This window comes from Triticum urartu, chromosome 4A (assembly GCF_056163025.1).
Source record: "Triticum urartu cultivar PI428250 chromosome 4A, HENAU_Tu73, whole genome shotgun sequence".
In the NCBI taxonomy this organism is placed as follows: Eukaryota; Viridiplantae; Streptophyta; class Magnoliopsida; order Poales; family Poaceae; genus Triticum; species Triticum urartu.
The window spans coordinates 9007879-9149089 of NC_141876.1; the positions used below are offsets into that span (position 1 = coordinate 9007879).

A 141211-nucleotide genomic window follows, 5' to 3' on the forward strand; every position below is an offset into this window, starting at 1 on the left:
CCAAGATGGCCGCAAAGAAAAAGAAGAAGACTGTTCCAGCTGAACCAGAGGCACCAAGGCAAGAAGCTGTTCCGATTGTCTTCCCAACCACAACGACTGGCTCGAAGCCAAAGAGCCGGTCAACAGCTTCAGAGCTCAAGAAGACTAGAACTGCTGAAGCTGAAGCCAGGAAAAGGAAAAGCTCTGAAGCCTCTCCTACTGCGCCCAGCAAAAAGAAGCGCAAGATCAAGAAATCTCGGGCTGCTCCCACAGAGCCCTTGATGGTTGAACCTATCTCCATGGTTCACCCCAATGCAGAACGCCAATTGACAGTTCATGAGCCTACTTCCACAGAGGCTCCTGAAGCTGAAGACATACCAGCAGCCGACCCAATAGCTGCTGAAGACATTGGTCATCAGGACAATGTACAAGATGATGCAGCCCTTCCTCAGAATGAACAAAGCGAACTCATCAGCATTGGTCGTCCTCTGACGCCAATTGCACAAGATGCGTCATGGGCGGATCGCCCTCAAGAGGAAGAAGACTTTGAGGCCCAGCCCGCTCCAACACCACAGGCGTCATCTGCGTTCCGCAGGCTTCGCAAAGGTCCTAGGCCTCGAGTCTGTGATGAAGACATTCCGGCTGCATCAGCCGAAGAAAATGAAGGAGTACCACAAGATCCCACGCTCCCGCTACACCAAGAAGCAGTTCTCCAGGAGAACGTGCTTGTGACTGGCCCTCCTGCTAGTCAAGCGGAGGCTGAAACTGTTGAGGCTGCCACAACCAACACTGAAGCCAATGTGGAGCCCTCCCCACCAAAAGCTTCAGCAGACAGCGAAGCTACTGAACCAGACACTTCTGTTCCTGAGTCTGCTGCTGGTCCTCAATCTGATTACCATGTTGAGCACAGGCCTCATGTCCAGAAGCCAGTTCCAAGGCTGCCAAGGTTCCCAGGTCCTGCATCAGCACCTGGTTCCTTTGACATCAATAGCTTCAAGGCAGACAATACATTTTTCAATAGCTCCAAGAACCCCTATTCAAGGGAAAGGATTGTATCAGATAGGTTCTGGAGCTATCCTCAGCGCAGCTACTATTTGTGCATCTTATACAACCAAGGTCGCATCTTCCCGCACAAGCGCCTTGATGTTGAAGCCATTGCTGGTCTGCCCTGCTTAGAGGAAGCACTGGATTGCTTCAGGCAAGTGGGTCTGCTGCCGTTTATAACTGATGAAGAGCACTGGAATGAAGAGCTTATGCTTCAGTTCTATGCCACCCTCCATATTAAAGGATACAACAGAGATCCGAAGACTTGGGTCCTGGAGTGGATGACCGGCAATGTCCATCATGAAGCCAATGCATTTGATATCATTAAGCTCACCGGCCTGCCCACTCCTGGCGAATTCTTCGAGGAAGGCTGTCAACTCCATGCTGAAGCTATTGAGAGCATATTCCAGAGGCCTGAACCTAATATGAGTCAGATGCTCTCAATGATGAAGCCACTGCCCCAAGATGCTCCTTATCCAACAGAGTTCTTCGTTGAAGACTTTGAGTACCTGCCGAGGACCATATATCACATCATCCGGCGGACTCTCTGGCCCGTTAAGGGACACTCTCCAAATGCCAAGATTGAGGGAGCAATGAAGACTATGATATTCTGCATCCTTCATGGCAAGTGCTTCAACGCACAGGATTTCTTCATACGCCAACTTGCAGCGTCAGGCTCAGATTTATTTGGTTTGAAGTTCTATGCTCCTTGGGTGATGAAGCTGATCAAACTGCACTCTGCAATCTCGTATCAGCCCTCAGCCCGAAACCATCGGATTTTCTTGCCAGATGTGGATACCTCAAATGAAGCTATATATCCTGAGCCTGCCAAGCAACCGTTGAGTCTTCAGAATGCAGAACACCAGAGCTTCACTAAGAATGATGAAGGTGTTGAAGCCATCTCCAGGGTGTATCCTTTGGCTGGCACTACACGTGCGCCACACCCTGCTTCAACTGAAGCCACAGATAGTGCAACTGCTTCAAGACCCAAGAAGCGCACTCGTGTTCTCACTGACCGAGAGCTTCTTGTGGCCCTTCACCAAAAGTAAGATAGGCATCACGGCTGGCTAAAGCGTCAGATGAAAAGCCTCTTGGTGGATGTCAATCGTCTTCGAAACCTTGCCACCAAGAATGCTTTCGTTACACATGAAACCTGCCGTCGTACATGGAAAGGGCTCTCAATGATATGTACTAAAGCTGAACTTGAAGAGGATGGCTTCACGGAGCGATTCAAGTTTGACACCACACCTCCTAGAAGGGTTGTGATGCGCAACACACCATCACTTGAAGACTCTGAGTTTTCTTCATCTGCTGCCACAATCACTGCCAGAATCATTGATGAAGAAGACGATGCTACATCACCGCCACCTGCTTCAGCACCTCCAAGCTCTTCTGCACCGCCAAACAACTCCAACGACCCTGCTGCTCCTGGAAACGAGTAGACACTCTATGTCTTCAAACCTTTTTGGTCCTTGCTGACAAAAGGGGTAGAAGCATATGGGTTGATAGTCTTCAAGCGGGTCCATATGGGTGGGTGCTTTATGTTTTGCTATATTTTGCTTTGTGTTTACAACTCTCGTTTTTGCTTCATTTGGTTCTTTGAGTTGTAACACTAAAACTCGATGGTCGTCTGCTACTCGTTTGCTACCCTGTATGCGAAGATAAATTCCGCATGTGCAACGATAAATTCCGCACTTATCTCATTCTGCAGACGTCCATTTTACATAATGCATGTCATTATCTTCATATACTTTCACATGCATAGTGGATTGTCATCATAAGCTGAAGTGGATCTCCACAAGTACAACCTTCCATGTGCATTTGCATTCCAAAAGCAAATTAACTTATATGCACATCTTCAGGGGGAGCCCTTGCAACTTATGAAGACAATTCCTTATCCTTTACAATTTTACAGACTATATTCCCCGTTGAAAACTTCAACTAGTTTGTCAACAATCACCAAAAAGGGGGAGATTGTAAGTGCATCTAGTGCCACCCCTAGTTGGTTTTGGAGTATTGACGACAAACCTAGTTGAGGGACTAATGTGTTTGTGAGAATTGCAGGATAACACAGGTAGAAGTCCCTCATTGATTCGGTTTTACTACCAGAGATGACCCCTAAAAATGTATGAAAACATTGAAGACAAAGGTGGTATATGAAGATATTCACATTGAAGACTATGACAAAAGAAGACACGTTATGAAGCCTATGGAGCTCGAAGACTTAGATCTTTCGTAGTTCTTTTTCTTTTGTGTTGAGTCATAGGAACCACCGTACTGTTAAGTGGGGTCCAGGAGAACCAGTCAGAATGATTGAAGTGATGCCTAAAACAAAAACCTATGTCTTCGAGTGAAGACAATGAGAGCGAATCTTGTCCAGAGCCGGACAAGTCAGCTTTGCTTGTAGCCCAAGTAAAGTTGCCATGAGAGTTTGAAATCTGACCGTTGAGACACGTGTCAGTTCCTTAGTGACCTAGGGTCATTTCGGACAAATCAGGTCGGGTTGCCAAGTGGCTATAAATAGCCCACCCCCACAACCATAAATGGTGGGGCTGCTCAGATTTCAGTGCACGGCTTTTGTCGTTTGAGAGCAACCCACCTCGAAGCCTTTGAGAGAAAATTTCTAGCGAGGAGAAAAGCCCTAACCACCCAGAGCCAGAGTAAATTGGGCATCACTTAAGTCTTCTTGTCTGTGTGATCTGAAGACTTATTACACTTGAGGACTGTGAATCCTCCAGACGGTTAGGCGTCGCGTTCAGAGCATCCAAGAGACATTGTGGATTGCCAGTGAACGAAGTTTGTGAAGGTTTGGAAGTCTACCTTGAAGACTTACCAGAGTGATTGGGCGAGGACTAAGTGACCTTAGCTCAAGGAGAATACGGTGAGGACTTGGTGTCCTGAACTGTGTGTCCGGGACTGTGTGTCCTAAGGTTTAAATACTTAGCCGCTCCAATCAGACGTACAGTTGTCACAGCAACTGGAACTGGTCCAACATATCATTGTCTTCAACGAGTCACTGGTTTCATCTTCACTTCCTTTTCTTACTGTTACTCATTGTGAAGACATTGCATGCTTGCTTTATCTTTTATCTTCACAACATGAATGTATGATCTGTTTGGCTTCATAACTTCTTCCTACCTGATCCTTATTACACTGCAGTTGTTTGTCGTTGTGCTTTCACTCTATTGAATACTTGACCATGGCTGGCCTAGTGTAATCTAACTTCCGCTGCATAGTAATAGGCATAATCTTCGCTGTTTGTCTTCATAACTCCCACGTGTTGAAGACTTTCATAAAAATCGCCTATTCACCCCCCCTCTAGTCGATATAACGCACTTTCAGTGCTCATCGTCACCTCCAGGAATGTCAATATCTAGCCCCGAATATTGGTCCACCACCTATCAACCAAGACACGAGCATAGCCCGCTCGAATCGGGTTGCAATGGAAGGTTGCCTCGGGGGGATTTGTAAAAGCAAGGGCGTCCGCCACCTTCATGGATATGTTCTTCATTTTGAAGTGTAGTTCGCAGTTAGTGTTCTCCATGATGTCATCCACTGGGTAGCTATCCAGCAATGCGTCGCCCGGGGCGGAACCCACGCTGCTTCTCGGCATGGATGGGACGGTGCTATCCAATGGTGGATCATCCGCTAGTTGTTGAGACCCCCTTTGCTGGCTAAGTGAGTTGATCTGCTCCTGCTGCCGCTGGAATTTGACTGCCAAGTCCGTGTGCGCTGATTCTAGGCCTTGAAAGCGTTCATAGTCTAGCTTCCTCTGCTCCTCCTCCATCTTCCTCTTCTTCTCCTCCGCAATCTTCTGTCTCGCACGGGTTTTGTAGTCGGCGTTCTAGTCCGAAAACCCCTCATACCACGGAATAGCGCCCATGGCTCATGTTCTTCCCGGGTGTTCAGGATTTCCCAGGGCACGCGTAAGCTCGTTGTTCTCTCTGTTGGGCTCGAACAACCCCAATCGAGCCTCTTCTATTGCAACAAGTAGCTTATCTTCGGCTCCGTCCAGACATGCCTTCTTCGAAACTTTGCCTGTCTTCGGGTCCAACTCCCCCCCATGCGCATAGAACCAAGTCCTGCACCTGGGGGGCCAGCTCAATGTTTCTGGAGTGACACCTGCATCCAGCATCTCTTTCTCAGACTTATCCCACTTAGGCATTCCCACCGCATAGCCACCTGGCCCCAGCTTATGGAACTTATCCTTTTTTGCGGCATTGGCCTTATTTATTCTCGACCGTTCCTTAGATAATTCCGAATCCTTGAATTTCATGAAATCGTCCCAATGAGCACTTTGCTTCTCTAGTGTTCCCTCGAATACTGGAGTCCTCCTTCCTCCGTTGACGTACTTGGCCCATTCACGAATCTTGTGGTTCTTAAATGCAACCGCCATCTTCCTAAGAGCAGCGTCCTTGACTTTCTCCACATCTGCATCTGTGAAATGATCTGGTAGGGTGAAATGTTCCATGAGCATTTCCCAAAGCAGAAGTTTTTGTCTGTCGTCGACAAAAGTAACTCCTGGACGTGGCTTTGCTGGCTCTCTCCATTCTTGAAGGGAGATCGGGAGTTGGTCCTTCACAAGAACTCCGCACTGACGAATGAACTTGTCCGCAATCTTCTTAGGCGCTAATGGTTCACCATTAGGTCTGATGGCCTCGATATTGTACTTTACGTCCTCCTTCAACTTTTTGTTCGGGCCATGTTTCCTGTTGCCTGAAGATTTGCTCGATCCGGATGGCTAAAAGAAGAAAGATCGATTCGTTAATATATCTTCAGGTCATTTAAAACATGTGATGATCACCAGATGCCTGCTTATATAAATATATATACCTCGCCGGTCTTTGTTGTTTCAAGATCAACATTTTCTTCGTCATGTTCATAGTTCATGACTTCATCAATTCGGTCGTCGTGATCGAATATCATATCACCCTCCCCGGTGTTGTTTAGATATTCGGAGCCGTCATAATCTTCTTCATTCTGATCATCATCTGGCCCGCGAGGATTGTGTATGATATTGAACAGGGCCTCTTCTCCCTCTCTGCCGGTATTGTCCGCCATAGGTTTTGTTTAACTAATCCAAAAGAAATATATTCAAATTACAATGCATGGATGCAATCAATTAATAAGGAAAAACTGAATCAATCATAGTACATAATAAGCATCATCGAATATAATCTCGAATACGTCGTCTCGAATAATAGATATAATCTCGAATACATCGTCTCGAATAATAGATATAATCTCGAATACATCATCTCGAATAATAGATATAATATCGAATACATCACTAGCTAGCTAGCTAGCAAGCTAATAAAGATCGAATATTACAGAGTAATCTAGGCCACTCGCGGTTCCTGAGGTGCGGGCGGTGGACACCCAAAGAGAAGGAACCATCACTGGATCATAGCTCGGGTGATCTCCCAAAAGAACCTGCCAGGTATTGGAGAACCTGACGTCCATAGCAGCCATGTAGCGATGGACGTGCTCGTCCTCCTCCCTGACACGGCGACGTACCACCTCCGACGGGGCTGGCTCCCTCCGCACCGAAAGTGGCCCACGCGAACGCCACCAAAGGAGATGAGGGTCGACGACGGGGCCCGGGGCCGGGTTCCTCACCAAGTGTCGCGCCCCTGAAGGTAGCACCTCCCAGTGCCAGCCCGGCGGAGCCCAGTCCCGGACATGGGTCCTCTGAAGCAGGATGTCGTCGCGAACGGGTCGACGACGAGGATGCGGGCCGGGCATCGTCGACAACAAATACTATATGCCGCAAAAGTAAAGTAACATTTTTTAAATGATGGATTGTGATTTCATATATGCAAATTCTAAATTTTATAACTAAAACTAACATTTCTAATATTTCTATATAACTAACATTTCTATATAACTAACATTTCTATGACTAAAACTAACATTTCTAATAATTCTATAACTAAAAAACAGAAAGATTGCTAACAATTCTATAACAATGTGTGTGTGTCTGTGGTTGGCGGCCGGGGCACAGCTCGTCGGTGAGGCGCGACGACGGTGGGCGGCGAGGGGACGGGGACGGAGACGGGGCGGCGACGACGGGGACGGGGCGGCGACGACGGGGACGGGGCAGCGACGACGGGGACGGGGACGGGACGGGCGGGGACGACATATGGGAGGACGGGCCGGGCGGGGACGACGGGAGGACGGGGCGGGGCGCGGCGACGGGGCGCGGCGCGGCGACGGCGACGGACGGCGACGGCGACGAGGGGCGGAGGCGACGGGGCAGAGGAGAAAGAAGCAGGGAGATATGAGAAACTGACAATTTTTTTTTGAAGTGTTTTCTTATATAGAACAACCTTTAGTACCGGTTGGAGCCACCAACCGGTACTAAAGGTCTGTTTTGGCTAGGCCAAGCGGCGGGAACGGCACCCCTTTAGTACCGGGTGATGGCTCCAACCGGTACTAAAGACCCCCCCCCCCCACCTTTAGTACCGGTTGGAGCCACGACCCGGTACTAAAGGGTGTGCGCTGCCAGGCGAGGGCGCAAAAGTTTAGTCCCACCTCGCTAGCCGAGGGGCACTAACACCTGCTTATAAGCCCCGCCGTCGCTGCTGTCTCGAGCTCCTCACTTAAGCAGGCCTTCTGGGCCTACCTCTTCTGCGATGCCCTATTGGGCCTACTGGGCTAGCGGGCCTGCATCCTGGCACAACTAGAATTTGGGTTTCTAGTCGTATGCAGGCCGCTGTGGCCCAGTAGGTGGGCTTTTTTTCTTTTTTTTGCTTTATTTATTTTTGTTTTATTTATTTTAGAGTTGTTTTTTGCTGTATTTAGAGTTTGTTTGTGAATATTTTTGCTTTAGGTACAAAAAATTACAAACTTTCTGTTATTAATGGTAGTTTACAAATTTGAATAGTTTAAATTTTGAATTATTTGAAATTTGTGTGAATCACTAGTTTGTGAATAACTTAACTTTGAAAATAGATTTTTCAGTGATTCTTTTTTCTTATGTTTAATATTAGTGTGTTTTATCATTATATTCAATTTGGTAATGTTTAGGTTATTTAAAAAATGAAATGCCATTGTAACGGATGAGTTTTTGTCCGAAACCCTGATACTTTGAAAGAGATTGTCCATTTTGTACACAAAGTGCATCCAGTTTTTGCGGTAACCCTCTCTACTTTTTTTGCACATGCTATGTGGGTGAAATTATGATACCATGCCAACTTTCAACCCTTTCTGAGTTCATTTGAAATGCTTTTCAATTTCAGGGTCATTTAGTTGAAAAATCAGTAAATGCATGAAAGAATTTGCTTGCACATAAAATTTCTTCGCGTTTCAAATGCCAAAACACATAACTAGCTACCCTAACTATTACAGAGATTCCCTCCTGGGTGTGAAACACAGAAGAAAGTGATGATAGTGAAGCCGATCACATCCCAGATCTTTGGGTGTGAAACATTTTCTTCACGTGTGTCCCTTTGCGCCGTAGCCATGGAAAATCTTCATCATTTAACTGGATGCTCAGGTCAATATTCACTGTGAATGGAGCAATTTCATCAAACTTTTCATAATCTCCTGACATGTCTGTCTTGTCATCCACTCCCACGATGTTTCTCTTCTCAGAAAGAACTATGTGCCGCTTTGGCTCATTGTACGATGCATTCGCTTCCTTATCTTTTCTTTTTCTCGGCTTGGTAGACATTTCCTTCACATAAAAAACCTGTGCCACATCATTGTCTAGGACGAATGGTTCGTCTGCATACGTAAGATTGTTGAGATCCACTGTTGTCATTCCATACTGCGGGTCTTCCGTTACCCCGCCTCGTGTCATATTGACCCATTTGCACCGAAACAAAGGGACCTTCAAACCACGTCGATAGTCAAGTTCCCATATGTCCTGTATATAACCATAATGTGTTTCCTTTCCCGTCTTGGTTTCTGCATCAAAGCGGACATCACTGTTTTGGTTGGTGCTCTTCTTATCTTGGGCGATCGTGTAAAATGTATTACCATTTATCTCGTACCCTTTGAAAGTCATTATATTCGAAGATGGTAACTGGGACAGCAAGTACAGGTCATCTTTAATAGGGGCGTCATGCATGGTACGTGTCTGCAACCAGCTAGCGAAACTCTTGGTTTGTTCACGTGTAATCTAGTCATCAGACCGCTCCGGGTGTTTGGAGCGTAGCAAATTATTGTGTTCATCCATATACGGAGCCACCAAGGCGGAATTCTGTAGAACTGTGTAGTGTGCTTCAGTGAGAGAATGTCTGTCCATACATATTATTTGTTACCCTCCTAGCGTGCCTTTTCCATCCAGTCTGCCCTTATGCCGCGATTCAGGAACACCAATCGGCTTAAGGTCAGGAATAAAGGCAATACAAAACTCAATGACCTCCTCATTTTCATGGCCTTGGAGATGCTTCCTTCTGGCCTAGCACGGTTATGAACATATTTCTTTAAGACTCTCATGAACCTCTCAAAGGGGAACATATTGTGTAGAAATACAGGACCCAAAACGTTAATCTCTTCACATAGGTGAACTAGGACGTGCGTCATGATGTTGAAGAAGGATAGTGGGAACACCAACTCGAAACTGACAAGACATTGCACCAAATCATTCTCTAACCTTGGTATGATTTCTGGATCGATTACCTTCTGAGAGATTGCATTGAGGAATGCACATAGCTTCACAATGGCTAATCGAATGTTTTCCGGTAGAAGCCCCCTCAATGCAACCGGAAGCAGTTGCGTCATAATCACGTGGCAGTCATGAGACTTTAGGTTCTGGAACTTTTTCTCTGCCATGTTTATTATTCCCTTTATATTCGACGAGAAGCCAGACGGTACCTTAATACTGAGCAGGCATTCAAAGAAGATTTCCTTCTCTTCTTTGGTAAGAGCGTAGCTTGCATGACCCTGATGTATGCCGTCTTTTCCGTGCATACGTTGCTGGTTCTCCCGTGCCTCAGGTGTATCTTTTGTCTTCCCATACATGCCCAAGAAGCCAAGCAGGATCACACAAAGATTCTTCGTCACGTGCATCACGTCGATTGCGGAGCGTACCTCTAGGTCTTTCCAATAGGGCAGGTCCCAAAATATAGATTTCTTCTTCCACATGGGTGCGCGTCCGTCAGCGTCATTCGGAACAGGTTGTCCACCAGGACCCTTTCCAAAGACCACCTTCAAATCCTTGACCATATCATGTACATCAGCACCAGTACGGTGGCGAGGCTTCGTCCGGTGATCCGCCTCACCTTTGAAATGCTTGCCTTTCTTTCTTACGGGATGCCTGCTCGGAAGAAATCGACGATGTCCCAGGTACACATTCTTCTTACAATTAGCCAAATATATACTGTCGGTATCGTCCAAACAGTGCGTGCATGCGCGGTTCCCTTGTTTGTCTGTCCTGAAAGGTTACTGAGAGCAGGCCAATCATTGATGGTCATGAACAGCAACGCCTTTAGGTCAAATTCTTCCCCCATGTGCTCATCCCACGCACGTACACCTGTTCCATTCCACAGTTGTAAGAGTTCTTCAACTAATGGCCTTAGGTACACATCAATGTCGTTGCCGGGTTGCTTAGGGCCTTGGATGAGCACTGGCATCATAATGAACTTCCGCTTCATGCACAACCAAGGAGGAAGATTATACAAACATAGAGTCACAGGCCAGGTGCTATGGTTGCTGCTCTGCTCACCAAAAGGATTAATGCCATCTACGCTTAGACCAAACCATACGTTCCTTGCGTCATATGCAAACTCCTTCCCGTACTTTCTTTCGATTTTTCTCCACTGCGACCCGTTAGCGGGTACTCTCAACTTTCCGTCTTTCTTACGGTCTTCTCTGTGCCATCTCATCGCCTTGGCATGCTCTTTGTTTTGGAACAAACGTTTCAACCGTGGTATTATAGGAGCATACCACATCACCTTGGCAAGAATCTTCTTCCTGGGGCGCTCGCCCTCGACATCACCAGGGTCATCGCGGCTGATCTTATAGCGCAATGCACCGCATACCGGGCAAGCGTTCAAATCCTCGTACTCACCGCGGTAGAGGATGCAATCATTAGGGCATGCATGTATCTTCTGCACCTCTAACCCTAGAGGGCAGACAGCATTCTTTGCTTCGTACGTACTCTCGGGCAATTCATTGTCCTTTGGAAGCATATTCTTTATCATTACCAGCAACTTTCCAAATCCCTTGTCAGATACACCATTCTCTGCCTTCCATTGTAGCAATTCCAGTGTGGTGCCCAGCTTTTTCTTGTCACCTACGCAATTCGGGTACAACAATTTTTTGTGATCCTCTAACATGCGCTGCAACTTCTTCTTCTCCAAATCACTTGCGCAGTTTCACTTTGCATCGGCAATGGCCCAACCTAGATCATCAACGGGCTCATCTGATGCCTCTTCTTCAGCTTCTTCTCGCATTGCCGGCTCAGCTTCTTCCCGCATTACTGGCTCAGCTTCTTCCCTCATTGTTGTATCATCGTATTCAGGGAACCCATGGCCAGGATAGCTGTCGTCGTCCTCTTCTTCTTCATTTTCTTCCATCATAACCCCTCTTTCTCCATGTTTGGTCCAAACATTATAGTGCGGCATGAAACCGGACTCAAACAGGTGGACGTGAATGGTTCTTGACGTAGAGTAATTGTGACCATTCTTACAGCCAGCACATGGACAAGGCATAAAACCATCCGCCTGCTTGTTTGCCTCAGCCGCAAGCAGAAAAGTACGCACGCCATTAATGAACTCAGGACAGCATCGGCCATCGTACATCCATTGCCGGCTCATCTTCAATACACAGCACCGAAAACACCAAATTAATACAATACATAAAGTTCATACATAAAGATCATACAACACTTAAATGCAACAAACAAATAACTCTCTATCAAAAGAATTTAAATGCAACAACAAATGCGATCAAGATCGCAACTAATGTAACAATTGATCCAACAGCATAATGATACCAAGCCTCACTATGAATGGCATATTTTCTAATCTTTCTAATCTTCAAGCGCATTTTCTCCATCTTAATCTTGTGATCATCGACGACATCGGCAACATGCAACTCCAATTCCATCTTCTCCCCCTCAATTCTTTTCAATTTTTCCTTCAAATCCTCGTTTTCTCTTTCAACTAAATTTAACCTCTCGACAATAGGGTCGGTTGGAATTTCCGGTTCAACTACCTCCTACATACAAATATCTATGTCAACTTGATGGGCATAATTTGTCATAAACACGAAATGCAATGAATAGTTTTAAAAGAGAATATACCACATCCGAATCATAACCCGGACGAGGGCCGACGGGGACGGATATCAAAACCATGGCACTATGTATAACAAACAATGTATGGGTAAGATAATTATACGAGTAACTATATATCCAAATCACACAAACATCATTTTTTTTATATAAAACTTCATGAACAAGAGGCTCACCGTAAGGTGGTGCCGGCGACGAGACGTTGCGAGCGATCGACGGTGGTTACGACGGAGATTTAGAAGGTACTAAGTAAACCACACCTACATATGCAAACTAAGTGTTATTTTTTACCTCAAATTGCATATAAATCAAATACTAGCACATATATATAATTCCTCCCAAATTACTAAACTCAAAAATCAATCACTATATAAAGCATTGCACGAGCTAATCTAGCAATGAGAGATGAAAGGACAAAGTTGCTAACCTTTGTGATCATTTGAATGGATGGGGGCCTTCAAATCTTGACAAATTTTGGGCAAAATGTGTGATGAGCTTGAGAGGAAGAGGGAAAAGAACAGAGAGAAGAGGGGAAAGGGGAAGAACAGAGCGGGCTCGGGTGGACGAAAGGTCTATGTAGGACGACCTTTAGTACCGGTTCGTGATACGACCCAGTACTAAAGGTGCTGGAGGGGCCCCGGACTGACAATATCCTGCCACCACTCACTTTAGTACCAGTTCGTGGCACGAACCGGTGCTAAAGGTTCGCCACAAACCGGTACTAATGAGAGCGGCCGGCTGGCCGTTGGAACCGGCACTAATGCACACATTAGTGCCGGCTCAAATTCAAACCGGCACTAATGTGCTTCACGTTTGACCCTTTTTCTACTAATGAGTGCCATTCTTTGGATGTGTCAATTAGACCTTCTTTAGTAGGGTATCAGTCATTCAACCTTCATACCATCCCTTGGTTTCGCTGCATTCGGGCAGACAATGAGCACATGAAATGACATCTCATCGTCCAAACCACGAAAAAGGACAGGGAGCATGCATCACAATATGGCGAGAAATTTGCATTGCATGGTCGCCACGGCTCATAACACAATCTTCCATGTTCCTAACTTCATCTTTAGTGGTACATCGGACCTCCATATAAATTTTCATATGGGCCAGAGACCATCCTGGTGGGCACTGGATGCACCAAGAGCGACCTGTTGCTCGAGCTCCGACAACGCAAACCTATAGAGGACGCAGACCGACAAGCAGCTAAATGCCTGCTCCTAAGAGGGAGTCAAACTGAAGCATGGGCATCATAATAAGAATCAAAATGCTCCCCGCATCAACTTTCCAGAAGCGCGCATTCAAAATAAGGATATCACACATCCCGTGGACATCTAAGAAAGTCAAAACTCGGTTATATCGGCTGTTCCCCCCTCGGTGTCCTAAGTCGAAACGTGGGTTCATTTGTGATCTATGGATCGAGCCAAATCCTTATGAATGTGTCGTTACCCACACAATATAATATCATGCTTCACAAGTTCCAAGCCATGTTCTATTCCAATCCACACTACTTATGCATTGCCAAAAAAGGGTACTACCTCCGTCTCGGTGAATAAGTCATTCGCGTAGTTCTAGGTGGACTATTTAACTATCTAAATATGTATTATACGTGACAAAAAATATATATTTAGAAACTATATCCATGTAGAAATCTATTGGTATACTTTTCATGACATATAACACATATTTAATTCCTCAAATCGATGACCCAGAACTACGCGAATGACTTATTCACCTAGACGGGGGTAGTATCAACAAATTACCACTACGATAATAGTTCTATCTGAGAAGCCTTGCACATATATGCTTCTCAAAGAGTCCAGAATCAACAAAGCTTGTTTACTAATAGGGCTTGATCAAATGCTCGCATATATCTCTAAAGCATATGCCACATTTTGCATTCAAAAGAACTAATTTGTGCCATGATAACCATGACATTTTTCCTTTTTATTATTCTCTACCCACCGCCAACCACCACCAATATTGTGTCAACGTACAAGTCAAATCATCACAGAGTCATGTGCCAGTAATTTAAAAATATTCATTACATAGGTGTGAATAGTTTGTGCCACTAATAATATTGTCTTCTTGCCAAACTGCAAATATTCTTGCATATTACGTTTTCAAGCTAGAGACTAATGGGTGCAGAGAAAATATATTGTGGTCATATTTATTCTAGTCATTTTAGCGAACTTCACCAATCGCGAGAGAAGATAGATGCCTTACATTGACATAAAAGGGTGTGAATACTGGAATACAAAGGTGCACACCCACATGATTTGTAAAATCAGAAAAAACAATACTAGAGAAATGCAAAAAAATCTTGGAATTTGGGGTATCAAACTTGCTTGACCATTCTACTCCCATATGAAGTTGTATAAACGAATGAGAACCCGTGGTATTGTTAGTGAAGAAAATATAATCAGGATTATACTATGACAGCTTTCAGGTCGTGATCTACACACACGCGATCTGTGGATGCCTCGATCTGAGCCCAGGAGGAACTCGAGGACGAACAGAAAACACACACGAACACGGGAGACAGTTTTGCGACGCCTTAATTCCAGCGTCTTTTCTGTTTCTCTTCTTTTATTCAACAGGGAAAACAAACTGAGCGACTTCTACGCCACGACCCAACATGCTCGCACCATCCCACGGCTTCAGATCGTGGACTCGCTCGTGCTACGAAAACGTTAGACACGACTTGGCCGCAACGTGGACTAAGCACGCTTCTGGCCATACAGAAGCATGTACGTACAAAACACGTACAGATAAACTCCTAGGTGTCTATAACTGAAACACAAAGAAGAAAGACGTACAGTCTTAGGAAACTAGGAAAGAGGACAAGGTTAACAACAACAATCACCTCCTTAAACTTGTCACTTGCCTTTCATTGCCCTCATGCCAATCCTCTCCCTCATCTCCAGAAATTTTATTCTTCCAAGCGGCTTTGTGAGTATGTCAGCCAACTGATCGCCACTACGGACATGCTCCACGGACACGGATCCTGACTCCACCATGTCGCGGATGAAATGATATTTAATATCAATATGCTTACTCCTGTCATGGTAGACCGGGTTTTTGCAGAGAGTTATAGCTGACTGGTTATCAATTTTCAGCAATACTTGATCAACCTCCTGCCCGAGCACATCAGCTAATAGCCTCGCCAACCATATTCCTTGACAAGCTGCATATGCGCCCGCCATATATTCAGCTTCACATGATGAGACAGCGACGACTTTCTGTTTCTGTGAGAACCAAGTGATCAGACAAGGGCCAAGATAGAACATAACTCCACTTGTGCTTTTTCGATCATCAACATCCCCAGCCATATCACTGTCACTATAGCCATACAGGCGCAATGCTGTTCCTTCCTTCCTCTCATAACAGCACCCATAATCCAGTGACCCCTTCACATATTTAAGGATGTGCTTGACAGCAGCCAAGTGTTCACTGGTTGGTTTCTCCATGAACCTACTGACAATACCGACAAGGAAAGCAATGTCCGGTCGTGTATGAACTAAGTACCTGAGACTTCCAACAATGCTACGGTATTCAGTAGCATCTACTGGTGGAGCTGTACTGGTTTTCCTCAATTTCAGTTTGGGTTCCATCGGCACATGTGCTGGGTTACAGTCCATCATTCCCGCCTTCTCAAGAATTTTTGTAGCATAGCCTGACTGACAGAGAAAGATGTTCCTTGGACTTTGTCATACTTCTATTCCAAGATAATATGACAGCAACCCCAGATCACTCATACTGAATCTGTCTTTCATTTGCTTTTTGAAAGAAGCCACTTCTTCAGTGCTTGTTCCAGTAATGATTAAATCATCTACATATACTCCAACCAGCAACTTGGATGTGCCATGACACTTCTTGTATAGGGCGTGTTCCAAAGGACATTTTTCAAAACCTAGTTGCACTAGAGTTTGATCCAACTTTGTGTTCCATGCCCTTGGAGCTTGCTTCAGACCATACAAAGCTTTGCTCAATTTCAGAACTTTTTCTTCCTCTCCATTCACTTCAAACCCTGGTGGCTGTGACACAAACACTTCCTCAGCAAGTTCACCATTTAAAAATGCTGACTTTACATCCATATGATGTATTTCCCAACCCTCCTGAGCTGCAAGTGCAATGATAAGTCTGATGGTTTCCAAACGAGCAACAGGTGCATACACCTCCTCAAAGTCAATTCCATGCCTCTGAACATATCCCTTGGCTACTAACCTGGCCTTATGCTTCACTACGTTGCCATGTGAGTCCTTCTTCAATTTAAAAACCCACTTAAGACCAATTGGCTTTGTACCTGGTGGTAGATGCGTGAGCTTCCAAGTCTTATTTTCTTTAATGGAGCTCAAACCGTCCTGCATTGCACGCCTCCAGCATGCATCTTTGCTTGCCTCCAGGTACGAGGTTGGTTCAGCCATTCCCAACATACACAAGCTATATTCATCACCATCAATCTCGAAAGTTTCATCATAAATATCGTCGAGCAGCCGGTACCTTTGTGGTCCTTCTGACGTTGTTGGTTCTGAAACATTTGTTGGTGGTGATACAGAGTTTGGGGATGACTGCACCGCCGTCATCGGGGTCTCTGGTTCAGCTGTACTTTCAGAACTTCTCACCTCGTGATCAACCTGCAATTCCCAGGTATTGGAGATGGCATGGGCACGCCAATGTCCAGATGTGCACCATACTGAACTGTGAAGGTAACACTACTCGGCTGTGTCGGTTCAGTCTTCTCTGAAACCCAATCCCACTGTCCATCTTCTTCAAATACTACTTCACGAGAGATGTGCAGTTTGTTTGTCCTTGGATCAAACATTTTGTATGCCTTTGAATTTGGCTCATAACCAATGAAGATCATGACCGAACTGCGATCAGCCAGCTTGGGAAGATGTGCACCAATTTTCTTAACATGTCCAAGACATCCAAATGTGCGCAGAAAATGCACATCCGGTTTCTTCTTGTACAGAGCCTCATATGGAGTCATATTTGGGAAACTCTTAGTTGGTGCACGGTTGAGCAGAAAAACTGCAGTGGCTACAGCTTCACCCCAGAAAGTACCTGGCAATTGTTTGTTCTTCAACAGGCTCCGCGCCATCCCCACGACAGTTTGGTTTCGGCGTTCAACCACACCATTTTGTTGCGGCGAGTACGGAGCAGAGAGATGGTGCTTGATCCCCAAATCTTCACAGAACTGAACAAACTCCCTTGAGGTGAATTCGCCTCCTCTATCTATCCGAAGTGCCCTGACAGTCAGTTTCAATTCAGTCTCAACTGATGCCTTGATCTTCTTCACTGCACCTAGTGCCTCATCCTTGCTTTTGATGAGCACAACCCACATATAGCGAGTGCAATCGTCCACTATCAACAAGAAGTACTTTTTCCCACCAAAAGTTGCTGGAGAAATTGGGCCACAGAGATCTCCGTGCAACAGCTGCAGAGCTTCGTCTGCGCGAAAGTTAGCTTCAGCAGGAAATGGTCTACGGCGCTGCTTAGCGACCAAACAGCCATCACAAAACCGATCACCTTGATCTATCAATGGTAAACCTCTCACCATCTCCTTCTGACCTAAAATTCTTAGCGCTGAGAAGCTCACATGACCATATCTTGCATGCCAAAGCCATGCGTCATCACCTGACTTGGACAGCAAACACTCTGGCAATGTGATGTCAATATGAAACACATACAGCCGGTTTTTGGTTCTTCTCACTTTAGCTAGCACCTTGCACTCTCGGTCTTGCACCACCATCACTCCATCCTCAACTGAATATTTGCAGCCTATCTCGTCAAGCTGGCCGAGGCTAATGATATTGTTTTTCAGCCTCGGTATGTAGTACACCTCAGTCAAGATGCGGTGATCACCAGTGTATGCCTCAAACAAAACCGAGCCTCGTCCCTCGATCTCAACAGTGGAACCATCTCCAAATTTCACTGCACCGCGAATGGAATGATCGATCTCTGCAAATTTGTTTAAGCACCCAGTCATATGGTTGCTAGCCCCGGTGTCCAAATACCAGGCCTTATCCATGCTTCCCTGCAGCTTAGGTTGTACTTTGTCCTCGTGCAGCATCACAGTTTCACTCACTGTCTCTGTCACCTCAACCAGAGTGCACACCTCTGTCAACAACAGTGCTGGATCCTCATCAACTTGCTTTTGCACAAGATTGGCCTTCTCTCGCTTCGGTTCCGGGCAATCAGAGGCGAAATGACCATTGACATTGCAGTTAAAACACTTAACTTTTGAAATATCAAACTTACGATGCTTTTTCTGCTTGCCCTTCCCATTGTTCCGGCCATGGTCACCACGACCTTTGTCCTGGCTGCCGCCTTGTCCTCCGCCTCTCTTTGCACCGGAACCTGAGGCACCGCCACTGTCAGTCGATTTCTTTCCTTTCATCAGCGATTCGAGGGCACGTGTGACGAGCATCAGCTGCTCATCCTTGTCGCTGCGGTTCTGCCGGCGCCCGCGCTGGTTCTCCTCGAACGCTGTGAGGCGCCCAACTGCCTCCTGCAGAGTCATCGTCGACATGTCACCCCACTGCTCAATGGTGTTGACGATGTCAGCGAAGCGATCCGGGACGGCGCTGAATAGACGCTCCACCACGGCCTCTTCCCCAAGGGTGACGCCGAGGGAGCGGATCTCGCTCACCAGTGTGGTGAGTTTCCTGGCAAACTCCGGGATAGTTTCCCCGTCCGCCATGTCGAGGCGATCGAACTGCCTTTTCAGTTGCCGCGCGCGTGCCTTCTTCACGCGATCCTCTCCGACGCGGGCACATCGGATCATCTCCCACGCCTCCTGCGCGGTGTCACAGTCCGCAACCTGCAGCATAACATGATCCGGGACGGACTGGGAGAGCGCCGCGAAGGCCCCCTCGTCCGCCGCTTGGTCGTACTCACCGGAGCCATCAATCGCCGACCAGACACGTAGCGCCTTCATCAACACTTTCATCTTGATATCCCACAAAGAGTAGTTCGTGTCCGTCAGCATGGGGTACTGCACGGGCACATTGGTGGCTCTCGACGGAGCAGCCAGCACCACGGCGCCATCACCGTCGCCTGTGCTCGGCCTCCTGGCTGCCGGCGGCGTGTACTTTCCGCCACCGCTGCCGCCGCTCTTCCCGTCGCTCTTCTTAGGAGACGTATCCCCCATCTCCACCAATCGCCTCCGATCACCGCCGCCGGACGCCGCAGGAACCTAGAAACCCGAAGCTCTGATACCAATTGACAGCTTTCAGGTCGTGATCTACACACACGCGATCTGTGGATGCCTCGATCTGAGCCCAGGAGGAACTCGAGGACGAACAGAAAACACACACGAACACGGGAGACAGTTTTGCGACGCCTTAATTCCAGCGTCTTTTCTGTTTCTCTTCTTTTATTCAACAGGGAAAACAAACTGAGCGACTTCTACGCCCCGACCCAACATGCTCGCACCATCCCACGGCTTCAGATCGTGGACTCGCTCGTGCTACGAAAACGTTAGACACGACTTGGCTGCAACGTGGACTAAGCACGCTTCTGGCCATACAGAAACATGTACGTACAAAACACGTACAGATAAACTCCTAGGTGTCTATAACTGAAACACAAAGAAGAAAGACGTACAGTCTTAGGAAACTAGGAAAGAGGACAAGGTTAACAACAACATACTATTCGTTCAAAAGTGTGTTTTTATTGGAAAATCCTTGAGATGCCTCCTATGCTTGCCACGCATCCCGCTGAGACCAGCGCATCTCAGCTCCCGACCAACAAAGCATTCACCGCTATTTTTTTCTCCTACCCCCAGCGTGTTGATCAGATCTCCCCCGTAGCATCTACTCGATCTAACCCAGGAAGCCGCTCGTGGCAGCACTCGCTAGTTCTGGAACCTTATATCCTCGCCAGAGTGCGGCAATGCTATTGTAGCCGGTCGTCGCAGCTGCCATGGCTCCTGGCCTGCTGCAATCTAGCGTTGCTAGAGGCCAATGTTACAAGACCGCACTCGCATGCCGATGCTGCAACTGCAGAGCCTCGTTGACGTTGCTACCACAAGCTTGTCGGCATGGTAGCCGCGGCCGATGCTGCAACCTAAGAGCTCGCCGACAATGCAACAGTTGTCGTTGGTTCAACGGGTGGTCATAGCAGCTAATGTGCTCGTACTTTGAGGCCACTCACCGGAGTGTCATATGGCCGCTAGCTTGGAGCGTCGGCTACTTCAAGGTTGCGATAGAGCCGGGTCAGGGTGCTGCAAGCCAGAGATCCGTGGCAAGCAGGAAGAAAGGAGTTGTGATGTAGCATCGCATGCTGCCACCGTTGTGCTTGCAAGATGGACTAGCGCGGTTGCTAGCCGAAGTCACGTGGGTGCTGCATTGCAGCATGCTCGAGCGTGATGAGCTTATGAGCTGCCGCCGGAGTCGTGTAGGATGCTATGTTACAGCATGCTCTGTCGACGGAAGCTGATGCCCCCACTGGAGGTACACGAGGGCATGGGTCGGGAATCGGGGATGCTGCTTTGCAACTTATGCAGGTGTTTTTTTTGCAACTTACGCGGATGTTGCGTACATGGGGATTGAAGAGATGGCATGGTCAACTCAACAGGAGGATCAAACGGGTTCTTATTAGGGTGAATCGATGGCTGGCGAGGCGGCTGATCCTTTCCGGCTGACGCCTAGCAGTTGCCTTTTTTATAGCATCATTTCGTCATTTTTGCTCAGAATACCACGGATATCATTTCATCATGAAGCTTCATACGCGAGTATATCGGTCGGCTACATATCTTACAAAAAGATCAGATTTTTTGTCCAAGTATGTTTTCCAAATTTACTATTCGCAGGGGGTTCCCATGGAACCATGTTCCAAATTAAAGTCCACGTCCGATGTGAATGGACGAGACTTGCCTGCTCCCTCCCCGTGTGCCCATCCGTACTCCCGCATATGTGGCTTGATTTGATTGGACAAAATAAGGTCTGGCCCCACCCTCTTAAAATCAGGGGGGAGATGATTAGATTAGAAAGGAAAAAGGGAAAAAGATAGCCGTAGGATGAAGTGGGAGCACGGATGGAAGCATGGAGAGGGAGTAGGCAAGCCGGATCCGATGTGAATACCACTAAAAAATCTACAAATTGATTTGGCATTTTGCATCTGATGAAATCATGATTTCTTTCCTTGTTTTAGCACAAACCAACATTATTACGTATTTATGTTTTTTATGTATTTATGTTTTCGAGGTAAAAGATATCAACATGCCAAGAATATGCATTAGCTAAACTAACATATAGTATATGTATGCAATGTACTTCTTAGTGATAGGCTATGCATTGCAAAAGGGACGCTCCATTCGGTCAATGACCATAATATTATTTTTCGGATGCATATAGTATCTAAATACATATAAGTATCTAAATAAAATTCTAGCCTATTAGCACCGCCGTTTGCTCAGACCATAATGGTCCCCGGTTCAAACCCCGTGTACCAAACTTTTACTTGTTAACTTATATTTCCATTTTTATTTTTGTATAGAACGAAATAACATCAGCTCATGAATGCATGGTTTCAAGTTTTTTTTGCCCGGCCACTATCTATTTTTTTAGGTGGAACAAAATAAGTTTTTCACTGGCTATTACCTATCTATATTAGATGGAAGAAAATATTTATAGAGCTCACTAGACTCTAAAAAAACAAGGTGGGTCCTACTGCAAACATTGGTACACAGGTCCTACCGCTCAATAAGCCATGAACACTAGTAGAAAAAGGCCCATTTGTCCCGGTTCTAGAGGGCCCGGTTCTGTTACGAACCGGGACTAAAGGCCCTCCACGTGGCCGCTGTCTGGACACCAACCGGGACTAAAGGAAATTTTATGATTTTTTTTTAAATTTTTTTAATTTTCCCGATTTTCAAATTTCTGAATTATTTGATAATTTAATCTCTAAACACCCCTCATCACTGCTCAATTTAACCTCTAATCTCTAATCACCCCTCATCATTCCAAATTATCTAACTTCCCGGCCGGTCACCCATCCTCTCACTACTCAAGCCTGAGCACGTTTAACTTCCGGGTTCTATTCTCCCTCGTTTCCAAGTCTGCATTTGTTGTTTTCCTGACAATAGTAAGATGTCAATCCTATTAACCCTCAGGAGTTTAGCTTGAGCATGAAGTCACATGTTTCACTGTTTGAGTTTGAAACTATTATTCTAAAAAACAATAATTATTTAGTAACACTAATATTTCTTGAATAAGTAGTTTGACCATAGTGTGACCAAATTTAACCAAAAATCAAAAAAACTGAAATAATTATTTAGTAAAACTAATATTCTTGAATAATTATTTAGTAACACTAATACTTCTTGAATAAGTAGTTTGACCAGATTTAACCGAAATTTAAAAAAACGACATTTGAGCATAACATTTTTTCTTTTAAAATTTGAGGATTCAAAAAATTTGCAAACAGGCCTACGGCAGTCAAAATCGGATGCAGATTTTCATGCTGAACATTTTGATATATCATACGTTTTTTCGACATCGTATGCAGAAGTTATGGCCGTTTTACTTTTTCATAACATTTTTTTACAAAACATGTCCAAATTTAAGTTTTAAAATTTTCCTAACTAGTAGATGTAGTAATATAACTATATCTCGAAGGATTTTATTTTTTGAAGTTTTTATCATTTTCTTTTGTTTTTTTCAAAACTGAAATGACGATACAAGGGGGGTGGTAGGGTTTGAGACACGAACCCCTTTAGTCCCGGTTCGAGACACGAACCGAGAATAAAGGGCATCACACCATTTAGTCCCGATTCGTGTCTCAAACCGGGACTAAAGGTCTAATCTTTAGTCCCGGTTTGAGACACGAACCGGGACTAAAGAGCATCGCACCCTTTAGTCGCGGTTCGTGTCTCAAAACGGGACTAAAGGTCTCATTTGAACCGGGACTAATGCCTTTAGCCGCTCGAACCAGGACTAATGCTCACATTAGTCCCTGTTCGTAATGCAACCGGGACTAATTTGTATATTGAGCTGTGACCAAAGCCCTATTTTCTACTAGTGGAAGCAGCTATGGCGGGTCCCATCGGTAGACATTAGTTGAGAAAATTTTATCATAAAACATTCGCAATATTCGGCGACTCTATTAGGTTCGTCAAAGAAATTACCAAACCGTCGTAGAAATTGGTAGCCAGGTGCGCTCAAAGGTTGAAACGACTTAGTGACTTCTATCGTCTCTGATTTGCGGTAATCAATGACGCCACCCACGAAAATATCACACATTAGGTATTTCCATGACATTGTCCATCTCCGTCACGAGGATTTTCGACACAGCATCTCAGTTTTCTTGTAGTGCTCTTTGATCGCATGTTCCCTTCTTCCTTCTCTGTAGGGCTCGGCATCAAGAACACATTGGAGGACCATTTACGATGCCTTCTGGTGCAAATAGTGGAAGTGTTTTAGTAAATATATATTCATGTGAAACTGAAATTCAGACAACCTTAGATGAACATTATTGTACTGAATCTTCATTGTATTGTTACTCTGTATGAATGTATATGCTAAACCAAGATTACTACTGGACTTAGGACTTAGTATTACTTGCTTGACCAAAATGTTTGAACAGACACCCTCGCGCCAAGGCGCGATCCCGATCTAGTTTACTATTTAGTGAGGGGCTATGCATTGCAAAAGCAACACTCCCTTCCGTCAATGACCAGTGGGGCATGGGCTAAGGACCGAACGAGTGGTCAAGCCCTTCTAGCATCTGCTTGCCTGGCTGACGCTGTCGTGGTCAACCTGTAGCTTACTGGCCCGGCATCCATCCATTCATCCACCAAAATGTAGCTGCATGCACACGCACGTATGCCATCTTCAACTTTAAGCTCTTCATTGATGACGGCCAGCCAGTAGAGCACTCCCTGCCAAAAGGCTCCGTGAGAGAGCCACCGTGACCTGCCTGCACTCCTCTCCAAGCTCTTCATTGATAGCGGCCAGCACAGTAGAGTTTAACGAGCACTCCCTGCCAAAAGGCTCCGTGAGAGAGCCTCCGTGACCTGCACTCCTCTCCTGTCCTCGTCCACTCCGCCAGCAGCTTCGAATTCCGACCTCTGTCTCCCGGATCGCCGGACTCCCGGACCTCCTCGCTTCGCCATGTCGGCCGCCGCGCTAAGAAGCCAGCTCAACGAGCACATCAGCTACATGTACGCCACGGTGAGTCGTCCCTCCCCTCAACTCTGTAGCGCGCGACCGTGTGGCCCTGGGGCTGGAATTCGTGCCCCGGATGGCTGTATGGCTGTCTTCTGACTTGGCCTGATGGATCCAGGGAATTCTGGACGAGTACTACCAACAGCTGCAGTCGCCACAGGACGAGGGGTTCGTCCCCGAGGTCATCAACATCTTCCTCGGCGACGCCGACAGGATGCTCAACGATATCACCAGCCTTCTGTCCGTGCCGTACCACCGCGCCCAAGCCCTCTGCTCTCCTTATCCCGATCGTCTTGAGTATTGATTTCGTCTCCTCTGCTTAATTTCTGATTCCCTCCCAGGAACCTGCCCGTCGTCAACTTCGAAATGGTGGGCGAACTGGTGCACCAGCTCAAGGCGTGCAGCTGCAGGTGATTTATTTCCCCACTGCATCGATTCTGATGTGTTTGTCATGGGCATTACCCTTTGGTAGGTGTTGTTTGCGGCTTCGCACTACTGCGTAGCCATAAGTATAAGTGTCCAACGGCAATGTTTAAGGCTCGACGAGAAATTAAAACTTTGTCGTCTTGCGAGCCTTCCTGGTATTAGCTAGTGATATGCTATTCAGCGTAACGGCGATGGCGGTTTTTCTTGTCTGTCCACAAATCTATTAGGATGTGTCGGTGCTGTGTCATTTGCGGTTGTCGTATACGCATAAATATAAGAGCTGGGTTTAGTATAACGGAATTGTCGGCATTCCTGGCAATGGCAAAATGCTAAAACTCGTTAAGGAAATAATTGTTGTGTACCTAACGGGGGTACTGGTATTCATCCAACGGCAATGTTATGGCTCGACGAGAAATTGAAACTTTGTCGTCTTGTGAGCCATCATGTTATTACTAGTGATATGCTATTCAGGATAACGGTGGTGGCGGTTTTCCTCGTCTGTCCACATTTCTATTCGGATGTGTCGGTGTTGTGTCGTTTGCGGTTGTCGTATACACATCAATAGAAGAGCTGAGTTTAGTTTTGTTTCATATTTCATAAGATGGAATTGTCGGCATTCCTGCCAATGGTAATGCTAAAACTTGTCTAGGAAAACTTTGTCGTCTTGTGGAAATTTCTCGTACTATTGAATGTGATATTCAACAACGTATTAATGATCTCCTGCTCTATGTAACGCCAATGGGTGTTTCTCCGCTACATACATTGATGCTGTCTCTATTTGGATCTGTCGTCGTGGGTGTGTATACGTTGTGGGTATGTGCCTTGTGCAGTTTGTGTTGTCGTTTAGCCATAATTCCAAGAGACGAGTTTAGTTGTGTTCTGTGCAAATGGAAATGCCGATATTCATCCTGTTAGGCCAGGGAAATTTTATCGTTTTATAAATATCTCTAGCACTACTAACTGCTATCGCACATAAGGCCAACAATGTTGTTTTCTTTTCCGGTTTATCAAAAAAAATATCTTGGTAATAACCATGATGAATGACTCCCCCAATATTATTGTGACACCGCAATTATGCTTATGTGAATCAACATTCCTTAGCGTTTGTTAAGTTTGAGAAATTTTCAGTTTCTTGATCTTGCTCTTTTTAGCATGTATCAGTGTTGGTGCTAGGAAAGTTAACCTCGCCTGCGAGCACTTTCGCCAGTTCTACAAGGCAAAGAACAAAGAAGGGTCAGTTCTTGATACCTTACTATATATGTTGCATAGTAATTATTCTCTACTCTATGTGATTATCAAATCCCCTCTGTGAAACCTGCAAGCTTATTTTGTCTTTTATGACACTATTTTTGGCTCATATTAATCTAAGGTTCATAAGAACTAACCTGCTTGTTCACTTCATCTCCAATAAGGTGATTGATATAACTCACTTCTTTATCTCAATATATGCCTCTTTGATAATTCTCATGTAACTTGTTACTCTAGACTTCTGTTTATACCACAACTAAGTTTTGATGGCTAGAGTTCTTTCTCAAACAACGGGTTACAATTTCCGAAGCATTTCAATTCAGTTTGCTTAACCCCTTCAGAACGTGACAGTGTGGTGTGTTTGCATTATTTCAGGTGTCTCACGGCATTGAATCTTCTTAGGAACGAGTTCTATGATGTGCGCGGCAGGCTACAGGCCATTATGCAGGTAGCATCTTATGCGTCTATGTTGGCTTTTGACTTCCAACTTCTCACAAGTATCGTAAATACATAGACTGGTCATATATTGCTTAAGATAAAAAAACAATAATAGCCTTGATCTTATTTTTGTTACTGTTGAAATTTTTATAGCAATATGTTTTTTGGTTTCTGGAGCACTTAGTTCGAGGTTTTCGAAAGTCCCATTTGGTCGTTGAATGTTTCTGCCTTAATTTTGTCACAATGTTTCGTTAGATGTATACATTAGCTCAAAAAAAGCAGTTGTATCTCCTTGTTTCCCAGCTCAACTTAACCTTTGCCATGTACCCACTTAAGCAGCACTGTACTTCGTAGACCTATCATAATAATCTATTCTTCTTTTGATGTAGTTGGAGCAGCAGATTGCAGCCTTGGGTCCTAAGTAGCAGTAATTGAAGCCAAAAGAGCATAGCCCCGTGTGATCTGGCATGATGCGGAGGATGTATCTCTCAAGATGTAGTCAGCATTCAGCAGTTGCTGGGCTTTTGGAGGGGGAAGCGTGGAATCACATGACGATTCTTGCTTTGGCACTCCGGGCTCGCGACCACCCTGCAAATGGAACTTGTTGTCTTGTGTGTCGATGTCTTTGTCTATCAACACTATATACTCGTGTGTCATGGATAGCCTGTTGGCTATGCGTAAACTCTATATTTGGTTGGTTTCTTTTTGGCTTGGTTTCTTGTATGTTGTTTGTTGTTTTTAATTACCGTCTTGTGAAATGTTGTTTCCTCCCCTTTGGGTGAGGGGAGAGATTTGTTGGTTCTTGAACCAAGCTAAAATCTTGTTGTTGGCCGGTATACCGAGAGGTGTTGCCTCCTGGCCGCTGTCACCACCATCAGAATCTCGCAGCATCGCCGCAACAGCGAACTGATCGTTTGTCCGCCAGAGAAGAACAACGGATATGCTGGGAGGGGCCCCTAAAGGTGATGCAGGGCAACATCTAGGGGATCATGAAGCTTGCAGTCCTCAGGGATCGCCTGAGCCAGGAGTCGAACACACGACCTATACAAGAGGCAACCAAGGGGTTGCCACCCATCCAGACAAGATAATGCATTCTAATGTGAAGTTATCGGTTCTATAGATTTTGTTATCTGTGACGCTGGTTAAAGATCCCACACAAAGTCGAAGCCCACGCAAGGTTGAGTTTCCACGTTGCTGGGTTGGGCCTTCGCCTGACGGATTCCTCCCGTTGTTTCGTTGGGCCTATGCATGGATGCAAATTCTAATTATGCCAAGAAACAGATGAATGAATATTTCATGTTGTACGGGGCAAAAGACGGCCTTGCATCAAGCGAGGCATGGCTAGCCGGCGATGTCCAGATGACCGTCGGTGGTCTGGGCGTCTAATAGGCACGGATGACCTTACGGGGAACTCCCAACTACTCCCCACAAAAAAAGAACTCCCAACTACCCTATGCACCGATGACCTTACGTGGAATTCCCAACTACACTATGGCTCCTTTTGTGATTGTGCGGTTGATATGTATTTCTTCTAGACCTCGGCGTGCGCCTCCCTGCCGTCGGTAGCACTGTTGGATGTTTAGGTGAATGGGACAATCAGCATTTCTTTGCATACATAGGTGGAACAACTAGCGTTTCTTCATAGTGTACTCGCTATGAATCATTGTGATTGCACATAACCCTAATTTTCTTTCCCGTTGCAATGCACGGACATATGTGCTCGTCCCGTACGTACGAACGAAACCGGGAGTCTGCTGAAGACTAAAAAATAATCGCCGGAGCCAGGAGTCAAACGCACGATCTATACAAGAGACAACCCAGGGGTTGCCACCCTCCAGATAAGATGATGTGTTCTAAGGTGAAGTTATTTTTTCTATAGATTTTGTTATCCGTGGCGCGGGTTAAAGAGACAACCCAGGGGTTGCCACCCAGCCAGACAAGATGATGTGTTCTAAAGTGAAGTTATTTTTTCTATAAATTTTGTTATCTGTGTCAAAGCCCACACAAGATTGAGTTTCCAATTTGCTGGGTTGGGCCTTCGCCTGACGGGTTCCTCCCGTTGTTTCATTAGGCCTGTGCATGGATGAAAATTCTAATTATATCAAGAAACAGATGCATGGATATTTCATGTTGTCCGGGGCAAAAGACGGCCCTGCATCAAGCGAGGCTTATCTCAAAAAAAAACAAGCGAGGCATGGCTAGCCAGCTATGTCCAGATGACTGCCCGTGTTCTGAGCGTCTAGTAGGCACCGATGACCTTATGTGGAACTCCCAACTACAACCCCGAAAAAAAAACTCCCAATTACGCTATGCACCGATGACCTTACGTGGAACTCCCAACTACGCTATGGCTCCTTTCGTGATTGTGCGGCTGATATGTATTTCTTCTAGACCTCAGCGTGCGCCTCCCTGCCGTCGGTAGCACTGTTGGATGTTTAGGTGAATGGAACAATCAGCATTTCTTTGCATATATAGGTGGGACAACTAGCATTTCTTCATAGTGTATTCGCTATGAACCATTGTGATTGCACATAACTCTAATTTTCTTTTCGGTCGCAAAGCATGGGCATAAGTGCTAGTGTGTGTGTGTGTGCGTGCGCGCGCGCTCGCGTGTGCGTGTGCGTGTGTGTCCGAATTCCAAATTATTCTTGATACAACAAGGCTTGTCCAGTATATTCTCACTCTCCTGTTTATTTCGCGGGCTCCATTCTTTTTTCTGCCCCACACCTTTCTTTCCTTAGCTGACAAATGCGACCATCTCCAACGTCTATTCTGACGGCGCTTGTTCTTGTCGCTCTTGCAAATCTAATTGTTCTACCCATTATGAGCAGTCGGCTGGTTTGAGGTTCTCCTTTTTGGAATCTGTCATCTTCCTCTCCATTTGCATATTTGTTGGCCATGTCCATCAATAGGCGCATGGACGTAATCCTAGTTAGCCCCAGCTTGAGCTGGAGGTGTTTGTACCTCACACCCCGTTGGAAGGCCAGGATGGCTCTGTCCTTTGTGATACCCTCCACGGCGTTGCTTAGCTGAGTCCACCTCTATATAATCCCGAGTGTTCTCCTGATACGTCTTCAACAGTAATTTGTTTACCCACCGTATGCTTTTTGTTTCTAAAAATATCTTGCTGCAATTTATTTATCGTTATTTTATTTTATGTTTTATTTCTATCTATTACTATCAGATTTGATCCTTGCAAACGACCACCAAGGGGATTGACAATCCTCTTGATCACGTCGGGTGCAAGTATTTGCTCTTTTGTGTGTAGGTGCTGATAACGAGGTTTCGTGTGGTTCTTCTACTGGATTGATAATTTTGGTTTTTAACTAAGGGAAATACTTATCTCTACTGTACTGCAATTCACTTCTTTTCGAGAAAATCTCAACGCAGCTCACAAGTAGCATCTCCTTGGGCCCTCGCACACAAAAGCATTAGTTCCTATTAACCTTCGAGACGCGTTTACATACCCTAGAAGTTCTTGAAGAAGACATCCTCCAGCTCTTGTCAGGGGTAAATACTATTTTCCGGTAGATTGTTGATCCACGCTCTAGTTGATCCCTCCAGGAAAGAGACAAGTTCCGCGTAGATAGATTCTCGTTACCGCCTCCGATCTGCACGGGCAATAGGTAATCTGCGAGGCAAGTTTCCGACTTGGTGTTTCCATCATACTTCTAAATTCCGGAACTCATCCAGAATCGATAGGGTAAAGGAACCATATGGATCTTCCGACTCTAGATGTCTCTGTCTATAATACCCTAGAAGTTCTTGAAGAAGACATCCTCCAGCTCAACAACAAGAAGCACAATGGGCCTGAGGATCCTGATCCACTCGGTCAGTCATGCTCATGTTCATGCCTTGCATCCTGTGCATGATCCCCCTCACTTTTGAACAAAGGTTTTGCGTGCGTCGTAGTGCTGGTCACCCCATTGGTGTGGAGAATTCGCCCGTATCCTAGGTGAATCTCTATTATGTCAGGGCGAGTCATCATGCCTATGACGTTGATCGTCTTGTCTGCATGGCTGGTCATCCAACTGTCAGGGTGAACAATCCCGATTGCGAGGCGAAAAATCATGACGTTGGGGATAAGCATCCTGATGGCATGGAGAATCATCACGTCGATGAGGAAGAGTCCTCTGTCTTCGTTGAGAATAATCGTCTCGGCCACGGGGAACATCTCTATGCCCTTGTGGTAAGACGCCATCATGGTGTTGAGGAGAATCTAGTCGGTGTCGTGGAGAAGGGTCCTCACGCCACCGAGGAGGCTCCTCCCGGCAACATGGAAATGGCTCATGCACATCCCCCCACACAGTTGTCGGCCCTACGACTGGCCATCTGTCGTGGGTGTGAAGAGGCTATTGTTTGGCACTCGGTTTTCGGTTCCCACAGGCACTCTGCTGCGAGAAGCCAGACAGTCGTGAATCATCTTGTTCTGCACGACTGTGACCTTCAGGAAATTCGACAGCTGTCGGATGCCGTCAACGATGTCTCTGTCTCCCTGTTGTTGGATTGCATCTGCCACTCTAGTCGCGGCCTAGACATTTTCAATCAGGGTGCACATGACTCGGGAGTCGCCTAGGCCTTTGGCTACAAACTTGTTGATATCTTGCCCTCGTCAAACTACAGACCGGGATGTCTGCTGATGTTGCCGACTGTTGTCCGCTAGCTCTTGCTCTCAGGCGATGAGGTTTCGGTGGCTTTGCGCAAGGCGAGCATGCTCAGCCAGAGTGGAATGACGTGACACCTCTAAGACTTTGTCAGCCGGTGAATCCCCTGAGATCGGGGTGTTGAGGAGCTGCTCGACGGTTTCCTGAGTGAGATTTTGAAGGAAATATGCCCTAGAGGCAATAATAAAGTTATTATTTATATCCTTATATCATGATAAATGTTTATTATTCATGCTAGAATTGTATTAACCGGAAACATGATACATGTGTGAATATATAGACAAGCAGAGTGTCACTAGTATGCCTCTACTTGACTAGCTCGTTGATCAAAGATGGTTATGTTTCCTAGCCATAGACATGAGTTGTCATTTGATTAACGGGATCACATCATTAGGAGAATGATGTGATTGACTTGACCCATCTCATTAGCTTAGCACTTGATCGTTTAGTATGTTGCTATTGCTTTCTTCATGACTTATACATGTTCCTATGACTATGAGATTATGGAACTCCCGTTTACCGGAGGAACACTTTGTGTGCTACCAAACGTCACAACGTAATTGGGTGATTGTAAAGGTGCTCTACAGGTGTCTCCGAAGGTACTTGTTGAGTTGGCGTATTTCGAGATTAGGATTTGTCACTCCGATTGTCGGAGAGGTATCTCTGGGCCCACTCGGTAATGCACATCACTATAAGCCTTGCAAGCATTGTAACTAATGAGTTAGTTGCGGGATGATGTATTACAGAACGAGTAAAGAGACTTGCCGGTAACGAGATTGAACTAAGTATTGAGATACCGACGATCGAATCGCATGCAAGTAACATACCGATGACAAAGGGAACAACGTATGTTGTTATGCGGTTTGACCGATAAAGATCTTTGTAGAATATGTGGGAGCCAATATGAGCATCTAGGTTCCGCTATTGGTTATTGACCAGAGACATGTCTCGATCATGTCTACATAGTTCTCGAACCCGTAGGGTCCGCACGCTTAAAGTTCGGTGACGATCGGTATTATGAGTTTTTGTGTTTTGATGTACCGAAGGTAGTTCGGAGTCCCGGATATGATCACGGACATGACGAGGAGTCTCGAAATGGTCGAGACGTAAAGATCGATATATTGGATGACTATGTTCGGACACCGGAAAGGTTCCGAAAGGTTTCGGGCATATACCAGAGTACCGGGGGGTTACCAGAACCCCGGGGGGTTAATGGGCCTACATGGGCCTTAGTGGAAATAGAGGGCAGCAAGGGGAGTGTGGAGTGCCCCCCCCCCCAAGGCCCAAACCGAATTGGTTTAGGACAAGGGGAGTCGGCCCCCTCTTTCCTTCTCCTCCTCTCCCTTTCCTTCCCTCTCCTACTCCTACTAGGAAAAGGAGGAGTCCTACTCCTAGTGGGAGTAGGACTCCCCCTCTTGGCGCGCCTCTCCCTGGCCGGCCGCCTCCTCCCCTTGCTCATTTATATACGGGGGCAGGGGGCACCCCATAGACACAACAATTGATCATTGATCTCTTAGCCGTGTGCGGTGCCCCCCTCCACCATAATCCACCTCGATCATATCGTAGCGGTGCTTAGGCGAAGCCCTGCGTCGGTAGCATCATCATCACCGTCATCACACCGTCGTGCTGACGAAACTCTCATGTGAAGCTTTGCTGGATCGGAGCTCGCGGGACGTCATCGAGTTGAACGTGTGCAGAACTCGGAGGTGCCGTGCGTTCGGTACTTGGATCGGTCAGATCGTGAAGACGTACGACTACATCTACCGCGTTGTGCTAACGCTTCCGCATTCGGTCTACGAGGGTACGTAGACACACTCTCCCCTCTCGTTGCCATGCATCACCATGATCCTGTGTGTGCGTAGGAAAATTGTTGAAATTACTACGTTCCCCAACAGATGTTGCCTGTCACCAGATACAACATTGCTGGTTGCGGGAGATGAATCGACCGGTGCACCCCATCGAAGGCTAGACTGGGGGTATGCCAGCCATGAAAACTTCCGACATGGGACTCTGAGTCCCGCAGCTATCTTCCTCCTCGAAATCGGACTCCAGCAGATGGATCAATGATTCATTGTCCATCATCTCGACGAACTGGCTTGCTCAATGAAGAAACTATGGGTGAGGCTTGCCTGAGCGCTTTCTACGGCATCATGGCGCCAAAACAACCGGCTGATGCGAACCCTAGAGTTGAAGGCTCAAAATGCCCATGCCATTGGTCTGATAATGGATACTCATGCCGGCATGTTGGCGCAATTCGGCAGAGCTTCAAGATGCCACATTGAACCGTCTACGGCGAACTCGAGGACACCGAAATGGATGCGGCCAAAAGGAGTTGACGAGAAACCTCAATAGACGCTCTCCCCAAGGTGGTTGCCAACCGTCGTGGATATAATCCTAACAATAATGGGGGGTATGTAGAAGCAATCGTATCTATCAAACAGTACAATGGGAGTATGCTCAAGAAATTATATAGGTTTGGGCCCTCTTTGGTGAAGATAATACCCTACTCTTGTGGTGCTCTTAGCTCTTGGCGTAGGTTAGAGTGTCAGAGAGTTCAACCCTCGGTCTAATGCCTTACTCCCGGCTTATATAGAGTGTGCTCGGAGGGGGTGCCATAACCGGCTGGTATAAATGCTATTGATGGTCACATGTATGAAGTACTGTCCATGGCTATTACTACCAATAATTGTCGTACTTAACTTAGATCATACTATGGTTGAGTAACGAAGGTAACAAAGACATCATGGAAGTCAAGGTATCCTAGAACGCAGCCGACTGTAGGCGGTCCGACTGCTCCTGTCTTCCTGGTGACCAATTGTTGGGTCTTGTCCACTAGGGGGTTCACGATGGGACAATAGACACTTGGTCTCCTCCAAAGTATCCCTCTGGTATCTGATGCCTTGGGCTGCAGTTCTAAAGGGACTGGTGTAATGCCCCTTAGCCCATTGTTTTTTGGACTGTATTCTTGATTGGCTTGGACCCTAGGCTGGGCCATATGTGTTCTTGGGCGTGCCCCTTAGGTATAACCCGTCATGATCGATCCCCATGGGTCATCACACATAAAAAGGAAGAACATAGTCCTTACAAATTACAAGTTTACTCGATCTTATGTAGTTATAGTCTCCCATGCATGAATTCTTCAGGAGATGCATGGAAGGGCATCGAGACGAGATTGATGGAGCTGGGAATGATGGTTTCAAAGTGCTTTTAAAACAGACATCCTATTTTTGTGAGTAAATTCCATTCTTTACCTCTAGTTCACATTTGTGACAAATTTTACGTTACTTACCAGAAATTCTCAATTTTTACTCCATGTAGTGAAGCTTGTGCCACAAAGTACTTATTTCTCAAATCGGAGATCATATTTTACATACTCCCTCCGTCACGGTTTAGAAGGCACACTTGGAAATTCTCTGCGACCTAGATGGTTATCTATTGGTTGTGAGATGGGTTAAAAAATAGCATTCACACTACGCATACATATAGAAATAGTATATCGAAGTACTAATTAGCTACTAGAAATAAATGCAATACGCCCTAAACCTTGTCTATTGTGAAAACATACGCAAATTTAACTGTGCCTTCTAAACTGTGACGAAGGGAGTAGTACAAGTTTTAACAAAAAAAATACTTTTCGAAATGTGTGAGGTAGAATAACCACCTGCTCTACTCCCTCCATCCGTTTATTCAGGGCCTAAACCAAAGCCAGAACGTGGGAATAACCATCATCATCAAACTGCAATAAGTAGTACTCAAGATTTTCTATAAAAGTGATACTATGTAATAAGAATACCATTGCTGTTTTCCTTTTTTTAGCGGCAGAATACCATTGCTGTTTTGGAAACGACAACTGTACGTGTACTGGTGCTTCGCTGTAGAGAGCGTGCAACAGCTAGCTCATGAATGCACGCGGTATCAATCCATCCAGCACTAGCAGTAGCTGCATGCATGCATGCATGCACGCAGGCCGTCGCGAAGCTCGTTAATGGCTGCCAAAACGCCTCCGCGTGAGAGAAATGGACTCGTGAGTCCGCTATATAACCTGCACTTCTCTCCCCTCTCCTCGTCCACTCCGCCGGCCCTACCCCCGGATCGCCCCCCTCCGCTCACGCCCTCTTGCACCGCCGGACTCCCGGACCTCCTTGCCATGGCGGCCGCCGCGCTCAGGGCTCAGCTCAACGCCCTCGTCGACTCCATGTTCACCACGGTGAGTCCCCTTCCCTTACATCCCATCTAATCGCCGTGTGCTTGCTTGTGATCTGGAATCACTGGGCCGGATTGCCTGATCTTTCCTCTTGTGTGATCATCTAGGGTATTGTGGACGAGGCTTTCCAACACCTGCGGTCGGTGGAGCAGGAGGGCTTCCTCGCCGAGGTCGTCAACCTCTTCATCCACGACGCCGACAACATCCTCAACCAAGTCGCCCACCTGCTGTCCGTACCACCGCCCCTACGCCCTCCCTCCCCCTCTGCTAGCTCTTGCTATCTCGTGTTGGGTGGTATTGATTTCATCTGCTCTCTCTGCTTAACTTGTGATTCGCAGGAACCAGCCCGTGGTGAACTTCAGCAGGGTGGGCGCACTGGTGCATCAGCTAAAGGGGTGCAGCGGCAGGTGATGACCATGATAAACCATTTATTTCCCCGGCCCATTTTTAACTCTCGACGCCGTGCAATTAAGATGTGTTTGTCATCGGCATGCAGTTTTTGTGTCGTTTGCGTTGTCGTATATAGTCGTAAGTAGAAGAGCCGAATTTAGTTGTGTTCCGTGCAACGGAAGTGCCGGTACCCATGCGAACGGCAATGTTATGGGTCGGCGAGGATAAGTCCGTCGTCTTGCGAACGTTTCTAGTATATATTATACTAATGATATGCTATATATTCAGCGGTGACAACGATCGCGGTTTTTCTCGAATGTCAGCGGTATCAATGTTGCTTCTCTTCAGGTGTGCCGGTACATCTGGGCATGTTATTCATGTTGTTTGCGCCTGTTGTGTAACCATATTTGGAAGAGTTGGGTTTAGTTGTGTTTTCTGTAACAGAATTGCCGGTATTACTGCCAGTGTCAATGCTCTAGCTCGGCAAGGAAAAAACTATCGTTTTGCGAATTTTTCGGGTATTAATGTACGTGATGCCGACCGTAGGTTTTTTGGTTAGTCCACGACATCAATGTTTTTTTTTCTGTTTAGATGTGATGGCGCAGACACGGATCGTGTCGTGTGTGGCTGTCTTATAACCATATGTAGAAGGGCTGAATTTAGTTGTGTTTTGCATAACAGAGTTGTCTGTATTCATGCCAATGGAAATGTTATAGCTCAGCCAAGAAAACTTTGCCGTTTTGCAAACAAATTTAGTATTGTTGAATCTGCATTTCAACCAATGGCATTATTCTAGGTTAGGAATGAGAAATTTGTCGTTCCGCAAGCATTTCTAGTATTGATTATATGCTATTCTATATGATGCCATTGTTCATTTTCTGGCTTCTGGACGTGTCGGCGCAGGGTGTATACGTCATGAGCATGTGACTTGTGTCATTTGCACTGTCGTATAGCCATAACTAAAAGGTCCAACTTTAGTTGTCTTTCGTGCGTGCCAACGTTATGACTCTGCAAGAAAAAATTTGTTGGTTTGTAAATATTTCCAATACTACTAATCTGCTATTGCACATCAACCCATTTTTTTCTAGTTTATCGAACAATCTATTGTGTTGACAACCATGATAAGAAATGACACCTTGTGGATACGATTGTGACATCGGAAGTATGCTTATGTGTATCAACGTGCTGCAGCATTTAATAAGTTTGAGAAATTTCTAGTTCCCTGATTGGTGCTTCTTGGTATGTTTTCAGTGTTGGTGCTAAGAAAGTGAATCTCTCCTGCACCCACTTCCGTCAGTCTTATGAGGCAGAAAGTAAAGAAGGGTTAGTACTCAGTGTCTTATTATATTTGTTGCACAGTAATTATTCTCCACTCTATGTATTTTTCAAATTTTGCATATAAACCTGTGAGTTGAATATTTAGCTCAAACCAACCTAGTATTCTTTTCACTTGATCTGCAATCACATGATTGGTACAATTTGGTTCATTATCTGAATGTGCTAATGTTTGATGCTCCTTTTGTAACTTGTGGGCTTGACTTCTATTTCTAGCACAACTGAGATGGTAAAAGCTTTTATTTTTCAAATACAGGATCAAAATTTCTGAACCGTTTCTGTTCAGTTCGCTTGATCTCTCCAAAATTTGATAATGTGTATGTTTGCATTATTCCAGGTGCCTCATGGCATTGGACCTTGTTAGGAATGAGTTTTATGATGTGCGCAACAAACTACAAACAATGATTCAGGTAGCACCTTATGTGCCTAGCTATGTTGGCTTTTGACTTCCGATTTCTCACTAGTATGATAATCCATAGATTGCTCATATATCGTTTAGGATCAAAATGAATAACCTGAATCTTATTCTTGTTCGGTGTTAAAATTTGTCTAAATATACTTTTGGGTTTTCTAAAACACTTAATAAGTCGAGGTGTTTGAAATTATCATGCCTTAATTTTGTCGTCTCTTTTAGTAGATGTATGGGGTAGCCCTACAAAGTGGAATTTCTCTGTTTCCCATCATAACTTAACAAGTATAAAGGAGTAAGATGTGGACCAACTTGTAACTAATTTGTGAAACCATGTGACTTGAGCACCACAATGCGTTGTAGACCGGTCGTACTCATTAACCTATTATTCTTTTGATGCAGCTGGAGCAGCAGATCACGGCCATGGGTCCTCAGTAGTAGCAACTGAAGCAAAAGGATCATGGCCCCATATGATCCCTATCATGATGGGGTGTATGTATCGCTAAAGATGTTCAAGTGGTGTCTGGGTTTGGAGGGCGTGCTCGTAACCCTGTGAAAGACACTTGTTGTCATGTGTGTCAATGTTTGTGTCTGTCAACTCTATGTACCTTGTGTGTCATGGATTATTTGGTCGGTTGTTTGTTGGTGACATGAATCTCTCTCTCTCTCTCTCTCTCTCTCTCTCTCTCTCTCTTCGATTACATTCTTGTGGAACTACACCAGAGTGTGACGTGTGTGTGTCTGCCTTGTGCTCTAAAGTGTTACTACTGGCTGGTATACCGAGAGTGCAGTAAATCACCATTTTCATTGCTGGTTGTTGCATCCGTTTCGAACTCATCTAGGATGACACCAAGCTCAGCAATGAGATCGACTACAGTCAACTCGGGCATCCTCTTTGCATATCCCAGACGGATGACCTCCATCCTCATGCATGAGTTGCACATTACACACTTGGGTAGCTCCTCAACTGAAGTTCCTCTTCTAACCGGGTTATTTCTCAGAGACAACTCTGAGTTTCGGTTTCGAAAAGAAAAAAAACTCTAAGTTGCCACTGTGGACTTTAATTACCTCTGGTATGATAATCTAGGGCGTTGTGGACGAGGGTTTCCAACACCTGCAGTCGGTGGAGCAGGAGGGCTTCCTCGCCGAGGTCGTCAACCTCTTCCTCCACGACGCCGACACAACATCCTCAACGAAGTTGCCTTCCGATTGTTCGTACCGCCGCCCCTACGCCCTCCCTCCCCCTCTGCTCTTGTTATCTCGTGTTGGGTATTGATTTCGTGTGCTTTGCTTAACTTGTGATTCGCAGGAACCAGCCCCTGGTGAACTCCGACGGGGTGGGCGCACTGGTGGATGAGCTCAAGGGGTGCAGCGGCAGGTGATTGCCATGATAAACATTTTATTTCCCTAGCCCATTATATAATTGTCGATGTCGTGTAATTCAGATGTGTTTGTCATCGGCATGCAGTTCGTGTCGTTTTCGTTGTTGCATAGCCATAAGTAGAAGAACCGAATTTAGTTCTTGTTTCGTGTAACGGAAGTACCGGCAGTATCCATGCCAACGGCAATTTATCACTCGGTTAGGATAACTTTTTCTCCTTGCAAGTGATGCTTTGGTATTAATGATATGCTATTCAGCCTAATGGCGGTTTTTCTCGTATGTCAAGGTATCGGTGTTGCTTCTATTCAGGTGTGTCGGTGCAGTGTATACATCAAGGGGGTGTTATTCATGTCGTTTGCGGCTGTTGTGTCACCATATTTAGAAGAGATGGGTTTAGTTGTGTTTCCTGTAATAGAATTGCCGGTATTACTGCCCAGTGTCAATGCTCTAGCTCGGCAAGGAAAACAATTGCCGTTTTGCAAACATTTCTTTTCTTTTCTTTGCGGGGTTTTTGCGAACATTTCGGGTATTAATGATTTTCTATTCTATGTAACACAAAACCGTGGGTTTTGGGTTTTTCCACGACATCAATGTCATTTCCATTCAGATGTGATGGTGCAAACACGAATCGTGTTGTGTGCGGCTGTCGTATAACCAGGGGCGGAGGCAGGATTGGAGCTTAAACGGGGCCGAACATGGTGATTCTCACTTAGAGGGGGCCAAGAAAGCTAATTTTGTCTAAACATCATGTCTAAACTAGCCTTAAGTACAAAATCATTCGTATTATACAATGCCATAGGGGGGGCCAGGGCCCCTGCTGGTCCCCCCCTAGCTCCGCCACTGCGTATAACCATATGCAGAATGGCTGAATTTAGTTGTGTTTTCGTGTAACACAGTTGTCGGCATTCATGCCAATGGAAATGGTATAGCTTGGCAAGAAAAACTTTGTTTTGTGGGAAAATTTATTGTTACTGAATCTGCATTTCGACCAATGGCATGAGAAATTTGTTGTTCTCCAAAAAAATCTAGTACTTTATTATATTCTATTTCACATAATACCAATGTTCATTTTCTGGTTTCTGGTATGACGTTGTTTCTATTCGGACCCGTCGGTGTGGGGTGTGTACGTCATGAGCATGTGGCTTGTGGCGTTTGCACTATTGTGACATCGCAAGTATGCTTATGCATATCGATATGCTGCAGCGTTTAATAAGTTTGAGAAATTTCTTGTTCCCTAATTGGCGCTTCTTGTATGTTTTCAGTGTTGGTGCTAAGAAAGTGAATCTCTCCTGCAACCGCTTCCGTCAGTTTTATGAGGCAAAAAGTAAAGAAGGGTCAATATTCAGTACCTTATTTATATTTATTAACAAGTAATTATTCTCCTCTCTATGTATTTTTATAATTTTGCATGTAAACCCGGCGAGCTGATTTCGTATATTTAACTCATACCAATCTAGTATTCTTAAGATCTAACCTGCTTCTTCAATTCATGTGCAATGACATGATTTGTAGAACTCAGTTCATTACCTGAATGTGCTAATCTTTGATTATTATCTTGTAACTTGTTGTCTCTAGACTTCTGTAGATAGCACAACTGAACTCTTAGATGGCTAGTGTGTTTTTTTCGAACAGAGGGTTACATTTTCTGAACCATTTTCATTCAGTTCGCTCGACGTCTCCAGAATTTGACAATGTGCATGTTTACGTTATTCCAGGTGTCTCATGGCATTGGCGCTTGTCACGAATGAGTTTTCTGATGTGCGCGACAAGCTCCACACCATGATACGGGTAACACCTTTTGTGCATACGTTGGCTTTTGACTTCCAACGTGTCACTAGTATCATAATATATCCATAGATTGGTCATATATCCTCATTTAGGGTAAGAAAGAATAATTTTCTGGTGTTCAAATTTATCTAGATATACTTTTCGGTTTTCTAATACACTTAAGTCGAGGTCTTTGAAATGTGTATGTCTTATTTTTGTCATCACTTGTACTAGATGTATGGGGTAGCTCTAAGAAGTGGAATTTCTTTGTTTCCCATCATAACTTAACAAGTATTGGAGTAAGATGCGGACCAACTTATAACTGATTTGTGAAACCATGTGACCTGAGTCGTAGACCGGCCGTAGTCATTAACCTGTTATTCTTTTGTGCAGTTGGAGCAGCAGATCGCGGCCATTGGTCCTCGGTAGTAGAATTTGAAGCAAAAAGATGATGGCCCTGTGTGATTCCTGGCATGTAGACGTGTTCAAGGAGTGTCTGTGTTTGGAGGGCATGCTCATAACCCTGTTAAAGAAACTTGTTGTCATGTGTGTCTGTCAACTATATGCACTTGCGTGTCATGGATGCCCGCAGGCTGTGTGTAAACTCTATGCTTGATTTGGTTACACAGTACACACTTTGGGTGGCTCCTCGACTAACGTTCCTCTTCTGACCAGGTTATTTCACAGAGACAACTCTGAGTTGCCATGAGTAGCTACTCATGCCCCTTCGTCTAGGGTATGTTTGACTGATAAACAAAGTTAACTCTACCATTTTTTTGAGGAAATTATAACAAAAAAATGTTCAAGACCAAGCTTTGGCTCTTGGTTGGTTAGATATTTACCAAAATCATTAGTACACCCAGTCCATGCCCTTCCTGTTCCGTGCGTAAGGCGACACATAGGGTGAGCAAACATGCAACCTCTCCAATCATATTTCGGCTAGGTCCACTTACATTTATCTTTTGTCGCTGGCACGAGTTGGTTCCGCTGTTTTTATGTTCTGTTGGTACTTTTTTATTTGGACTTTTATAACTACCAAACGTTCGGATTTTAGCAATAGGCAAAAACTATTCTTATTCCATTCTAATTATATACATGCATGCATTAAAATAATTAATTTTCCTTTCACATGCGCTCCTCCCTCTAATTACATGCATATGTGCACTAAAAGACGAAAAGATGATGTCATCCTAGATTTTTTTAAAATTTCAAAATGTTTTGTAGCTCAAACCGTCGCTTCGATTGAAAAACCGTCTTCACAAAAAAAAATCTTCTCGACGAGATCTTCGAAACTAGATCCCATGTTGATATATTCCGATAACTTTTTTTCGGACCAAAAGTTACCACATCTGGGCTACGTAAGTTATCACATTTGTCATACATAAGTTACCGTGTCACTTACAGAAAAGTTTTCGTGGGTGTGTTTTCAACAAACTTTTATCCCAGGGTCAAAAGGTGATTATGATGTTTGTAGTGAGTTATCAGCTTTGTTGTGTATATTATCATGTTGCGGAAAAATTATCGGGTATGTTTTTCAACAATTTTTATTAACTCGGTCAAAAAATTACTGTGATATTTGTATATGAGTTATCATCTCTCATGTGCGTGTATTATCATGTTATTTACACGTGAGTTATTTGGAGGTATTTTTTAACAACATTTTTCCTTGATCAAAAAGTTACCACATCTAGATTAAGTAAGTTATCAGCTCTGTTGTATGTATATTACCATGTTATTTACACAGAAATTATTAGGGTATGTTTCCAACAAACATTTATCCCGGGGTCAAAAGTTACAGTGGGTTTTGTAGCGAGTTATCAACTCCATTGTGTATAATACCGTGTTATTTGCACAAGTATCGGGAATATGTTTTCCAACAAATCCCCCCTCCCCCCTTGCGGTTCACCTAAGTATCAGGTATGTGGTGCTTCTATTACCATGATATTCACGCAAGCGTTATCGAGGTTATATTTTTCAACAATTTTTCCTCGGGGTCCAAGTTATCATGGTGTTTGTACCTAAGTTATCATGTATATGATGAGTTATTATCATGATGTTTATACAAAAGTTACTGGGGGTACATTTTGACAACTTTTTTCCTTCGGGTCAAAGTTGTTGTGGTGTTTGTGCCTAAGTTATCAGGGTTGCCATGAATAAAAAAACATGTTGTTTACACATAAATTATCGGGGAGATGTTTTAATAATTTTTCCACCCTCGGTCGAAGTTACCATGACATTTATACGTAAGTTATCGGGTCCTGGTGCACAAATTACCATGACATTTGCACAGAAGTTACCGTGGTATATTTCAACCCAAAAAGTCCCTCATGTAAAGTTGCCATGATATTTACAACGAGGCTACATGGATAAAGTATACAACCCCTTGGTATATGGAAGACTACAAGACAACTTGAGGAATCCAAAAAAAACACAAGACCAAAAATGTTTTTTTGGCTCATATAAAAGTGAAGAAAAGATTAATTGTCATATTTCTACTTATCGGACAACAATCAAGACATGGTGAGTTAGTCAGTACAGCATTGCTACATCATAGGGGTTGTTGGTTCGAGTCCCACTTTAGACGATTACTTTTTCTCGAAAATTTTACATAAAAGGTTGATATGCATAACATCGAATATGTGATGTGCATGGTCATAGACACCACAAGCAAAGGTTTTCGAACTCATTCATTCCATCACTACCACTAAATTGCTCAGAGAAAAAAAGTACTATCATTGGCAGACAAACGAATGGAAGAAGATAATGCCTTGAAATTAGTTTCATGGACAAAGCATGCAAACTGCTAAAAAAAAGTGTTTTAATTGTGGTGACGTCACTCTATAGGTCAAGTATGATGATTATCATTTACTCTGCTAAAAGACTTGTAGTGGTGTGGTGGTTGCCCGTGATAGGTATTCTCTAGGAGACTCGATTTCGAACCCTGGCTGTGGCAATTTATTTTTTAACTTTTTCGCCTACGATGGCAGTTAACAAGAAAAAAAAGGGGGAAAGGGAATCGGGAGTGGGAGGGATCTGGTCGTTCGGATCTTTCGCAATCTTCCGAATGTTCGGAAGATACATTTACCATTTTTATTTATCAGTCTAGTTTTCTGTTAATTTTTTCCCCTCAACAAATAATTTTCTGTTATCGCTTATTTTGGTTTTTATTTTTATATATAATTTTCCTTTTATTTTTCTATTTGATTTTTTATATTTTTATTTATTTTCTTCTTTATTTCTTTTTTACGTTTCTTTTTAATTTTCATTTTATTTTATTTCTTATTTCTTAGTGGCATTTTTGTGTGGTTCCTTTCTCATTTTATTATATCTAAAATATTCAGGATATTTTACAAAAAGAAATTATAATCCAGCATTCTTTACTTTCGATGAACATTTTAAAATTTTGTGAACATATTATAAAATACACAGACATTTCATAAGTACTACTAAATAATCATTTTCGGAAATTCACAGTAACATTATAAATTAGCGATTGTTTTTCAAATTTTGGGATTTACACTAAAACAAACATGCGCCCTCTCTGATCATTCTAGGCCAGGCCCACTTCCATTTCACTCGTGTCGCTAGCAAGAGTTGGTTCGCTGATTCCTTTTCTTATACTAGACGACACCCCACGCGTTGCAGCAGGAACATGGGGGAATTGGTTGTGATATATTATTTTTGTTATTTTGTTTCCATGCATTTGAATATGGCACTAAAGATTTAAAATACATTTTTATTTGATTATATATTATTACAAAATAAATATTAAGTTGTATCTCTCATGCATGTTGAGAGAAATAAAAGTAGTGGAGTTGATAAAGTGGTATGTGTTCATGGTGAGGGAATTAGTATAGGTAGCATTTTCATGCATGCATGTTTGAAGAAATAAATGTAGTGGAGTAGATGATGTGGCATGTGTGCATGTTGATATAAATAAGGTAGTGGGGATGAACTTCTTAGGTATATAGGATTAGTTGTTTCTAGTTTTCTGTAGCTTTCTGGTTGGGTTTTCTTCCATTTTCGGGGAATTACTTGTTTTTTCTTCCATTTTCTGTTTATGTCACCTTTATATTTTGTATCCTTTTATTTCTATATTTTGTTCATTTTCCCTTTCTTTTTTCATTATCCTTTTTTATTTCTTCCTTTTTGTTTATGTTTGTTTCCCTTTATTTTATTATGATCTTAAAATTCATGAACCTTTTCTAAAACCCTTGAACATTTGTATAAATCATCATTCCTTACTTTCCATGGGCTTTTCTATAATTTTTTGCATATTTTGAAGTTCATTAATATTTTCTAAAATATCAGCACTTTGAAAATTCGGCATTTTTAAAAATTTGTGAACATTTATAAAGTTTTACGAGCATTTTATAATTGTGTGAGATTTTTTTAAAATTATAAAATGTTTTTCAAATTGATGAAAATAATTAATTCTTGCAAATAGTTTTTACATTTATGACTATATTTTAGAAATCCTCAACATTTTTGAAATTCGTGACAATTTCATAAACTGTTTGACATTCATATATGACAATTGTGAAAATAATATTATCTTCTAAAAAATTAGAAAACATTGAAATACTGAGCATGGCCAACTAAAAAAAAGTTCGTGCACCACTCATCAGTTACCGGCGGTCGAGCATTTCGTACTACCTGAGCAAAATTTACAAAGGATCGTCAAAACCAGGTGACGGGCAGCTAGCTCACCAGCGTAGAGGCACACGTTTGCCTCTTGTTCCACGCATAACACGCAGAATAGGAGCTCTCCATGTCCATAGCCAAGTCTAGTTATTCTAGTTATTACTTTTATAATACTCTCTTTAATCCAAAATAAGTGGTAGAGTTTAAAACTAAGGTTAGATCAACCTTAGTTCAAAACTATGACAGTTACTATGGACCAGAGGGAGTAGTAACGGACTGACCCTGAGGCACAGGCAGAGAGACCCAAAATCCTTTTCATAGCAATTATCATCTTTTTTTGAGACAAATAGAATTTATCATCTGAAAGGGCCCTAAGCATCGGGTTGGGCTGGGCTGTGACTGTGCATTACGGCCCATGTTTCGCACCAATGACCAGCTCTGGGCCGCACGCCCCACAAAGTGTGAGCTCTCTCGTCCACGTACTCTTCTTAGCCAAGAGGTACGGGGAACCTATTCCCCGCTCAGGCCGGGGAATAGCGACCAAACACACACACACCCGCCCGCAGTATGTGGTCCGTGTGATTCTCTTTTTTTGCCTGTTTTCTCTTTTTTTTACCTTTTTATATTTCTTCCTTTTCAAATCTTTGACTTTTCAAAATCATGAACTTTTTTAAAGTAATGAGCAATTCTTAAATTCATGAAAGTTATCAACAATCATGAACAAATTGGAACTTCATAAAATATTTCAAAAATCGAGAAGAATCTTCGTCTCCATGATTTTTATAAATATGTGAACAATTTTCAAACTCATGAATATTTTTCAAATTCGTGATTTTTTTATGAATTCATGAACATTTGAAATTTGTGTACCTTTCTCAAACTCACAAATATTTACTGAAATTTATGCCAATTTTTGAATAATGGACATTTTTTCAATTCCTCGAACAATATTCCTGAAAACATCCGTGAATTGTTTCTGAATTTTCGAAATTTTATTGAAATTTACCTATCATTTTTTAATTCAACATTTTATGCAAGTTGGGAACTATTTTACATATTCATGAACATATTTAATTCGCCAAATGTTTTCAAATCAGAGTTTTAGAAATTCAAACCATTTTCTAAATTTGTGAACATATTTTTAATTCATTAATAATTTAAATATATTGATATTTTTTGAAATTTTTGAACAATTTAAAATTTTGGTGAACATTTTTTTAGATCCGGAAACTCAGAACATATTTTGAAAATCAGGAACAATTTTTTATTGTGTGCAAAATTTTGGAAAAAGACAATACAAAATAGGGAACATGCTTTGAAGTTCATAATGTTTTTGCTAATCCCAAACATTTATTAAATTTTTTTCATATGGTTGGGCCCTGCGCACAATTATAAATGCAACTAAACTCAGCTCATATGTGCGGCGAATCTTGGGTCATTCGGACAGTCTGCCATGTTAGACCCGAGAGTCTCTCAAGTTTTTATCTCTGTTCAAGTTGTTCCCTGCAAACACTTGTCTTTTGTTTTGTCTCCGTCCAAATTGTTCCCACTGTCTTGCCCTCTTCCCGACGTCGTTGTCGTCCCTCGTCCAATCCAACCCGAAGTTCATCGCCATCCCCCATCTGGCTTAACTAGGAGCTCCGTCGTTGTCACCCGTCCGGCCCAGGTGTCATCGCCGCCCTCGACGCCACCCAGAATATCATAGTCCGCCCGACGTGCACCTCGCCCAACATGTGTTTGATAAGATTTTCAAGCTATTTTTAGTTTTTCCTTGTACATTTGTAGGGTCATGATGGATTCGTTTGAGGATGAGTTTGTTTACGCGGAGGTTGATGAGTTTATTTACAAGGAGTTCTTCAATCCGTTGTCATCAGACGACAACTACGACGATGATGAGTTGATGATAAGGATGAGCATATCAAAAAATGGAGAAAGAAAAGAGCATGTTCTCAACTTCTTCGGGTGGGATAACTGTTGCCCCAAATATGATAAATGGTGGTCATAGAGATCTCTATGTCGACTACTTTAGAGCCAAGCCGACATGTCATGTGGGCTTCTTTTGGCATCGCTACCATATTTACACGCCTTTATTCTTGTGCATGGTAGGATGAAGGAATATGATCCTTCATGGCGAGAAAGGATTGCATTGGAGCACTCTCCCCTCTCCAGAAATGCACAGCTTCTACGAGGATGCTTGCATATGGTACAATTGTGGATGCCATTGATGACTATGTTCGGGTGGGAGAGAGCACATGTCTTGACACAATGATGAGTATATTGACACTTTCATGGTGAAGGTGTTTGGTGATGAGTACCAATGCCATGGACTCGAAAAAACTTTTGGCAACTATAGTAGCAAGAGGTTTTCTTGGTATTCTCATTCCAGACAATTGCATGCATGGGGGGGTAAGACCTTCCCGGTAGGTTTACCATGTCGGGATCTCATGACATCAAATAGGCCACCATCATACTCAAAGCAGTTCTTGTGGATTTGGCACTCTTTATTTGGCAAGCCAGGCTCTCACAACGACACCAACATGCTTCAACGACCTTTGTTGTTTAGAAGACTTTGTGATGGGACGCTCCGACGTACAACTACACCATCAACAAAGCATGATTACACCATGGAGTAGTACCTTGTCGATGGCATCTGTCTTGATCAGTGGGCGGCTATTGTGAAGACTAACTCTGAGCCCCAAGGTACAAACAATGTCTCTTTGCCCGAATGTAAGAAGGTGCAAGGAAGGATGTGAAGAGGGCATATAGATTCCTCCAAGCATTAGGGTATTACTCTGGAGCTACGAATATATAGGATCCCAAAACACCATGGGAGGTGATGACTGCATACATGATTATGCACGACATGATTGTGAAGGATGAGGATGATGGGTTCATCATGCTTTGGATCTTTAGCTCCTCAATTGTTTAGAAGACTTTGTAATGGGTTGGTTTTTCATACTTCGGATTTCGAAAAATCTGGAGCCCCCGCGCGAACAAGAGGCACAGCATGCGGTCAACCTCCAAGAAACGATCAACAATTTCAAGATCAATGGATGCATGTACAACCATTTAATGATCACTCAATGATCATGTGAAACATACGTGGATCATCACTGAAACCATTAGACTTGTGATGCTGTTTGAGTTTTATGTTTGAACAGCATACTTCAAATAATATTTATATTTTAATTGCGCACTTTCTAGTTTCAACTACTTATTTCTACGTTCAATCCATATCGTTCTAATTTTGAACGAATTCAGTTAAAGAAAAGGAAACAATAAAAAAGAGATTAACCGGACAAATGGGAAAGACGAAATGGGCGCGTCCTTGTCCGAGTAGACAAAAAGGTTCCTGTCCACCACGGACACGTCCGGAGTATATATGAGACAATTTTTTGAATAAATTCAGTTAAAGAAAAGGAAACAATAAAAATATTAGCCGGACAAATGGGAAAGAGGAAATGGGTGCGTCCTTGTCCGAGCAAACAAACAGGTTCCTGTCCACCACGGACACGTCTGGAGTATATATGAGACAAAATTAACACATTGCAACTGGAGATACTCTAAGAGCAACTCCAACGCGCCGATTCAACGGACGGTGATTTTGTCCGTTTTTTATCCGTTTGGATCGGCCGCCCGCTCGGCGTCCGCTCTATTTTTCTTTTGGGTCGGCTGTGCGCCCAATGCCCGTGACCCATTTGATGTTCGCGCACAAATTTGAAAAGGCGTGTGACCATATATCATGCCTGCGTTGGTTTTCTCCAGTTGCGCGGCGACGGTGAGGGCGACGGAGGCCGATGCTTCGTTTCTTGCGCCGGTCGCGTGTCTCCGGCCCTTCCTCTTGGCCTACTCCTGGGCCCGCTCCTCGGGCGTCAGCTGCTTCTTCTTCTTGGGCGTCGCGGCGGTCTTGCGGGGGGTGCAGGGCTTGCCTTTGCCGGAGGGGGCGGAGGTGATGCCGGACGAGGCGAGGGAGGCGAGGCCGGCGATGGCATCGAGGGCGTCATCCATGGCTAGCGGACGAGAGCGCGAGCGGGCGGGAGGGTTTTAGAAAAATGATGAACAATTTGCCACCGATTAACGGGCCAGGGGAAGTAGTTGGCGCGCGCCCGCGCGTCCGTCTCGTGTCAGCGCCGACGCAAATGAGGCTCAATATTGGGTCGGAAATGGGTCAGCAAGCGGACGAAAAGTGGACGCGCATCCGTTTGAGTCGGCGCGTTGGACCGGTTTTTCTGTCCGCGCCGACCCAAACAGACAGGCGCGGACAAAATGGGTCGGCGCTTTGGAGTTGTTAAGGATCAAATTTATTATGGTACCGTGTCGTATACTCCAAAGTCAGCCGGCTTAAGTTCGCTAGAGGACCGCAGTCCCATGCATGCATATGGAAAACTTTGACAGAATTCCCAAATCGCAGAGGAAGAAGAAGAAGAAGAAGCAGCCGGTCTCCGTCTCCGGTCACACAAAAGTCTGGTGCGTCTGCACGTAACAGAGCTCGCGACTGACGGACCGAGTCTCACACACGGGCAGGCCGGAGATTCATTACTATCACCATCATATCATCCGTGTCACTGATCCAAATGAGAACTTACCCTCTATTTAGAAGAATTCAGAGCAGGCACAGCCGTCCTCCATTCAATTCGGTTAGGCCAAATCAAATCAAATCAAAGCCGCCGCATGCCAATTCATTACTAACTAACTAACTAACTACTAACGAACACCATCCTTTTCCAAAAAACAAAAACTAACGAACACCATATCTAGCAGGCCCCCTATCCTAAAATCTCAAAACGTGCCCCACAAATATAAGATCATTTTAGGACAGAAGGAGTACTTTTTAGAATACAAGTTTCTCTTCATCTAGTGGATTTCCTATAACTTAATCCCTACAAATTTTCGTACACAAATTTAAACAAGTTCATTGAAAAATTCGACAGCGGTGCCACATTAACATCACACATAGTATAATTAAATTGTCCATTGCCTACTACATCAAGACCGCATAAACATTTAACTAGGTCCTAACTCTACTTGCCGTTGCCCTTAAGCTACTTTCAGAAGTTCGAGTTCCTCATCGGCGAGTTCATCAACCAGTCGATCGTGCACTCCTCCGCCATTGACTACAAAGAAGGCTTGGTTATTGGCGAGGACCTCCGGGTCCTCCTTCAGGAGCTTGGTAAGCAACTCGACATCGGTGCGTTCGGCCACGAGCAGCGCATCAGCATTTCGGTGCTCTTTCTCCTAATCACGGGAGGCGGTCCAAATGACACGAGGAGCGAGATCGAACACTGCCACAGTGGCGGCAGGGAGGTTAAGACTCACTCGCGCCCACGAAAGCGGCACACAATAACGGCTTAGGCGTGCACCACTTCCTCTGTGGTGGCAGATATGCCTCGCTACACGCGGCCCACTGCGACATTGCATAGCTCCGTCACAAACTTGCCCCACAACTGGTAACAGACGTCATGGTACTTCGGTGGCGACGACTGTTGCGAACTTCACCAATCGCGAGAGAAGATAGATGCCTTACATTGACATAAAAGGGTGTGAATACTGGAATACAAAGGTGCACACCCACATGATTTGTAAAATCAGAAAAAACAATACTAGAGAAATGCAAAAAAATCTTGGAATTTGGGGTATCAAACTTGCTTGACCATTCTACTCCCATATGAAGTTGTATAAACGAATGAGAACCCGTGGTATTGTTAGTGAAGAAAATATAATCAGGATTATACTATGACAGCTTTCAGGTCGTGATCTACACACACGCGATCTGTGGATGCCTCGATCTGAGCCCAGGAGGAACTCGAGGACGAACAGAAAACACACACGAACACGGGAGACAGTTTTGCGACGCCTTAATTCCAGCGTCTTTTCTGTTTCTCTTCTTTTATTCAACAGGGAAAACAAACTGAGCGACTTCTACGCCACGACCCAACATGCTCGCACCATCCCACGGCTTCAGATCGTGGACTCGCTCGTGCTACGAAAACGTTAGACACGACTTGGCCGCAACGTGGACTAAGCACGCTTCTGGCCATACAGAAGCATGTACGTACAAAACACGTACAGATAAACTCCTAGGTGTCTATAACTGAAACACAAAGAAGAAAGACGTACAGTCTTAGGAAACTAGGAAAGAGGACAAGGTTAACAACAACAATCACCTCCTTAAACTTGTCACTTGCCTTTCATTGCCCTCATGCCAATCCTCTCCCTCATCTCCAGAAATTTTATTCTTCCAAGCGGCTTTGTGAGTATGTCAGCCAACTGATCGCCACTACGGACATGCTCCACGGACACGGATCCTGACTCCACCATGTCGCGGATGAAATGATATTTAATATCAATATGCTTACTCCTGTCATGGTAGACCGGGTTTTTGCAGAGAGTTATAGCTGACTGGTTATCAATTTTCAGCAATACTTGATCAACCTCCTGCCCGAGCACATCAGCTAATAGCCTCGCCAACCATATTCCTTGACAAGCTGCATATGCGCCCGCCATATATTCAGCTTCACATGATGAGACAGCGACGACTTTCTGTTTCTGTGAGAACCAAGTGATCAGACAAGGGCCAAGATAGAACATAACTCCACTTGTGCTTTTTCGATCATCAACATCCCCAGCCATATCACTGTCACTATAGCCATACAGGCGCAATGCTGTTCCTTCCTTCCTCTCATAACAGCACCCATAATCCAGTGACCCCTTCACATATTTAAGGATGTGCTTGACAGCAGCCAAGTGTTCACTGGTTGGTTTCTCCATGAACCTACTGACAATACCGACAAGGAAAGCAATGTCCGGTCGTGTATGAACTAAGTACCTGAGACTTCCAACAATGCTACGGTATTCAGTAGCATCTACTGGTGGAGCTGTACTGGTTTTCCTCAATTTCAGTTTGGGTTCCATCGGCACATGTGCTGGGTTACAGTCCATCATTCCCGCCTTCTCAAGAATTTTTGTAGCATAGCCTGACTGACAGAGAAAGATGTTCCTTGGACTTTGTCATACTTCTATTCCAAGATAATATGACAGCAACCCCAGATCACTCATACTGAATCTGTCTTTCATTTGCTTTTTGAAAGAAGCCACTTCTTCAGTGCTTGTTCCAGTAATGATTAAATCATCTACATATACTCCAACCAGCAACTTGGATGTGCCATGACACTTCTTGTATAGGGCGTGTTCCAAAGGACATTTTTCAAAACCTAGTTGCACTAGAGTTTGATCCAACTTTGTGTTCCATGCCCTTGGAGCTTGCTTCAGACCATACAAAGCTTTGCTCAATTTCAGAACTTTTTCTTCCTCTCCATTCACTTCAAACCCTGGTGGCTGTGACACAAACACTTCCTCAGCAAGTTCACCATTTAAAAATGCTGACTTTACATCCATATGATGTATTTCCCAACCCTCCTGAGCTGCAAGTGCAATGATAAGTCTGATGGTTTCCAAACGAGCAACAGGTGCATACACCTCCTCAAAGTCAATTCCATGCCTCTGAACATATCCCTTGGCTACTAACCTGGCCTTATGCTTCACTACGTTGCCATGTGAGTCCTTCTTCAATTTAAAAACCCACTTAAGACCAATTGGCTTTGTACCTGGTGGTAGATGCGTGAGCTTCCAAGTCTTATTTTCTTTAATGGAGCTCAAACCGTCCTGCATTGCACGCCTCCAGCATGCATCTTTGCTTGCCTCCAGGTACGAGGTTGGTTCAGCCATTCCCAACATACACAAGCTATATTCATCACCATCAATCTCGAAAGTTTCATCATAAATATCGTCGAGCAGCCGGTACCTTTGTGGTCCTTCTGACGTTGTTGGTTCTGAAACATTTGTTGGTGGTGATACAGAGTTTGGGGATGACTGCACCGCCGTCATCGGGGTCTCTGGTTCAGCTGTACTTTCAGAACTTCTCACCTCGTGATCAACCTGCAATTCCCAGGTATTGGAGATGGCATGGGCACGCCAATGTCCAGATGTGCACCATACTGAACTGTGAAGGTAACACTACTCGGCTGTGTCGGTTCAGTCTTCTCTGAAACCCAATCCCACTGTCCATCTTCTTCAAATACTACTTCACGAGAGATGTGCAGTTTGTTTGTCCTTGGATCAAACATTTTGTATGCCTTTGAATTTGGCTCATAACCAATGAAGATCATGACCGAACTGCGATCAGCCAGCTTGGGAAGATGTGCACCAATTTTCTTAACATGTCCAAGACATCCAAATGTGCGCAGAAAATGCACATCCGGTTTCTTCTTGTACAGAGCCTCATATGGAGTCATATTTGGGAAACTCTTAGTTGGTGCACGGTTGAGCAGAAAAACTGCAGTGGCTACAGCTTCACCCCAGAAAGTACCTGGCAATTGTTTGTTCTTCAACAGGCTCCGCGCCATCCCCACGACAGTTTGGTTTCGGCGTTCAACCACACCATTTTGTTGCGGCGAGTACGGAGCAGAGAGATGGTGCTTGATCCCCAAATCTTCACAGAACTGAACAAACTCCCTTGAGGTGAATTCGCCTCCTCTATCTATCCGAAGTGCCCTGACAGTCAGTTTCAATTCAGTCTCAACTGATGCCTTGATCTTCTTCACTGCACCTAGTGCCTCATCCTTGCTTTTGATGAGCACAACCCACATATAGCGAGTGCAATCGTCCACTATCAACAAGAAGTACTTTTTCCCACCAAAAGTTGCTGGAGAAATTGGGCCACAGAGATCTCCGTGCAACAGCTGCAGAGCTTCGTCTGCGCGAAAGTTAGCTTCAGCAGGAAATGGTCTACGGCGCTGCTTAGCGACCAAACAGCCATCACAAAACCGATCACCTTGATCTATCAATGGTAAACCTCTCACCATCTCCTTCTGACCTAAAATTCTTAGCGCTGAGAAGCTCACATGACCATATCTTGCATGCCAAAGCCATGCGTCATCACCTGACTTGGACAGCAAACACTCTGGCAATGTGATGTCAATATGAAACACATACAGCCGGTTTTTGGTTCTTCTCACTTTAGCTAGCACCTTGCACTCTCGGTCTTGCACCACCATCACTCCATCCTCAACTGAATATTTGCAGCCTATCTCGTCAAGCTGGCCGAGGCTAATGATATTGTTTTTCAGCCTCGGTATGTAGTACACCTCAGTCAAGATGCGGTGATCACCAGTGTATGCCTCAAACAAAACCGAGCCTCGTCCCTCGATCTCAACAGTGGAACCATCTCCAAATTTCACTGCACCGCGAATGGAATGATCGATCTCTGCAAATTTGTTTAAGCACCCAGTCATATGGTTGCTAGCCCCGGTGTCCAAATACCAGGCCTTATCCATGCTTCCCTGCAGCTTAGGTTGTACTTTGTCCTCGTGCAGCATCACAGTTTCACTCACTGTCTCTGTCACCTCAACCAGAGTGCACACCTCTGTCAACAACAGTGCTGGATCCTCATCAACTTGCTTTTGCACAAGATTGGCCTTCTCTCGCTTCGGTTCCGGGCAATCAGAGGCGAAATGACCATTGACATTGCAGTTAAAACACTTAACTTTTGAAATATCAAACTTACGATGCTTTTTCTGCTTGCCCTTCCCATTGTTCCGGCCATGGTCACCACGACCTTTGTCCTGGCTGCCGCCTTGTCCTCCGCCTCTCTTTGCACCGGAACCTGAGGCACCGCCACTGTCAGTCGATTTCTTTCCTTTCATCAGCGATTCGAGGGCACGTGTGACGAGCATCAGCTGCTCATCCTTGTCGCTGCGGTTCTGCCGGCGCCCGCGCTGGTTCTCCTCGAACGCTGTGAGGCGCCCAACTGCCTCCTGCAGAGTCATCGTCGACATGTCACCCCACTGCTCAATGGTGTTGACGATGTCAGCGAAGCGATCCGGGACGGCGCTGAATAGACGCTCCACCACGGCCTCTTCCCCAAGGGTGACGCCGAGGGAGCGGATCTCGCTCACCAGTGTGGTGAGTTTCCTGGCAAACTCCGGGATAGTTTCCCCGTCCGCCATGTCGAGGCGATCGAACTGCCTTTTCAGTTGCCGCGCGCGTGCCTTCTTCACGCGATCCTCTCCGACGCGGGCACATCGGATCATCTCCCACGCCTCCTGCGCGGTGTCACAGTCCGCAACCTGCAGCATAACATGATCCGGGACGGACTGGGAGAGCGCCGCGAAGGCCCCCTCGTCCGCCGCTTGGTCGTACTCACCGGAGCCATCAATCGCCGACCAGACACGTAGCGCCTTCATCAACACTTTCATCTTGATATCCCACAAAGAGTAGTTCGTGTCCGTCAGCATGGGGTACTGCACGGGCACATTGGTGGCTCTCGACGGAGCAGCCAGCACCACGGCGCCATCACCGTCGCCTGTGCTCGGCCTCCTGGCTGCCGGCGGCGTGTACTTTCCGCCACCGCTGCCGCCGCTCTTCCCGTCGCTCTTCTTAGGAGACGTATCCCCCATCTCCACCAATCGCCTCCGATCACCGCCGCCGGACGCCGCAGGAACCTAGAAACCCGAAGCTCTGATACCAATTGACAGCTTTCAGGTCGTGATCTACACACACGCGATCTGTGGATGCCTCGATCTGAGCCCAGGAGGAACTCGAGGACGAACAGAAAACACACACGAACACGGGAGACAGTTTTGCGACGCCTTAATTCCAGCGTCTTTTCTGTTTCTCTTCTTTTATTCAACAGGGAAAACAAACTGAGCGACTTCTACGCCCCGACCCAACATGCTCGCACCATCCCACGGCTTCAGATCGTGGACTCGCTCGTGCTACGAAAACGTTAGACACGACTTGGCTGCAACGTGGACTAAGCACGCTTCTGGCCATACAGAAACATGTACGTACAAAACACGTACAGATAAACTCCTAGGTGTCTATAACTGAAACACAAAGAAGAAAGACGTACAGTCTTAGGAAACTAGGAAAGAGGACAAGGTTAACAACAACATACTATTCGTTCAAAAGTGTGTTTTTATTGGAAAATCCTTGAGATGCCTCCTATGCTTGCCACGCATCCCGCTGAGACCAGCGCATCTCAGCTCCCGACCAACAAAGCATTCACCGCTATTTTTTTCTCCTACCCCCAGCGTGTTGATCAGATCTCCCCCGTAGCATCTACTCGATCTAACCCAGGAAGCCGCTCGTGGCAGCACTCGCTAGTTCTGGAACCTTATATCCTCGCCAGAGTGCGGCAATGCTATTGTAGCCGGTCGTCGCAGCTGCCATGGCTCCTGGCCTGCTGCAATCTAGCGTTGCTAGAGGCCAATGTTACAAGACCGCACTCGCATGCCGATGCTGCAACTGCAGAGCCTCGTTGACGTTGCTACCACAAGCTTGTCGGCATGGTAGCCGCGGCCGATGCTGCAACCTAAGAGCTCGCCGACAATGCAACAGTTGTCGTTGGTTCAACGGGTGGTCATAGCAGCTAATGTGCTCGTACTTTGAGGCCACTCACCGGAGTGTCATATGGCCGCTAGCTTGGAGCGTCGGCTACTTCAAGGTTGCGATAGAGCCGGGTCAGGGTGCTGCAAGCCAGAGATCCGTGGCAAGCAGGAAGAAAGGAGTTGTGATGTAGCATCGCATGCTGCCACCGTTGTGCTTGCAAGATGGACTAGCGCGGTTGCTAGCCGAAGTCACGTGGGTGCTGCATTGCAGCATGCTCGAGCGTGATGAGCTTATGAGCTGCCGCCGGAGTCGTGTAGGATGCTATGTTACAGCATGCTCTGTCGACGGAAGCTGATGCCCCCACTGGAGGTACACGAGGGCATGGGTCGGGAATCGGGGATGCTGCTTTGCAACTTATGCAGGTGTTTTTTTTGCAACTTACGCGGATGTTGCGTACATGGGGATTGAAGAGATGGCATGGTCAACTCAACAGGAGGATCAAACGGGTTCTTATTAGGGTGAATCGATGGCTGGCGAGGCGGCTGATCCTTTCCGGCTGACGCCTAGCAGTTGCCTTTTTTATAGCATCATTTCGTCATTTTTGCTCAGAATACCACGGATATCATTTCATCATGAAGCTTCATACGCGAGTATATCGGTCGGCTACATATCTTACAAAAAGATCAGATTTTTTGTCCAAGTATGTTTTCCAAATTTACTATTCGCAGGGGGTTCCCATGGAACCATGTTCCAAATTAAAGTCCACGTCCGATGTGAATGGACGAGACTTGCCTGCTCCCTCCCCGTGTGCCCATCCGTACTCCCGCATATGTGGCTTGATTTGATTGGACAAAATAAGGTCTGGCCCCACCCTCTTAAAATCAGGGGGGAGATGATTAGATTAGAAAGGAAAAAGGGAAAAAGATAGCCGTAGGATGAAGTGGGAGCACGGATGGAAGCATGGAGAGGGAGTAGGCAAGCCGGATCCGATGTGAATACCACTAAAAAATCTACAAATTGATTTGGCATTTTGCATCTGATGAAATCATGATTTCTTTCCTTGTTTTAGCACAAACCAACATTATTACGTATTTATGTTTTTTATGTATTTATGTTTTCGAGGTAAAAGATATCAACATGCCAAGAATATGCATTAGCTAAACTAACATATAGTATATGTATGCAATGTACTTCTTAGTGATAGGCTATGCATTGCAAAAGGGACGCTCCATTCGGTCAATGACCATAATATTATTTTTCGGATGCATATAGTATCTAAATACATATAAGTATCTAAATAAAATTCTAGCCTATTAGCACCGCCGTTTGCTCAGACCATAATGGTCCCCGGTTCAAACCCCGTGTACCAAACTTTTACTTGTTAACTTATATTTCCATTTTTATTTTTGTATAGAACGAAATAACATCAGCTCATGAATGCATGGTTTCAAGTTTTTTTTGCCCGGCCACTATCTATTTTTTTAGGTGGAACAAAATAAGTTTTTCACTGGCTATTACCTATCTATATTAGATGGAAGAAAATATTTATAGAGCTCACTAGACTCTAAAAAAACAAGGTGGGTCCTACTGCAAACATTGGTACACAGGTCCTACCGCTCAATAAGCCATGAACACTAGTAGAAAAAGGCCCATTTGTCCCGGTTCTAGAGGGCCCGGTTCTGTTACGAACCGGGACTAAAGGCCCTCCACGTGGCCGCTGTCTGGACACCAACCGGGACTAAAGGAAATTTTATGATTTTTTTTTAAATTTTTTTAATTTTCCCGATTTTCAAATTTCTGAATTATTTGATAATTTAATCTCTAAACACCCCTCATCACTGCTCAATTTAACCTCTAATCTCTAATCACCCCTCATCATTCCAAATTATCTAACTTCCCGGCCGGTCACCCATCCTCTCACTACTCAAGCCTGAGCACGTTTAACTTCCGGGTTCTATTCTCCCTCGTTTCCAAGTCTGCATTTGTTGTTTTCCTGACAATAGTAAGATGTCAATCCTATTAACCCTCAGGAGTTTAGCTTGAGCATGAAGTCACATGTTTCACTGTTTGAGTTTGAAACTATTATTCTAAAAAACAATAATTATTTAGTAACACTAATATTTCTTGAATAAGTAGTTTGACCATAGTGTGACCAAATTTAACCAAAAATCAAAAAAACTGAAATAATTATTTAGTAAAACTAATATTCTTGAATAATTATTTAGTAACACTAATACTTCTTGAATAAGTAGTTTGACCAGATTTAACCGAAATTTAAAAAAACGACATTTGAGCATAACATTTTTTCTTTTAAAATTTGAGGATTCAAAAAATTTGCAAACAGGCCTACGGCAGTCAAAATCGGATGCAGATTTTCATGCTGAACATTTTGATATATCATACGTTTTTTCGACATCGTATGCAGAAGTTATGGCCGTTTTACTTTTTCATAACATTTTTTTACAAAACATGTCCAAATTTAAGTTTTAAAATTTTCCTAACTAGTAGATGTAGTAATATAACTATATCTCGAAGGATTTTATTTTTTGAAGTTTTTATCATTTTCTTTTGTTTTTTTCAAAACTGAAATGACGATACAAGGGGGGTGGTAGGGTTTGAGACACGAACCCCTTTAGTCCCGGTTCGAGACACGAACCGAGAATAAAGGGCATCACACCATTTAGTCCCGATTCGTGTCTCAAACCGGGACTAAAGGTCTAATCTTTAGTCCCGGTTTGAGACACGAACCGGGACTAAAGAGCATCGCACCCTTTAGTCGCGGTTCGTGTCTCAAAACGGGACTAAAGGTCTCATTTGAACCGGGACTAATGCCTTTAGCCGCTCGAACCAGGACTAATGCTCACATTAGTCCCTGTTCGTAATGCAACCGGGACTAATTTGTATATTGAGCTGTGACCAAAGCCCTATTTTCTACTAGTGGAAGCAGCTATGGCGGGTCCCATCGGTAGACATTAGTTGAGAAAATTTTATCATAAAACATTCGCAATATTCGGCGACTCTATTAGGTTCGTCAAAGAAATTACCAAACCGTCGTAGAAATTGGTAGCCAGGTGCGCTCAAAGGTTGAAACGACTTAGTGACTTCTATCGTCTCTGATTTGCGGTAATCAATGACGCCACCCACGAAAATATCACACATTAGGTATTTCCATGACATTGTCCATCTCCGTCACGAGGATTTTCGACACAGCATCTCAGTTTTCTTGTAGTGCTCTTTGATCGCATGTTCCCTTCTTCCTTCTCTGTAGGGCTCGGCATCAAGAACACATTGGAGGACCATTTACGATGCCTTCTGGTGCAAATAGTGGAAGTGTTTTAGTAAATATATATTCATGTGAAACTGAAATTCAGACAACCTTAGATGAACATTATTGTACTGAATCTTCATTGTATTGTTACTCTGTATGAATGTATATGCTAAACCAAGATTACTACTGGACTTAGGACTTAGTATTACTTGCTTGACCAAAATGTTTGAACAGACACCCTCGCGCCAAGGCGCGATCCCGATCTAGTTTACTATTTAGTGAGGGGCTATGCATTGCAAAAGCAACACTCCCTTCCGTCAATGACCAGTGGGGCATGGGCTAAGGACCGAACGAGTGGTCAAGCCCTTCTAGCATCTGCTTGCCTGGCTGACGCTGTCGTGGTCAACCTGTAGCTTACTGGCCCGGCATCCATCCATTCATCCACCAAAATGTAGCTGCATGCACACGCACGTATGCCATCTTCAACTTTAAGCTCTTCATTGATGACGGCCAGCCAGTAGAGCACTCCCTGCCAAAAGGCTCCGTGAGAGAGCCACCGTGACCTGCCTGCACTCCTCTCCAAGCTCTTCATTGATAGCGGCCAGCACAGTAGAGTTTAACGAGCACTCCCTGCCAAAAGGCTCCGTGAGAGAGCCTCCGTGACCTGCACTCCTCTCCTGTCCTCGTCCACTCCGCCAGCAGCTTCGAATTCCGACCTCTGTCTCCCGGATCGCCGGACTCCCGGACCTCCTCGCTTCGCCATGTCGGCCGCCGCGCTAAGAAGCCAGCTCAACGAGCACATCAGCTACATGTACGCCACGGTGAGTCGTCCCTCCCCTCAACTCTGTAGCGCGCGACCGTGTGGCCCTGGGGCTGGAATTCGTGCCCCGGATGGCTGTATGGCTGTCTTCTGACTTGGCCTGATGGATCCAGGGAATTCTGGACGAGTACTACCAACAGCTGCAGTCGCCACAGGACGAGGGGTTCGTCCCCGAGGTCATCAACATCTTCCTCGGCGACGCCGACAGGATGCTCAACGATATCACCAGCCTTCTGTCCGTGCCGTACCACCGCGCCCAAGCCCTCTGCTCTCCTTATCCCGATCGTCTTGAGTATTGATTTCGTCTCCTCTGCTTAATTTCTGATTCCCTCCCAGGAACCTGCCCGTCGTCAACTTCGAAATGGTGGGCGAACTGGTGCACCAGCTCAAGGCGTGCAGCTGCAGGTGATTTATTTCCCCACTGCATCGATTCTGATGTGTTTGTCATGGGCATTACCCTTTGGTAGGTGTTGTTTGCGGCTTCGCACTACTGCGTAGCCATAAGTATAAGTGTCCAACGGCAATGTTTAAGGCTCGACGAGAAATTAAAACTTTGTCGTCTTGCGAGCCTTCCTGGTATTAGCTAGTGATATGCTATTCAGCGTAACGGCGATGGCGGTTTTTCTTGTCTGTCCACAAATCTATTAGGATGTGTCGGTGCTGTGTCATTTGCGGTTGTCGTATACGCATAAATATAAGAGCTGGGTTTAGTATAACGGAATTGTCGGCATTCCTGGCAATGGCAAAATGCTAAAACTCGTTAAGGAAATAATTGTTGTGTACCTAACGGGGGTACTGGTATTCATCCAACGGCAATGTTATGGCTCGACGAGAAATTGAAACTTTGTCGTCTTGTGAGCCATCATGTTATTACTAGTGATATGCTATTCAGGATAACGGTGGTGGCGGTTTTCCTCGTCTGTCCACATTTCTATTCGGATGTGTCGGTGTTGTGTCGTTTGCGGTTGTCGTATACACATCAATAGAAGAGCTGAGTTTAGTTTTGTTTCATATTTCATAAGATGGAATTGTCGGCATTCCTGCCAATGGTAATGCTAAAACTTGTCTAGGAAAACTTTGTCGTCTTGTGGAAATTTCTCGTACTATTGAATGTGATATTCAACAACGTATTAATGATCTCCTGCTCTATGTAACGCCAATGGGTGTTTCTCCGCTACATACATTGATGCTGTCTCTATTTGGATCTGTCGTCGTGGGTGTGTATACGTTGTGGGTATGTGCCTTGTGCAGTTTGTGTTGTCGTTTAGCCATAATTCCAAGAGACGAGTTTAGTTGTGTTCTGTGCAAATGGAAATGCCGATATTCATCCTGTTAGGCCAGGGAAATTTTATCGTTTTATAAATATCTCTAGCACTACTAACTGCTATCGCACATAAGGCCAACAATGTTGTTTTCTTTTCCGGTTTATCAAAAAAAATATCTTGGTAATAACCATGATGAATGACTCCCCCAATATTATTGTGACACCGCAATTATGCTTATGTGAATCAACATTCCTTAGCGTTTGTTAAGTTTGAGAAATTTTCAGTTTCTTGATCTTGCTCTTTTTAGCATGTATCAGTGTTGGTGCTAGGAAAGTTAACCTCGCCTGCGAGCACTTTCGCCAGTTCTACAAGGCAAAGAACAAAGAAGGGTCAGTTCTTGATACCTTACTATATATGTTGCATAGTAATTATTCTCTACTCTATGTGATTATCAAATCCCCTCTGTGAAACCTGCAAGCTTATTTTGTCTTTTATGACACTATTTTTGGCTCATATTAATCTAAGGTTCATAAGAACTAACCTGCTTGTTCACTTCATCTCCAATAAGGTGATTGATATAACTCACTTCTTTATCTCAATATATGCCTCTTTGATAATTCTCATGTAACTTGTTACTCTAGACTTCTGTTTATACCACAACTAAGTTTTGATGGCTAGAGTTCTTTCTCAAACAACGGGTTACAATTTCCGAAGCATTTCAATTCAGTTTGCTTAACCCCTTCAGAACGTGACAGTGTGGTGTGTTTGCATTATTTCAGGTGTCTCACGGCATTGAATCTTCTTAGGAACGAGTTCTATGATGTGCGCGGCAGGCTACAGGCCATTATGCAGGTAGCATCTTATGCGTCTATGTTGGCTTTTGACTTCCAACTTCTCACAAGTATCGTAAATACATAGACTGGTCATATATTGCTTAAGATAAAAAAACAATAATAGCCTTGATCTTATTTTTGTTACTGTTGAAATTTTTATAGCAATATGTTTTTTGGTTTCTGGAGCACTTAGTTCGAGGTTTTCGAAAGTCCCATTTGGTCGTTGAATGTTTCTGCCTTAATTTTGTCACAATGTTTCGTTAGATGTATACATTAGCTCAAAAAAAGCAGTTGTATCTCCTTGTTTCCCAGCTCAACTTAACCTTTGCCATGTACCCACTTAAGCAGCACTGTACTTCGTAGACCTATCATAATAATCTATTCTTCTTTTGATGTAGTTGGAGCAGCAGATTGCAGCCTTGGGTCCTAAGTAGCAGTAATTGAAGCCAAAAGAGCATAGCCCCGTGTGATCTGGCATGATGCGGAGGATGTATCTCTCAAGATGTAGTCAGCATTCAGCAGTTGCTGGGCTTTTGGAGGGGGAAGCGTGGAATCACATGACGATTCTTGCTTTGGCACTCCGGGCTCGCGACCACCCTGCAAATGGAACTTGTTGTCTTGTGTGTCGATGTCTTTGTCTATCAACACTATATACTCGTGTGTCATGGATAGCCTGTTGGCTATGCGTAAACTCTATATTTGGTTGGTTTCTTTTTGGCTTGGTTTCTTGTATGTTGTTTGTTGTTTTTAATTACCGTCTTGTGAAATGTTGTTTCCTCCCCTTTGGGTGAGGGGAGAGATTTGTTGGTTCTTGAACCAAGCTAAAATCTTGTTGTTGGCCGGTATACCGAGAGGTGTTGCCTCCTGGCCGCTGTCACCACCATCAGAATCTCGCAGCATCGCCGCAACAGCGAACTGATCGTTTGTCCGCCAGAGAAGAACAACGGATATGCTGGGAGGGGCCCCTAAAGGTGATGCAGGGCAACATCTAGGGGATCATGAAGCTTGCAGTCCTCAGGGATCGCCTGAGCCAGGAGTCGAACACACGACCTATACAAGAGGCAACCAAGGGGTTGCCACCCATCCAGACAAGATAATGCATTCTAATGTGAAGTTATCGGTTCTATAGATTTTGTTATCTGTGACGCTGGTTAAAGATCCCACACAAAGTCGAAGCCCACGCAAGGTTGAGTTTCCACGTTGCTGGGTTGGGCCTTCGCCTGACGGATTCCTCCCGTTGTTTCGTTGGGCCTATGCATGGATGCAAATTCTAATTATGCCAAGAAACAGATGAATGAATATTTCATGTTGTACGGGGCAAAAGACGGCCTTGCATCAAGCGAGGCATGGCTAGCCGGCGATGTCCAGATGACCGTCGGTGGTCTGGGCGTCTAATAGGCACGGATGACCTTACGGGGAACTCCCAACTACTCCCCACAAAAAAAGAACTCCCAACTACCCTATGCACCGATGACCTTACGTGGAATTCCCAACTACACTATGGCTCCTTTTGTGATTGTGCGGTTGATATGTATTTCTTCTAGACCTCGGCGTGCGCCTCCCTGCCGTCGGTAGCACTGTTGGATGTTTAGGTGAATGGGACAATCAGCATTTCTTTGCATACATAGGTGGAACAACTAGCGTTTCTTCATAGTGTACTCGCTATGAATCATTGTGATTGCACATAACCCTAATTTTCTTTCCCGTTGCAATGCACGGACATATGTGCTTGTCCCGTACGTACGAACGAAACCGGGAGTCTGCTGAAGACTAAAAAATAATCGCCGGAGCCAGGAGTCAAACGCACGATCTATACAAGAGACAACCCAGGGGTTGCCACCCTCCAGATAAGATGATGTGTTCTAAGGTGAAGTTATTTTTTCTATAGATTTTGTTATCCGTGGCGCGGGTTAAAGAGACAACCCAGGGGTTGCCACCCAGCCAGACAAGATGATGTGTTCTAAAGTGAAGTTATTTTTTCTATAAATTTTGTTATCTGTGTCAAAGCCCACACAAGATTGAGTTTCCAATTTGCTGGGTTGGGCCTTCGCCTGACGGGTTCCTCCCGTTGTTTCATTAGGCCTGTGCATGGATGAAAATTCTAATTATATCAAGAAACAGATGCATGGATATTTCATGTTGTCCGGGGCAAAAGACGGCCCTGCATCAAGCGAGGCTTATCTCAAAAAAAAACAAGCGAGGCATGGCTAGCCAGCTATGTCCAGATGACTGCCCGTGTTCTGAGCGTCTAGTAGGCACCGATGACCTTATGTGGAACTCCCAACTACAACCCCGAAAAAAAAACTCCCAATTACGCTATGCACCGATGACCTTACGTGGAACTCCCAACTACGCTATGGCTCCTTTCGTGATTGTGCGGCTGATATGTATTTCTTCTAGACCTCAGCGTGCGCCTCCCTGCCGTCGGTAGCACTGTTGGATGTTTAGGTGAATGGAACAATCAGCATTTCTTTGCATATATAGGTGGGACAACTAGCATTTCTTCATAGTGTATTCGCTATGAACCATTGTGATTGCACATAACTCTAATTTTCTTTTCGGTCGCAAAGCATGGGCATAAGTGCTAGTGTGTGTGTGTGTGCGTGCGCGCGCGCTCGCGTGTGCGTGTGCGTGTGTGTCCGAATTCCAAATTATTCTTGATACAACAAGGCTTGTCCAGTATATTCTCACTCTCCTGTTTATTTCGCGGGCTCCATTCTTTTTTCTGCCCCACACCTTTCTTTCCTTAGCTGACAAATGCGACCATCTCCAACGTCTATTCTGACGGCGCTTGTTCTTGTCGCTCTTGCAAATCTAATTGTTCTACCCATTATGAGCAGTCGGCTGGTTTGAGGTTCTCCTTTTTGGAATCTGTCATCTTCCTCTCCATTTGCATATTTGTTGGCCATGTCCATCAATAGGCGCATGGACGTAATCCTAGTTAGCCCCAGCTTGAGCTGGAGGTGTTTGTACCTCACACCCCGTTGGAAGGCCAGGATGGCTCTGTCCTTTGTGATACCCTCCACGGCGTTGCTTAGCTGAGTCCACCTCTATATAATCCCGAGTGTTCTCCTGATACGTCTTCAACAGTAATTTGTTTACCCACCGTATGCTTTTTGTTTCTAAAAATATCTTGCTGCAATTTATTTATCGTTATTTTATTTTATGTTTTATTTCTATCTATTACTATCAGATTTGATCCTTGCAAACGACCACCAAGGGGATTGACAATCCTCTTGATCACGTCGGGTGCAAGTATTTGCTCTTTTGTGTGTAGGTGCTGATAACGAGGTTTCGTGTGGTTCTTCTACTGGATTGATAATTTTGGTTTTTAACTAAGGGAAATACTTATCTCTACTGTACTGCAATTCACTTCTTTTCGAGAAAATCTCAACGCAGCTCACAAGTAGCATCTCCTTGGGCCCTCGCACACAAAAGCATTAGTTCCTATTAACCTTCGAGACGCGTTTACATACCCTAGAAGTTCTTGAAGAAGACATCCTCCAGCTCTTGTCAGGGGTAAATACTATTTTCCGGTAGATTGTTGATCCACGCTCTAGTTGATCCCTCCAGGAAAGAGACAAGTTCCGCGTAGATAGATTCTCGTTACCGCCTCCGATCTGCACGGGCAATAGGTAATCTGCGAGGCAAGTTTCCGACTTGGTGTTTCCATCATACTTCTAAATTCCGGAACTCATCCAGAATCGATAGGGTAAAGGAACCATATGGATCTTCCGACTCTAGATGTCTCTGTCTATAATACCCTAGAAGTTCTTGAAGAAGACATCCTCCAGCTCAACAACAAGAAGCACAATGGGCCTGAGGATCCTGATCCACTCGGTCAGTCATGCTCATGTTCATGCCTTGCATCCTGTGCATGATCCCCCTCACTTTTGAACAAAGGTTTTGCGTGCGTCGTAGTGCTGGTCACCCCATTGGTGTGGAGAATTCGCCCGTATCCTAGGTGAATCTCTATTATGTCAGGGCGAGTCATCATGCCTATGACGTTGATCGTCTTGTCTGCATGGCTGGTCATCCAACTGTCAGGGTGAACAATCCCGATTGCGAGGCGAAAAATCATGACGTTGGGGATAAGCATCCTGATGGCATGGAGAATCATCACGTCGATGAGGAAGAGTCCTCTGTCTTCGTTGAGAATAATCGTCTCGGCCACGGGGAACATCTCTATGCCCTTGTGGTAAGACGCCATCATGGTGTTGAGGAGAATCTAGTCGGTGTCGTGGAGAAGGGTCCTCACGCCACCGAGGAGGCTCCTCCCGGCAACATGGAAATGGCTCATGCACATCCCCCCACACAGTTGTCGGCCCTACGACTGGCCATCTGTCGTGGGTGTGAAGAGGCTATTGTTTGGCACTCGGTTTTCGGTTCCCACAGGCACTCTGCTGCGAGAAGCCAGACAGTCGTGAATCATCTTGTTCTGCACGACTGTGACCTTCAGGAAATTCGACAGCTGTCGGATGCCGTCAACGATGTCTCTGTCTCCCTGTTGTTGGATTGCATCTGCCACTCTAGTCGCGGCCTAGACATTTTCAATCAGGGTGCACATGACTCGGGAGTCGCCTAGGCCTTTGGCTACAAACTTGTTGATATCTTGCCCTCGTCAAACTACAGACCGGGATGTCTGCTGATGTTGCCGACTGTTGTCCGCTAGCTCTTGCTCTCAGGCGATGAGGTTTCGGTGGCTTTGCGCAAGGCGAGCATGCTCAGCCAGAGTGGAATGACGTGACACCTCTAAGACTTTGTCAGCCGGTGAATCCCCTGAGATCGGGGTGTTGAGGAGCTGCTCGACGGTTTCCTGAGTGAGATTTTGAAGGAAATATGCCCTAGAGGCAATAATAAAGTTATTATTTATATCCTTATATCATGATAAATGTTTATTATTCATGCTAGAATTGTATTAACCGGAAACATGATACATGTGTGAATATATAGACAAGCAGAGTGTCACTAGTATGCCTCTACTTGACTAGCTCGTTGATCAAAGATGGTTATGTTTCCTAGCCATAGACATGAGTTGTCATTTGATTAACGGGATCACATCATTAGGAGAATGATGTGATTGACTTGACCCATCTCATTAGCTTAGCACTTGATCGTTTAGTATGTTGCTATTGCTTTCTTCATGACTTATACATGTTCCTATGACTATGAGATTATGGAACTCCCGTTTACCGGAGGAACACTTTGTGTGCTACCAAACGTCACAACGTAATTGGGTGATTGTAAAGGTGCTCTACAGGTGTCTCCGAAGGTACTTGTTGAGTTGGCGTATTTCGAGATTAGGATTTGTCACTCCGATTGTCGGAGAGGTATCTCTGGGCCCACTCGGTAATGCACATCACTATAAGCCTTGCAAGCATTGTAACTAATGAGTTAGTTGCGGGATGATGTATTACAGAACGAGTAAAGAGACTTGCCGGTAACGAGATTGAACTAAGTATTGAGATACCGACGATCGAATCGCATGCAAGTAACATACCGATGACAAAGGGAACAACGTATGTTGTTATGCGGTTTGACCGATAAAGATCTTTGTAGAATATGTGGGAGCCAATATGAGCATCTAGGTTCCGCTATTGGTTATTGACCAGAGACATGTCTCGATCATGTCTACATAGTTCTCGAACCCGTAGGGTCCGCACGCTTAAAGTTCGGTGACGATCGGTATTATGAGTTTTTGTGTTTTGATGTACCGAAGGTAGTTCGGAGTCCCGGATATGATCACGGACATGACGAGGAGTCTCGAAATGGTCGAGACGTAAAGATCGATATATTGGATGACTATGTTCGGACACCGGAAAGGTTCCGAAAGGTTTCGGGCATATACCAGAGTACCGGGGGGTTACCAGAACCCCGGGGGGTTAATGGGCCTACATGGGCCTTAGTGGAAATAGAGGGCAGCAAGGGGAGTGTGGAGTGCCCCCCCCCCCAAGGCCCAAACCGAATTGGTTTAGGACAAGGGGAGTCGGCCCCCTCTTTCCTTCTCCTCCTCTCCCTTTCCTTCCCTCTCCTACTCCTACTAGGAAAAGGAGGAGTCCTACTCCTAGTGGGAGTAGGACTCCCCCTCTTGGCGCGCCTCTCCCTGGCCGGCCGCCTCCTCCCCTTGCTCATTTATATACGGGGGCAGGGGGCACCCCATAGACACAACAATTGATCATTGATCTCTTAGCCGTGTGCGGTGCCCCCCTCCACCATAATCCACCTCGATCATATCGTAGCGGTGCTTAGGCGAAGCCCTGCGTCGGTAGCATCATCATCACCGTCATCACACCGTCGTGCTGACGAAACTCTCATGTGAAGCTTTGCTGGATCGGAGCTCGCGGGACGTCATCGAGTTGAACGTGTGCAGAACTCGGAGGTGCCGTGCGTTCGGTACTTGGATCGGTCAGATCGTGAAGACGTACGACTACATCTACCGCGTTGTGCTAACGCTTCCGCATTCGGTCTACGAGGGTACGTAGACACACTCTCCCCTCTCGTTGCCATGCATCACCATGATCCTGTGTGTGCGTAGGAAAATTGTTGAAATTACTACGTTCCCCAACAGATGTTGCCTGTCACCAGATACAACATTGCTGGTTGCGGGAGATGAATCGACCGGTGCACCCCATCGAAGGCTAGACTGGGGGTATGCCAGCCATGAAAACTTCCGACATGGGACTCTGAGTCCCGCAGCTATCTTCCTCCTCGAAATCGGACTCCAGCAGATGGATCAATGATTCATTGTCCATCATCTCGACGAACTGGCTTGCTCAATGAAGAAACTATGGGTGAGGCTTGCCTGAGCGCTTTCTACGGCATCATGGCGCCAAAACAACCGGCTGATGCGAACCCTAGAGTTGAAGGCTCAAAATGCCCATGCCATTGGTCTGATAATGGATACTCATGCCGGCATGTTGGCGCAATTCGGCAGAGCTTCAAGATGCCACATTGAACCGTCTACGGCGAACTCGAGGACACCGAAATGGATGCGGCCAAAAGGAGTTGACGAGAAACCTCAATAGACGCTCTCCCCAAGGTGGTTGCCAACCGTCGTGGATATAATCCTAACAATAATGGGGGGTATGTAGAAGCAATCGTATCTATCAAACAGTACAATGGGAGTATGCTCAAGAAATTATATAGGTTTGGGCCCTCTTTGGTGAAGATAATACCCTACTCTTGTGGTGCTCTTAGCTCTTGGCGTAGGTTAGAGTGTCAGAGAGTTCAACCCTCGGTCTAATGCCTTACTCCCGGCTTATATAGAGTGTGCTCGGAGGGGGTGCCATAACCGGCTGGTATAAATGCTATTGATGGTCACATGTATGAAGTACTGTCCATGGCTATTACTACCAATAATTGTCGTACTTAACTTAGATCATACTATGGTTGAGTAACGAAGGTAACAAAGACATCATGGAAGTCAAGGTATCCTAGAACGCAGCCGACTGTAGGCGGTCCGACTGCTCCTGTCTTCCTGGTGACCAATTGTTGGGTCTTGTCCACTAGGGGGTTCACGATGGGACAATAGACACTTGGTCTCCTCCAAAGTATCCCTCTGGTATCTGATGCCTTGGGCTGCAGTTCTAAAGGGACTGGTGTAATGCCCCTTAGCCCATTGTTTTTTGGACTGTATTCTTGATTGGCTTGGACCCTAGGCTGGGCCATATGTGTTCTTGGGCGTGCCCCTTAGGTATAACCCGTCATGATCGATCCCCATGGGTCATCACACATAAAAAGGAAGAACATAGTCCTTACAAATTACAAGTTTACTCGATCTTATGTAGTTATAGTCTCCCATGCATGAATTCTTCAGGAGATGCATGGAAGGGCATCGAGACGAGATTGATGGAGCTGGGAATGATGGTTTCAAAGTGCTTTTAAAACAGACATCCTATTTTTGTGAGTAAATTCCATTCTTTACCTCTAGTTCACATTTGTGACAAATTTTACGTTACTTACCAGAAATTCTCAATTTTTACTCCATGTAGTGAAGCTTGTGCCACAAAGTACTTATTTCTCAAATCGGAGATCATATTTTACATACTCCCTCCGTCACGGTTTAGAAGGCACACTTGGAAATTCTCTGCGACCTAGATGGTTATCTATTGGTTGTGAGATGGGTTAAAAAATAGCATTCACACTACGCATACATATAGAAATAGTATATCGAAGTACTAATTAGCTACTAGAAATAAATGCAATACGCCCTAAACCTTGTCTATTGTGAAAACATACGCAAATTTAACTGTGCCTTCTAAACTGTGACGAAGGGAGTAGTACAAGTTTTAACAAAAAAAATACTTTTCGAAATGTGTGAGGTAGAATAACCACCTGCTCTACTCCCTCCATCCGTTTATTCAGGGCCTAAACCAAAGCCAGAACGTGGGAATAACCATCATCATCAAACTGCAATAAGTAGTACTCAAGATTTTCTATAAAAGTGATACTATGTAATAAGAATACCATTGCTGTTTTCCTTTTTTTAGCGGCAGAATACCATTGCTGTTTTGGAAACGACAACTGTACGTGTACTGGTGCTTCGCTGTAGAGAGCGTGCAACAGCTAGCTCATGAATGCACGCGGTATCAATCCATCCAGCACTAGCAGTAGCTGCATGCATGCATGCATGCACGCAGGCCGTCGCGAAGCTCGTTAATGGCTGCCAAAACGCCTCCGCGTGAGAGAAATGGACTCGTGAGTCCGCTATATAACCTGCACTTCTCTCCCCTCTCCTCGTCCACTCCGCCGGCCCTACCCCCGGATCGCCCCCCTCCGCTCACGCCCTCTTGCACCGCCGGACTCCCGGACCTCCTTGCCATGGCGGCCGCCGCGCTCAGGGCTCAGCTCAACGCCCTCGTCGACTCCATGTTCACCACGGTGAGTCCCCTTCCCTTACATCCCATCTAATCGCCGTGTGCTTGCTTGTGATCTGGAATCACTGGGCCGGATTGCCTGATCTTTCCTCTTGTGTGATCATCTAGGGTATTGTGGACGAGGCTTTCCAACACCTGCGGTCGGTGGAGCAGGAGGGCTTCCTCGCCGAGGTCGTCAACCTCTTCATCCACGACGCCGACAACATCCTCAACCAAGTCGCCCACCTGCTGTCCGTACCACCGCCCCTACGCCCTCCCTCCCCCTCTGCTAGCTCTTGCTATCTCGTGTTGGGTGGTATTGATTTCATCTGCTCTCTCTGCTTAACTTGTGATTCGCAGGAACCAGCCCGTGGTGAACTTCAGCAGGGTGGGCGCACTGGTGCATCAGCTAAAGGGGTGCAGCGGCAGGTGATGACCATGATAAACCATTTATTTCCCCGGCCCATTTTTAACTCTCGACGCCGTGCAATTAAGATGTGTTTGTCATCGGCATGCAGTTTTTGTGTCGTTTGCGTTGTCGTATATAGTCGTAAGTAGAAGAGCCGAATTTAGTTGTGTTCCGTGCAACGGAAGTGCCGGTACCCATGCGAACGGCAATGTTATGGGTCGGCGAGGATAAGTCCGTCGTCTTGCGAACGTTTCTAGTATATATTATACTAATGATATGCTATATATTCAGCGGTGACAACGATCGCGGTTTTTCTCGAATGTCAGCGGTATCAATGTTGCTTCTCTTCAGGTGTGCCGGTACATCTGGGCATGTTATTCATGTTGTTTGCGCCTGTTGTGTAACCATATTTGGAAGAGTTGGGTTTAGTTGTGTTTTCTGTAACAGAATTGCCGGTATTACTGCCAGTGTCAATGCTCTAGCTCGGCAAGGAAAAAACTATCGTTTTGCGAATTTTTCGGGTATTAATGTACGTGATGCCGACCGTAGGTTTTTTGGTTAGTCCACGACATCAATGTTTTTTTTTCTGTTTAGATGTGATGGCGCAGACACGGATCGTGTCGTGTGTGGCTGTCTTATAACCATATGTAGAAGGGCTGAATTTAGTTGTGTTTTGCATAACAGAGTTGTCTGTATTCATGCCAATGGAAATGTTATAGCTCAGCCAAGAAAACTTTGCCGTTTTGCAAACAAATTTAGTATTGTTGAATCTGCATTTCAACCAATGGCATTATTCTAGGTTAGGAATGAGAAATTTGTCGTTCCGCAAGCATTTCTAGTATTGATTATATGCTATTCTATATGATGCCATTGTTCATTTTCTGGCTTCTGGACGTGTCGGCGCAGGGTGTATACGTCATGAGCATGTGACTTGTGTCATTTGCACTGTCGTATAGCCATAACTAAAAGGTCCAACTTTAGTTGTCTTTCGTGCGTGCCAACGTTATGACTCTGCAAGAAAAAATTTGTTGGTTTGTAAATATTTCCAATACTACTAATCTGCTATTGCACATCAACCCATTTTTTTCTAGTTTATCGAACAATCTATTGTGTTGACAACCATGATAAGAAATGACACCTTGTGGATACGATTGTGACATCGGAAGTATGCTTATGTGTATCAACGTGCTGCAGCATTTAATAAGTTTGAGAAATTTCTAGTTCCCTGATTGGTGCTTCTTGGTATGTTTTCAGTGTTGGTGCTAAGAAAGTGAATCTCTCCTGCACCCACTTCCGTCAGTCTTATGAGGCAGAAAGTAAAGAAGGGTTAGTACTCAGTGTCTTATTATATTTGTTGCACAGTAATTATTCTCCACTCTATGTATTTTTCAAATTTTGCATATAAACCTGTGAGTTGAATATTTAGCTCAAACCAACCTAGTATTCTTTTCACTTGATCTGCAATCACATGATTGGTACAATTTGGTTCATTATCTGAATGTGCTAATGTTTGATGCTCCTTTTGTAACTTGTGGGCTTGACTTCTATTTCTAGCACAACTGAGATGGTAAAAGCTTTTATTTTTCAAATACAGGATCAAAATTTCTGAACCGTTTCTGTTCAGTTCGCTTGATCTCTCCAAAATTTGATAATGTGTATGTTTGCATTATTCCAGGTGCCTCATGGCATTGGACCTTGTTAGGAATGAGTTTTATGATGTGCGCAACAAACTACAAACAATGATTCAGGTAGCACCTTATGTGCCTAGCTATGTTGGCTTTTGACTTCCGATTTCTCACTAGTATGATAATCCATAGATTGCTCATATATCGTTTAGGATCAAAATGAATAACCTGAATCTTATTCTTGTTCGGTGTTAAAATTTGTCTAAATATACTTTTGGGTTTTCTAAAACACTTAATAAGTCGAGGTGTTTGAAATTATCATGCCTTAATTTTGTCGTCTCTTTTAGTAGATGTATGGGGTAGCCCTACAAAGTGGAATTTCTCTGTTTCCCATCATAACTTAACAAGTATAAAGGAGTAAGATGTGGACCAACTTGTAACTAATTTGTGAAACCATGTGACTTGAGCACCACAATGCGTTGTAGACCGGTCGTACTCATTAACCTATTATTCTTTTGATGCAGCTGGAGCAGCAGATCACGGCCATGGGTCCTCAGTAGTAGCAACTGAAGCAAAAGGATCATGGCCCCATATGATCCCTATCATGATGGGGTGTATGTATCGCTAAAGATGTTCAAGTGGTGTCTGGGTTTGGAGGGCGTGCTCGTAACCCTGTGAAAGACACTTGTTGTCATGTGTGTCAATGTTTGTGTCTGTCAACTCTATGTACCTTGTGTGTCATGGATTATTTGGTCGGTTGTTTGTTGGTGACATGAATCTCTCTCTCTCTCTCTCTCTCTCTCTCTCTCTCTCTCTCTCTCTCTCTCTCTTCGATTACATTCTTGTGGAACTACACCAGAGTGTGACGTGTGTGTGTCTGCCTTGTGCTCTAAAGTGTTACTACTGGCTGGTATACCGAGAGTGCAGTAAATCACCATTTTCATTGCTGGTTGTTGCATCCGTTTCGAACTCATCTAGGATGACACCAAGCTCAGCAATGAGATCGACTACAGTCAACTCGGGCATCCTCTTTGCATATCCCAGACGGATGACCTCCATCCTCATGCATGAGTTGCACATTACACACTTGGGTAGCTCCTCAACTGAAGTTCCTCTTCTAACCGGGTTATTTCTCAGAGACAACTCTGAGTTTCGGTTTCGAAAAGAAAAAAAACTCTAAGTTGCCACTGTGGACTTTAATTACCTCTGGTATGATAATCTAGGGCGTTGTGGACGAGGGTTTCCAACACCTGCAGTCGGTGGAGCAGGAGGGCTTCCTCGCCGAGGTCGTCAACCTCTTCCTCCACGACGCCGACACAACATCCTCAACGAAGTTGCCTTCCGATTGTTCGTACCGCCGCCCCTACGCCCTCCCTCCCCCTCTGCTCTTGTTATCTCGTGTTGGGTATTGATTTCGTGTGCTTTGCTTAACTTGTGATTCGCAGGAACCAGCCCCTGGTGAACTCCGACGGGGTGGGCGCACTGGTGGATGAGCTCAAGGGGTGCAGCGGCAGGTGATTGCCATGATAAACATTTTATTTCCCTAGCCCATTATATAATTGTCGATGTCGTGTAATTCAGATGTGTTTGTCATCGGCATGCAGTTCGTGTCGTTTTCGTTGTTGCATAGCCATAAGTAGAAGAACCGAATTTAGTTCTTGTTTCGTGTAACGGAAGTACCGGCAGTATCCATGCCAACGGCAATTTATCACTCGGTTAGGATAACTTTTTCTCCTTGCAAGTGATGCTTTGGTATTAATGATATGCTATTCAGCCTAATGGCGGTTTTTCTCGTATGTCAAGGTATCGGTGTTGCTTCTATTCAGGTGTGTCGGTGCAGTGTATACATCAAGGGGGTGTTATTCATGTCGTTTGCGGCTGTTGTGTCACCATATTTAGAAGAGATGGGTTTAGTTGTGTTTCCTGTAATAGAATTGCCGGTATTACTGCCCAGTGTCAATGCTCTAGCTCGGCAAGGAAAACAATTGCCGTTTTGCAAACATTTCTTTTCTTTTCTTTGCGGGGTTTTTGCGAACATTTCGGGTATTAATGATTTTCTATTCTATGTAACACAAAACCGTGGGTTTTGGGTTTTTCCACGACATCAATGTCATTTCCATTCAGATGTGATGGTGCAAACACGAATCGTGTTGTGTGCGGCTGTCGTATAACCAGGGGCGGAGGCAGGATTGGAGCTTAAACGGGGCCGAACATGGTGATTCTCACTTAGAGGGGGCCAAGAAAGCTAATTTTGTCTAAACATCATGTCTAAACTAGCCTTAAGTACAAAATCATTCGTATTATACAATGCCATAGGGGGGGCCAGGGCCCCTGCTGGTCCCCCCCTAGCTCCGCCACTGCGTATAACCATATGCAGAATGGCTGAATTTAGTTGTGTTTTCGTGTAACACAGTTGTCGGCATTCATGCCAATGGAAATGGTATAGCTTGGCAAGAAAAACTTTGTTTTGTGGGAAAATTTATTGTTACTGAATCTGCATTTCGACCAATGGCATGAGAAATTTGTTGTTCTCCAAAAAAATCTAGTACTTTATTATATTCTATTTCACATAATACCAATGTTCATTTTCTGGTTTCTGGTATGACGTTGTTTCTATTCGGACCCGTCGGTGTGGGGTGTGTACGTCATGAGCATGTGGCTTGTGGCGTTTGCACTATTGTGACATCGCAAGTATGCTTATGCATATCGATATGCTGCAGCGTTTAATAAGTTTGAGAAATTTCTTGTTCCCTAATTGGCGCTTCTTGTATGTTTTCAGTGTTGGTGCTAAGAAAGTGAATCTCTCCTGCAACCGCTTCCGTCAGTTTTATGAGGCAAAAAGTAAAGAAGGGTCAATATTCAGTACCTTATTTATATTTATTAACAAGTAATTATTCTCCTCTCTATGTATTTTTATAATTTTGCATGTAAACCCGGCGAGCTGATTTCGTATATTTAACTCATACCAATCTAGTATTCTTAAGATCTAACCTGCTTCTTCAATTCATGTGCAATGACATGATTTGTAGAACTCAGTTCATTACCTGAATGTGCTAATCTTTGATTATTATCTTGTAACTTGTTGTCTCTAGACTTCTGTAGATAGCACAACTGAACTCTTAGATGGCTAGTGTGTTTTTTTCGAACAGAGGGTTACATTTTCTGAACCATTTTCATTCAGTTCGCTCGACGTCTCCAGAATTTGACAATGTGCATGTTTACGTTATTCCAGGTGTCTCATGGCATTGGCGCTTGTCACGAATGAGTTTTCTGATGTGCGCGACAAGCTCCACACCATGATACGGGTAACACCTTTTGTGCATACGTTGGCTTTTGACTTCCAACGTGTCACTAGTATCATAATATATCCATAGATTGGTCATATATCCTCATTTAGGGTAAGAAAGAATAATTTTCTGGTGTTCAAATTTATCTAGATATACTTTTCGGTTTTCTAATACACTTAAGTCGAGGTCTTTGAAATGTGTATGTCTTATTTTTGTCATCACTTGTACTAGATGTATGGGGTAGCTCTAAGAAGTGGAATTTCTTTGTTTCCCATCATAACTTAACAAGTATTGGAGTAAGATGCGGACCAACTTATAACTGATTTGTGAAACCATGTGACCTGAGTCGTAGACCGGCCGTAGTCATTAACCTGTTATTCTTTTGTGCAGTTGGAGCAGCAGATCGCGGCCATTGGTCCTCGGTAGTAGAATTTGAAGCAAAAAGATGATGGCCCTGTGTGATTCCTGGCATGTAGACGTGTTCAAGGAGTGTCTGTGTTTGGAGGGCATGCTCATAACCCTGTTAAAGAAACTTGTTGTCATGTGTGTCTGTCAACTATATGCACTTGCGTGTCATGGATGCCCGCAGGCTGTGTGTAAACTCTATGCTTGATTTGGTTACACAGTACACACTTTGGGTGGCTCCTCGACTAACGTTCCTCTTCTGACCAGGTTATTTCACAGAGACAACTCTGAGTTGCCATGAGTAGCTACTCATGCCCCTTCGTCTAGGGTATGTTTGACTGATAAACAAAGTTAACTCTACCATTTTTTTGAGGAAATTATAACAAAAAAATGTTCAAGACCAAGCTTTGGCTCTTGGTTGGTTAGATATTTACCAAAATCATTAGTACACCCAGTCCATGCCCTTCCTGTTCCGTGCGTAAGGCGACACATAGGGTGAGCAAACATGCAACCTCTCCAATCATATTTCGGCTAGGTCCACTTACATTTATCTTTTGTCGCTGGCACGAGTTGGTTCCGCTGTTTTTATGTTCTGTTGGTACTTTTTTATTTGGACTTTTATAACTACCAAACGTTCGGATTTTAGCAATAGGCAAAAACTATTCTTATTCCATTCTAATTATATACATGCATGCATTAAAATAATTAATTTTCCTTTCACATGCGCTCCTCCCTCTAATTACATGCATATGTGCACTAAAAGACGAAAAGATGATGTCATCCTAGATTTTTTTAAAATTTCAAAATGTTTTGTAGCTCAAACCGTCGCTTCGATTGAAAAACCGTCTTCACAAAAAAAAATCTTCTCGACGAGATCTTCGAAACTAGATCCCATGTTGATATATTCCGATAACTTTTTTTCGGACCAAAAGTTACCACATCTGGGCTACGTAAGTTATCACATTTGTCATACATAAGTTACCGTGTCACTTACAGAAAAGTTTTCGTGGGTGTGTTTTCAACAAACTTTTATCCCAGGGTCAAAAGGTGATTATGATGTTTGTAGTGAGTTATCAGCTTTGTTGTGTATATTATCATGTTGCGGAAAAATTATCGGGTATGTTTTTCAACAATTTTTATTAACTCGGTCAAAAAATTACTGTGATATTTGTATATGAGTTATCATCTCTCATGTGCGTGTATTATCATGTTATTTACACGTGAGTTATTTGGAGGTATTTTTTAACAACATTTTTCCTTGATCAAAAAGTTACCACATCTAGATTAAGTAAGTTATCAGCTCTGTTGTATGTATATTACCATGTTATTTACACAGAAATTATTAGGGTATGTTTCCAACAAACATTTATCCCGGGGTCAAAAGTTACAGTGGGTTTTGTAGCGAGTTATCAACTCCATTGTGTATAATACCGTGTTATTTGCACAAGTATCGGGAATATGTTTTCCAACAAATCCCCCCTCCCCCCTTGCGGTTCACCTAAGTATCAGGTATGTGGTGCTTCTATTACCATGATATTCACGCAAGCGTTATCGAGGTTATATTTTTCAACAATTTTTCCTCGGGGTCCAAGTTATCATGGTGTTTGTACCTAAGTTATCATGTATATGATGAGTTATTATCATGATGTTTATACAAAAGTTACTGGGGGTACATTTTGACAACTTTTTTCCTTCGGGTCAAAGTTGTTGTGGTGTTTGTGCCTAAGTTATCAGGGTTGCCATGAATAAAAAAACATGTTGTTTACACATAAATTATCGGGGAGATGTTTTAATAATTTTTCCACCCTCGGTCGAAGTTACCATGACATTTATACGTAAGTTATCGGGTCCTGGTGCACAAATTACCATGACATTTGCACAGAAGTTACCGTGGTATATTTCAACCCAAAAAGTCCCTCATGTAAAGTTGCCATGATATTTACAACGAGGCTACATGGATAAAGTATACAACCCCTTGGTATATGGAAGACTACAAGACAACTTGAGGAATCCAAAAAAAACACAAGACCAAAAATGTTTTTTTGGCTCATATAAAAGTGAAGAAAAGATTAATTGTCATATTTCTACTTATCGGACAACAATCAAGACATGGTGAGTTAGTCAGTACAGCATTGCTACATCATAGGGGTTGTTGGTTCGAGTCCCACTTTAGACGATTACTTTTTCTCGAAAATTTTACATAAAAGGTTGATATGCATAACATCGAATATGTGATGTGCATGGTCATAGACACCACAAGCAAAGGTTTTCGAACTCATTCATTCCATCACTACCACTAAATTGCTCAGAGAAAAAAAGTACTATCATTGGCAGACAAACGAATGGAAGAAGATAATGCCTTGAAATTAGTTTCATGGACAAAGCATGCAAACTGCTAAAAAAAAGTGTTTTAATTGTGGTGACGTCACTCTATAGGTCAAGTATGATGATTATCATTTACTCTGCTAAAAGACTTGTAGTGGTGTGGTGGTTGCCCGTGATAGGTATTCTCTAGGAGACTCGATTTCGAACCCTGGCTGTGGCAATTTATTTTTTAACTTTTTCGCCTACGATGGCAGTTAACAAGAAAAAAAAGGGGGAAAGGGAATCGGGAGTGGGAGGGATCTGGTCGTTCGGATCTTTCGCGATCTTCCGAATGTTCGGAAGATACATTTACCATTTTTATTTATCAGTCTAGTTTTCTGTTAATTTTTTCCCCTCAACAAATAATTTTCTGTTATCGCTTATTTTGGTTTTTATTTTTATATATAATTTTCCTTTTATTTTTCTATTTGATTTTTTATATTTTTATTTATTTTCTTCTTTATTTCTTTTTTACGTTTCTTTTTAATTTTCATTTTATTTTATTTCTTATTTCTTAGTGGCATTTTTGTGTGGTTCCTTTCTCATTTTATTATATCTAAAATATTCAGGATATTTTACAAAAAGAAATTATAATCCAGCATTCTTTACTTTCGATGAACATTTTAAAATTTTGTGAACATATTATAAAATACACAGACATTTCATAAGTACTACTAAATAATCATTTTCGGAAATTCACAGTAACATTATAAATTAGCGATTGTTTTTCAAATTTTGGGATTTACACTAAAACAAACATGCGCCCTCTCTGATCATTCTAGGCCAGGCCCACTTCCATTTCACTCGTGTCGCTAGCAAGAGTTGGTTCGCTGATTCCTTTTCTTATACTAGACGACACCCCACGCGTTGCAGCAGGAACATGGGGGAATTGGTTGTGATATATTATTTTTGTTATTTTGTTTCCATGCATTTGAATATGGCACTAAAGATTTAAAATACATTTTTATTTGATTATATATTATTACAAAATAAATATTAAGTTGTATCTCTCATGCATGTTGAGAGAAATAAAAGTAGTGGAGTTGATAAAGTGGTATGTGTTCATGGTGAGGGAATTAGTATAGGTAGCATTTTCATGCATGCATGTTTGAAGAAATAAATGTAGTGGAGTAGATGATGTGGCATGTGTGCATGTTGATATAAATAAGGTAGTGGGGATGAACTTCTTAGGTATATAGGATTAGTTGTTTCTAGTTTTCTGTAGCTTTCTGGTTGGGTTTTCTTCCATTTTCGGGGAATTACTTGTTTTTTCTTCCATTTTCTGTTTATGTCACCTTTATATTTTGTATCCTTTTATTTCTATATTTTGTTCATTTTCCCTTTCTTTTTTCATTATCCTTTTTTATTTCTTCCTTTTTGTTTATGTTTGTTTCCCTTTATTTTATTATGATCTTAAAATTCATGAACCTTTTCTAAAACCCTTGAACATTTGTATAAATCATCATTCCTTACTTTCCATGGGCTTTTCTATAATTTTTTGCATATTTTGAAGTTCATTAATATTTTCTAAAATATCAGCACTTTGAAAATTCGGCATTTTTAAAAATTTGTGAACATTTATAAAGTTTTACGAGCATTTTATAATTGTGTGAGATTTTTTTAAAATTATAAAATGTTTTTCAAATTGATGAAAATAATTAATTCTTGCAAATAGTTTTTACATTTATGACTATATTTTAGAAATCCTCAACATTTTTGAAATTCGTGACAATTTCATAAACTGTTTGACATTCATATATGACAATTGTGAAAATAATATTATCTTCTAAAAAATTAGAAAACATTGAAATACTGAGCATGGCCAACTAAAAAAAAGTTCGTGCACCACTCATCAGTTACCGGCGGTCGAGCATTTCGTACTACCTGAGCAAAATTTACAAAGGATCGTCAAAACCAGGTGACGGGCAGCTAGCTCACCAGCGTAGAGGCACACGTTTGCCTCTTGTTCCACGCATAACACGCAGAATAGGAGCTCTCCATGTCCATAGCCAAGTCTAGTTATTCTAGTTATTACTTTTATAATACTCTCTTTAATCCAAAATAAGTGGTAGAGTTTAAAACTAAGGTTAGATCAACCTTAGTTCAAAACTATGACAGTTACTATGGACCAGAGGGAGTAGTAACGGACTGACCCTGAGGCACAGGCAGAGAGACCCAAAATCCTTTTCATAGCAATTATCATCTTTTTTTGAGACAAATAGAATTTATCATCTGAAAGGGCCCTAAGCATCGGGTTGGGCTGGGCTGTGACTGTGCATTACGGCCCATGTTTCGCACCAATGACCAGCTCTGGGCCGCACGCCCCACAAAGTGTGAGCTCTCTCGTCCACGTACTCTTCTTAGCCAAGAGGTACGGGGAACCTATTCCCCGCTCAGGCCGGGGAATAGCGACCAAACACACACACACCCGCCCGCAGTATGTGGTCCGTGTGATTCTCTTTTTTTGCCTGTTTTCTCTTTTTTTTACCTTTTTATATTTCTTCCTTTTCAAATCTTTGACTTTTCAAAATCATGAACTTTTTTAAAGTAATGAGCAATTCTTAAATTCATGAAAGTTATCAACAATCATGAACAAATTGGAACTTCATAAAATATTTCAAAAATCGAGAAGAATCTTCGTCTCCATGATTTTTATAAATATGTGAACAATTTTCAAACTCATGAATATTTTTCAAATTCGTGATTTTTTTATGAATTCATGAACATTTGAAATTTGTGTACCTTTCTCAAACTCACAAATATTTACTGAAATTTATGCCAATTTTTGAATAATGGACATTTTTTCAATTCCTCGAACAATATTCCTGAAAACATCCGTGAATTGTTTCTGAATTTTCGAAATTTTATTGAAATTTACCTATCATTTTTTAATTCAACATTTTATGCAAGTTGGGAACTATTTTACATATTCATGAACATATTTAATTCGCCAAATGTTTTCAAATCAGAGTTTTAGAAATTCAAACCATTTTCTAAATTTGTGAACATATTTTTAATTCATTAATAATTTAAATATATTGATATTTTTTGAAATTTTTGAACAATTTAAAATTTTGGTGAACATTTTTTTAGATCCGGAAACTCAGAACATATTTTGAAAATCAGGAACAATTTTTTATTGTGTGCAAAATTTTGGAAAAAGACAATACAAAATAGGGAACATGCTTTGAAGTTCATAATGTTTTTGCTAATCCCAAACATTTATTAAATTTTTTTCATATGGTTGGGCCCTGCGCACAATTATAAATGCAACTAAACTCAGCTCATATGTGCGGCGAATCTTGGGTCATTCGGACAGTCTGCCATGTTAGACCCGAGAGTCTCTCAAGTTTTTATCTCTGTTCAAGTTGTTCCCTGCAAACACTTGTCTTTTGTTTTGTCTCCGTCCAAATTGTTCCCACTGTCTTGCCCTCTTCCCGACGTCGTTGTCGTCCCTCGTCCAATCCAACCCGAAGTTCATCGCCATCCCCCATCTGGCTTAACTAGGAGCTCCGTCGTTGTCACCCGTCCGGCCCAGGTGTCATCGCCGCCCTCGACGCCACCCAGAATATCATAGTCCGCCCGACGTGCACCTCGCCCAACATGTGTTTGATAAGATTTTCAAGCTATTTTTAGTTTTTCCTTGTACATTTGTAGGGTCATGATGGATTCGTTTGAGGATGAGTTTGTTTACGCGGAGGTTGATGAGTTTATTTACAAGGAGTTCTTCAATCCGTTGTCATCAGACGACAACTACGACGATGATGAGTTGATGATAAGGATGAGCATATCAAAAAATGGAGAAAGAAAAGAGCATGTTCTCAACTTCTTCGGGTGGGATAACTGTTGCCCCAAATATGATAAATGGTGGTCATAGAGATCTCTATGTCGACTACTTTAGAGCCAAGCCGACATGTCATGTGGGCTTCTTTTGGCATCGCTACCATATTTACACGCCTTTATTCTTGTGCATGGTAGGATGAAGGAATATGATCCTTCATGGCGAGAAAGGATTGCATTGGAGCACTCTCCCCTCTCCAGAAATGCACAGCTTCTACGAGGATGCTTGCATATGGTACAATTGTGGATGCCATTGATGACTATGTTCGGGTGGGAGAGAGCACATGTCTTGACACAATGATGAGTATATTGACACTTTCATGGTGAAGGTGTTTGGTGATGAGTACCAATGCCATGGACTCGAAAAAACTTTTGGCAACTATAGTAGCAAGAGGTTTTCTTGGTATTCTCATTCCAGACAATTGCATGCATGGGGGGGTAAGACCTTCCCGGTAGGTTTACCATGTCGGGATCTCATGACATCAAATAGGCCACCATCATACTCAAAGCAGTTCTTGTGGATTTGGCACTCTTTATTTGGCAAGCCAGGCTCTCACAACGACACCAACATGCTTCAACGACCTTTGTTGTTTAGAAGACTTTGTGATGGGACGCTCCGACGTACAACTACACCATCAACAAAGCATGATTACACCATGGAGTAGTACCTTGTCGATGGCATCTGTCTTGATCAGTGGGCGGCTATTGTGAAGACTAACTCTGAGCCCCAAGGTACAAACAATGTCTCTTTGCCCGAATGTAAGAAGGTGCAAGGAAGGATGTGAAGAGGGCATATAGATTCCTCCAAGCATTAGGGTATTACTCTGGAGCTACGAATATATAGGATCCCAAAACACCATGGGAGGTGATGACTGCATACATGATTATGCACGACATGATTGTGAAGGATGAGGATGATGGGTTCATCATGCTTTGGATCTTTAGCTCCTCAATTGTTTAGAAGACTTTGTAATGGGTTGGTTTTTCATACTTCGGATTTCGAAAAATCTGGAGCCCCCGCGCGAACAAGAGGCACAGCATGCGGTCAACCTCCAAGAAACGATCAACAATTTCAAGATCAATGGATGCATGTACAACCATTTAATGATCACTCAATGATCATGTGAAACATACGTGGATCATCACTGAAACCATTAGACTTGTGATGCTGTTTGAGTTTTATGTTTGAACAGCATACTTCAAATAATATTTATATTTTAATTGCGCACTTTCTAGTTTCAACTACTTATTTCTACGTTCAATCCATATCGTTCTAATTTTGAACGAATTCAGTTAAAGAAAAGGAAACAATAAAAAAGAGATTAACCGGACAAATGGGAAAGACGAAATGGGCGCGTCCTTGTCCGAGTAGACAAAAAGGTTCCTGTCCACCACGGACACGTCCGGAGTATATATGAGACAATTTTTTGAATAAATTCAGTTAAAGAAAAGGAAACAATAAAAATATTAGCCGGACAAATGGGAAAGAGGAAATGGGTGCGTCCTTGTCCGAGCAAACAAACAGGTTCCTGTCCACCACGGACACGTCTGGAGTATATATGAGACAAAATTAACACATTGCAACTGGAGATACTCTAAGAGCAACTCCAACGCGCCGATTCAACGGACGGTGATTTTGTCCGTTTTTTATCCGTTTGGATCGGCCGCCCGCTCGGCGTCCGCTCTATTTTTCTTTTGGGTCGGCTGTGCGCCCAATGCCCGTGACCCATTTGATGTTCGCGCACAAATTTGAAAAGGCGTGTGACCATATATCATGCCTGCGTTGGTTTTCTCCAGTTGCGCGGCGACGGTGAGGGCGACGGAGGCCGATGCTTCGTTTCTTGCGCCGGTCGCGTGTCTCCGGCCCTTCCTCTTGGCCTACTCCTGGGCCCGCTCCTCGGGCGTCAGCTGCTTCTTCTTCTTGGGCGTCGCGGCGGTCTTGCGGGGGGTGCAGGGCTTGCCTTTGCCGGAGGGGGCGGAGGTGATGCCGGACGAGGCGAGGGAGGCGAGGCCGGCGATGGCATCGAGGGCGTCATCCATGGCTAGCGGACGAGAGCGCGAGCGGGCGGGAGGGTTTTAGAAAAATGATGAACAATTTGCCACCGATTAACGGGCCAGGGGAAGTAGTTGGCGCGCGCCCGCGCGTCCGTCTCGTGTCAGCGCCGACGCAAATGAGGCTCAATATTGGGTCGGAAATGGGTCAGCAAGCGGACGAAAAGTGGACGCGCATCCGTTTGAGTCGGCGCGTTGGACCGGTTTTTCTGTCCGCGCCGACCCAAACAGACAGGCGCGGACAAAATGGGTCGGCGCTTTGGAGTTGTTAAGGATCAAATTTATTATGGTACCGTGTCGTATACTCCAAAGTCAGCCGGCTTAAGTTCGCTAGAGGACCGCAGTCCCATGCATGCATATGGAAAACTTTGACAGAATTCCCAAATCGCAGAGGAAGAAGAAGAAGAAGAAGCAGCCGGTCTCCGTCTCCGGTCACACAAAAGTCTGGTGCGTCTGCACGTAACAGAGCTCGCGACTGACGGACCGAGTCTCACACACGGGCAGGCCGGAGATTCATTACTATCACCATCATATCATCCGTGTCACTGATCCAAATGAGAACTTACCCTCTATTTAGAAGAATTCAGAGCAGGCACAGCCGTCCTCCATTCAATTCGGTTAGGCCAAATCAAATCAAATCAAAGCCGCCGCATGCCAATTCATTACTAACTAACTAACTAACTACTAACGAACACCATCCTTTTCCAAAAAACAAAAACTAACGAACACCATATCTAGCAGGCCCCCTATCCTAAAATCTCAAAACGTGCCCCACAAATATAAGATCATTTTAGGACAGAAGGAGTACTTTTTAGAATACAAGTTTCTCTTCATCTAGTGGATTTCCTATAACTTAATCCCTACAAATTTTCGTACACAAATTTAAACAAGTTCATTGAAAAATTCGACAGCGGTGCCACATTAACATCACACATAGTATAATTAAATTGTCCATTGCCTACTACATCAAGACCGCATAAACATTTAACTAGGTCCTAACTCTACTTGCCGTTGCCCTTAAGCTACTTTCAGAAGTTCGAGTTCCTCATCGGCGAGTTCATCAACCAGTCGATCGTGCACTCCTCCGCCATTGACTACAAAGAAGGCTTGGTTATTGGCGAGGACCTCCGGGTCCTCCTTCAGGAGCTTGGTAAGCAACTCGACATCGGTGCGTTCGGCCACGAGCAGCGCATCAGCATTTCGGTGCTCTTTCTCCTAATCACGGGAGGCGGTCCAAATGACACGAGGAGCGAGATCGAACACTGCCACAGTGGCGGCAGGGAGGTTAAGACTCACTCGCGCCCACGAAAGCGGCACACAATAACGGCTTAGGCGTGCACCACTTCCTCTGTGGTGGCAGATATGCCTCGCTACACGCGGCCCACTGCGACATTGCATAGCTCCGTCACAAACTTGCCCCACAACTGGTAACAGACGTCATGGTACTTCGGTGGCGACGACTGTTGCGATATTGGCGGGGGAGCTCGGGTAGATGCCGCTGGGGCTCGAAGCTGCAACCGAGAACGAAACTTGGGGCGACGGTAGTGTCAGGGAAGATGCGGCGGGAGCGACTCAGGGAGACGCGGTGTCGAAGTCAAAGAAGACGGTGGGAAGGGCATCGTGTGATCTGCGGGAGGTGGTGTTTGGCTCGGGAGATGGTGGAGCTTGACCGTGGTCGTGACCTCAAGCTTGATAAAGGCGGCGGCGGCGGCCCGAATCGGTGGCGGGTATGCCTGAATCAGGGGTGACATCGACGAAAATGGATGCACGGCGGCGTGGGCTAAGGTTTTAGAAGGCGGCGTCGGGTTTTATAGACGGAGTTGGGCCAATCGACAGTGCGCCATAGTCAGTAGTCTCCCCACTTTTTCCTTTTCTAAGAATACATCACCATTTTCAACAATTAAAAATAGGCTAGAGAGCAAACATGGACACATACATCTTTTAGAAACTAAAAATTTGAGAAATCTGCTAGAGTAGATATCAGTTAAGCCCTCGAAATTCCTCTGTCACATAATATAAGATCGTTTTCGAAGCTAACTAGGGAGTACTAGTTTGGTACTAGCCATGACATGTGCAGCAGTCCCTTTGACGTTGAGAGATCATGGGGTAGTACGTACTAGGACACTGTTAATGTCATGGAAATTCCCTTGCTCGTTCGCTGGCTGCCTCTAATCAATAAACACCGGACCGGACCGTCGTCTTCCGCCGGCCGGCCGCTCGTGCTCATAAATTGCCGCCGGCAGCTTTCCTTCCCGCCCCCCTTTATAGTACGCTACGCGTACTCTCCTAGGTAGACGACGACGGTTGACGGTCGTGAGATTTTCTGCTAGCTACCCACCTACCCTACGCATTCGCCCTCTTCTTGCCGTGCGAGTGCTAGCCTCCGGCCATGCGGAAGGACTTCTCCTGCTTCCGCGACGGCGCGGTCACCACTCTCGCCGTCGCCGAGCCGGGCTCCTCCGCCGACCGCCTCGACCGCTCGCTCCAGGCCGCCACCGCCTGCGTCTACCGGCTCGCGCTCGCCTCGCGCAAGGACCTGCTCGTCACCGTCACCTGGACCCGCCGCTCCGTGGTCACCAGCACCCCCGTCGCCGACGCCGCTGCCGCCGGGGCCACCGGGCTCTCCGTCGCCGTCGAGGAAGTCCAGGCCGAGGCCTCCAGCAACTCGAAGCCGACGCTCCCCCCGTCGTCCGCAACCCCGCGGAGGTCGGCGGTGAAGCCCGCGGCCACGGCTACCGCGCAGCAGCGGGTCGTGCACCTGATGCACAAGAGGCGCGGGAGCCGGGCCTTCGTCACGGAGGGCGGCACGGCGGTGGCCGTCCACTGGGACACGTCGGAGGCCAAGTACGCGGCGGCCTCGCCGGAGCCCTGCGGCGGGGAGTACCACCTCGCCGTGGTGGCCGACGCGGAGCTCGCGCTGCTCCTCGGCCGCGGGGCCGCGCGGGAGGAGCTGTCCCGCCGCTTCGGCGCCGCGTCGCCGCGCCCCTTCGCGGCCCTGGTGAGCCGGCGCGAGCAGCTCCGCGCGCCGTCGTCCGCGGAGGCGGCGTCGGTGGCGCACAGCACGCGGTGCCGGTTCCGGGACGGCGGGGCGGAGCACGAGGTGACGGTGCGCTGCCGCGGCGACCGGCGGAGGACGTCCTCCTCGTCGGGCGAGCACGTGGACGGGGAGGTGGCGGTGAGCGTGGACGGGAAGAGCATCGTGGAGGCGCGGCGCGTGGGGTGGAACTTCCGCGGCAACCGCACCGCCGTGCTGGGCGACGGCGCCGTGGTGGAGGTGATGTGGGACGTGCACGACTGGTGGTTCGCCGGGGGGCTCGGCGCGGCGCAGTTCATGGTGAAGGCGCGCGGGCCCGGGCCGGCGGACGGCGGGCGGGTGTGGATGGACGAGGAGCTGGCCAGCCAGGGCCAGCCCCCCGCCGGCTTCTTCCTCCACATGCAGTGCTACCGCCGGTGACCGCCCCGCCCGAGATATTCCATCCATCCAAGTTGTTATTACTAGCTTAGCTGTATGTATGTATGTACTCCGACCTCCGGTCGCCGTGATTCTCCCTCTGCCGAACACACAAAACAAAACAGTTGACAAAGATCCCGTCCCTTTCCCGACGTCGATAGTTCATCAAATCATACGGCGATTTGACTTTCATGGCTCCGATTGAATCAACAACGACCTCACACATTTTTGATTTTTTTACCAGATCGACAAGGAGATCAGCATCGGCATCATCCGACATGTGCCGCTAAGCAGCTTCCAAATGGCGTAGATTCCAGTAGTGTGTTTGGGCGGGAGAGAGGTTGGGCGGCCGATCGTTGTTGACTGCCGGCCTACTCCTACGTCGATCGGCCGCCATTACTGCGGGGAGCAGGCAGCGCGGCTCACGAGGCTGGCGGTCGCACGCTCACGGAGGCGTTGCGTTTGGCAGGGAGCGCTTTACGCCACTGATCTACTCTGCCCGCCTCGATCGGCCGGCCGCCATTAATGAACGGAGCAGCCAGCTCCATCGGAGACGGCGTGCATGCATGCAGCTACAGGTGGACCGGCGGGTGGATGCCGGGCCGCTCCGGCCGGGGCGGGTCGCGGTCGGCAGCTCGGGGCATTTAAGGCGGCCACGGGCGCAGCTACGCTACGCTACAGGTCGACGACGGCAGCCGCGCGCAGCAGACCAGACGGTGTCCGGTCCGGTCCGGTCAGGTCAGTCAAGGGTTTGACCGCCACGTTGGGTTCTGTGTTTGGGCCCCACCGGTCATTGACCCAGAACCCGCAACCGATCAAACCCTTCATACTGGTCCGAATGTTCGGGTTGTTTGCCACGCCTCAAACCCAGCCCATATATCTGTCACCACGACGATGACGCCCCTTCGGCCGTCGACGCCTATGTCGAGGAGTACTATTGCCGCTCCGAAGACCCCGAGGGGAAGGAACCGGCGAGGGCTAACGCCCCCTTGCTCCATCTTTTATCTATTGTGGTGTTTCGATAAACTTGGTGTGTCCAATCTTTCGTTAACTTGCTATCTCATGTCTGGTTTTTGTAATTAAACTTGCTGTGTATGATCTATGATCTAGGCTATGTTGAATTTATCTACGTACTCTTTTGATCATGTTGCATTGGGTTGCATGGATTTGGGGTTCGGATATGAGGAGGATGGCCACGGACGTGGAGAAACGAGAGGTGATGGGCATTGTCCATGGAATATAGGGGTTCAAATTTGGACATTGTGGTTGTAGATACTTTAAAACCAAAAATGCTTTACGAAATGGAGCTTCGCTCTCTACTCATTGTACCCCACTTCCCTCCCAAACGCCCGGTGGACAGACCAAACAGTACTGTCCGGACCAAAACAGTCACCCGATTAGACCCCCAAACTTAGCCGATATGTTCGGGTTGTCCGGCACCCCTCAAATCTAGCTCACATATGATGTGGGTATGGGCAACCCAGACACGCCCAGACGCGGCTGCCACGTTGACCGGAGGGACCAACCCCAAATCCATGCAAACCATCCCCAACCTCGACCGACCCACCCTTTCCACCGCTTCACCCTTTGCATAGCTTCGGCGGTGTCTCCACCCTAGCCCCGCCACTATCCACAACACACATCGCCCCCGCCACTTCTCCCGTCTCTCCGGGCATCCTTCACTGCCCCAGACTACGCCCCGGTACATCCTGCTCTGTTGGCCATACAACTAGCCCGACATATGTTTGACGAAATGTTGAAGTGGATTTTCTATATTCTTTTGCTCATTTTTGGGCAAATGATGTATTCGTTGGACGAAGAGTTTGACTACAATGAGGTTGATGACTACATGTTCAAGGAGTTAATTGATTCGTCGGATTTAGACATCAATAACGACGAACATGCTGACATGATTGTGGTGGTGATGAGCAAGTAGCAATTTTCCTCATGTGGGCGACCTTAAAGTTTACCAAACTAGTAAAAGCTTGAAAAACAAGCAATTATCGGTACCTACACATAGCTACAATACTTGTCTTGGTGCCCAACGAAGCCAGTGAGACTGACGGTCTCACTAGCCTTGCTAGTTACAAAGATTATTCAACTAGTAGTAGGAATTGATTAATGTACCCAAAAAAATAAAGATCAAATTTGAAGTGAGAATTAAAGTGAATTCGCCGAGGTTGAAAGCAATTAACGTGAATGGAACATGATTCATAATTTCACGAGTGGCAACTCTCGATAAAAGATAACATCGCATGCATGGTGAATAACTTATAATTGTGTGTTAGTTAAATTACAGTTTTTATGACCATGCTTATGCATGGCGTAATTGCATATACTGTAGGTATCTTCTTGCGAACGAACGGGGTTTAATCATTAAACGCCCAATGCATGTGTCTGAATATTTATTCTTAATAACCGAGATAACCTCGGGCGACGGTAAGGGCCATCGGTGGGACGATTCAAATGACTTTTGATGTAGGGTGCGTACCGGTCAAGACGTACTTTGGACATATCCCCTGCATCTAAGCATCGCAAGCACATCATAAGGGTTGTTTTCCAGAACACAGAATTAACATCATTAAGACCCCGAGCACAAATATAAGGTTGTGAGAGTAAGAGGGTGTTTGGATCACTAGTGACTAGAGACTAGAGACTAGTAGTAGTCACTTTTAGTCAGTAAATCTCCAAACACCCCTGACTAATGGGTGACTAAAACTAGTGTAGTCCCTAGTCACCCCACCCCCAACTAAAAGTGACTAAAGTCTCTCCTCTAATTAATTGGCGGGTCCATCCTGTTGCGGGCACAAGGGAGAGAAGAGAGATAAATGGAAGGAAGAGAGAAGAATTTAATACTGAGACATTTAATGCTGACTAGTAGTAGTCACCTTCCAAACAGGCCTGACTAAAAACTTTTAGTCTGACTACTACTAGTCACATGACTAGAGAGTATCCAAACACCCTCTAAGACTTCATACCCATGTATGTTTTTACTAGTAGTGTTTTATATACCCCTGAGGCAGTTAAAGGTCCAGTTGAAAAAGTAGAATTTAATTCTTTAGTAAAGACTTGTCAGAGCCTTTGTCATAGTGCACATTCTCTCGTGGGTTCGATAACCCAAGATCACTCATTGGGAAAAAGACAGATAAACTCCACTATTTAAATCAGATATAAAAGGGCATCAGATGGTACACGGACAAAAGAGGGGGTTAAGGGGAGTGTCATGAGTTAGGGCCCATAGGCTTGACTATCCGGAATGCCATTGCTGACATCACTGAGCAAGATTGTACGATGAATACATATGGGATTACAACAAAACAGGTTCATTTTATACGCAAGAAAAGCATACATGTATAAGAACAAATGACGACTAATGATGGTTGATGAATGGTGGGATATTAGAGGCATTGGGCGGTTCTCCATGGCATTTCTCGTATGTTTGCAACGTTAAAACTGTTTCAGCATTTGAGTATGATAATTGCTCAATCCAACCTAGAGATTGTGCACCATGCACTGACAAGCTTGGAATATGCTACCACCTTCCGGTCCAACAAAAGACAATTATAAATGTGATCGTTGTTTAACGAGGATATGCGTCATGAAAACAATAGGTAAATAATATCATGTCTTGATAACGTACCATTGTATTATTCCAAGTTCATCACCGTGCTTTCTTAAACATAGATAGATGTTTGATTTGGTGAAGTGCAGCAAGAACCAACCATGGTTTGACTTATTACTCTGCATTGCAAGTTTTGAGTGGCCACTTGGTTTGATTTTCCACAAAATCTTGAAAAGAACTAGAAAACTATCAACTGTTTTGCCCTGCCCCCCTGCTTTCGTTGCAGGATCGCTGTAGAGCGAGGCCTGCGTCGTCTCAACGAGAGGGGTGGCTCGGACATTGCCATGGTCTTTGGCCTACAAAGTTGGCGTCTCGAGAATGAGGTTGGACGTAGTTCTTCTGTATTGGATCATATTGTCTTGTTCTTTCCGGGTTCTGACCAGCTGAGGGGTGAAAATGTTGAAGAAATTGCACACCTTTATTGGCACTTTGAGAGGAATGACACACTTTGTGTAGTTGACCCAAGGTGGCCTCTGGTCCCACATGTCAGCTGCACAATCGTGTCAAATTACTCTTGACTTCTTGAGAGCTGGCTGCTCTCTGAAGGCCTGGATTCTGCTAAAGCCACACACACACACTCGGTCCAAGGCAGACGGCGACGGCGACGGCGACGGAGCACGTGACCCGCACCGACCGGCGGCGAGCCCCTCCGGCCCCCGATCGATCGATTCGCGGCGCGGTTCGTCCAACTGCCCCGGCCGCGTAGGGCTCGCGTAGGGGATCGATCATGGAGCTGCCGGCCGCCGGCGGGGGCCGGCGCACGAGCTACTCGCTGCTGTCCCAGTTCCCGGACGACGCGGCGGCCGCCGGGGCATCCCCGGCCGTGCTGCAGCGCCAGTCCAGCGGCGGGAGCAGCTACGGCGCCGGGAGCTCCGTCTCGGCCTCCAGCGACTACCCGTTCCACCTGCCCCCGGCGGCCGCCGCGGCGGGAGGGGGAGGGGGAGGGGGCACGCCCTCCCCCTGCAAGAGCTGGGCGCAGCAGGCGGAGGAGACGTACCAGCTGCAGCTCGCCCTCGCGCTCCGCCTCTGCGCCGACGCCGCCTGCGCGGCCGACCCCGGGTTCCTCGACCCCGGCGACTCCGGGGGGTCCAAGATGGGGGGCGGCGGCGGGGGCGGCAGCGGCAGCGGCAGGGCCTTCCCGCTCGCTCCCCCCTCCCCCACCGCCGAGGCCCTCTCCCACCGCTTCTGGGTACGATCTCCAATCATGCTACTAGATACTTTTCTCCAAGCCAACATCTTTGGTGGATTGCTGGATTCAATTGCTCCACCTAGTTCAACAACTAGTGCCAACCATTTCTTACAACGAATTCTACTTGGCCACCTATTGTGTCCCCAAGGGTTCTCATTAACCCTTGATCATAGTGAATTTACTCTCTCATTACATCACATCACATCCAGCAGCTATGTTGAGCCTGTGAGGATTATATGATGTACTGACAATGGATGTAATTACGATGCCGTTAGCTCTGCAAGGTAGACCATACAGCTGCATCAGAGCGACCTTATTCAGTTCTCTTCAGAGCATAAAGTTGATACTTGTTAGTACTCCCTCCGTCCCAAAATAAGTGTCTCAACTTTGTACTAAGGTTGAGGCACTTATTTTGGGATGGAGGGAGTATAATTTAGAATTTTGTGTGCTCTATCAAACGTCCATATTGCCGAATTAGAGTGGCCCTTCATGTTTTGTATCCTGCTTATACTGTGATTACTCTAGCTTAACACGGCATCTCACTTCCCAGGTAAACGGCTCGTTATCATACAGCAACACGATACCGGATGGGTTCTACTTGATCCAAGGGATGGACCCCTTTGTGTGGTCGATGTGCACCGACGTGCACGAGGAGAACCGCATACCCTCCGTGGAGTCGCTCAAGTCTGTCCGCCCCGACGATTCTTCCATCCAGGTGGTCCTCGTCGACAGGAGAGCTGATTTCGATCTTGGTATGCTGGAGAACTACGCGTCCAGCTTTCTGTCCAGTTCCTCAGACATGAAAGATGTCATAAATCAGCTAGCCAAACTTGTGTCTTCCAGAATGGGGTGAGTGGTCGCTTCCCTAAGTCTTTTAATTTGAACTGAGCTGTGTGGTTTGTTGAACATCTCTTTTATGTTTTTCAATCACAAAGGGGTACAACCTCCAACGAGGAGAACTTGCTTCCACGCTGGAAAGAGAGCAGCGAGGCAATCAAATCAAGTGCAGGATCTATTGTGCTTCATCTGGGGAAGCTGCCGATTGGTCTCTGCAAGCACCGCTCTCTGCTTTTTAAAGTATGTCTGCTGTTTTCAGAAATTTAACTCTTTGTTCGTCTTGTACTCGTTGTACCCACCAAAAACAACTACAACAAAGTTTCAGTAAAGAATTTCGTTACTCCTCAATCGGAATTTAGAACTCACAGACACTAGTAAATGTGTAGCTTGGTTAGATAGGAATTATAACTTTTTTTTGTTAGTACCTCTGCCCCTTAATGATTTGAACTGGAAAAACGCCTTATATTAAGAGAAGGAGGGATTACATCTTTTGGTTGCTCCTATCTTAAGTCATCACATACTGAAGCTTATACATTTGCAGATGTTAGCAGATAAAGTCAACATACCATGCAGATTAGTCAAGGGCTGTAAATACTGTAAAGCTGAAGACGCTTCCTCCTGTGTCGTGCGTTTTGGGCTTGAAAGGTACTTCCTCTGTTCACAAATATAAGATGTTCTATCTTTTTTCTGAATCGGATGTATATGGACACATTTTAGTGTGTTTGTTCACTCATTTCAGTCCGTATGTAGTCCATATTGAAATATCCAAAACATATTATATTTGTGAACAGAGGGAATATATCCATGGACTAGGATCTGTTTAATATTGGATGTACATTTCAGATATCAGTACTTGACTTGCTGGGAGGTACTGCGACAAATTACCCAAAGTCCGACTTGTTTACAAAGACCGCGGACTAGAATACTCTGTGCTTGTTTGAATAGAATATTTGCCTTATTTTCCTGTTATTTTGATATGTTTGGTGGATAGCTATATGCTGACTTTTGTTATTTCCTTTGACAGGGAATATCTGGTTGACTTATTTGGGGCTCCAGGCCAATTATCTGATCCTGATTCTTTCGTCAATGGTCCCTACTCGCTGTCGGTTCCATCACCTCTCCGTCCACCAAAATTTAGGTCGTTAGAGATCACTTCAAATTTCAGCTCAGTTGCCAAGCAATACTTCTCAGACTGTCACTCGCTCAATCTATTGTTCAGTGATGCATCCACAGGTTATATCTGCGAAACTTGCTGTAATTTCATTCTTCATGTGTCATTAGGACTTCATTACATATAGCATATATGATTGTCCACCAAATAAGTAGTTGGTATGCCAAACTTGTCGTCTTCCATCTATGATGGTTTTGTTTGGCAGGGGTGTGACAGAGGCCAATCTTTCATTTTCAGGTGCTTCTAATGGTGCTGCAGTTGCTGTAGACCAAATGTATTCGAAGAAACATGATGCAGGGGACGGGATTGCCAACAGCTGGGTGCCGGTGAAAGGTAACAGCTGATGACAATCTCTTGGGCTTGTTAAATCTTGAAACATATTGTTTCTTTTCTTTTGAATTTTGACTACTCCCTCTGTCCCAGAATATAAGAACGTTTTTGACACTATGCTAGTGTTAAAAACGTTCTTATATTTTGGGACGGAGGGAGTATTAAATAGGGGCTTCTTTGTTTACCATGTTGCATTGAATACAACTGAGCACCAAATAATGTACCCCCAAGGTCTTCACTTTGCAGCAACCTGTGCTGGAGCATCTGAAATATTTAAATATAGCATGAACATTATGTTTGCATACTGTGTTGAGTCGGTATATTCTGATGATGTAGGGCAAGCAATTGCGAACTCGGACATTATTCTGCCAGAAGCTCCTCGAGAGGTTTTGCCACTTATGACACCGTCCAATTTGACAGCTGATAAAAAGAAAGAGTTTCAGTTGATTGAGGGGAATCAGTATCTACGGAGTACTGTCAGTGATCTGTCACTTGCTGTGGATGATCTGATCATTCCATGGAGTGAGCTGGTTTTAAAGGAGAAGATTGGAGCAGGTACACTTGTGCAAATAAGACTGAAGTTTATCCTTCTGTGGTTCTTTTCCAAAAGGAAGAAAAGGAATATCTATTTTCTTTATTTGCTAATATATCTATGTTACCATTGCATTAGGAGTCGTAAGACTCGTAACATCTAAATCATATTTGAGATATGGTTGGATATTTGCAAGTTAAATCTTTATATGAACCATATTGAAAGAATAGTTTGGTGAAATTTAGTTGTTCTAAACTTACTTTTTTCTTCCAGGTTCTTTCGGAACAGTTCATCGTGCTGACTGGCATGGATCGGTATGCCTTTTATATGCCTGGTTTATTGATAATTTGTTACTGCTAAGAGGGCAAAAGTTTCTCCTTTGGATTCTTTATCCTGATAGACTTTTCCCTGTATTCTCATCGAACTCTTATTAGTGCACAACTTCATGCTTCATCTGAGCTTTTTTTTGTCCTAGTTTGTTGTAACTATAAGTGAGCCTTTTGTGCTGAATGTTTTTAGAACCAACATTGCAATGAACTCTGTGTTACTGCAGGATGTTGCTGTGAAGATACTGATGGAGCAGGATTATCATCTAGATCGCTTCAAGGAATTTATGAGAGAGGTTTGTTGAACAAATCTTGGCATTGGTGGATCTTATAAATGTTGGACTTTGCTGTGTGGTCGCTGGTCAGTGTTATGATTCTTATGAGTGGTTATCACTTATCAGTGATCATGTTCTGTATCTGGACATGGTTGTCACTTATCAGTGATCATGTTCTATATCTGGATGTCGCTGTCACTTACCAGGGATTATGTTCTTCATTCAGTTGGTGTTTATGCCTTAATGAAGCATTCCTGTCCATGTTAATCACCTTATAAATGCTTTTTCTATGTGGCAGGTTGCAATAATGAAAAGTCTGAGGCATCCAAATATTGTTCTATTCATGGGTGCTGTTACTGAACCCCCAAACCTATCAATAGTTACGGAGTACTTGTCAAGGTATTAATATGCATTTCACTTATTCATTTGGTACTACAGTACTTCACCCACTTGAGTGATTCCAGCAAGTGATGCACTTGTTTCGTTGCAGAGGTAGTTTGTATAAACTTTTGCATAGGAGTGGTGCAAGGGAGGTTCTGGATGAGAGACGCCGCTTGAACATGGCATTCGATGTGGTATTGTCTTCTCTACTCCCAGGCTATAAACTTGAAGCAGTCATACTCCCAGGGTATAAACTTGTAGCAGTCATATTCTATCTAAATTATCTCTGCCTGCTTTACAGGCGAAGGGAATGAATTATCTACATAGACGTAGTCCTCCTATTGTTCACCGTGATTTGAAATCTCCAAATCTTCTAGTCGACAAGAAGTATACTGTGAAGGTATGATTTATACACTATATAATCTAATGCCTTAGATAATAAACTGTATGTTCTGGTACTTTTATGAAGGTAGAAGGCACACACATCATGTGAAATAGTGCGGCCATATGAATCTGTGTCACTGTGCACGAGGCTGTCAATTTTCTCATACTAGTATTCTGTCCACATTTTTATGTTGATTTTGTTTTGACACGTGAGTTACTGTTGTTTCCTGAGTGGTAACTTATTTGTTTTGGAGAGTATTTGGTAGGTGTTAAACTTACAATAATATATGTGCAACACTTTCTAGTTCTAGAAGATGTTCAGCTTCTAATAAAAAATAGAAGAATGATTTTGTATAGTTTTCTGCTTCTTTTATTTTCTTCAGCTATCGACAGCACACATCATTTGCAGCTTCCAGTTATATTTCTTGCAGCAGCCTGTGTGAAAGACATACCAGGAACCCAATCATCATTAGCCATCCTTGTCAGTAAACATATTTAAAGAAAACAATTGCAAAAAGCTGCTAATTTCCCTGAAGAAATGCTAACATAGCTGTAAATTTGACATAGTACATGAATATTCAGTCATGGTATTATTCCCCCTAGAGGCTTCATCTGAAATGATAGTGTTTATATGACAATTTTATCTATTGTATTTGTCTCATATAGGATTTATTAGCGACTTGTTTTTCTTATTCACACTCTGTTATTAAATCAGGACCAGGTACTTTCACTTCGTTTAAACCTTTTAACTATTTTCTGTTTGTAGGTATGCGACTTTGGGCTTTCGCGACTAAAAGCCAACACCTACTTGTCCTCAAAATCTTTGGCAGGAACAGTAAGCTCATTTTCCATTTCTTCTCAAGTTCATCTTGCCCATTCATTCCTTGGCTTATCTTTTCATTTAAACGTTAGCCTGAATGGATGGCACCTGAAGTGCTTCGAGATGAGCCATCCAATGAGAAGTCTGATGTCTACAGTTTCGCTGTAATCCTTTGGGAACTTATGACATTGCAACAACCATGGTGTAACCTGAATCCTGCCCAGGTAATCATCTAATTTGGCTCCAGCATTGATGCCTCGATGCTACTGTTCATTGAAATTATTAAGTTTTTTGAGTACATATTTTGCTTATCCACAGATCAACACCTGATCAACTCTGTATTTAACTTTTATACGCTGCACTATGATGTTCTACAGGTAGTTGCTGCTGTTGGCTTTAAAGGAAGAAGACTTGAAATTCCGAAAGAGTTAAATCCTCAAGTAGCTGCATTAATCGAATCCTGCTGGGCAAAGTATGTGTTCCATCTTCATATTTCCCTCTCTTAAGCTGATTCAGTGCCATGTAAGGCTAACTAGAATATTAATATGCCTCTTTTTTGTAGTGAGCCATGGCGGAGGCCCTCATTTGCTAATATTATGGAAACTCTGAGGCCTTTAATTAACAAGGTCCCGGTGCCGCAGTTGATCCGTTCAGACTCATAGCAGTTTGAAACTGTTAAGGAAAGAAGCATTTCCTTAGTGCTCTTATGATAGTATCGGCGGGGCAGGGAGGAGTTTATTTATTTTTGGTATTTAGGCTGTTTATGATGGATAATTCATCAACACTATTACTCAATGCTAAGAATAAGGAGGACTTCTTGATTTACACTTTCAAGTAAAATGTACCTGGCAAAACTCCCTTCCATGGCTTAAGGTATGCTGCTGTTTTCTTAGCTTCCTGTTCCTCGTTCAATATTAGCAAAGAGTGCAGGCTTAAATATTTTAAGAGAAGGTTTTCATGTCGGTCAAATGCAGAATTGTCAAATGTTAGATAAATTGATATCTTATCATGGTCCTGTGGTTTGGCTGTCCCTTATTTCCTTTAGTGACCACGGCAGCAGTGGGTTATTATGTTTGCTGATAATGTGTGGTGCGCTAATTTGCAGATAGTTCACACATTGTATTTGGGTAGCCTAGGCTAAGCACTCGCTGCCGTTGTTAATATTTGCGATAGCTGCAACTGGCGTGTTGGTCTCTTGTTTCGTTATATAAACATATATGATTGAGCATCCGACATCCATGAGGCGCAGTGTGGCGCTTCCCGGCACCATTTACCGACACATGTTTTCTGTTTCCTGCAGACACATCGTCGAGAGAATCATCCTCCTCCCCCATGACGACACGGCGTGATCACACACTGGAAAACACGCGTTCGCCGAGTTCCAAACATCAGAAACCTGTGGCTATTAAGCTGTGTAAATTATAGTTTCCCACTAGATACCTTTGTATATTATGTTATAATATGTTGTATGTAACCAACTGTAATTACTACTGTGTGTATGTATGTGTTGTATTATTATCATGTGGTTGTTGTGTGGCATGTTGTAATAGTGCTTCAACTGTCCATTGTACTGCAGCTGTTACTGAGCAATCAGTGCATACTGGCCAACCTGGAGGCCCAGTCAATTAGTACTAGCACCAAATGTGCTGTCCTGTGTACTAAATATCTAGATATTTTGTAGTGTACAATAGGAACATTTGGTGTGACTCTGAGAGCATTCTTGCCTTGGGGCATGTCTGGTACATGCCAAAGCAATGCCCTACCAAGATTCGCCGACCGTTGGTTAGCCACAAAAGATCGGTTAGAGAGATTCCTTGACCCTCTGTTGGCCAAAAAAAATGGTAACATTTGTGAGGAGGGTTGCCAAAGGTTGCATAGGCAACCAACCAAGAGCAAGGGTATCATAGGTTGCCAAGGTTTTGGCAGGGCAAGTTTGGGCACCAACCAAACATTAGTGTCGAGATTTGGCGTGCTGCTGATTTGCATTGGTCGAAACAATGTTGTGTAATTTGGTTGGTTATGAAATTGTGTTGCCAACCACATAAAATTACGTTTTCGGCGAAGTCGTAGGGGTGACAAAAAATTTAGCCTCCCTAGTAAATTTTGGTAGCAAACCAAACATATGCCTCGAAACCCTAGATTCGACAGTATCGACTATGGTAACCTAGGGGACCACCTCCGCTACTCTCTGCTCCTTGTACAAGATGCGATTGTCTTCTCCGTAGGAACAAACCCATTCTAATCCTCGTTGGCAACTCTGGAAAGAAATCAACCTGCAGTCTCAAAGGTCTATCTAAAGAGCACCCCCTAAACAAACCGGACAATCCAAAAACAGTACTAGTATCTTCGCTACAAACATGCACCTCATACGTTGACTTTGTGACATCAGAGGAAGCGTGCACCCGCCGCACTACCCTTTGCACCGCAGAACAAAAGGGCAAACTGCCGCTACATCGAGCGGCGACAAAGAAAAGCACGCGAGCTGCAGACGTCTTGAACGCAAATCCTCCAGAAAGCCCCCCCCCCCCCTCTAACCAGCTTCGAAAAAAACCGTATGTCAGCCAGCCGGACCTATCGGCGCCCCCTTCACGCATGATAAAAAACGCAAAACCGCCACTCGCTGCACCGCGCGACGACAAGACAGCTGTCCGAGCTCCACACATCTTAAATGCCCACATTCACGCGCCCGAGCTGGCGAGTAACTCCGCGAGATCCTCCGCGCATTACTCCCCCCGATCCCCTCCCCTCCGACGAGGACGACGACGGTTCCTTTTCCATCACAAAAGATTACTAAATTTGTCATTGAAATCATGGATGAAGAGCTCAACCCAAATGAGGAGACGGTGGAGAAGGTGAGGGGGGAGAGGAGGGTGGCGAGGCCAGGACTGACTGACACAAGTTATAAAAACGGGCGGCAGAGCCGCATCATCTTCCTCGCGCAGCCGCCCCCTCCCCCCCTCCTCTCCCCCAAATCGGACCCGAAATCCAAGACGAAGTTTTTCTCCAATCCCCACTCCCCCACCCCCACCTCCACCCCAAGGAGGCGCCGGCGGCGGCAGCAGCCGGAGAGGAGGGGGCCGCCCGCCCATTCCGACGCCCCAAACCCTAGCTTGCCCGGCCCATGCGCCCCAAACCCTAGCTCGCCGCCCCGCGTCGTCTCGTCCCGTGCCGGCACCGCCATGCGCGCCTCGATGGAGGCCTCCGCGGCCGCGGCGCGCAGATCCGCGGCGCCGGACCCCCCGGGCGCGGCCAAGAAGCAGCGGCTGCTCGCGCCGCCGCGGGACCCCAGATCCTCCTCCGCCGCGTACGGCGGCGGCGCGTCCAATGGGAGCGGCGCTGCGGCGGCCGCGGCGGAGCAGCAGGCGCAGGTGGACGAGCTGGTGGCGCAGTACCGGACGGCGCTCGGGGAGCTCACCTTCAACTCCAAGCCCATCATCACCAACCTCACCATCATCGCCGGCGAGAACCTCCACGCCGCCCGCTCCATCGCCGCCCTCGTCTGCGCCAACATCCTCGAGGTGACCCACCTTCTTCTTCCCCGGCCCCTCCCCCCTCCCTTCTCCATGTAAAGAAAGCTCAAAAGCTTGGCATATCCTTGGTTGTGGTTCGATGAATGAATGGTAGCTAGGTTTAGGGATGTAAAGCTCAAAGCTCAGCATTTATCCGGTGTGCTAGATAGGAAGAGGATGGGTGTCTTGGCTCTTGTTTGATGAGGGTCACCACATGAATGAATGGTAGCTAGTTAGTTTGGTTTGCTGTATTTTTTCCGTGCTGTCAAGGGCGGCGTTGTGTGTAAAAAAATCATTGCGAGAGTAAATTTGCAGTGCCAATGGCATTGGAAAAATAGAGTGAATTTGCTTTGCCCAGTCTCCTTACGCAGAGTGTACGGTGCCTCGTTCTGATTCTGTCGATGCTGATGAATAAAGCATTGCCCCTCCCCCCTCTTCCCGTATCTTCGTGTCTCTCGGTGCCTGTGTATGCGCGTTCGCTGCTTGTGTACGATGCTATCATTTGTTTTTCTTTTGGGTGATACGAGTGCTGCAGCGATGTTCAGTCACGCTAAATCGTTGAAAGATTACCGTTGCGAAAACAGACAGGGTTTGGGACTGTCTCATTCCTGCTGTTGAGTCACACTAAATCATTGAAAGATTGTTGTTGCAAAAACAAACAGCGTTGGGAACTGTTTCTGTCCCGATGTTCCACTATCCGTTCAGCAGAAAAGTTCATAACCTTTTCCTGCACGGAAAAATGATTCATATGCCTGAACCGCTTATCTATATCTGAACTCTCTGATATGTTTGCACGAAGACTGAACTTTATGAATGGAACGACGAATGGATGAGGAAACACTATACCTCTTTTATAGCTGGGCTCTGTTATGTTTGCACAAAGATTAACCTTTATGAATTGAATGATGAGTGGATGGGGAACGCTGGACCTCTGATGTCGCAGACACTGGGTCTTCTCTGTTGCTCCTTCTGGATAGGCTCTGGCACTTAAATCACTTCCATTTATTGTTTACTTCTTCTCTGTAACATTAGGAAGCTACTGCTGTATCTATCATCTTTGGCTAGAACTCATTTTGTTGTCACCTCTTATATATGCTTATAAGAGAAACGTCGTTAGACTTCTACAGAGGCAGGGGTAACTCCTCCTGATATCAGTACCAGTAGAAAAAAACATTGTGTTGTTGTGTCCAGAGTGGGGCATGTAAAACATGCAGCTATTGGTTCTCCTTTGTCTAGCAATATTTGCTGTTGATTACTCAGAATTAGTGTAGCAGATTGTTTTCTGTTTGTTCTGTTGTCAATGGAATTGTTTTATTATCATGGAGGGGCCTCTGAAAGTTTTTGAGTTGTTTCCTTATGATACCATTTCCTTGCTTCTGTTTTATCTGAACTGTTGTCAATCTGCGATAGTTGTTAATGTAATTGTTTTATTATGGTGGAGGGGCATGCCTATCTTATTTGATGTTTGCCTGTGATTGTAGGTTCCAAGTGATCAGAAGTTGCCATCTCTTTATCTGCTTGACAGTATAGTCAAGAATATTGGAAAAGATTATGTTAAACATTTTTCTTCAAGATTACCTGAGGTTAGTCTTGACCCTACATTTTTTACTTGACATAACCCTCTTCATGACAGCCTAATAAACCCCAGTTTCCTTTTTATGGGATGAGTCTGACTTTGACATCCTAATGACGTTATCCCTTTCTCTTTTGATTGTTCTACTATAGGTGTTCTGCAAGGCCTATAGACAGGTTGATCCTCCTGTTCATACTAGCATGAGACACCTTTTCGGAACATGGAAAGGAGTGTTTTCTCCGGCTTCACTGCAAATGATTGAGAAGGAACTTGGTTTTCAATCATCTACTAATGGGTCATCAGGTGCTGCACCATCGAAGGCCGATTCTCCATCCCAGCGCCCATCCCACAGCATACATGTAAACCCAAAATATTTGGAAGCAAGACAGCAGCTCCAACAACCAAATAAGGCAAGCCACATCTTCTTTCATCAAATTCTTTTGATATTTGCTGCCTGCTGACCAGTGAGCCAAATTCAAACAGTTATACATTTCTTGTAAAAAATCATCCGAGCATGGTGTTGTAGCTACTTTTTCCCCTTCTGTTGAACACCGTGCAATCTTTCTCTGATACTGCTTCCCTTCAATTTGGACAGGGGATTCTGGGAGCCGGTGCCAAGACACCTATAATTTCTGATGCTGATGATGTTATCGAAAGGGGTAATAGGATTGGAATTGATAAAGGCACAGGGAGACGACTGGATACTCTGAACTCTAGGCCTGTAAGTTACTTCTTGATCTTTGATATTTCTACATGTAATTTACTTGGCCTCCTTTGTTTTTCTTTATGTATTTTTCCTGATATATTTTCGTATGATCTGCCAAACTTACAGCGTGCTCAGAAGGATACTTTTAGTAACCCCATTCATGAAAAGCCAGACAGAGATGTGAGGGGCCCTGGAATTGCGGGAGCTGGTCAAGTTCGCTCAAAGCCCAAAGGCCAAGATGGAATTGTGGGTTCATATTACACTGGAGGTGTTGGTTCCCCTGAAGAAATATTTGACAGACGCAACCATTTGTATGCATCTAAGGATGTTCGCTCTTCCGGCTCTGTACGTTTGGACAGTGCACTTCTCCCAACTCCTGTCAGTAATTCTGATAGGATTGGTAGATTGTCATCATCTGATAAAAGCTGGAAGAACTCTGAGGAAGAAGAGTACATCTGGGACGACATACGTTCTCAAGGAGCAGATTATGGAGGTGCCAGTTCTGCAAGAAAAGGAGAACCCTTGGCTGATGATGTCAATATTAGAAGCTTCCATAGGGCTAATTGGGCAGAGCCTGCAGACCCGTTGGACCCTGACTTCCACAAACAAGATACCATCCCAAGATTTGGACATCCAACAAACCAAGACAGAAGACTTGCACCGTACATGGTATGTGGAGCAAAACTATTAAAGAATATATGCAGTGCTATTTTTGCCATGGGAAGTTATTTACTTGTAAATATTGACACATTTAACTGCTGGGATGCCTTCAACTTTGCAACCTATAATGTTTGTTTTAAACCTTGTGATTTCCCATGTACCATGTTGAATTTTCTTCACACATGCCTTTAAACTGTATTTCTATGTTCTGATCATCTTTGTTGTTCAGGATCATGCAGAGTATCTTCATAGTAAGCGTGAGGGGGACCCAAGAATTGATAGGGAAATGTGGCCTGAAGGACAACCGTTCCCGGAATCTCGTGGCTCCTCTGTATGGTTATCCCAGGAAAAACCTCGTCCAGACATTGGGCGGGATCCCAGGATTTCAAGGTTTTCTAATCAATCACCAAGCATCACTTCATCTGTACCTGTTGGATTATCAGGGCCCTATGCTGGACGATCAAGCCTTGAAAGTGCAAAACAAAAATATTGGCCACCTTCCTCGCCACCTCTCCAGGCACGTGAGAGCTCCCCAAGTTCCTCGGAGCATGACATTTATGCTTCCAGGCCATTTCTGCCGTTGGGTCAAAATCCCCAGGAAGAGCATAACCAAAGAGCTCATACCTTGCCTCAAAATTCTGCGAATTCTCAGGGTCGGCCTAGTCTGCAAGCAGCTCTGTCACAGGCTTCTCAGCAGACTCAAAAGCACCCTGCTGTGCAGTCAAAGCCACATCCGAAGCCATTTCATCAACCCTTTTCACAAGAAAATTCCTCATCGCTATTTAGACCGTCTGTCCATCTGCCTCTGTCTACCGGAATGGAAGAGCAGTCTGAAGAGGTGTCCTTGCCCAGTGGTTCCGCACATGCAAAGTCAGATCAGATAAGTGCTAGTAATTTGTTGGCCGGTCTTTTTAAGGGTGGATTCATACCAAACACAAGTGATCACGCTGTCCCACATTCACATGGGTTGGCATCTCTTCCATCTTCCTCCGCCAGCGAAAATGCCCCTTCGAAGCCTCATGCACCAAACTCTCTCCGCCCACCTTTGCCGCCAGGTCCGCCACCAACACAGAGTGCTGAGAAAGCTGCTGCACCACTGTCAAGTCTTCTCAGTTCTCTGGTTGCAAAGGGCCTAATTTCTTCACCGTCCACCGATTCGTCTGCTGTTGCAAGAAAGCCCAGTAAATCAAGTCTGAGCACATCAGATGTCAGTGCTTCAGCTCCACCTCCACCAATCGTCCAGCCTTCAGTTGCTAAGGAGACACCTGCCCCTATAAAAGCTTTGTTGCCCAAACCTCCTGTAGTCGAGATGGCTGACCTAATCGGCCTTGAGTTCAAGCCAGTGGTGCTTCGCGAGCACCGTACAGAGGTGGTCAACAGACTCTTTGATGACCAAAGCCATCAATGCAGAAGATGTGGTTTAAGATTCAGACTTGAAGATGAGCTCAGTGCACACACTGCCTGCAATGGACCAGAGGAGGCTAGAAATACTGGCATCGCACCTGAAAGATGGTACCCTAGCAAGAGCCGCTGGATTGACAGATTACCTGAACCGCAGAGCATCTTCCTGGACTCTGCATCTGATTCAGACCTGGGAACCGCAGAGGAAGCTTGTGAGTTTATGGTCCCTGCAGATGAGAGCCAGATTATCTGCTGTCTTTGTGGGGAGCAGTTTGATGACATGTATTCCATCGATAGGAGCGAGTGGATGTACAAGGATGCTGTGTATTATGATCGCTCAAAGGCAGAAGGTGGCAGCTCCCAAAGTAAAGAGCTCGCACCCATAGTCCATGCAAGATGTATGCCAGGAATCTCAAACGATGGCATGCAGGTGGATTAGTATGGTTGTCATGTCATATAGCAGCAGAAACAGCAGCAGCAGCTCAGATGATGACATTGAGGTGGATTGTCAAAGAAGTCTGGTGCCCAGCAGAGCCTCAAACGATGGCATGGAGGCAAACATTCCGTGAGGTCGGTGCACAGCGACGATTGATAATATACTGCAGGTGGGGTGATGACAGCTTCGGCAACATTTTGGTCCCTTGATCCCCACCAATTGTCATGTAGAAAAGGTGTTCTTACAGAAAGAATAAACATACCGAGCCAATTAGTCGGCATTTTGATCCCAGCGAGTCAACATTTTGGGAGGGTGGGGTCAGATGACATAAGTTTGATCTTTCTGTTGTTCATAGGAGGCCATGTATGCTAGTGAAAAGAGTGTATTATTATTGCCCCTTAGCCAGGCGAGCGAAACGGGTGACGCCAGCGTCGTCGTCGAGTTACTGCTGTTTTTGACAAACTTTTTCTCAGCTTTTGAGATCTAGTAGCGGTTTTTGTACTTAAAACCAAACTGACAATAGAACTTCATCATGGATGGATGCATATTTGAACTACCAGTGTTGTTAGCTCTTGCTTGCTTGTCTGTCTGTCATTGTATCTGCCACTGTTATTCAGCCATGTGCCATTCTGTTATTTCTGTTATTTGCATACATTCTTTAATAGTGGCAAAAATAGCACTGCATATATTCGTATGTGAAAGGAGCTTTCAATGATATAATTTTCACATTATGCATGTCATGTAGTATTAATTTTATCAATAGTCAAAGGCGGTCTTGACAAACGCATTAGGCCCTATATAGATGGAAGGAGGGAGTGCTGGTTTTTGAAGGGAAATTTCCATCCACCTCAACCTCATGTGAAGAATCCTACGTATTGAAGATGTCATGCAACTCCATTTCTGTGTTTTTCTCTATTCTCATATTTTACAAATCCTGCGAATCAAAGATGCCCTGAATGTTTGTATGCATGCAAATAAGTGACAGCTGTGTTTGCAAGGCATGTTTTTCCTCTTGTTTGGTAGATGGATGTAAACAGGTAGATGAATGTTGTGTCGTCGAGAGATACTAGTTTTATGCAGAACAGAATCACGTCTTTGGGCCGCTTTTTCATGCTACTCTCTTCGTTCCTAAATGTAATAAGGCCTTTTAGAGATTTCACTATAAACTACATGCGGAGCAAAATGAGTGAAATCTACAGTCTAAGTTGTATCCCCATGGACAAAAAAACAAAAACAAAAAACACTCTAAAATATACATCCGCACATATTCCATATTGAAATATCCAAAATGGCTTATATTTAGAAACAGAGGGAGTGCACACATTCGCACTAAAAAACACAAATGGGCGGGCAAAATACATAAGCAGAAGAGTATTTAATTTTTATATAGATTTTGTTCGAGTTGTGTCAACAACCATGATCTAGTAATGGGCTAGTAGTGCTGTGTTACCCAGTCCTCTGCGGTTGGTTAAGCCATCAGATAACTTGTGTGAAGAACTCTAGCGCGGATACAGACGCACACGCAGCAAGCCAGAAAGCAAGAGAGCAAACCCAGCACATGCCCCAAAAGATTGTGCAGCTCTTGGATGAAGTACAACAAACATACTACTGAACCTCGACAGAACTGAATCGAGCACCCACGAATCACAGGAGGTGTTGCGTGATCCTGACAGACACGATCTGCCCGTCCCTCGTAGTATCTCGCATTGCCTCGAACCTCGACAACAACTCTGTCATGATAGAGACACACAGCAAAAGATTCATGTCAGAACTAGACTCCAGCCAGATAAATGCTTTTGCTTCAGGTCATTATCTTGCCAGAACTAGACATACCTCGATTGGGCATCAGGTTGGTGCTGAGGGCGACGCCAACTGTGGTGAGGTACGCCCTGGGCATCAGGTTGGAGCGACCCCGGATCCAGGACTGGGCATCGAGAATATCTGCACACACAACGCCGCAGCCAGTCAACATGAGTGCCATCCTCATATCCATCCAGGCAATCAGTTAGGGGTAATTGAGTGCTTGAATGGATGGATGGTTGAGGAACAAACTTTTGAGGCGTGGGGTATTGAAGTAGTGGCGGTTGAAGATGGCAGCGGCGGCGGTATCTAGCTGCCCGTTGCTCAAGTGACTGCCAAGGTCCTCGTACTCCCAGGTCCCATCCCTGAACTTGTTCTCCAGGTACAGCTCGCAGTGCCGCGCATCCAGAACCTGCACGGTCCCTGTATGTACCACAGGTTGTTCCAGTCCAAACCAAACTTAGAAGCAAGCACCACAATGGCCAGGACCAAGAACAACCTCCAGCCTAGCATCATCACCTTGGCATCCGTGGTCGTCATCGTCGGGGCATTGCACCATGTGCATGTCTGCAACATTCAAGAGGACCAAAGAACAGTGATTGAAGAATACCAGACATTTTAACAGGACCAGCAAGTGAGCAAGGAATGGCCAAGAAGAAGGGACATGGTGTGTGCACGCACGTACCAGCAATCCAGATGCCGGGGCGGACGTTGGTGAGCAAGCAGGCTCCGATGGAGGTCTCTGGACTATTGTCATCCAGCATCGGCATCAACCAGGGTGGCAGTGCCAGCTTGGACGAGTCCATCAAGAATCCATCAAGGCGAAACGATTCTGCACCACACCAAGCTTCAGGTAAACACATGACAGTAAACAGGAATGAAGGAAGGAAGGAAGGATTTGAGGAGCTGGGATGTCGCCTGCGCTGTGCTCACCAATGTGCTTCTCGGGCTGACGGAAGCAGTATGAAATTGTGGGGTCTGAAAGAGACAACAGAGGAAAGAGAGCACGCATGTCAGTGCGTGCGGCTGGTATCAATGGGAGGAGACACTGAAGACCTGGTGCTTACCCAAGGCACTGTCGTAGAGGAGGCGCCAGGAGCGGTGGAACGGGCGGGCAACGTGGAGGAGCCTGATCATGTTGGGATCGTCGGTGCAGAGCGAGAGGTCGCGGAGGAAGATGGAGTCGTCGGAGAGGAGGCGGTGGAACCAGAGGCAGGTGGCGGAGAGGCTCAGCAGCTCAGGGGCTTGTAGGTGCTTGGCCACCTCCGTCCAGATGTCAGGATCATACCTGCACCAACAATGGTATTAACTCTGATGCTGGCTGGATGATAGCACTAGTGATGCAGGCGAGGGAATTTCAAAGCCGATCGCATACACCAGAGAGAGAGAGAGAGAGAGAGAGAGCAGCGGCAGCACCTGCAAGGCTGGAGCCCGGCGCGCTGCAGCCCGCACCTGGCCCTCTTGCTCAGCGCCGGCCGCTTCTCCGCCGCCGCCCGCCGTGGCCCCTTCTCCGCGCCCTGCTTCCGCGGCCGCGTCCTGGGCGGCGTGGGCTGGGGCGACGAGCCCAAGTCGGGGTGGAGCCGCCGCGGCCTCGGGCGCTTCCTCAGCTCCATCCGCATCCCTATCCACATCTCCCCCCCTTCTCTGTCTCCGTGCAGTCGGGGTGGCCGCGGGCGCCGTCTGCTGCTGCGTGCGGGAGGAGGTGTATCTCTATTTTGCTTCTCTTCTGCGAGAGGGGAATGAAACGGGCAGGGTTAGTACATCAACAAAATTTGGAATGGGAATTTGAGGATTTGCCACGCCTTTAATTACACTTTGAGGATTTGACCCCGTTTACCCTGAAACTGAGGATTTGCCACGCATTTGCTGTAATCTTGAGGATTTGCCCCCGACGAGACGGGCCACAGCAAAATGACCAACAAGCCCTCGTGTTGATCTACGTGAGAGGCAGCCAACCCCGATCGTTCTGTCCCAGATATCACGCTCGTCTGATACGATTTGGGTGGGTGCGGCGAAGGCGACCTCGATCTCCACCACGACGGCAGCGGCGGCGGCGCCGGCGGCTGCAACCTGGTAAGATGTGCCACTATATGCCATTCCTTCGACCGTCACCTGCTCCCCCAAGGTCGTTGTTCCTCTAGTGCAACATATCAATACGTCCACCTTTTGCCTTAGTATGAGTCTGAACCAACTCCCAGATTTATCCCTAAAACATAGTTGATCAACAAACTCCAAAAAAATCATCTCCAGATTTTTTGCAAATTCAGAGTCCTGCCATTAGTTTCCACTTGATTGTTAATGTTAAGAAACCTGAAGATAAAATAAAAGCCATTAGGCACCTGTTGAATAAACATGTAAAGAGAATAACAAGTTTGTTGCAGAGCATGTACGGTTGATCTGTGGAGGATGGATGCTATGGATGATGGCCCTAATATGGGTGCTGAGGATATTGCTCTGAAGACACAAAGGTGAGAATGATACTATATCCGCATTTCCGTCAATGAACAACCTAACCGTAAACTTCGAATATTTCACTGTAGGGTGAAGCAGCCTGTTCATGTTAACATTAAAGTTAGAGTTCTTCCATATCGGGCCATGCTTGCTGATGGCGCCGAGGAACAAATGGAGCGGCAGGATATTGAAATGCAGATTAGATGGAAGGGGCTCACTTTAAACAAATTTGCATGCGACTTGAGCCAATACATACCATGGGGCCCATGGCAGGAGGTGCATCTGTTTGGCTATGATAAGGATTCTGATGAGGAATGCAGACTGTTTAGCACCAAGCAATTGAGAAGCCATTTGCTTGACCATATGTGGGGAGAGGAAGAAAAGGTGAAGATGCTAGTTGAGGTGCATACAAAACCTGCTAAGAAATCTGCCGCGAAGAGAGCTAACAAGCCTACTAAGGAACCAGCTGCTAAGAAACCTAAGAAGGCACCTGTTGAGAAGGCACCTAAAATCCTAAAATCAGCTATGGATGATGTACTATGCAGTGCTACATCATCTGTGGTTGTGGACAATGCGAATAAGGAAGCACTTGAGGTTGTTCAATCAATGGCGAGTCAAACAAGTGCTTTTGTTGACAATGATATTAACTTTGCAACATGTGATGTTGTTCAACCCAATATGCCATCAATTTCTGACATTGCTGAAAGCAATGAGCAATGCAGGTCTTCGGTGGTGTTGGACATAGAACCACCAATTGATTGGAGCCTAATTGAGATTGCTCCTCCAAATGAAGATGAAGTGGATGTTCCAGTTACAGAGGAGAATATGTGTGATTTTCTAGGTATCGAGGAGGATGAGACACATGAAGCACCTTCTTCACCACCTAGTGAAGATGCGTATCTCACTGATGAGGAGGACCAACAACTATTAACTGAGGCTGCTATTCCTGTTGATGACAAGATAGCTCAAGAGGAGAAGATTGCATATGACAAAGAGAACCCTCGTATGTATGTAGGTGCCTTGTTTCCTTCAATGGAAGAGTTCAGGATGGCAATAAAACAATATGCCATTAACAATGAAATTGACATATGGGGATATAAAACAGACAAAAAAAGATATCTCGGACTATGCAGAGGCATCAAGTGTCCATGGAGAATAACTGCTCGTTTAAGGGCTGATGCGAAAACAATAAGGGTACTAAGAACTTTCTTGCTAACAATAACTTCTGTTTCTAGTACTCCAATTCATATTACTTGTCGCAACTTAAGTATGAGTAATATGGATCGGAGGTAGTGATTAATTTTCTTTTATTGAATGCAGTACTATTTCTCATAGGCCATTTGTTTTGTATGGATGCAGGTCACTAAGATGAGTAAGAAACACAAGTGTTCTTCGAGTAGCAGAGTAAAAACCACCATGGCAACACAAGGTTGGGTTGAAGCCAAGGCAATGAGTATACTCTAGAATGATCCTACCATAGGATGTAAAGAACTACAAGAGAAACTCGAAGAAACTTATGACATCACCATTGGTTATGATACAGTTTGGGCGGGTAAATCTAGAGCCGAAAAACAGATTTATGGCACTTTGAAGCAGAGTTTTCAGAATTTGCATAACTTCAAAGCAGAAGTTGAGAAGAGATCTCCAGGGAGCATCGTAGAGGTTGATACCAAGGTAGTAGATGGTAAAGTCCACTTTCACAGATTCTTTATGGCTCTTAAACCTTCCATAGATGGTTTTCTAGCTGGTTGTAGACCATATCTCAGCATAGACTCTACGGCATTGAATGGTAGATGGAGAGGACACTTGGCAGCTTGTACAGCATTAGATGGTCATAACTGGATGTTTCCTGTTGCAATTGGGTTCATTGATGGAGAGACCGAGGAAAACTGGACTTGGTTCATGTCACAACTCAATAGAGCTTTAGGTTCAGTCCCTAACTTAGCTATATGTACAGATGCATGCAAAGGTTTAGAAAATGCTGTCAAAAAGGTTTTTCCTCATGTGGAGCAGAGAGAGTGTTTTAGGCACTTGATGGCAAACTTCACAAAAAAATTCAAAGGTGATGTGTTTGGTAGGATGTGGCCTGCTGCTAGGGCATATAGGCCTGAAGTTTTCTCCCATCATATGCAGAAAGTCTTGGCAGCTAGTAGCCGTGTGCATGAATATTTGTCAACCTATCACAGTTTGAAGTGGATGAGATGCAGTTTCAATGCAGACATCAAGTGTGATTATATAAACAACAATCTGGCCGAGTCTTTTAATAACTGGATAAAAGATTATAAAGACTTGCCTGTTGATGAGCTTGCTGACACATATAGAGAATTGTTGATGAAACTAGTATACAAAAGAAGGAGAATTGGGGAGAAATTGAGGGGAAAGATCATTCCTGCTGTTATTCAACAGATTTTCAATAGGACTAGAGGGCTTGGTCATCTAAAAGTTGGAAAATTAGGTAATGGTAGTTGTGAAGTCAGGGACACAAGCAAAAACAGTCTTAGGCATGTTGTGAAGGTTGACAAACATGAATGCACTTGTTTGGAGTGGCAGCACACCGGAAAGCCTTGTGAGCATGCTCTAGTATTTTTGATGGGGAAGAGAAACCCCAAATGGGTAGACTATGTTCATAATTATTTCTCCTTGGACAAGTTTAGGGCAGCTTATGCAGGTGAGATTGAGCCCATGACAGATAGGAGTCAATGGCCTCATGTGGATGTTGGTTTCGACATGGATGCACCGATTGACAAAGGAAGACCGCCTGGAAGGCCTAGAAAGCAGAGGTACAAGAGTGCCCTCGAAGGTGGAAAAGGTGGTCCAAAAAAGAAAGAACCTAAACAATTGGGCAGCCAAAACAGATGCAAAAGATGCAATGAACTAGGTCACAGACAAGCTGGTTGCCCTTTAAATGGTCCCAAAAAAGGTAATTATATAACCAATTATATTTTGCATTACTTTTGTCATGTTATGAATTGTTTCCAGTTATATGCATTTTGTATCATGTTGCAGGAAGAGAAAACAGAGAGCAAGAACATATCCTGCTGAAGATGATGAGCCAGGACCTCAAATTGGTGGTGCTCCTATTGGCACACCCAACAGGCAAACTGGTGGTGCTCCTCTTGGCACACCCAATAGGCAAATGCTTACTATTCCTGCCAGTCTCCATGATAGTCCTAGGCCAGTGACAAGAAGGTAATATACAGTAAAATGATTATTTCATTGCAGTCCAAAGTTGATCTCTCATGTTTACTATTCCACTCTTTATAGGATGCTGGCTATGGCCTTAGATGATGAATCATCAGAGCCAACAGAGATGCCTTCAACCTCGCATGCGAGAAAGTTGACCCCTAAGAGAAAAAGAACGTAGATCGTGACGTGCTTATGTGGTGAACTAGATGCTATGCCATGTCATTTTTGGGGGCTGAACATGCTATGTCGTGTCCTTTAGTGTCGAACTATGTTTGTTGATTCTTATGTATGGATGTCAGAGTCAGACTATCTATTATTGTAACCAAATGTTTGCACTTGCCATGATTTGTGAAGAAATGCTGTCCAAGTGGTAGCCTGATGATGCACAAATTTTTTGGCCAAAAAATCAAACTACCCAGAAAAGGTTGAAACAATTCCAGAAAATAAAGAGTTTTAAATTGAGCATTCTGGGAAAATTTGAGCTCACTTGGCCGAACAGAAATAGATAAACTTAAAAACAGATCATTTCCAGCCTATTTTTGGGTCAAATTTGGCCTAAAATTGAAATTATGCAGGAAACATTGAAACAATTACTGAAAACCGTGAATTTCCGGGAGAATTTGAGATCATTTGGCGGAGCAGAAATTAGAATATTAAGAAGTACCCAGAATGACAAATCTGAAGCTCACAACTTCAGAAAGTACACAGAACCACAAGTCTGAAGTTCCTTAGATTTGGGAGAGCACGAACCTGTGCAGCAGCTCGGGGAAGGCAGAGCCCATTGCGGCAGCAGCAAGCTCGGCGAGGGTCAGCAGGAGGAAGCAGCAGCTCGGGGAAGGTTCCACACAGCGAGACCTCGCTGCATCTCACGGACGCACAGCAGCATGCAGCGGCAGCTCGTGGAAGGTTGCGCACAGTGAGGGCGTCGCAAGCTCAAGGAGGCACAACACCACACAGCAGCAGCTCAGGGGAGGACGGACGCCCTTGCCGGTATAGCCGCTGCGAGGTCGCACGGCGTACGGCGAGGTTGCAGGGCGGCCATCCAGACGAACAGAGTACAGGCAAAAGGAAGAAGAGATAAGGTACATGTCCGATTGGGATTAGTCATCCTAATTTGGACCAGGGGCATTTTGGTCACATAATTTATACTATAATCTGCCAAATGATCCAAACCGTGTACAGAGGGCAAATCCTCAAGATTACAGCAAATGTGTGGTAAATCCTCAGTTACAGGGTAAACGGGGGCAAATCCTCAAAGTATAATTAAAGGCGTGGCAAATCCTCAAATTCCCCGTTTTGGAATTTGAGAAACATCTTACATGGCCACAGTTTTGTGAACAACTTCTCAAAATGTTTTCACCAACAAGTTCCTATGATTTAACTGTCAGCTTCAATTCTTTCAAACAGGGAAATCTGTCCATTGCTGAACACACGGAGCAGTTTGAATCTCTGACGGCTGAAATGCAAGAGGAAAAATCCATCTCTCTCTTTCTGAACAATGGTTCATCAAATGCTATGTCAATGGTATGTAAGCACACATCAAATTTCCAGTTGAGACCACTCAGACCTCCAACTCTAACTGAAGCTTACTGATAATGGAGCAATCAATCATTGCCTCCCAAAAAATCCACATTCCAAGTAGGAGGAGGAGGAGGATATCAGAAACACCCTTATAATGCCTTCAAAACAGTAGGGTTTGACACAAAATTGCCACAGCCAAAAATCACAAATATCACTCAGAAAACTAGAGAACCTGCTAAGTGTTGGAGACGTGGTGACGCATGGTTTCATGGGCACAAATGTAAGCAAGCTCCTGCTATTAACTTGTTAACAGGAGAAGAACCTACTGAAGTGACTGAAGAACAAGAATCTGGATCTGAAGAAGAGCAGGAAAACGGCCAGAATTCCTCTGATAAATGTATGCAAATTTCTCTCAAAGCAATGGAGGTTGACAGTGTTAATGCCATGTCAGTTTTAGTCTCAATTGAGGGCAAACAGGCCATGGCACTAGTAGATTATGGTAGTAATTCTACATTCATGAATTTGTCCTTTGCTCTAAAAACATCCTGTACTATCATCAAGGACAAATCAAGGCCTGTAGCAGTAGCTGGGGGAGGCAAGCTATGGTCTGGAGCTTATATTCCTGACACCCCATTCCCAGTGGCAAAAAGAAAAGTTCCAGCATACTTTCAGAATTCTGGATTTGCCTGGGCATGATATACTTCTGGGACGTGACTGGTTAGCAAAACACATCCCTACAACACTTGATCACATTAATAGAACTGTTACTATTATGAAAGATGGTCAATATCCTGTCAGCATACCAGTTTCTGAATCAATTACAGAGGCCACAGAAATATCTGAAACAGAAATGGAGAAAATGCTCAATAAAGGAGCACCTGAATTTGCTATTTATCTCTTAAATACTTCTAGTTCCTATACTGGTCTGACCAAGAATGAAATTCCTGTACCAGTTGCTGAGCTATTGCAAAAGTTCCCTGAAGTTTTCTCTGAACCTAAGGGACTACCACCTCCTAGAACTTTTGACCATGAAATCCCTCTCAAGCCAGGAGCTACGCCACCTTACTCTAGGCCTTACAGATTACCACATCATCACAGGAATGAGATGGAACATCAAGTCCAGTGCTTGCACAAGGCTGGTATGATAAGAGAGAGCCAAAGCCCATATGCTGCACCATCTATTCTGGTCAGCAAAAAGGACAAAAGTTGGAGGTTACGCCAGGATTTTAGGAAACTCATTGTTGTGACTATCAAAAACAAATATCCTATACCTGTGATTGAGGATCTGATTGATGAGCTGTCTGGAGCAAAAAAAAAAAATACAAAATTGAATTTGAGATATGGTTATCATCAAATCCGAATGGATGAAAAAGACATTCACAAAACAGCTTTTATCACTCACTTTGGGCATTTTGAGTACTTAGTTATGCCTTTTGGATTGGCCAATGCACCAGGGACATTTCAAGCTCTAATGAACGGTGTTTTTTCACCTTTTCTAAGGAAGCACACTCTGGTTTTCTTTGTTGACATTCTAGTGTTTAGTGAAACTCTAGAAGAACACTTGCAACACTTGGAAGAAGTATTGTCTGTCTTGCAGAAAGAGCAGCTGTGTGTTAAACTTTCTAAGTGCCAATTTGCTGTTTCACAGGTGAAATATTTGGGTCACATAATTTCTGGGGAGGGAGTATCTACAGACCCAAATAAGGTCCCCGCTGTTGCTGAATGGCCCACTCCAACAACTGTGACCCAACTTAGGGGTTTCCTAGGCCTGTGTGGCTACTATAGGAGATTTGTCAAGGATTTTGGTCTGATTGCAAGGCCTCTCCATGATGCCCTAAAGAAGGACAGTTTTGTTTGGACACAACCACAGGAGATTGCTTTTAAAAGCTCTCAAACAAGCCCTTATTACAGCTCCAGTCCTAGCATTACCAGACTTTACACTTCCTTTCACACTGGAAACTGATCCATCTGGTAATGGTGTAGGTGTTGTGATCATGCAAAATAGTAGACCTATTGCTTATTACAGTCCCACTTTATGTCCCAAGAATGCTGCCCTATCTATCGAGTGAAGCAACAAATTTACACGGAATCAAATGGAATGAAGGATTGCAGAGGGGAGCTGTGAGCTGCACTAATAAACCGTTCTTCATTCATCGACAAGAAGGGACATGGGTGGAACCAGATATCCGGTTTCAGGCGCCGAAGCATGCCGACAATGACCATCAGGCGCCAAAACTAGGCTATTTACTTGCAGGAATAAGGGCATAAAATTAACAAAGGGTTGAGATGTTACTAACCAAAAGAGCAAAAGCAACACATCCAACATAAATAGCTGTTTAATATAAACAAGAACTGGATCAAGCATCATCCTCAGTTGTTTATTTGGCCCCATTATGAAGGCTGTGCTGCCCAGCAAAGGTTCAAATCAGCATAATGCAAAATGCAAATATTCAAGAAACAAAGCTAGTGGAGCCAATGCAAGAGCAGAACATATATATCAAACTGGCATTTGACAGGATCATATGATTCACACTTGAAAGTTTGACTATGGCTAATGCGAATGTAGAAGATTTATAATGTTCAGAACAAATATCGCATAAGCATGGCATTTGAAACATCAACTCCGACTAAGAGAAGACAAAGCATCAGTTCACTAGCACAGATAGGTTAAATGTGACGTTCAAGCCTAGCGTGAAGAGCAAACCCAACATAGAAATCACTGTGTTGACTAACCTAAAGTTCTTAATGCTGAAGAAATAGGCATTTACGCCCGCGACTCGTTTCTTTAGACTTAGATTTGGTAAGCCTAAATGTCTGAATAACACATATTTGATACTTGGAAGGAATGGCATCAGCCATTGCTGAAGTAACACAAAGCATAACTCACAACGATGGTTCTTGATCCCTCGGTTAGGTATATAGGATCCAACTGCTGAAAATAGGGTCAGCACGGCCAACATGGCCCATTCTTCACCTGCAGTCAACTACAGCAAAATACTGCACGGGCGACAGATCATGGGCGGAAGTTACAGCAACGCGCCAGCATCATGGGGGCGAGTCCAGCAACCAAGAAGCCGTAGACCCGCTGAATCAGGCAAAAAAAGCAGAACATGTCAGATCGACGCGGACCATTTAAACGGCTGCAGCGGTCGAGGGTTCTCGGAGGGGTGTGTTTGACCTGGAGAGGGGACAGAGAGCAGAGGGCTTGGGGATGTCGTCTTCCTGCCACTCTTCGCCGTAGCCGCCGGCGAGCGGCCGGTGGAGGCGGGTGAGGACATCCATTCCTACAGCCACAGGAGTTCCTGAATTTATTTATTTTCATTTGTTTATACTCCCTCCGTCCGGGAAAAGTTGGCCAGAGCTTAGTTCATTTCAAATTTTACAAAAAAAACCTTCTGGTTTTAAATCTAGTGCTAATCCCCCCCTCACCTCTGCTTCTTCCTCCTTTGACCAAGCGGCCGTCATAGCCACCGCCGGCAGCCGCCGTAGAAAGAGCGGGCGACCACCTCCGCCGACGCCCACCTGCGCCGTAGCCCACCTGCGGTTGCTCAGCCGCTACGAACGTGGGCCGTCCGCACGGAGGCGAGCTGCCCCGCCGCTGCAAACGTGGGCCGTCCGCACGGAGGCGAGCTGCCCCGCCGCCCAGCTGAGGCTGCTCCTCCAAGGCGACCACCTCGACGGGCGCCTCCTCCTTGTGGCCCTGCTCGCCGGTTCCTCACCCCCGCGGCAACCCCAGCCGCCGCTCCCCTCTTGAAGAATTCGGCAGGCAGGGCAAGGCGGATCTTCCCCGGCGGAGAGAGGACCACGCAAACCTGCTGATGCCACAACCGATGCTTCTGCTGATTGCTTCTGCCCTTGACTGCTGATTGCCTCTGCCCTCGAGCACCTCGACTGCTGATTGCCTCTGCTGCTGCTGTTGGCTGCAGGTACAGTGCCAATTGCAGTATCAATTTTAGTTTGTCAAAGAAGTACTCCATCAGCGTCAATTGCAGTGTTAATTGGAGTATTAAAATTCTCAATTGCAATGCTGATCTACTGCTGATGTTATCTGAAATTTACAGTGTTTTGTGTCTGTCAATCATACTCCATTCAGTGTCCTGTGTCAGAAATTTGGTGAAGTGAAGGTGAGGTGAAGTAACGGAATTCACTAGCATAATCTGAATCAAACAAAGCATAGTTTGAATTCACTAGCACAACCTGTTGTAGAAACTAGAATGAGCCTTCTTTTTTTACCCGCCCCCGACCCCGACGCGCGACGCCTCTGGTACTCCGCCTCTGTTCCTGCGAAATCTTGATCACATTAGAGTAAATTGTTCATTTGTTCCTGCGAAAGCTTGATTGCAATCAAAATTAACAGGTTATACAAAGAGTTTAATTGATACAGAGAGTTTAATTGGATTACAATCGAAATTCATTGTCAGGGTCAAAATTCAAAGTATTCCATGCTTGTCCAATTGAATTAAAAACATGTCCCTAAAATTGGAATTATTTGAATTAGCTAGGTTTATTCTTCTTCTTCTTCTTCTTCTTCTTCTTCATAAACAGAAAAAGATGAATATTGTTGGTCTACTTCATAAACAGAATATTCTTCAGTAAACACTTGTAAATCTAGAGTGGTTATAAACTTATTTTCTGGAATCATCAATGTGCATTCAGGCTAAATGTTGATAATTCTTTGAACTTTGAGAAAGAAGATGAATGAGCATCAATGTGCATTTAGGCTAATTCTTTGAACTTTGATCATCAATCCAAATACACTATGATCAATCCAGAGAATCATCAAAGTTGTTCCTAAACTGAAGATTATCCTAGTCTGAACATGTCACAGCATTACTGTCAAAATTTCAGACTTGACAATACTAAACTGAAGATTGTTCCTAAACTGAAGATTATTTAGGAACACACTTGTTCCTAAACTTGATGTTGATTTAGGAACACAATCTCTATCATGTGTATGTCTTTTTGAGGGAGTACTGTACCATCCCAAAACTGAAACTGAATTTTCTCCTTCCCTGTCACCACTTGCCTACTCACTTAATTTTTGAACTTTAATGATATCTCTACTGCTTGCTTTATTTCAACGTTTTCATTGTTTATTGGTTTAAAAGGCAAGGCATATTGGTTTTCTTCAAGTAAAGCAAGGCATGCTATCTGGACATACTCCATGCTAGATATTGTTGCTTATATGTTCAGGGGTACTAAAAATGAACAGTGCTCATATGTTCAGAGATATAGACAGAGTTAACCAAATGTTCAGAAGATCCTTACTGTAACCAAATCATATGCTAGCTACTGTCTATTGCTTTGCCTATGTTCCTTCATTTTTGAGAATGAGCTAGCTTCTGAAGAAATAAAATGGATACTGTATTAGTCAAAAATAAATGGCTCACTTGTTCCTGGCAGAAAATCAGGACTAAATGTTGTCATCGCCTCCTCTGTTGATTTGAAGCAGCAGCAGTACGGCAAGAAGAGTTGGCAATTGAAGCAGCAGCGCCACGAATTGAAGAAGCAGCAGCAACACATCAATAGCAACAGCAGGCAATTCTGGAGACAAGAGGGACAACATATCAGTTGAAATAACAGCAGCAGATCAAGAGAAATAGCAGCAGCTTGCCGGTGGCCCTACTGAATACAGCAACGCAGAGAGCATCAACCAAAATGAACTTTAGTCCATGAAAGTGCAGAGTTTAAGCTCTATTCAACAAATGAAAACAGCAATACAGACTAACTCTCTTGCTCTCTTGCTCGATGAGTAATTTAGATTACAGAATAAGAATAAGAACAAGGGCTTGAGGATGTTCCTATGAATTTTGCTGTGTCATGTTTCTTTAAGGAATGGCCATGCAACAGAAGAACTGAGAGAGGGAGTATATGACTTCTCTCAATAAAATTCAATTAAATTATGGAGCTGAATCTGACCTCCAGCTCTACAAACTGAAAATTATGGAGCTGAAAATTATAGAGGCTGTCTCATACAGTAAAGTTCAGTGAAATTTTACAAACTGAAAATTATGGAACTGGTTCTGATTTCCAATTCAGACTCCAGACACCACAGGCACCAAAATTGAGCAGGGAGCAGCGAGACCATTAAATTTAGCTAGACAAGATTTCATAGGAGAGAGCCTGTAGGGGTGTGTGCTCTGCACGTACCCTATGAAGAGGAGAGAGCCGCCTTCATATCCGCCGGAAAAGGAAAGGTGAGATTTTGCTCTTCCCAATTTGAAATTTTGCCGGCGGCTCCAACATCTACATCGAGGCGCTGGTGGAGGCCGACGGCGTCTTCCGTGCCGCCCACGACTTCCTCTTCCTCTGGCTGGACGCCGCGCCGGGGATGCTGGAGTGGTACACATTCGGCCTCGTCGCAGGCAGGGATAGGGAAATGTGAGTATTTTAGGGAACAAATCGACGAGCAGGGATGGAGGGAGCGGTGGAGCTGCGGGTCGTGGCGGAGCTGCGCGGTGGAACTGGGGGTCGCGGCGGCGTGGCGTGGTGGAGCTGCGCGGTGTCGCGGGGGAGCGGGGGAGCTGCACGAGCGGAGCTGTCGAAGGGGATGATGGACTGCGGGTTCGGTCGGATCCAGACTAGGAGCGAGGTAGATCTCGCAAGACGGGAGAGCTCTTTTTAGATGTTTATTATTTGAGTTTTGTGGATGGGTACACCGCCTGACCCAGTTGTAATTCTTGCAACATGTTTTAGCTACTGCAAGCAAAGCTTGGGGTGTTGAGAACGTGGGTCCACCTCGTGAGGAAAACACGGAGAGGCGATCGAGGCGATTGCGAGGCGATCGCTGTCGAGAGCTAGGGTTAGGGTTTTCCGCGGTGGTGGTGAGGCTACCGGTGGTGCGTGAAGGGGCGACGACGTCCCCGAACGCGCGGATCGGCGTGGATCTGACTCTGCTGTGGACGTGCCATGGCGGACAGGATGAGGAACGGGGCGGCGGTGCCGCAGAACGCAGCGAGCGCTCCCAAGGCGACGACTACGCCACGAGCGGCAACGGGCACGACGGCAGCCCCCACGGGGGCGACAACGCCGCGATCAGGCGTGCGTACGGCGACATGGGCTCAGCGAAGACGCCACTGGGCGCACAAAGCAGAAAACCATCGCAGTCGCCCGTAGATGGCAAAGTCTCCGAGGAGGCGGCGGGACTAACTGCGCGCTTGGGGGGACTTGTGCTGACGGAGAAGGAGGCTGCAGGGTTTGTCTTCAAGGAGCCTGAACGAGAACAAGCTAGGCCGGCGAAGTGGTCGGCCATAGGGAAAGCGTTTACCCCAAGGCTCATGAATCAGCGTGCTCTCGAGATGGCGATGCCAAGGGCATGGGGCCTCCACAAAGAAGCAAAGTTCAAGATAATTGGAAGGAACATGTTCATGGTGAAGTTTGGAATCGAAGGTGACTGGAAACACGTGTTAAATAACGAACCCTGGCAGTTTGACTTCAATATTGTGGTGCTCAAGGATTATGATGGTGTTACTAGACCATCTGAGATGGTGTTTGATACGGTGGAGGTTTGGGCTAGGGTTGCTGATCTACCTTTGAATAAGCGTTCGAAGGAGTTCGGTGAGGCGCTTGGGAATTGGTTGGGTGGAGTGGTACGTGTGGATGTCGAGAAAGATGGATTTGCAAAGGGTCTGAATCTGCGTTTCAGATAAATTATCAGTGCATGAGCCGTTGGTCCGGGGGTTCTATCTTAAAAAAGCGGAGGAGGACTTGGAACAAACTTGGTTTGATTTCACCTGCGAAAAGATTCCGCACTTTTGTTTCGAGTGTGGACGGCTGGTACACAATGAGGGAGGCTGTGTCCCCCCGGTGGAGTCAGACCAACAGTGGGGCGAATGGCTACGGGCTTCGCCGAGCAGATCGGGAGCGAGGAAGGAAGGATCCTACAGAGGGCCAACCAGCAGTGCCAGTAGCTATGGGAGTGTTAGATCAAGTGAAGGGGATATGGGCAGCAGGAAGATGGGATCTGTACGTGATCTCCCAACAAAACGCAACCTTAACAGGGAGTTTGACAGACCTGCTGATTCTCGCACTGGCGGGAATGAGCATGGTGTCCAGGGTGAAGTGTCCAGCCCCAACAAACAGCGGCACGGGCCGGAGGTGGCGACGGGCAAGGACCTGCAGGATGAGCTTGAGCAAAAAAGGGAGCAGAATATGCGCAATGAACTGAGGCACCGTCAGATGAACAAGCAGGCTGAGCTAAGGTCGCAGTACAAAGCATATACGTCCAGAGAGCATTATGGGGGAGGAAGCTCTAGCCACACTAGAGAGAGGGAAAGGAGGAGGGGCTACTATGTGAGGAAGCCAAGGCCGGAGCAAGATGAACACAGGGCAGCTAGGAGCCCGGTTCATGATGGCTCTGGAGATAGGAAGCGAAGGCCGAAGCAACATTGGGTGGTAAAGGGGGATTCGGTGAGGCAAGTTGGTAATGATACTTTCATTCACGACACAAGGCAAAAAACGTCTTCCGTGTTTGACCGTATCTCTGAGCAGCATGATGCATCGGCGGACCCTGCGAGGCAGGGCCGCCGGTCCCAATGAACATCTTGGCCTGGAACTGTTGAGAACTGGGGTTGGACTCAGCAGTGGGCGAACTCCGAGACCTGATTAGGTCCTACAACCCAGCGGTGGTGTTCTTAAGCGAGACAAAAAAGAAGGCGAAGGCTATGGAGAAATTGAAGTGGAGTTTGGGTTTCTGAAGTGGTGTGGCGATTGACTGTCAAGGTTTGAGTGGGGGTTTAGCGATGTGGTGGAGGGAGCATCTTCAAGTCACTGTCCGACCTTGGTGCCAATATTTCCTGGATGTGGAAGTAGGTTGGGAAGGCAAAACCTGTAGGATCACTGGATTCTACGGTGAGCCCGATGCGGAGCATAGGAAGAAATCATGGGACGCTCTTCGATACCTGAGAAGACAAGATGAGTTACCATGGCTGTGCCTTGGTGACTTTAATGAGGCTTTACTGCAAACTGAGCAACGAGGTGGTAACCCAAGGAGTTTCATCCAAATGGAAGACTTTCGTGATTGCTTGGCCGACTGCGGCCTAGCTGACCTCGGCTTCTCCGGGTATCCCTATACATGGGATAACAGAAGACAAGGAAATGAGAATATCCAAGTTAGATTGGACCGAGGCACATGCAATAATGAGTTCATGGCAATGTTTTCGGATACACATGTCCAACATATAATCACGGAGGAATCGGATCACTGTGCGCTGGTGGCCAAGGTTCTAGAGACGGCTTCAGAGCGGGATGATCGAGGCCCCAGGCAGTTCAGGTACGAGGAAGCGTGGACAAGGCATGAGCGGTACGAGTCAATGGTCGTTGAAAAATGGAATGCAGCGGACACAGGGGGGTTGGGTATTTCAGCTACATGCAGCAGGCTGTCTACGCTTTCAAAAGGTATGCAAGAGTGGGGAAGAGTAGTTTTTGGATCGATACGAAACCAAATAAAGCAGCTGCAAGTTCAGTTAAAGGATGCAAAGTTCCGAGCTCTACGGACAGGCTACCAATCAGAAGTGAGAGAAATAGAAGAACAGCTGCGAGAGGTATATGCGCGGGAAGAAGTGATGCAACGACAGCGGTCGCGGGTGGACTGGCTAGCGGCGGGCGATATGAATACGAAGTATTTTCAGGGAAGGGCCTCGCATAGAAAGCGGAAAAATACAGTTCGAGCGTTGCTTCGAGATGATGGGTCAAAGTGCATGGTGAATGAAGAGATGAGAGAGATGGCAGCAAAATTCTATGAAGTGTTGTTTACATCTGAGGGGTCGGTGGGTGCCCAAGCATTACTCTAGAATATTCCTAGCATCATTTCTGAGAATATGAACCAGAGACTTGTGACACCGGTCACTGACGAGGAGATAGAGCATGCGCTGTTCCAGATGGGGCCAACAAAGGCACCGGGCCCTGATGGGCTGCCAGCCCTCTTTTATCAACGACACTGGTCGCTTGTAAAGGAAGAAGTGTGCACGGTGGTGCGTGATTTTCTTGCTGGAGTAGCAGCTCCGGAGGCTTTTAATGCGACGGTGATTGTTATGATCCTGAAAGTTAACTCACCGGAGTTGCTTTCGCAATTTCGCCCAATCAGCCTCTGTAATGTTTTGTATAAAATTGCCTCTAAGGTGCTAGCTAACAGGTTAAAAGCTATTTTGCCGATACTTATCTCGGAGGAACAAAGTGCTTTTGTCCCGGGCCGACTAATCACAGATAATGTTTTTGTGGCCTATGAGTGTGTGCATGCCATAATAAAGAGAAAGAGGAAGAAACCACTTTGTGCAGTCAAGTTGGATATGATGAAAGCCTACGATAGAGTGGAATGGGTGTTCCTAGAGCAAATGCTCCTCAAGTTTGGGTTTGACAATGCATGGGTAGCCATGATCATGAGGTGTGTAACGTCGACAAATTTTGTTGTCAAGCTTAACGGTGGGCTGTCCAGAATGTTTACCCCATCCCAAGGATTACGGCAAGGAGACCCTTTGTCCCCATATCTATTCCTGTTCTGCGTGGAAGGTTTTTCTGCGTTACTGAAAAAGGCCCAAGAGGATAATCTTATAAAGGGTGTGTCTTTTGGGAGCACTGGCCCCCAAGTGACTCATCTTCTGTTCGCTGATGACAGTATTATCTTTCTTCAAGGTTGTGTTGACAACTTTCTAGCTCTGAAGGATATATTGGGTATATATGAATAAGCGTCAGGACAGAAGGTAAACTTACATAAATCCTCCATTTTCTTTGGGAAGGGGTGTCAGCAGGATCAAAAAGAGGCCCTCAAGGCATCGATCGGGATTGAAACAGAGGCGTTGAGTGAGAGGTATTTGGGTCTCCCAACGGTGGTGGGGAGAGCCAAGGATGGGTCTTTCCAATATGTGGTTGAAAGCTCAAAAAAGAAGGTACGGGTTGGAAGGGGCAAGGCCTCTCAAAAAAAGCAAGGAAAGTTCTTGTGAAATCTGGGCTGCAAGCTACTCCTGCATTTACTATGAGCTGTTTTCTCCTCACAAAGAAGATGTGCCGGAACCTGGCATCTATCTCGTCGAAATTCTGGTGGGGGGCAGTGAATGGAGAGCGCCAAGTGCATTGGATTGCCTGGGATAAAATGTGTGCTGCAAAGAAGGAAGGAGGCATGGGTTTTAGGGACGCCGAGGCGTTTAACCAGGCGTTATTGGCCAAGCAGGCGTGGAGGATCTTGCGGGTTCCCTCCTCGCTCTGTGCGCGTGTCTTGAAGGCCAGATATTTCAAAGACGGCGACATTATGAATGCAACATGTCCTGATAGTGGATCATACACATTCAGAAGTATTCTTCATGGGAGAGATCTTCTTCGAGCAGGGCTAGTGTGGCGAGTGGGAGATGGCACCAAGATTAACATCCACCATGATCAGTGGATACCGAGAAAGGGCAGCTTATCACCACTGGGTGCTGAGTATGTCATGGGGGTCACGAAGGTCTGCCACTTGCTAAACCAAGGGGGTACGAGTTGGAATGAGCAGCTGCTGGAGAGGATGTTCTCACAGGAGGACGTTGAAGACATCAAGCAAATTGTTGTTGGAGGACCAGGTGCGGATGATCACTTGGCTTGGAACTTCACTAAAGATGGTTACTTCATGGTTCGCTCAGCATATCACCTATGTGTATCAATGAACCGAGTGCGGACGGGACGACAGGAGTCATCGTCATCTGACCAGCATAAGAGCTGGATGGCGATGTGGGACACTTCAGCTCCGAGGAAAGCAAAGATCCACATGTGGCGCCTGCTTCGCAATGGTTTAGCCGTTGGGCATGAACTGCGGAGGAGGAAGATCAAGGCGAAAGTTTTTTGCACGGCATGTGGTCGAGAAGAAACAATCTATCATAGATTTTGGGGCTGTCCCCATTCGGTACTCTACTGGAAAACACTGCGTTCGGAGAAGGGAATTGCGGTGGCGATCCCACCGTGTCAGCTTGGTTCCCAGAGTGAAGTTGCAACATGGATCCTGGAGTGGTTCCAGCAAGCAGAAGAGGAGGAAAGGTCGATGATGGTCCAGTCGGTCTATGTGTTGTGGCTAGCTCGCAATGAAGCCCGGGATGGAAAACGGATCGAAGAACCACATGAAATAATGGAGCGGGTGGTGCGGTTGACTGAAGAATGGCGAAACATCCATCATAAACCCTCGCCGGTCCAGGAACCGGGTGCGAGAAGAAAATGGGAGGCGCCGGAGGAGGGATGGATCAAAGCCAATGCTGACGGAGCGTTCTCCAAGGACAGAGGCAAGGGTGGTGCGGGGGTAGTGCTCAGAGATCATCAAGGTGGCTTTCGGGCTGCTGCTTGCTCTTTCGTCGACCGGGCCCCCAGTGTCGAGATGGTGGAGGTGGAAGCCTGTAAACGTGCTATTCAGCTGGCTAGTGAGGCTAACGTGCAGAATCTTCATGTCGAGCTGGATTGCCTGGGAGTCGTCGCGGTGATCAACAAGTCTGAACAAGACCTCTCCATCTTGGGGCCGAGTGTTGAAGAGATTAAGCAGATGCTTAACCAGTTTCTGCAGGTGAAGGTTACATGGACAAAGCGAGAAGCAAATGGTGCCGCGGATAAATTAGCCAAAATAGGTTTAGGTGATGAAGTTTGTAATGTTTGGTGGGTTGGTCCACCGGAGTCTATTATCCAAGTTCTCTCTGATGAGATCCCCAGCTATGTTTAATTAATAAAGCGGCATTGATCCTAAAAAAAACATGTTTTAGCTACTTATAGAGGTTGTTTGGATAGGTGGAATATACATAATCCATTCTCTATAAACTAGGAAAACGGTTTAACAGAACAAAATCCTGTTTGGCTACCATAACAAATTCATGGATATAGGATACTTGTTTCCCGTAAACCCAGAATTCCAGGTTTATGGAAAAACGTCTACTACTGGTTTTTCTAAAAACGCGATTTGCATATTCTCAATACTCATCCAAAGAGGAGCCGTCGCGCTGCCATGGAGTTTATCCTCCATTATTCTAGTTGTGCAACGACCTTGGGGACCAGGAGGAGCGCCCGCCGAAGGCCTTGCCCGGAGTCGTTGAAGCCGAAGGAGACACGAGAAGTAGCCCGAGGCAAAGTCTATGAATGGGCGACGACCTCGGTGACCAGGAGAAGCTCCCGCCGGCGCCCGCGCGAAGTCGTGAAGGCCGGAAGGAAGGTGAGTAGTAGCCCGGGGCAGAGTACGTGTTGTGGCGAAGATCTCGGCAACCAGAGGAAGCGCCCGCCGACGGCCGCTTGCAGAGTTGTGGAGGCCTGAAGCAAGGCGAGGAGCAGCGAGGGGTAGAGTCTATTCGGGAGCGACAACCTCTGCAATCAGGGGAAGAGCCCTACCAGCGGCCGCACGCGGAGTCGTGGTGGCCGGTGAGAAGGCGAGCAACAGCCAGGGCCGAGATAGTGCCGGGGACGACGACCTCGCGGCCACCAGCGAAAGCGCCCACCTGCAGCGGCACGCCGACTCGTCGAGGCTCGAGGTCAGGCGAGATGCAATCCGACCACCATTGGAACCTCTCGCCGGGGTAGCGCTCTCAATCATGGTGGCCGGAGGGAAGGCGGGCAGAGGAGTCAGCCATGCTTGGGAAGATGTCATGCGTAATATACAACAGGTTTCCAAACAAAGAATTACAAAGGCCCAATTTATTACTTTCCCAACACAAACATGATTTTCCATAAACCTGTTATTCATAAAAATGGTATTAAAACGGGTTTTGCAAAAAATCTGCTAAAAGCTAGTTTTGTATATTCCCATGGCTAACGCCCGGTATCCAAACAACCCCATAATAAAGGCCTAGCGAACACGGAAACACCCCCATCCTAGCCCCCGCTCGCTCCGCTTGGGGCGACACGGGCGGCGACGAAACCCTAGCCGCCGGCCCCCCTCCCCCCTTCCTCCCTCGTCGCTGCCTGAGGAGGCCTCCGGCGAAGCCCGCATGGTCGCCCAGGACGGCGGCGGCGAGGATCTTGTTGCTTCTCTCCTCGAAGAGGGCTTTGGGCGCCGAGGCGGCAGCCTCGGGTGGGGCGGCGGCGCCGCTTCTGGGCGAGCAGCGTCGCGGGTGTTGTCCCCCGTCTCCTTGGCCGCGAGGGCGGCGGAGTGACGGCGGGCGCTGTCGCCGGCCACGGCGGGGGCGCGGCCTCCTTGCTCGCATCCGGATATGAAGGCTGCTTCCTCCTCCCCTTGCAGCGCTCCTCCTCGCCGGATCTGGTCGTCGGCGGCCTCTGGACGCCAGTTCCGTTGAAGGTGGGGATGCCTGGAGTTGCGGAACATGACCGGGAGAAATCCTTGGCCGGTTCTTCGGCCACGGCGTTGGCGACACAGGCAGGTGTCGTTCCCCTCCTCGGAGGCGTCGTCGAGGTAGAGGTTCGTTTCCTCTCCCTCCCGCTCCATGACCCGGGTGAAAACCTTTTGTCTTTTCAAGACTGGACGGCAACGACGCGACGTGCGTCAACACCTTCTTGAAGGTGTCATCTTGGGCATGGTAGGTGAGTGCAGAGTGTTGTGAGATGGTTGTCGGGTTGGCTGCGTCATTAGCGAGGGAGGTGAAGCTTGGTGCTTTGTTCATAGCCCGATCTCTGTTTTGCTTGCTCGCTGGATGTGGCGCCATATTCTTGGGCAGGGAGGGGATAGGGTTCCTCTCTCTTGCTAGCAGCAACTTGATGCGGTGGCTTGGGCACGAAGCCGATTCCTACGGGCTTGATTTGCTTCCTGTTATGTTGCTTCATCTTTCTCGTTGTTCGTTTGTTCAGTGTCAGCTCCCTTGTGCAGTTTTTCCTCTTGGTGGTTGTAGCAGTGAACCGCGGTGTGGCAATTTGTCTGGTTATCCTTGTGCAGCGTTGTGTCGGGTTGAGAACCTCCCATGGTGCCCGGAATCGTGTCCAATCCTTGCTCTAGGATGAGCTTTTCCTGTTGGGAAACATAGTAATTTCAAAAAAATTCCTACGCACACGCAAGATCATGGTGATGCATAGCAATGAGAGGAGAGAGTGTTATCCACGTACCCTCGTAGACCGAAAGCGGAAGCGTTATAACAACACAGTTGATGTAGTCGTACGTCTTCATGGCCCAACCGATCAAGCACCGAAACTACGGCACCTCCGAGTTCTTGCACACGTTCAGCTCGATGACGATCCCCGAACTCCGATCTAGCAAAGTGTCGGGGAAGAGTTCCGTCAGCACGACGGCGTAGTGACGATCTTGATGTTCTACCGTCGCAGGGCTTCGCCTAAGCACCGCTACAATATTATCGAGGAGTATGGTGGAAGGGGGCGCCGCACACGGCTAAGAGAACGATCACGAAGATCAACTTGTGTGTCTAGAGGTGCCCCCTGCCCCCGTATATAAAGGAGCAAGGGGGGGGGGGTGTGCGGCCGGCCCTAGGAGGAGGCGCGCCGGAGGAGTCCTACTCCCACCGGGAGTAGGACTCCCCCCTTTCCCTAGTTGGATTAGGACTTGGGGGGGAGGAAGAGAGGGGGGAAAGGAAAGGGGGGGGGGGCGCCGCCCCCCTCCTTGTCCAATTCGGACTTGGGGGGAGGGGCGCGGCGCTGCCCCTAGGCCTCCTCTCCTCTTCCTCCACTAGGCCCATTAAGGCCCATTAGGTTACTGGGGGGTTCCGGTAACCTCCCGGTACTCCGGTAAAATGCCGATTTCACCCGGAACACTTCCGATGTCCAAACATAGGCTTCCAATATATCAATCTTAATGTCTCGACCATTTCGAGACTCCTCGTCATGTCTGTGATCAAATCCGGACTCCGAAAAACATTCGGTACATCAAAATATATAAACTCATAATGAAACTGTCATCGTAACGTTAAGCGTGTGGACCCTACGGGTTCGAGAACAATGTAGACATGACCGAGATACGTCTCCGGTCAATAACCAATAGCGGAACCTAGATGCTCATATTGGCTCCTACATATTCTACGAAAATCTTTTATCGGTCAGACCGCATAACAACATACGTTGTTCCCTTTGTCATCGGTATGTTAGTTGCCCGAGATTCGATCATCGGTGTCTCAATACCTAGTTCAATCTCGTTACCGGCAAGTCTCTTTACTCATTCCGTAATACATCATCTCGCAACTAACTCATTAGTTGCATTGCTTGCAAGGCTTAAGTGATGTGCATTACCGAGAGGGCTCAGAGATACCTCTCCGACAATCGGAATGACAAATCCTAATCTCGAAATACGCCAACCCAACATGTACCTTTGGAGACACCTGTAGAGCACCTTTATAATCACCCAGTTTCGTTGTGACGTTTGGTAGCACACAAAGTGTTTCTCCGGCAAACGGGAGTTGCATAATCTCATAGTCATAGGAACATGTATAAGTCATGAAGAAAGCAATAGCAACATACTAAATGATCGGGTGCTAAGCTAACGGAATGGGTCGTGTCAATCACATCATTCTCCTAATGATGTGATCCCGTTAATCAAATGACAACACATGTCTATGGTTAGGAAACATAACCATCTTCGATTAACGAGCTAGTCAAGTAGAGGCATACTAGTGACATACTGTTTGTCTATGTATTCACACATGTATTATGTTTCCGGTTAATACAATTCTAGCATGAATAATAAACATTTATCATGATATAAGGAAATAAATAATAACTTTATTATTGCCTCTAGAGCATATTTCCTTCATTTCCATCTTCCAGCGGTCCGACGCCTTTCGAGCCAAGGCGAGGGGCAGGGGTCTCTCTGGATTTGGAGAGGAGCGGATCGACCAAGGTGTCCACCTTTCGGTGTAGATGAGGGCGCGACCATCGCCGGACTCTGTCTCCGTATGAAGAACCCTTCCATTTGCTCTACTTGATCTACTTCACATGGAGGACTCCATCGACTACTAGCTAGTGCTTAATTTGCTTATCTTTATAAGGCTTGTAGTCTTTGGTGCTTGTAAGCTGCTTCGGCAACACTATGTATCTGTTGTTTTTCTTTTTTTTGTTTTTATTAGTCTGTTCGCAGTTTGTTTAGTGGTTGTATCGATGGCCTTGTGTCTTCCCTGGCCGGTCGCATTTTGTTTAGTGGTCGTTCCAAAAAAACATATAAAGGCCTAGCAAGCTTTTCTCAGTTTCTTTTTGAGTTTTATTAGAACATCTACAGTCAGTCGTCTCAAACCTCCCTAAAAGTCCGCGCCGACTGCTGAATCAGTGACCCGTTAAAAAATATGCGACCCAAACAGACGCCTCAAACCCCCTCAAACATCCGCGTGGACTGCCCAGTCAGTGACCGGTCAAAAAAATGCGACCCAAAGAGCTCTCAAACGCCCAGGGTGACCGGCACCCATCATATTCAACCCAAATGTACGTCTGATATGGGAAGGCCTGAGCGCGTCCCACACGTCAGATCCGACCCACGATGTACCATCCCGACCCCACATATATTCGTCCACATCCGCTTACCGGACCAAACCCTAACCACTCCACTCCCAGTCTCTCCTCCCCTATGCACTCAAGCTCACTTCCGGCGAACTCTGGCCTTCTCCCGCATGGCAGGCAGCGGATCCGAGCCCTCCGTCAGCCGATCTTTGAAGTAGGATCTCGTCCCAGTTGGACTAGAGGAGGATATGTCCGTCTGCATTGCCCTCCGTTGTGCCTGCATTACCCTTCGCCACGCCCGCGAGGAGAATGCCTGACAGAGGTCGGACTCGATCCGCTGGAATCCATCGCGTCTGCCCAAATGGCGCATGGATTGAACGCGCAACGCGTCATTGCTGCCTCGCCGGAGGTGGTGCGCTCCGTCTAGCGTCCGAACGCCGTGGCGGATGTGCAACCCCTTCATTGGCGCGCAGCCGACGAGGCCATTCGTGGCTCGTCTGTTGAGTGTATGCCAGTGTGTGCCCGCCGTGCGAGGCCGCAACAACCCTCATGGCTGACGTTGGTGAGGTGGAGTCGCACTCTTCGGCACCTCCACGGATGCCCTACAATCCCTCTCATCATACACTTGATCATAAAAATCAGTCTATTTTTTTACGGCCTAGCCATTTAAGCAACCAAACTACTGTTATTGCAGTTGGCCTTGAAAGGCCACTAAACTATTACTACATTATTTGGCACTATTGTATGATTTATTCATTTGGAGGAACTTCTTTTATTGGCAAGGAAAATAGAAATATCCTATAAGTCTGAGATTTCCATTGCGAATCCTTACTAATCCTACAAGTCATGTTCTTGATATTAAGTTGACGTTACGTTTCTGATACCTGAGTTTTCCAATGAGAATCTTTACTGATCATACAAGTCATATCCCGTGACACCCTGGTTTTTTGCCCTTGCTTTTTCTTTTGGATTTCTTTGAATTTTGCCTTGGATTTATTTTTCTGTGGCTCTGTGGTCTGGAAACCTGGGAAAATCATCTCTATTTACTCTCCCAAGTGGCTTTTCAATCTCAAATTCATCCAAGACCATGTCATTTTCTTATTAGTCCAATCCCAATATTTATTCCTTGGGAACATTCCTTTTTTCATTAAAGGAATAACCCTGTTTGCCCTAGGTTGTGAAGCAACATATATTTCTGTTTCCTACAAAATTCTCAAAATTCCTTTGGACACCATCCAATCTTTGTTTCTGGTCATTATTTCAGTTTGTAAAGCAACTATATTTTATATTGCTTCATAATTTCTGAAATTTTACCAGGACATTATACTATCTATATAACCTCTATCCACAAAATTTGAGCTCATTTAATCGAGCCAATAATTCTTTAGAATTTTCCTAAGTTTTTGTGCAGAGAGGATCAATATGAAGGAAGTACCGTTTTTAAATGTCCAAATGGTATGAAATTTCTACAGTGCCTTCATATGCCCAATTGATCATTCTCTACAAAATTTCAACTCAATCAAACACTCCATGTGAGTGCAGCTTCCATTTTCATATTTCTGTCCAGTGTGCCAGTTTGTGAAGAAGTGCCAGCTATACCCCTCCAATTGTGCTGAATCTTTGCCACAGTGATCACCTTAGTGGATAATCATCCTCAGCCAAAACTCAGGCCCATTGGCCATTTGCATTTCCCCAATCACTAATCAAACACCATGTTGTTGATTTAGGTTTGAGCTTGGTCCAGTCATCCCTTGAGCCATTGTGGCTGTCTTCTTCTTGCTAGCAACTACTGGGGGAGTGCCCAACTTAACAGACATGCATGGGCCTCCTAGAACGTGTGGCAACGCTACGACCACGCGGTGACCATGCGGCTGGCATTGCCAAACTACGTGCTCCGGAGTTGGGGCCCTCGGCCACTGCTCATCCGCCGAGCTCTTCCCAACGCACCTTGTCCAGGAGCTTTGCCAAGGCCACGCGCTCGCTCTGGAGCCCTTGTCCCCTCCTCTTTCTTCTTCCTCACTCCACAACAGCCGCGTCCGTGTCGCCACCACCATGGCTTGTCGATCACGCCCTCCTCAAGCTCCCTCCGCGTGTCCCTGAGCCTCTCCACACCGCGTGCAATCTCTGGAGCACCGGTATGCGGCACACGCATCGCCGTGGCCGTGGCCATCCATCGAGCTTCGCCCCGGCTATTTGAGCCATCCCCGAGGTCTTCCGAGACCACCAACAGCCCCCCCTCTCTCCCATAGCCCTCCCCGACCGCTCAAACGAGCTCAAGGAGCTCCCGTGCGCTCCCATGGACGCCACGGTCGTCGCTCGGCTTCGCCTAAATTCGAGTAAACCAAACCTCTTCTTCCCTTGCCACAGCCACCAGAGGAACCTCCGTGGTCCGGCAAGCCTCCCCGTCTCCTCGTTCCTATTATGATGACGCGCCACCTCCACAGGGACGTCAGGGAGGGAGGCCTCGCCATCAAATGGCCATGCCCATACTCCCTCCTCGTGCTCTTTTTTTTTTTTTGAGGGATCCTCGTGCTCTCTTTGAGCTGGCCTTCAACATCACTCACCACCTGTGTGTAGCCGGTCACGAGAGCTCTTTATTTAGCATCCCTGAGATATTCTTTAAAATAGTACGTACTAATTTTACGCCTGATGGACCCAAATATTGTACGTCCTCATGCATGCATACCGCGGACGACCTGGCTCAACTTGCTGCACACACCAACAAGTTCATTTGCCCTGCCCGCCTCCTCCCATGCAGCAGCTACCATCTGCTCATATCGCTCATGCCTAAACCACATTTCTTCATTGGGGACGATTAGTGTTCTGATGTGCTGGTTCTACGAGGCCTTAGCACGATGACTTCCCGATTTTCTGCTACAACAAGGCGAGGGAGGGGCGATGACGGCGGCGTGCCTTCGGCTTGCTTGAATGCTTATAATCGTCGCTAGGTGATCTATGAATCTGAATGTAATTTATTATTATTTCTGGTGTTCGTTATACTGCATAATTGAATATAATTATATCAAAAGTTTTCCTGCAAAAAAGACCATATTTCTTTATACTGGAAAGGCCTCGTCCTCCTTTTTCGTGCACCTGGAGCTGTCTCCAACACACGTATCAGAATAGCCATGTGATCCGATTCCTCTGTGATAATATTTTCCACGAAAGTGTCAGGGAACATTGTCATGTGATCCGACTTGCAGCAATGGCGGCGGTCATCCTTGTCGCATCCATGTTGTCTTGTCTTGGCAGCGTCTATGAAATCGGTTTTGCAGCATAGCGATTCAATTGCCCAATAGAAAGATAATAGCGGTGACTGGTGCTACATTGCCGTGCTTCCAGATGTAGCAGGCGATTGGCCTTCCAACATTGTGTCCTGCTTTGAGCAACAACGGTCGACCTAAAACTGTTGTGTGCGTCGCTTGCAGCAACAATGCTCGATCGAAAGTTACATGCAGATTAACTAGGTATTTTTTTTTCAAAAAAGTAAAACTTGATAGCGGCAAAAGCATTGAGAAATAAAAACATTTCCTTCCACATTGAAAAGGTTAACAACCCTAAAATCAAAGCTGCCGGTGGGTGATTTTTGTTTCGTTTTTGAGTAGTTTGCTTCTTTTGTTAGTAAGATTCAGTCATAATATACACTCCATGAGACATGCAAGAACATCACAGAGCCAACAATCCAGCCACACTAACCACATTTCCATTTAGAGCCAACATTTAATTCTTTTGTTAACTTCTATTCCCACAATTTCATTTAATTAGAGCCAACCTTTTTCCTCCGCTCCCGCACCTTACCCTTCATTGGGCTTGATGATTACTCGACAACTCCACGACGTATATAAACTGGTGGATTTTTGTGGAACGAAGTGAGGTGGGATAAATATTCAAGCGAACACTCTCTCTATAAAAAAATGTTCACGCTTTAAAAAATTTCCAAAAATGGCTGTGTTTTCATATTTTGTACATAAATTAAAAAATCGGATTTTCAAAAAATGTTTGGAATGGTTTTGTTCTAAATTTTCACAACTTCTAAAAATATGTTCAGAATTTCAAAATTTATTCCTGTTTTCAGATTTTTTTCACAAATTTTAAAAATGTTTGTGTTTCCATTTTTCAGGAGTTTCAAATAATTTTTGAGTTTCCAAATTTTTTGACAAATTGAAAAAATATTGCGTTTTCAAATTTTGTTCGGGTCTTTCTAATTTTTTTGGAATGTTTTTGTTCAAAATTTTCACAACTTTTCGAAAAAAGTAATTTAAAAAAAGTTCCCGTTTCCACACATTGTTCAACAAAACGATGCAACAAATTGTATGTACCTCCTAAATCGAAGCTTGTCATCCGAACATAAAATCACAGCTGGCAAAACACACTCTTCTCCTGTTTATCTCTTTCGAAATAGTGATATGAGGACCTCTCTATCCCTTTTTGATGTCGTCCACTATTGGTTTGCACTTGCGCGCAATTATCAAACGAATCTGTTTTTTTTTGGGCAAAACCAAACGAATCTGTTTTTTTTTTTAGGTGTACCAAACGAATCTGTTGTGATCTAACGTCCCGTGCGTGAGCAGCCGGGTATAAACATTTCTCTCGTAGCCGAAAACCGACTAGCAGAACAGCCCACCACGACTAGGGTCGAAGCGCTTGGAAGGATGGCCCACTAAAAAGCCCAACTAGCACACCAGCCCACCACGGGAAATCCCGAATCTTAATGCAGAATGGACGGGTTGGGCAAACCCCTATATCAAAAACCCTCGCTTCGGTCTTGCTCACTCCCTCCTCCCACCCACTCCGCCCGTCCGCCGCCTCACTGTCTCTTCCCTCTCCCTCGTCGTCGGGCGACAGCACCGGCGACGATGCGGACGCTGGGGAAGCGGACGAGAGATCCGTGTGTCCGGCCGAGGAAGAAGAAGAAAGGTCATACCGATCACAGCCCATCTTCCGGTGGCGGTGGAGGTGGTGGCCTGCAGATCCGGGACGCCGATGGCTCCGGCGCCGATCAGCAGCCATCTGACGGCGTCGTGCATGTAGATGCTGCCGAAGGGGAGGCCCTACCGGTCGCGAAGAAGAAGAAGGACCCCCCGGTCGTTTCCCCATCTGAATCGGGCGGTGGTGGCCTGGATGCAGAGGATTCTGGCGCCCTCGGAGATCCTGCCGCCGGCAAGGACCCCACGGTCGTCTCACCATCATCAGGATCCTCCACGAAGAAGAAGAGGACGAAATCTAAGAAGAAAAAACCCAAGGATCAAGACCAGTTGAGCTCACCTGCAGGGGCTGCCGAGAACACCAGCGCTCTTGGAGACCTGGTCGCCGGCAAGAACCCTGCGGTCGTCTCCCCGCCATCCTCGTGCTATGTGAAGCCCAAGACAACCAAGGACCATGCCCAGCCAAGCTCACCTGCAGGCTCTGCGGGGAACTCCGGTGCTCTTGGAGATCTAGTCGCCGGCAAGGATCTCACGGTCGTCTCACCATCATCAGGATCCTCCACGAAGAAGAAGAGGACGAAATCTAAGAAGAAAAAACCCAAGGATCAAGACCAGATGAGCTCACCTGTAGGGGCTCCCGAGAACACCAGCGCTCTTGGAGACCTGGTCGCTGGCAAGAACCCTGCGGTCGTCACAGGGCCGGCCCATAGGCCGGGCAAAAGGGGCGACCGCCCCGGGCCCCAAGAGGGGAGGGGCCCAACTAAAACTTACACTAGTAAGATTTTTGGTAAGCACAAAACTGCAGCGAGAGGAGTGGCTAGAGGGCAGATCGGGATCATCTGCAGGCCAGGAGGAAGGAAAAGCCTGGTCGGCACTTTGGAATATACCTATACTCTCGAAGATCAAACTATTCATCTGGCGTTTGGCACGGCATTCGCTGCATACCACGGATGTGTTACACCACATGAATATGGCAACCCAGGGCACATGTCCTTTGTGTGGATGCCAAGACTCGTGGCGGCACACTTTGATCTCCTGTACGATGTCGAGGTGTGTGTGGGCACTATTGGATGCAGATGTGCTGCCAGCGATGGCAGAACTAGAAGAACCAAGTGCAAAGAGATGGCTGTTTGAATTATGCAGCAGGATGGATCACTCCAAGTTTACAACAATGGTTGTCACACTTTGAGCGATTTGGTATGCTCGGCGAAAAGCTATGTACGAGGCAATCTTTCAAGCGCCGCACCAAACTATTTCTTTTGTGAACAACTTTCTTGCGGACTTGCAACATATCCCTAAGGTGAACATGACGGTGAGCATGTCAGCACGGGCGGCCAGGACTCAACGCTTGCTCGCTTCGGGAACCGACACTGTCAAAGTGAACGGTGATGGAGCAGTAGCTCGGAGCAGAAGGGCGAAGCTGTGGCTGCACTATGTCGAGATGAGAATGGCAACTACCTGGGGTCTTCGACAGTGTCCTACGAAGGTGTCATTGATCCAACAGTCTTAGAAACCTTTTCTTGCTGAGAGGGACTAGCTTTGGCAGAAGATCTGAATGTTCATGATGTGGTTCTGGCTTCCGATTGCGAAGGAGTAGTTAATGACATCAACCGGGGAACAAGTGGACCGAACGCAGCAATCACACATGAAATAATAGCTCGTAGTTCTGGTTTTTCTTCTTGCAAGTTTATTTTTGAGTGTAGAAACTTCAATTTGGAGGCTCACAATCTCGCAAAGTATGCATATAATCTAGGCATAGGTAGAAATGTGTGGTTGGACAATCCTCATAACCCAACTATTGTACCTATGAACATGTCTCTGAATCAATAAAGCTTGCGAGATCTCTCCAAAAAAAGAGTATACATTACATCTGGAATATTATTCAATGGATAAAATAGAGCCTCAATTAGCATAAGCATAAGTTCACACCACATACTGATAAGTTATACCACGCTTAGGCAAACCAATCCGACTGCGGAGTTGAGTTCAAATACATTAGTCTCTCTTTTACAATGCATGTCTTAGTATCATAATGAAAATTATGATATATCGATTTCAATGTTTAAACCAATGCACAATTTTTAATTTGATAAACGTCTAGGCATCTGATTTGCACCAAAGTAAACCAAGTGAATCTGGACGAGCACATTAGGTAATCGAATCATGCGTAAAAGTATAATCAACGACATTTTTGGTTCTTCGAATTACTGAACCTATCATGCAGGCCACATTTTCTATGCTCTAGAAGTTTCCATGAATATGACCACCTAATATACACTAGAAATTGCTATAAAAATATTTGTTGGTATGTCTATAATTTATAAATCTCTATCATAATATTCAATATAACATGAAAAGATATATGAACACACGCATGTATATGCAAATGTGTATACACTACACCGTTTATGCAATATAAGAAAAATAAATATGAAAGATTGTCTTAACAGTAAAGAAAAGTTTTGGTACATCATAAATTTTTCATTTTGTAAAATTAAAATATTCAATTATATACATTACAGATGCATACCAAATAATAATATAAATGTTATTTGAAAACATTTTATGTGGCTAAGTAATAAAAAATATTAATTACAATTGTAATATGATACACTTAGTTTAAAATAAGTATAAAAGTTTAATATGAAAAACAATTA

At 45.4% G+C, this 141211-nt stretch overlaps 9 protein-coding genes and 3 pseudogenes across 16 annotated transcripts; 11 read left to right on the plus strand and 1 right to left on the minus strand.

The window, feature by feature from the left end:
• Positions 1 to 24170: 24170 nt before the first annotated feature.
• LOC147974361 (histidine-containing phosphotransfer protein 2-like) lies at positions 24171 to 27295 on the plus strand. 2 transcript variants are annotated; one of them, XM_087517421.1, is made up of 6 exons: positions 24171 to 24447; positions 24560 to 24681; positions 24783 to 24851; positions 26029 to 26100; positions 26491 to 26563; positions 26943 to 27295. In XM_087517421.1, the coding sequence occupies exons 1-6, from the start codon at positions 24388 to 24390 to the stop codon at positions 26976 to 26978; spliced, it is 432 nt and encodes a 143-aa protein (XP_087373547.1). In that variant the 5' UTR covers positions 24171 to 24387; the 3' UTR covers positions 26979 to 27295. The 2 variants fall into 2 exon arrangements, with proteins under 2 accessions (XP_087373547.1, XP_087373548.1); XM_087517422.1 differs by lacking the exon at positions 26029 to 26100.
• Positions 27296 to 35251: 7956 nt separating this feature from the next.
• LOC147974362 (histidine-containing phosphotransfer protein 2-like) lies at positions 35252 to 38210 on the plus strand. 2 transcript variants are annotated; one of them, XM_087517418.1, is made up of 6 exons: positions 35256 to 35424; positions 35529 to 35650; positions 35760 to 35828; positions 37063 to 37134; positions 37484 to 37556; positions 37958 to 38210. In XM_087517418.1, the coding sequence occupies exons 1-6, from the start codon at positions 35365 to 35367 to the stop codon at positions 37991 to 37993; spliced, it is 432 nt and encodes a 143-aa protein (XP_087373544.1). In that variant the 5' UTR covers positions 35256 to 35364; the 3' UTR covers positions 37994 to 38210. The 2 variants fall into 2 exon arrangements, with proteins under 2 accessions (XP_087373546.1, XP_087373544.1); XM_087517420.1 differs by lacking the exon at positions 37484 to 37556 and having other exon boundaries at positions 35252 to 35424.
• LOC125526517 (histidine-containing phosphotransfer protein 2-like) lies at positions 38016 to 41132 on the plus strand (annotated as a pseudogene).
• Positions 41133 to 60545: 19413 nt separating this feature from the next.
• On the plus strand, positions 60546 to 63672 carry LOC147974363 (histidine-containing phosphotransfer protein 2-like). Of its 2 annotated transcripts, XM_087517426.1 has the most exons (6): positions 60547 to 60824; positions 60937 to 61058; positions 61160 to 61228; positions 62406 to 62477; positions 62868 to 62940; positions 63320 to 63672. In XM_087517426.1, exons 1-6 carry the CDS (start codon positions 60765 to 60767, stop codon positions 63353 to 63355), a joined length of 432 nt encoding a protein of 143 aa, XP_087373552.1. In that variant the 5' UTR covers positions 60547 to 60764; the 3' UTR covers positions 63356 to 63672. The 2 variants fall into 2 exon arrangements, with proteins under 2 accessions (XP_087373553.1, XP_087373552.1); XM_087517427.1 differs by lacking the exon at positions 62406 to 62477 and having other exon boundaries at positions 60546 to 60824.
• Positions 63673 to 71549: 7877 nt separating this feature from the next.
• Positions 71550 to 74587, plus strand: LOC147974364 (histidine-containing phosphotransfer protein 2-like). Of its 2 annotated transcripts, XM_087517423.1 has the most exons (6): positions 71633 to 71801; positions 71906 to 72027; positions 72137 to 72205; positions 73440 to 73511; positions 73861 to 73933; positions 74335 to 74587. In XM_087517423.1, the coding sequence occupies exons 1-6, from the start codon at positions 71742 to 71744 to the stop codon at positions 74368 to 74370; spliced, it is 432 nt and encodes a 143-aa protein (XP_087373549.1). In that variant the 5' UTR covers positions 71633 to 71741; the 3' UTR covers positions 74371 to 74587. The 2 variants fall into 2 exon arrangements, with proteins under 2 accessions (XP_087373551.1, XP_087373549.1); XM_087517425.1 differs by lacking the exon at positions 73861 to 73933 and having other exon boundaries at positions 71550 to 71801.
• Positions 74393 to 77523, plus strand: LOC147974365 (histidine-containing phosphotransfer protein 2-like; annotated as a pseudogene).
• A 10184-nt stretch (positions 77524 to 87707) lies between these two features.
• Positions 87708 to 90334, plus strand: LOC147974366 (uncharacterized). Its single transcript, XM_087517428.1, has 2 exons — positions 87708 to 89208; positions 89454 to 90334. Exons 1-2 carry the CDS (start codon positions 88148 to 88150, stop codon positions 89497 to 89499), a joined length of 1107 nt encoding a protein of 368 aa, XP_087373554.1. The 5' UTR covers positions 87708 to 88147; the 3' UTR covers positions 89500 to 90334.
• Positions 90335 to 93374: 3040 nt separating this feature from the next.
• Positions 93375 to 100615, plus strand: LOC125531079 (serine/threonine-protein kinase CTR1). Its single transcript, XM_048695491.2, has 17 exons — positions 93375 to 94020; positions 94571 to 94869; positions 94956 to 95097; positions 95399 to 95502; positions 95882 to 96090; positions 96266 to 96361; positions 96695 to 96913; positions 97164 to 97204; positions 97444 to 97512; positions 97790 to 97890; positions 97982 to 98066; positions 98174 to 98272; positions 99023 to 99091; positions 99169 to 99300; positions 99454 to 99548; positions 99639 to 99949; positions 100377 to 100615. The coding sequence occupies exons 1-16, from the start codon at positions 93559 to 93561 to the stop codon at positions 99736 to 99738; spliced, it is 2322 nt and encodes a 773-aa protein (XP_048551448.1). The 5' UTR covers positions 93375 to 93558; the 3' UTR covers positions 99739 to 99949; positions 100377 to 100615.
• A 1228-nt stretch (positions 100616 to 101843) lies between these two features.
• LOC147974367 (pre-mRNA cleavage complex 2 Pcf11-like protein) lies at positions 101844 to 107917 on the plus strand. The gene is made up of 6 exons (XM_087517430.1): positions 101844 to 102594; positions 104067 to 104168; positions 104311 to 104568; positions 104754 to 104879; positions 104991 to 105533; positions 105754 to 107917. Exons 1-6 carry the CDS (start codon positions 101887 to 101889, stop codon positions 107362 to 107364), a joined length of 3348 nt encoding a protein of 1115 aa, XP_087373556.1. The 5' UTR covers positions 101844 to 101886; the 3' UTR covers positions 107365 to 107917.
• An 804-nt stretch (positions 107918 to 108721) lies between these two features.
• LOC147974368 (putative F-box protein At3g61730) lies at positions 108722 to 116255 on the minus strand. Of its 4 annotated transcripts, none has more exons than XM_087517431.1 (9): positions 116118 to 116255; positions 110578 to 110887; positions 110229 to 110449; positions 110095 to 110139; positions 109847 to 109993; positions 109681 to 109728; positions 109414 to 109584; positions 109195 to 109302; positions 108722 to 109091 (listed from the first exon to the last, which is right to left on the minus strand). In XM_087517431.1, the coding sequence occupies exons 2-9, from the start codon at positions 110790 to 110792 to the stop codon at positions 109006 to 109008; spliced, it is 1041 nt and encodes a 346-aa protein (XP_087373557.1). In that variant the 5' UTR covers positions 110793 to 110887; positions 116118 to 116255; the 3' UTR covers positions 108722 to 109005. The 4 variants fall into 4 exon arrangements, with proteins under 4 accessions (XP_087373557.1, XP_087373560.1, XP_087373559.1 ...); XM_087517434.1 differs by lacking the exon at positions 116118 to 116255 and adding an exon at positions 115549 to 116083; XM_087517433.1 differs by lacking the exon at positions 116118 to 116255 and adding an exon at positions 110999 to 111183.
• Positions 111102 to 112669, plus strand: LOC147974369 (uncharacterized). Its single transcript, XM_087520022.1, has 4 exons — positions 111102 to 111234; positions 111543 to 111629; positions 111702 to 112615; positions 112659 to 112669. Exons 2-4 carry the CDS (start codon positions 111568 to 111570, stop codon positions 112667 to 112669), a joined length of 987 nt encoding a protein of 328 aa, XP_087376148.1. The 5' UTR covers positions 111102 to 111234; positions 111543 to 111567.
• Positions 116256 to 123228: 6973 nt separating the features above from the next.
• Positions 123229 to 124857, plus strand: LOC147974370 (uncharacterized; annotated as a pseudogene).
• The last annotated feature ends 16354 nt before the right edge of the window (positions 124858 to 141211 follow it).

What these genes read in the sequence shown, in the direction of transcription:
- LOC147974361 (XM_087517421.1), top strand. Translation starts at nt 24,388, where the DNA reads ATGTCGGCCGCCGCGCTAAGAAGCCAGCTCAACGAGCACATCAGCTAC. An exon ending in TCAGCTACATGTACGCCACG is followed by an intron (nt 24,448 to 24,559) that starts GTGAGTCGTCCC and finishes TGATGGATCCAG; the next exon opens with GGAATTCTGGACGAGTACTA. An exon ending in GGCTACAGGCCATTATGCAG is followed by an intron (nt 26,564 to 26,942) that starts GTAGCATCTTAT and finishes CTTTTGATGTAG; the next exon opens with TTGGAGCAGCAGATTGCAGC.
- LOC147974362 (XM_087517418.1), top strand. Translation starts at nt 35,365, where the DNA reads ATGGCGGCCGCCGCGCTCAGGGCTCAGCTCAACGCCCTCGTCGACTCC. An exon ending in AACCAAGTCGCCCACCTGCT is followed by an intron (nt 35,651 to 35,759) that starts GTCCGTACCACC and finishes TGTGATTCGCAG; the next exon opens with GAACCAGCCCGTGGTGAACT. An exon ending in GAGGCAGAAAGTAAAGAAGG is followed by an intron (nt 37,135 to 37,483) that starts GTTAGTACTCAG and finishes GCATTATTCCAG; the next exon opens with GTGCCTCATGGCATTGGACC.
- LOC147974363 (XM_087517426.1), top strand. Translation starts at nt 60,765, where the DNA reads ATGTCGGCCGCCGCGCTAAGAAGCCAGCTCAACGAGCACATCAGCTAC. An exon ending in AACGATATCACCAGCCTTCT is followed by an intron (nt 61,059 to 61,159) that starts GTCCGTGCCGTA and finishes ATTCCCTCCCAG; the next exon opens with GAACCTGCCCGTCGTCAACT. An exon ending in GGCTACAGGCCATTATGCAG is followed by an intron (nt 62,941 to 63,319) that starts GTAGCATCTTAT and finishes CTTTTGATGTAG; the next exon opens with TTGGAGCAGCAGATTGCAGC.
- LOC147974364 (XM_087517425.1), top strand. Translation starts at nt 71,580, where the DNA reads ATGGCTGCCAAAACGCCTCCGCGTGAGAGAAATGGACTCGTGAGTCCG. An exon ending in TCGACTCCATGTTCACCACG is followed by an intron (nt 71,802 to 71,905) that starts GTGAGTCCCCTT and finishes GTGATCATCTAG; the next exon opens with GGTATTGTGGACGAGGCTTT. An exon ending in GAGGCAGAAAGTAAAGAAGG is followed by an intron (nt 73,512 to 74,334) that starts GTTAGTACTCAG and finishes CTTTTGATGCAG; the next exon opens with CTGGAGCAGCAGATCACGGC.
- LOC147974366 (XM_087517428.1), top strand. Translation starts at nt 88,148, where the DNA reads ATGCGGAAGGACTTCTCCTGCTTCCGCGACGGCGCGGTCACCACTCTC. An exon ending in CACATGCAGTGCTACCGCCG is followed by an intron (nt 89,209 to 89,453) that starts GTGACCGCCCCG and finishes TTTTTTTACCAG; the next exon opens with ATCGACAAGGAGATCAGCAT.
- LOC125531079 (XM_048695491.2), top strand. Translation starts at nt 93,559, where the DNA reads ATGGAGCTGCCGGCCGCCGGCGGGGGCCGGCGCACGAGCTACTCGCTG. An exon ending in GTTCAGTGATGCATCCACAG is followed by an intron (nt 96,091 to 96,265) that starts GTTATATCTGCG and finishes TTTCATTTTCAG; the next exon opens with GTGCTTCTAATGGTGCTGCA. An exon ending in TGAACATGGCATTCGATGTG is followed by an intron (nt 98,067 to 98,173) that starts GTATTGTCTTCT and finishes CCTGCTTTACAG; the next exon opens with GCGAAGGGAATGAATTATCT.
- LOC147974367 (XM_087517430.1), top strand. Translation starts at nt 101,887, where the DNA reads ATGGATGAAGAGCTCAACCCAAATGAGGAGACGGTGGAGAAGGTGAGG. An exon ending in TTTCTTCAAGATTACCTGAG is followed by an intron (nt 104,169 to 104,310) that starts GTTAGTCTTGAC and finishes GTTCTACTATAG; the next exon opens with GTGTTCTGCAAGGCCTATAG. An exon ending in GAAGACTTGCACCGTACATG is followed by an intron (nt 105,534 to 105,753) that starts GTATGTGGAGCA and finishes TTTGTTGTTCAG; the next exon opens with GATCATGCAGAGTATCTTCA.
- LOC147974368 (XM_087517431.1), bottom strand. Translation starts at nt 110,792, where the DNA reads ATGTGGATAGGGATGCGGATGGAGCTGAGGAAGCGCCCGAGGCCGCGG. An exon ending in CCTCTACGACAGTGCCTTGG is followed by an intron (nt 110,140 to 110,228) that starts GTAAGCACCAGG and finishes TGTCTCTTTCAG; the next exon opens with ACCCCACAATTTCATACTGC. An exon ending in CAACCTGATGCCCAATCGAG is followed by an intron (nt 109,092 to 109,194) that starts GTATGTCTAGTT and finishes CTATCATGACAG; the next exon opens with AGTTGTTGTCGAGGTTCGAG.
- LOC147974369 (XM_087520022.1), top strand. Translation starts at nt 111,568, where the DNA reads ATGGATGCTATGGATGATGGCCCTAATATGGGTGCTGAGGATATTGCT. An exon ending in ATTGCTCTGAAGACACAAAG is followed by an intron (nt 111,630 to 111,701) that starts GTGAGAATGATA and finishes ATTTCACTGTAG; the next exon opens with GGTGAAGCAGCCTGTTCATG.